General features: G+C 38.4%; 1 protein-coding gene and 1 pseudogene across 5 annotated transcripts; both read right to left on the bottom strand.

The window, feature by feature from the left end:
• Positions 1–35,498: 35,498 nt before the first annotated feature.
• Positions 35,499–118,214, bottom strand: Cnot6l (CCR4-NOT transcription complex subunit 6 like). Of its 5 annotated transcripts, none has more exons than XM_057771534.1 (12): positions 118,172–118,214; positions 94,497–94,618; positions 91,330–91,516; positions 89,044–89,129; positions 72,579–72,668; positions 63,248–63,316; positions 59,475–59,632; positions 56,977–57,131; positions 50,487–50,638; positions 48,597–48,824; positions 45,052–45,254; positions 35,499–42,511 (listed from the first exon to the last, which is right to left on the bottom strand). In XM_057771534.1, exons 2-12 carry the CDS (start codon positions 94,606–94,608, stop codon positions 42,299–42,301), a joined length of 1,653 nt encoding a protein of 550 aa, XP_057627517.1. In that variant the 5' UTR covers positions 94,609–94,618; positions 118,172–118,214; the 3' UTR covers positions 35,499–42,298. The 5 variants fall into 5 exon arrangements, with proteins under 5 accessions (XP_057627517.1, XP_057627515.1, XP_057627513.1 ...); XM_057771532.1 differs by lacking the exon at positions 118,172–118,214 and adding an exon at positions 116,129–116,687; XM_057771530.1 differs by lacking the exon at positions 118,172–118,214 and adding an exon at positions 115,553–115,593.
• On the bottom strand, positions 101,470–101,611 carry LOC130876663 (U2 spliceosomal RNA; annotated as a pseudogene).
• Positions 118,215–144,179: the final 25,965 nt, after the last annotated feature.

Raw genomic sequence — 144,179 nt, 5'->3', positions numbered from 1 at the left:
GAACTGTGACATATCAACGTTCCATTGTGCCATGACCACAATCTTTCGTACAGTCACAGTACTGTATTGTGCGATCACACTACTGCGTGTTAGCATCACATTTGTCTATCATAACAGCACAATACTCCATTGTACTGGCACAGGGCTGAACTTTGATGTCACAGTGCATGATTCAGCCATCATGGTGGGAGCTGTGGCATCGCAGTGCTCTATTGCCCCATCACTGTGCTCTGTTCTGACACCACAAAGTTCCACAGCAACTGTCACGGTGCTTTATTATGAAGCATCAGAATGCTAGATTGTTCTATCCTAGTGTTGAATTGTGTCCTCAAGATGCTGAATTTTGATACAGTACTTAACTGTTCACTTTCAGCACTACACTGTGAAATCACAATGCTCCATTTTTGAGATCACAGTACTGCCCTTGACATCAGAATGTTCCATTGTTCCATCAAAATACCTCATTGTGACATTACAGCAGATGCCCTGCTCCTACATAGCCATACTACTGTGCGATCATAATGCTGTATCGTGACAGCACTGCCACATCACCAAGGCTCATGGTGAAATCGCAGTGTTGCCCTGAGACATGGCACTGAGATGTCACAGTGTTTCACCGAGTCACCAAAGTGCTTTGTTGCATCATCACAATGATGAGCTCATCACAAGGCTTGATTGAGCAACAACAAAACTTTCCATTATTCCATCTCAATATTAACTTGTGACATCACAGTGCTGACATCACAAATAGACTTTGCATTATAAAAAGTATTTTAAAATGGGAGAATACTGGGACAATTATCACATCAATTTCGAAAAGCAGAAAATGCTTAGAAGGATCAGAGCTAAAGGCAGGACTCCCGTAGACATAATGATGTAGGGAGTGAAGAGATGGCCCAGTGGTCAAGAGGACTGGCTGCTTTTCCAGGGGACTTGGATTCAATTCCCAACACCCTCGTGGTGGCTCACAACATTTGAACTCTGGTTCCATGGAATACGATGCCCTCTTCTGTTGGCTCCAGGCATGCAAGCAGTGCAGAGACCCACATGCACGCAAAACAGCCATTGACATAAAAAATAGAGACAACTAAATCTTTTTGAAAATCCAAGAAATGATGCAGTGGAAGAAACCCTTGTAAAATCTCCTTAAAATGCTTCTCAAGACAATTTTAGAACATATGCATTGATTGAGTGGCTTGAAGCCGAAGAAAGGGGGTTTCCCAGCTAAGCTTTAATTCATATTTAGGCTAAGTCAGACAAATTTTTTTCTTTCCCATTTAAGATTTTATTTTAAATTATATTTGTGGGGCACAAAGTAATTGATTTGTGAATGCATTGTTAAGCTTATTGAATGATCTATTGCCTCAAACCTTGCCATGTTTTGTGATAAAATGTTGACTTTACCCTCTTGGGTATTATTGAAGTGTACTATTGATGACATTTACCGTGCTATGTAATACATCTCCAAAGTGCATTCCTATGAGATTCTGTTGTTTTTGGCCATTACCTTCTCCTTTGCTCTGTTCGCTCAACTTCTGTGAGTTCAATTGTTTTAGATCCTACTTAAAGGAAGAATGTGAGGCATTTGTCCTTTTCCCCATTCACTCTTTATTTCTAATAATTAGTGTTTAATAACAATTACTAAATATTAATAGGACTCAATGTGATATTTATATACAAGCATACAGTGTGCGTTGACCAAAGTCAGCCTTCATTAACCGTATTCCTCTTTTACTTCCCAATTTCTTGCAATCACTATTCTTTCAGGCCAATATATTTTAGTTCCCACAGATGTCAGAAACCACATGGTCCACATCTTTCTATGCACAGTGATTTCATGCCTCATAATGTCCCCAGTTGTGGTATGCAGCAAATGACATACTTTCACTATTCTTTACAGATAATGAAATGCACACATATATGTCACATTTTCTTTCTCCATGTTGATTCCCTATCTTAGCTGTCATGAATAGTATGACAAACATGAATGTGCAGGTATCTCAAAGGTGTGCTGATTTCATTTCCTTTGAATACACACTCAGGAGGAATTAGTGAGATTATGTTGGCTTTACGTTAACTTTTCTTTTGTAGGAACCTGGGACTGAGTTTGAAGAAGGGAGCAGGAAGCTTGGTGTAAGCCATTCATTGTATTTTCTTTGTTGAAACATAAAAGGGATATTTATCTTTTTGGGGGTGTTATCTTATTTTGTATTGTAATGTAGCCCAGGTGGCCCCAAACTTGCTATGCAGCTGAAGATGACCTTGAACTTCTGGTCCTCCCCTGAGCCTATCCGGTGCCAGAATTATAAGCACACGATTCCACACCTATCTTTAAACAGTGCCGGGGACAGAACCCAAGGTTTTGTGTGGGTAAGGTATCTGGTTTGAATGAGAACGTTCCCTCACAGACTCTGGCATTCAGACATTTGGCTCCCAGCTGGTGGCACTATTTGAAGAGGTCTAGGAGACGGACCTTGCTAGAGAAAATACATTACTGGGGACCAGCTTTGGGCGTCCCAAAGTGTCATGCTATTCCCAATTTACCCTGGCCTGCCATCCAAGATGAGCGCCCACAGCATCGGCTCTTGCTACTTCCCTTCTGTCGTGGTTTAAAAGCAAATGGCCCCCAAAGGGGGCAGTACTATTAGGAGGTGTGGCCTTGTGTAGCAGACATGGCCTTATTGGTAGAAGTGTGTCACTGTGGAGGTGGGCTTTAAGTTCTCATATATGCTCAGGGTAATGCCCAGTGACTCCGACCACTTTCTATTATTGCATGTAAGATGTAGGACTCTCAGTTACTTCTCCATTACCCCATCTGCCTGCACACCACCGTGTCCCACCATCATGGTAATGGAAAGAACCTCTGAACTGTAAGCCACCCCAATGAAATGTTTTCTTTTTTGTGGGTGAGTATTTCGAGACAGGGTTTTTCTGTAGCTTTGAATTGTCCTAGAACTCGCTCTTGTAGACCAGGCTGGCCTTAGACTTGCAGAGATCTGCCTGCCTCTGCCTCCCCACCCAGTGCTAGGATTAAAGGCGTGTGCCACCACCTGGCCAAATGATTTCCTCTATAAGAGTTGCCTTGGTCATGATGTCTCTTCACAGAAACAGAAAGTCTAAGACACCTGCCGTTGTGGACAGGGGAGTTCTGGAAGGACAGGATGGTGACAGAGACACACATGAAACAGAGCAGGAGAGATCTTTCAGTGGCTGCATGAATGCAGAGTTTTGGCAAATGGAGAGATTTGGAGAAAATACTTGTGAAAACCTCTGTACATCAGGCTCTAGAAGCTCTCGTGGTAGAGGGCTGAAGCACCCCACAAAGCATGTGCCTGGAGCCACACTTAGGCTTTGTTTACTGGGACTCTGTACAGAAGTTCGGCCATCAGGGCCTGGCACCTGTTCAGATATTAGTGAATAAACACTTTGTCCAGGTGCAGATTAATCTTAATCTGTGTTTGCTTTTCCGAGCCATTGAATCCTGGCACTAGGTCCTGAATACCTCGTGGGTACCATTTAGCAGCACCGGTCAAGCTGAATGCTGTAAGCAGAGGAGGCTCTACAGTCACTTGTGTTTGGGGAGTACAGGGCTGGATAGTTTTTAATACGAATGCCTTGCTGCAGAATTTCTTGGAGGCTTCACTATGCAAATGTGACTGAATTCCCAAGAAGATGTGACATGTCACATTACTCAAATTTGACCACAGGACATTTGTTTTTGAAGCCTCTCAGGACACTGACATCCGATAGGACAAATGCTGGGAAATAGCCTGATACACTGCCTGGCTTTGTGCTCGAATAGCGACTTAAAACACAAGTTCAAAGGCATTTTTTTCAGTTGTAATCAAGGAACATCTCCAGAATGCATTGTCAACCACATCAGTCTAGAAGCAATTGATTTAATTATGAAAGTGTTAACTGTTGTATTGTCAAAATAAATGATAATATTCAAATAAGTGATTTATTCCAAAGTCACTTGTCTATTCCTCTTCTGTAGTACTTCATGCGGTTCGACGCGCTATCCTAAGGGCACGAATGTGCCAAAAGGATTGGCATCCACCTACCTATTCCTTTACCCCATCGCACTAAACTGGCATATCCTGGGATGGAGAAATTAAGATTCAGAGTGTGCACCCATAGGGAAAATGCAGCAGAAGCAGACTCAAAATGACCCTCATGTTAGAATGTGCTCGTGTTTATTACCATTTCTTCAAACACGTATGTACCTTTTTTTAAAAAATATTTATTTATTATGTATACAATATTCTGTCTGCGTGTATGCCTGAAGGCCAGAAGAGGGCGCAAGACCTCATTACAGATGGTTATGAGCCACCATGTGGTTGCTGGGAATTGAACTCAGGACCTTTGGAAGAGCAGGCAATGCTCTTAACCTCTGAGCCGTCTCTCCAGCCCCCATGCATGCACCTTTTTCTCTGTACTTTTTCCAAGCAGTAAATATTCCCCAGGAGGACAATGGGGCAACAGATCGAAGCAAAGCAGCCGTGAAGTCTTTGTCCTATTTGTTCAAACTTAAAGGTTTCATCATGTGCTAACCACTTAAGCTAGTCTTGACCAGTCCGGTGTTGAGCTTTTGCTCAGCTTGTTCACTGTTGACCAAGATTTCCGCAGCTCCCATTTCACAGCTACAGTTTCATTAACTATGGTGTTCTTCAGGCTTCTTCCCTTTTAACAAATGAGGAAAACTTTCCCTGTTACCCGATTCTAAAGCACTGGGAAGGTAAACTCTTATCATATCTTATATATGAAGGGCCTTAGTTTAGTCCAATGGTATTTTGCCAAGTAAACAATTTACATTCTATTATTTCCACTGGAAAGTCCCCTTTTCAAATTGAAGAATTTCTCAGTTTATATAAGAGAGAGAGAGAGAGAGAGAGAGAGAGAGAGAGAGAGAGAGAGAGAGAGAGAGAGATACAGATCATAGGAATCCCAAGTTCTTTCTATCACGGTTCTGGGAGTTTCAAACTGAATAATAGAGCTGTTATTTGTAGGACTTAACTGAAAGCCCCAATACATCAAATTTACAACAGAAACATCCGGACAAAGTGGCTCTGTCAAAAGTGCTATTGTTGCTACTTCCCGACTGCTCCCCTTGTCCCTGACATCTCTCCGGACCCTGCCTGGTAACCCCCTCACCCTACATATGCCCCAGAACTTTGAGCTTCTCCTTGCTTCTATTTATCCATGCCCTGGTGGGCTTCTTCATTATGGTGTGTGTGTGTGCGTGAATGTGTGTGTGTGTGCGTGTGTGAGTGTGAGCGTGCACACACACTTAACTCCATAACTATCCACATACTTCTTCTTTTTCCTCAAGTCTCTCATTAGTGGATTTCCCTATTACCTCTGAAACTCAACACCGAACCAAGACGTGTGATTGGTGTGATTCTTACTGAAGTTGCAGACAGCCATTTTAAAGCAGCTCACTAATCCCTTAGTCTCATGGTGATCATCCATCTGCCTCCATGGCAATTCCTCACCTTCCTTGGTGTCAGTTACATACACACACACACACACACACGCACACACACACACACACAGGCAAGCATGCCATGCACACACACATGCATGCAGGCATGCATGCACACACACAAATACATATTCACACAGAGACACACAAGAGATGAGAGAGATGTTTATATTATGTGCTGACTTGGTACTGTCCCTGGCCAAACTAGTTACATTTGGTAGGAATGACACTATAAAGCAGTTTAAAGCTTGTTTTTTACACAAAGGCCTCTGGTTCCATAGCACTCATCCAGTTTTCCCATTCCTGGATGAAATATTCCAGGTGTGTGCAAGCAGGGGTATACATGTGTATGTGGAGGCTAGAGTTCAGTGCTGAGTGTCTTCCTCCACCACTCGGCACCCTTTTTAAATTCTATTTCTTTGAGATGGTATCTCTCGTTGATACCAGCATGGCAAGACTAGGTGGCCACCAAGCTCAGTGTTGGGATTATAGGCGAGCACCACCGTGTCTGGCTGGCATGTGGGCTCTGAGTGCAGGTCCTCGGGTTTGCACAACAGGCACTTGACTGAGCCATCTTCCCAATCCCAGGGGTTTTTGTTTGTTTTAGTTACTGCCAGGTATTAACAAATTGCTTCATCTTTGATATACTAAATAGTTCAGTGAAGTCTAAATAAACTGAACTCTCTGTCGATGCGTGTTTTGGAGTACTTTTCTCTTCCTCCTTCTTTAGCTGGCTAATTAGCCTTTTTAGGGACAGGAAGAGAGAAAAGCAGAGAATTCAAGTGTCATGATATTGTTACCACGAAATCCTTGTGTTGTCGGCTCAAAGTCTGGCTGCTTTTCCTTTTAGTAATTCTGTGAGTTTTTTTTTTTTTTAAGACCTAGCTCTTGCATTCTTGCAGCAAATATTATTGCCTGATGGCCACACATGATGTGAGCCTCAGTGCCAGAAATCTGCTTGTCCCCCTCTGACCTTCTCATCACTAGGAATCGGCCCATATGTTATCTTCAGAAAACGGAATGAAAATAGACAAAAAGTTCGAATAGGTACTTCTAAAACTGGAGCGCTATAACTGAATAGCAAGTACATGGACAGATATTCAACTCCAACATCAAAAGGGTAATACACAACGGAAGTACAACCAGCTACTGCTTCTTACCAACTAAGACAGATACAGAAAAGGCAGACAAAATAACAAGTATTGACAAAGACACAAAGCAACTGTGGTCTCAGAGGCAACATTTGCAGGACTGGCAGGCAGGTGTAATGACAGGATGACAGCTTTGCCAACAGTCTGGGGTCCCCTGAAAAGGAGAACACTGATGTGTGAGTCTGTGACACTGACCCCAGAAATTCTCCTCTCAAGTAGACTCCAAAAAGAACAGAAAATAGATGCTCAAAACAAACTCGTAACACATGTTTCAGAAGGACCTCAAATGGGCTATGTCCAGATGGCACAATAGTGATCACAATGGAAGGTTTTGTTATTCTGTCATAGAAAGTAACGAAGCACCGATTCACGCTATACACGTGTAAACATAGAAACCCATATGCGACGCTAAAGAAGCCAAATAAAGGTAGTGTAATAATTCCACTTCTGTGAAGCACATCATAGATAAACATACATGTGGAATGTAAAGCAGTGACTGCTTAGAACTGAAGGGTAAGGGGGTCACTAACGGATCCAGGGCCAACTTAGGGAGAGCTGTAAATTTTCTCCCATGGCTGCACAACTGTGTGTACTTCTGAATCTCGTAAACTTCCAGAGGGTGGATTTTATGGTGTGCGAGTCCTATATCAATAACGCAGTAATAAAAAAAGTGACGAAAGAGGGGAACTCCAGAAAAAGGGAGCAGAAGAGCGACTGCTACATCAGGTCCATGTCACAGACACTGGCAGTTTTCCCTTAGTCTAGGCAGCTACCCTCTGATGAGGCTTCTTCCCGTCAGGAGCAGCTCAGGTGCCAGTCCATATGTCAAGGAGCATATGTTAAACTCTTAACACCTTCCCTTCTAGTTCCCCTCACGTGGCTTCATACTGGGAGTATGTATGGGGACACCTGGGCCCCCAAAGCTAATGGGGCCCATGAATTCTCCAGAAATCCTTGATGCCTTAGAAATCATGGTTCTTCTAAGAAGCAGGTAATGAGTCAATTGTAAGAGAATTAGGCTTGAAACCCTCCACAGATAGACAACAGCCCCTGGATAATCCAGGGGTCCACATTTTGTATAGAAACAGCTAGTAAAGACTGTATGTTCTCTACAGGGTACTACACTGTACCTGGAGCACGGGCAAATGAAATCACACGGAGAACATAAATGGATGAGCACAGTTATGCTCTAATAAAGATTTAATTATAAAAGCAAGTGATTGTTGAGGGGAGCTGCGGGCTGTGTTCCTGCCACCCCAGCTCCTGGTCACCTGGCTAGCTTATGCCCCAAAATAACGACACACAAACTGTATTCTTTTAAACACTGCTTGGCCCATTAGCTCTAGCCCTTACTGGCTAATTCTCATATCCCGATCAACCCATCTCTAATAATTTGTGTAGCACTAGTCTTACTCGGAAAGATTCAGCATGTCTGACCTGGTGGCTGGCTGCATCGCGTCTGGCTCTGAGAGGAGCTGCCCTGCATCTGAGCTCACTTCCTCTTCCTCCCAGCATTCTGTTCTGTTTACTCCACCCACCTAAAGGCTGGCCTATCAAATGGGCCAAAGCAGTTTCTTTATTAGCCAATGACCTTCCTCCATCAAATGATGACTAAATTTTGTCCGTGGGATTTTTTTCAGTTGTTCCGGATCATGTGAGGAGTTTAATATTTCAAGGGTGTAGCTGGGGCAGCAGGATGCCAGCAGGCACCTTCGCACACTGAGCCATCTCGCAGGCTCCCTTTTCTTTCTTTTTAACGTGGCTGCTCTGCACTCCTAAATTCCTCCTGCAGCCAACCCTCAGTAAATTCCCATTAGTGCTGTTCCTTATGTATAGTTAGATAATGAAGAACTGGTTCTGAACCCTCATACAGACTGAGTTTCTAAAATAAATTAGTCTACTAAATTGGACTTTGAGAAATGAGTTATGGATGGCATATCCACACCTGTAGCTTAGAGTATGGGAAAGCTTTTTATTGGTATCTCCTGTTTTTTTTTTCAATAGTCTTTTCAAACCCTGCACAGTTATTAGCAATAAAGAAGACAGACACATGATAAAGGTGTGCCTTCTTTTGAAGAGGTAGAGTGAAGGGGAACAGTTTTCCTCCCGTTCTGGAATCCACTAGGAGCTAACACCAGCTTTCTGGTTGAAATAGAGTCCAGCAGGTCAAATTGCTGACATTACTAGGAGAAAACCAACCCATTTCAGGAGGCAAGCTGAGGCCCTGGTAACTGTTAAGTCTGCTAAGCCTTCCATAAAGAACGAGCATGAGGAAACCGAACATCACTATTACTGACCTCCACTCTGTCAAAGAAGCCCCAGGGGCGTGCTGCACCTCTTGCTCTTATCTTTGAGTTTCATCTTTGAACACACCTGAATGCAGCAGAGAATGCTATTTTAGTTCACAAACCCTTGATAAGCGTGAGGCACAGGGAGAAGGTCTTTCGGGTGGAGTTTAGCTTTGGAGTGTGTAGGTGACATTCAGGCTTGTACACACGTCTGTGGATGACACAGGAACAGAAAACCATGCCAGAATAAAATGAAAGTGGAACTTCAGAGCATTTTGAGTTAACCTTAAAAGAAGGTGAGCCTGGCTTACTTCCAAAAGAGCTTTGGATGAAGCGGGGAAGCTGATAAGCACTCGCATATCACGGCCAAGATTAACAGAAAACTCGTGTTTATAGGTGTTTGCTCTTTATGTCTGTGATGTCTTCAAAGACATCCGTAAATGCAGGCTAAGTATGAAAAGTATCACAAGTGAGAAACAGTCTACAAAATTCCTAACCAGTAAACTATCAGGATAATTAAAGGGGGTGTGGAAAACCAACAGAGAGACAAGGAGAGCCTGTGCTGCTGTGACAGCCAAATCAGTGAGGCATCCTGAATGGAATCTTGGAACAGGAAAAAAACATAGAAAAACTTAAAATTAAGGATTCTGAGTAATTTATGGACTCATGTATCAATTTTGTTTATTTAATATAAAAATGACCATACTGCTGTTGGATGTCAAGAGTAAAGTAAGGAATGCGTTTTTTTGTTTTTTTGTTTTTTTGTTTTTTGAGAAACTGATCCATGGTAACTTAACATGGTTCCCAAAATAACACCCTCACTAAAAATAAAGAGAAACCTTTCTTGATGTCTGTAGTGTAAACCCTTAATGCATTAGTAAACAAAACTAAGTGCAAACAAGAAACTTGGCAATGACAAACTGTCCTTTGTCACACTCCACAGGACTCCCTTTTAATTTTATGCATGTGTTTCTGGGTGTATATATGTGTACTACATACATGCAAGAACCCTCTGAGGTCAGAAGAGATACTGGATCCCCCAGAACGGGAGTTATGGAAGACTGTGAGCTGTCACATGGGAGCTGAAAATAAAACCCAGGTCCTGTGCATGAGCAGTAAGGGTCATGACTCCTGAGCCACCTCCCCAGCCCAGCACTACCTTATGAGAGAACACTCAATGGTAAGTTCCTTCTCAGACCTTAGCACTCAAATGCCACATAAAGTTTCCCTTCTAATAGCTTCAAACAAAGCGGGTAAATCTATGCGTCTTTCTGAACTTGATCTGAGAATAGATTCGCCCTGTCCCATGTCGATTCCAATACTATCTTAAACTGGGTTTTCTGCTGTTAGCTCTTTTTTGTTTTTGTGAGATGGGGTTTCATCCCAGTCCTCCTGCACCAAACTCCCGAGTGCTGGGATTACCGGTATGCACCAGGATGCTCAACCCTACTAGTCACTGGATGCTGTCAACATTACATTTTCTTAGTTAAAGAAAAAAGAGTTTAGTCTGTACAATAAAAATGTCACCAATCTTCAAACCCTGAATATAAATAGTCAATTTTTAACTGAAAATAGATTTTTTTCATACAGTATATTCTCATTATAGTCTCCCTGTCTCCAGTGCTTCCCAGATACTTCCAGCTTTCTCATTCAACCAAATCCACACCCTTTCTTTCTCTCTCTCATTAGGATACCAATGGACATTAAATAATAATTAAATGAAATTAGGCGTAATAATAACAAAGAAGCCAGAACAGGACCATAAAAACCATGATATATAAACAAAAAAATTCTATTTAATAAAGCCCAAATAAAGTATTGTGAGACAAAAAAAAAAAACTGTAGTGACTTTGTTTTGTGTTGGTTATCTATTGTTGGGTATGGGGCCTGTCTGTAAGTGTGGTTTGTATACCCAGTGAGACTCCTTTGGAGAGAACTAACTTTGCCTTTACAGGTAGTTATCAGTTGGAGATAGCTTCTGGGTTCTGTCTACTTTCCCTCTCAGATGGATTCCATCTGGCTCAGACATGTGCAGGCCCCTTGCATGCTGCCATAGCTTCTGTGAGTTCATGTGTGCTAGTCCTACTATATTTAGAAGGCCTCGTTTATTTGCCGTCTTCCATCCCCACTGGTCCTTGCAATTTTTCTGCCTCCTCTTCCACAGAGTTCCCTGGTTCCTGAGGGGAGGGATTTGGTGGAGACATCCCATTTAGGACAGAGTGTTCCAAGGTCTCTCATTCTCTTTACATTGTCCTGTTGTGACTCTGTGGACTTGTTCCCATCTACAGGAGGGAGTTCCTCCGGTGATGGCTGAGCAAGACGCTGATCTATGAAGATAGCAGAATGTCATTAGAAGTCATTTTATTGCTACGTTCCTTTAGCAGAACAGTAGAATTTGATTTCCCCCTAAGATCAAGACCTATCTATCTTCGTTCCTGGCTACCGGGGAAGTTTTAGGTGTGGGTTCCATCACATGGAGTAGGCCTTAATTCCAACCAGATGAAATCGAACTATATAGTTTGGCGATTGGTCACTCCTACAACTTTAGGGCCACTCTTGCACCAGCATTGAAAGCAGGTCACCATTGTAGAGCAGAGTTTCCTCTGGATTGCTGTTTCTCTTTCTCTTTTGATAGATCTTCCAGTGTCATGATCACCAGCCAGCAGGGGTGAAGGTTCTAGGAAGGCACTAGTTTAACTTCACTATATTCAGGGAGCTATGTAGACATCTTCAGCAAGAGGGCCTTAAAACTAGTTTGTGGAGAGCAACCCAAAGCCTTGGAAATGGCCTGGGTTGTTTTGGGGTTTTCACAGGGTCCCTGTGGCCAACAACTTGATTAGCTATAAGCTATTCCCAGCACTGTTTGATAGTAAGTTCTGTTTGATAGTAAGAGATATCTACTAGTTGCAGACTTCTCTTCCCCATTATTTGGAGATTTCAATTTAGATTTTTTCGTGTGTGTGTGTGTGTGTGTGTGTGTGCGTGCGTATTATATATATAATATATATATTATATATATATATGAGAGAAATCTCTATAAACGTCCTTCAGTATTCCCTTCCTTATCCTCCCCTTTCCTCCTCCATTTGATCCTTACATTCCAATCTCCTGACCCCGTGTCCATTCATAACTATCTGTTTTATCTCCTTTTCCTAGGGAGATCCTTCTCTTTCCATACTTGTAAAACTTTGCACTTTCACTAGCAACAGATGAATGTTCTTCTTACTCCACATCCTTACCAGCATAAGTGGTCATTTGTTTTATTGGTCTTGGTCATTTTGACTAGTGCAAGATGAGACCTCAGAGTAGTTTTGATTTGTGTTGCCCTGATGGCTAAGGATGTTGGACATTTCTTTAAGAGTTTCTTAGCCATTACTGTTTTGTCTTTTGAGAAGTCTCTGCTCAATTCTAAACCCTATCTTTTAATTGGGTTTTATTTTTGTTCTTGATGTTTAGATGTTTTAGTTTTTTATATGTTCTAGATGCTAACCCTCTATCATGTGTGTAATTGGTAAAGATTTTTTTCCAATTTGGTATTCTGCCACTTTGCTGGAATGATGTGTCCTGTGCCATACAGAAGATTTTTGTCTTCATGAAGCCCCATTAATTAATTGTTGGTCTTAGTGACTGTGATGGTTTGAAAGAAAATGATACCCAAAGTGAGTGGCACTATTAGGAGGTGTGGCCTTGTTGGAGGAAGTGTCACTATGGAGGTGGGCTTTGAGGTCTCATATATGCTCAGACCATGCCCGGTGAGGCAGACCACTTCCTGTGGCCTGTGCAAGATGTAGAATTCTCAGCTCCTTCACCAACACCATGTCCACCTACATGCCGCCATGTCCCACCATGATGACGATGGACTAAACCTCTGAAACTATAAGCTACCCCTTTAAATGCTTCCCTTTACAAAAGTTGCCATGGTCGTGCTGTCTCTTCACCACAACAGGAACCCTACAACAGTGCCTATACTGTCAGTGGCCTACTCAGGAAGTCTTTTCCTGTGCCAATGAATTCAAGGCTATTCCCTACTTTCCCTACTATTATATTCAGGGTTTCTGAATATGTTGAGGTGATGGAGGTGGGTCTTGTATTAATCTGTTGCTTTCATTGGTTAATTAATAAAGAAACTGCCTAGGCCCATTTGATAGGCCAACCCTTAGGTGGGTGGAGTAAACAGAACAGAATGCTGGGAGAAAGAAGCTGAGTCAGTGAGTCGCCATGATTCTCTCACTCCAGACAGACGCAGGTTAAGATCTTTCCTGGTAAGCCAGCTCATAGTACTACACAGAATATTAGAAATGGGTTAGATCAAAATGTAAGAGCTAGCCAATAAGAGGCTGGAACTAATGGGTCAGGCAGTATTTAAAAGAATACAGTTTCCGTGTAATTATTTCGGGGCATAAGCTAGCCATGTGGGTGGCTGGGTGCCGGGGACGCAGCCCTGCCGCTCCATATTACAACATTGAGGCCTCTGATTCTTTGGAGTTGAAATTTGAGTTTAAAAATTGAGATTAAATTTGTGTATATTGAACCATTCCTGCATCTCTCAGATGAAGCAAACATGATCATGGTGGATGACCTTTGTAATATGTTCTTAGATTTGGTTTGCAAATATTTTATTGAGAATTTTTGCATTTATGTTCATTGTTCATAAGGGAAATTGGTCTGTAATTTTCTTTCCTCATAGGTGTTTATTTCAGCCTCAAAAAATATCCAATGTTCCTTCTGTTTCTGTTTTGCTGAATAATTTGAGGAGTATTGACATTACTTCGTCTTTGAAAGTCTGGTAGAATTCTGCACTAAAACCATTTGGCTCTGGACTTTCTTTCAGTTAATAAATGTCTTAGTTAGGGTTTCTATTGCTAAAAAGAGACCATGACTACAACCACTCTTATAAAGGAAAATATTTAACTGTAGTGGCAACTTATGATTCAGAGGATCAGTCTATTATCATCATGGTGGGAACATGGCAGCATGCAGCAGACATGGTGCTGACTACATCTTGATCAGAAGGCAACAGGAAGTAGACTGACACACTGAGCAGTACCTTGAGACTTCAACGCCCACCCCCACAGTGACACACTTCCTCCACAAGGCCACACCTCCTAATAGTGCTACTCCCTGTGAGACTATGGGAGCTAATATCATTCAAACTATGTCAGGATACCTGTAATTACTGCTTTAATTTCACTAGGGGATATGTTATAGGTTTGTTTAAATCACCTGATCTTGATCTAACTTTGGTAGGTGGTCTATATCAAAAAATCTATCCATTTGTTTTAGTTTTCTAATTTGGTAGAATTCAGATTTTTAAAGTATGTTATTATGACTCTGGATTTCCTCAGTGTCTGTTACCACCCATTTTCATCTCTAATTTTATTAATTTCTTCCTTCTCCACTTTTTAGTTAAATTGGTTAAGGGTTTATCAACCTGAATGATTTTCTCAAAGAATCAAATCTTTGTTACATTGATTCTTTGTATTGGTTTAAGTTTTTATATTTATGCTTATATTTTGTTTGCTTTTATCTAGTTTATTGATCTTGGCCTTGAGTTTTATCATTTCCTGTCATCTACTCCTTTGGGGCATTATTTCTTTCTTTTCTTCCAGAGCTTCCAGGTGTGCCATTATGTTACTAATATGAGAGCCCTCAAATTTTTTATGTAGGTACTTAGTGCTGTGAATTTGCCTTTTAGAACTGCCTTCAGCATGTCCTGTAGGTTTGGGTATGTTGTGTTTTAATTTTCATTCAATTCTAAAAAGGTTTTAATTTCTTTCTTGATCATTTTTCTTTCAATTGTGAGTGATTCAGTTTCCATGAGTTTGTAAGTTTTCTGTTGTTTCTCTTGTTGATATTCAGCTTTAACCCATGATGGCCAGATAGGATGCAGGGTGTTATTTCAATTTTCATATATCTCTTGAGACTTGCTTGTCCAAGCATGTGGTCAACTTTGGAGAAAGTTCCATGAGATACTGAGAAGAAAGTATATTTTTTGTGTGTTTGGGAGAAATATTCTGTAAATATCAACTAGGTTTATTTTGTTTATGACATTGTTTATCTTGGGCATTTCTGTTTAGTTCTTGTCTTGATGACCTCTCTATTGGCAAGAGTAGGGCACTGAAGTCAACCACTATCACTGTGTGAGGTCAGTATATGATTTTGGCTACAGTAGAGTTTCTTTTATGAATGCCTTTGTATTTGGTGTATAAATGTTTAGAATCGCAATATCCTCTTGGTGTATTTTTCATTTGATGAGTATGTAGTATTTGGATGAAAAAATAAAAGGAGATGGGCATGGCTACTCCTAAAGCATGGAGATGATTTTTATTATAGACATAACAGAAAAAGTAGGCTGAGGGAAGTGTCCAGGCTGAACATGGATGGCAGACTAAATGGGGTCATGAGAGGAGAGCGGGGAGGGACAGCAAGAGAGAAACCACTAACCAAGAGAGTTACCTGGACTAAGAGGCCAAGAGACTTGCATAGCCAAAATGGCAGAGTTATATAGCAGTCTGGCTGGGGGAAGGGAAACAGACGCCCAACTCCTGGGAGGAAGAGGTTTAGTTAGGGTAGGAGGGAGGATGAGGAGTACTGGGAGGGGCACAGGTACCAGTGTGAGACTTGTCCTGGGTTTGAGACCTAATAGTGTCCTTCCTTATCTCTTCTGATTAGTTTTGGTTTGAAGTCTATTTCGTAACATATTAAAACAAACCAACCAATCAAACAAACAAATAAAAATGGCTATACCAGCTTGATTCTTGGATCTATTGACTTGGAATATCTTTTCACATCCTTTTACCCTGAGATGGTGTCTATCCTTGATGTTAAGGTGAGTTTTTTAGATGCAGCAAAAAGATGCATCCTGTTTTTGTCTCCATCTGTTAGTCTGTGTCCTTTTATTGAGAAGTCAGAACCAGTGATACTGAGAATTACTGTGAGCAGTGTTGTTCTTGTGCTGTTTCCCCCCACCCTCTTTTGATTTGCTGATCTGCTATTATTCATTCCTTACGTTTTCTTGGTTGCGGTTAAATTCTTCAACTGAAGTTTTCCTTCAAGTGCTCTCTGCAGACATAGACTTGTAGGTCTACAGAAGTCACTTGAAGGTCTACTGTTTAAATTTGTTTTTATTGTGGAATGTTTTTCTTTCTCCATTTATTGAGATTGAAAGTTTTACTGGGTATAGTAGTTTGGGTTGGCATCTGTGGTCTCTTAGAGTTTATAAAACATCTGTCCAGGCTCTTCTGGGTTTTAGAGTCTCCACTGAGACGTCACGTTATTCTAACAGTTCTGCTTTCATATGTTACTTGATCTTTTCCCCTTGCAGCTTTTCAGTATTCTTCCTCTGTTCTGTATATGTTGTGTTTTGATTATTAAGTGTCATTGGGGAAATTCTTTTCTGGTCCAGTCTATTTGGTGTTCTATATGCTTCTTGTCCTTGACAGGCAGCTCTTTATTTTAGAGTAAGGAAATCTATGATTTTGTTAGGAATATTTTCTGTGCCTTTTACCTGGGTTTCTTCTCTTTCCTCGATGCCTTCTGTTCCTATATTTGAGTTTTTCATGCTGTTCTAGATTTCTTAGATGTTTTGTATCTGGACTTTTTTTTTAGATTTAAGATTTTCTTTGATCCATTTCTTCTATCTTGTGTCTTGTTCTCTGTTGGTTAGGTTTTACCTCTAAATTCTTCAACTTCTAAATTTTTCATTTCCAGTTTTACTGCAGTTTGGGTTTTCTTTACTGATACCATTTTCACTTTCATGTCTTAAACAGTTTTTCTCATTTCATTCTACAGTTTGTTTGCATTTTTGTAGTATTCATTAATGGATTTATTTGTATCCTCTATAAGGTCCTTGAACATATTCATAATGGCTATTTTGAAGCCCTTGTCTTATGCTTCAGCTAGATTGCATTCCTCAGGGCCTGCTGGAGTAGGGTTGCTGAGCTCTGGTGGGTACACATTGTCCTGGCTGTGGTTGTGTTTTTATGATGGTGTCTAGGCATCTGGGTTTGGGGTGATTGTAATTCTAGGTGTTGATATTTGCTCATTTTTTTGCTGAATGAGTACTCAGTGTTTTGGTTTCTATATGTTCTCTGGGTCTTAGGAGAGTGTGGTGGCTCTGAGTTGCCTGGTGAGGAGTGCTTCTGATTTCCTGGCAGGTGTGGCCACTGGGGACCCCCAGGTAGGACAGTTTTTCTAGGTATTTGGGAGTGATAGGAAGGAATGGGAATGGGCTAGAAGGGGAGTGAATGGAGAGTGTCCATGGGAAGGAGATCTGGGTGGCTCAGAGGATTTGCAGACTCCCTAGCTAGGGAGTATATGCGGGAGAGGGATGGGGGAGGGGACACGGACCATGGACGGGGTGGGGGGTGAGGAGGTAGGACAGGTCCCTGCAGGTGGTCTGCTACAGGGCTGGGGATGAGACTGAGGAATCTCTAATGGGGGAGAGGATGGAGAGGGATTGCCCACCTGACTCTCAGACTGTCTGTTAAGTGGGCTTCCAGCTAGAGAGAGCCTCAGCATATAGGTGACTGAAAGAAAGGCCTAATGGTCAATTGTTAACTACTTAGTTGGCTCCTAATTACAAAGTGAATCAATTTGGAAAGAAGCTCTCAGCATGTAAAATAAAATGTTTAACACACTAAGCACATTGTCTTACCTTCCAAATGGCATGAATGAGCTAACACCAATCTCTAAGATGAAAGTGGAACCACTGTAACTTTTACTCCAGTTAATTCTTAAGCATGGAAAACCAGATTTTGTTCAAAATATGTTACAAATTGAATAAGATAATAATACGCTTCTGCAAAGGATTGATTCGGAAAGTTTATTAGGACTATGCAATTTTTTCACAGTAGGGTACAAAAACTGATGTGGGCTCTGTCCTATTGCAGAATAACATCAATCATCATGCCAGATTACATAACCAACCTGACTGAGCAGTCTCAATGACTTCAGTATAAACACTACGATTCTATTTTTCCAGTAAATGTTTTAAGTCTGCTCTGTGGGTCTTTCTTGTTACTGGATTGTAGGACCTTTCATGTGATCTTAGTCCTAGGCCATCTTTTGTTGTCCTTCCAGCTATTAAAGCAGAATATTTTTGATTGAGTTCCATTTATTTCAAGACTTCAGTCATTTCCTTGATCAAGGCTCCCATCGCATCCCAGGAAACTAGATTTACAGTTTAGGGAAGGATATAGCTAGAGTGTGGTAGGATCTTCCACACCACAACCACTCCTCTGTAGATTCACTCCTAGCTCTGACCCAGGACATAGAAGTCTGGTTGTGAGACATCTCAGAAGATGCTGGTATTTCTTTTCTCTTGCAGTCATAGCAAACGCCATACTGGACAGGCTATGGGAACAGGCATACCCCAGCTCTACCAAGACAAGAGAAGAGAAGTACTTGGGGCTGCTGCCCTCAGATGGCCACTTAAGTCAGCTAATTAAACAAAGCCCAGAGCCTAAAGATGCCAAGGGGCTGGAGAGATGACTCAGCAGTTGAGAGCCTGCTCTTGAAGAGGATCTGAGTTCAGTTCCCAGTGCTGATCTTAGGCCATTCCAGCTCCAGAGATGACTTCTCATGGCTGCTTTGGGCACGCGTGTTCATATGCATATTCCTTCCCACAGATACACATGGAAACATGCAATTTAAAAGAAAAAGTACTTTTAAAAAAGAAAAAGAATAAAAGAACAAAAAGATGCCTAAAGCTGACGGGTGTCTAGAAAGGAGGTGTAGAAAATGACACAAGTGTGTAAAAGCAGAGCATGGGAGATGTAGAAAAAGGGTGTGCATTTTGTTGTATTTATTAAAGCTGAACTCATGAATACCCCATGGGCCAGCAACTCTGTTCCTAGGCATATAATACACACCACACACACATGTACATACAAGCACAAATGTGCACACACATACACACAAGCACAAATGCACACACATGTGCACATGCAAACACATACACACATGCACACACCATACACACACACCAAAAAGTTGATGATGGCCCAAAGTTGGAAAGAAATAGTGAGGGAGTAAATCAATAATCAATTACGGCATCACAAAGGAATACTTTACAGCCAAGACAGAAGCCCAACCGAATTTCATGCAGCACAACCAAATTTCAGAAATGTATATTATCAATGGAAAGGAGCCAAAATCAGGGAAAATGCATAATCTATGATGTGATGTATAGGAAGTTCAAAGCTGATAATTCAGAAAGATGGCACCTAGCACCAACAACACAGCAGTTACTGCTGTCAGGAGGCACATGGCAAGTTGAGAGAATGGGATGCAAATGTTATTCTGTTCTTGGGTCTGAGTTTCATGTATAAACTTTTTCTACAGATTTTCTATAAAGTTGGTGATTTATGTTGATGGAGGTTTTTTGTCCTGCCTGGTTTCTGTCCTCCCACCAGTTCCCACAGCAGTTTAGCCCCCAAAGAAATCACACAGAGAATCTACATTAGTTATAAACTGATTGGCCCATTAGCTCGGGCTTCTTATTAACTCCTATAACTTATATTAGTCCATTATTCTAGTATATGTTAGCCACATGGCTTGGTACCTTTTTTAGTGGGGTAGGTCACATCTTCCTTCTGTGTCTGGACAGGACTGGGGAGGAATGGACTTCCTCCTTCCCAGAATTCTCCTGTTCTCATTGACCCACCTCTACTTCCTGTCTGGTTGTTCTGCCTATACTTCTTGCCTGGCTACTAGCCAATTATTGTTTATTTAAAACATAATTAACAGAATATAGACAATTGTCCCACACCAGATTTATACGTCAGTAACGTGTTTACTAAAAACAGAAAAATAAGGTGTTCCTAACAACAAAAGGTGAGTAGCTACCACAGAGACTGTGTCCAAAGAAAGCAATGTAACATGAGCAACAGTCATATTCATATTGACACATTAGCCAGAGAGGTGTAACTTAAGGAGCAAACTGTCTTCATTCCACACATTCAAAACGTTCGTTTTATTAATTTTTACAGTTTTCAATTTTAATTTACAAGCATATATTTTAATTTTTAAAGTTAGCATATAAAGTGGTGGACTTCATTACAACATTTTCATACATGTGCTACTATATTGTGATTCTTTCTTTCCCAATTCTTTCCCAAGAAGCTTTCATCGATTTTTGTTTGTTTTGTTTTAAATTTCAGTGTGGGGGCTACACACATGCATGGTTGCCTAAGGAAGCCAGAAGACGGCTTCAGATCCCCTAGATTTGTAGTTATAGCATTTGTGACTGTAGTTACAGCCACCCAATGAGTGCTGGGAACCAAATCCTGGGAACTCAAAGAGCAGCATGCACTCTTAACCAATGAGCCGTCTCTGCATCCCAAGCAGAACTTCCTTTTAAAAAGTTATCAATATGTGTGTGTGTATGTGTAACGTGCAGTGTATGTATGTGCCTTCTCAGAAAGTTTATTATTGGTACATAGAAAAGATTCTGATTTTTGTATAGTGATTTTGTATTCCGCTACTTTTCTGAAAAGGTGTGGCAGGCTGAAGCGTTTTCTGGTAGCTGCTTTCGGGTGTTTCACACACAGGATCATGTTGCCTGCAAGTGTGAATTCTTTGGCCTCTTCTCCTATTTATCCCCATGTTTTCCCCCTTGTCTTATGTCCTCACTGAAATTTCAAGCAGTGTATTCAGTAACAGTACGAAGAGCGAGGAGTCTTGTATCATTCTCGATTTCAGAGGAGATTCTTTCATTGCTACCCCCCACTAGATTAATACAGTGTTGGCTATAATGCTTGTCATGTATAAGTTGTGGTATTTGAGATATGTTCTTATTTTCTTCAGGGCTGTTATCCGGGAAAAAAAAAATGCTGAACTTTGTCAAGGGCCTCTGTTGAGATGACCATCTGATTTCTGTCCCTAAGTCTATTTATGTATCATATTACATTTATTGCTTAAAGCATGAACTTTGGATGTGTTAGCTCTATTAGCAGAAGAATGTCTCAGTGTGTTAAATGATAACAATTGTGTATGAAGGTTTTCAGATGCTTCAAAGAAAGCCAGGGGGAGTCCAATAATAGCTCATTGTGATCATCCGCAGGGAATCGGGGTTGGAAGTTCACTCTGACAAAAGCAAGACAGCGCTCATTATTGTGAATCCTATTGAAATTCAGTTTAATTCCCACACTGGGGATAAATTTACTTAGCTTTTGTAGCTATATCTTTTTTGTTTAATGTATATCAGTCTATAATATTTTGTCTAAAATAGATCTTACTAAACTTGTAGCTGGCATGGCGAGGAATGGCTTTCATTCTGGTATCTTTAGCTTCATGCAGAAACCATTACTTTACGTTGTTCTGTCTTGCCCCCTCCACTGCCATCAAATGCCGCCCCTGCAAATGGTTTAAAGTGGAGCTATTTTGTACAACTGCCAATAAAATAAAACAAACGTGAGAGCCATGTACACGCATATATAATTCTAATGAGGTGAGCAACAATTATTTAAACACTTCCAAACCTTGATCGGGCGAATTAGGTTTAAAACTGCATGAGTAGTAGTAATTAATAATCACAGTAAAGGTGCACAGCATATCTTAACTGTACTGATGACATTTCATTTCTCTGAAAAGTATAGAAGACTGTTAGAATTTGATAAAAGGGCAAACACTGGGGCTTGTCACAGATGTATGAGAAACATTTTGCAATAAGAAAATGGCCACTAGTCGGGAGGTGGTGTTGCACGCCTTTAATCCCAGAGCTCAGGAGGCAGAGACAGGTGTGTCTCTGTGAGTTCGAGCCAGCCTGGTCTATAGAGCAAGTTTCAGGACAGTCAGGACTGTTATATAGGAAAATCTTATCTCGGAAAACCAAAACATGAAAAAAAAAAAAAAAAAAAGAAGGAAAAGAAAGAAAATGTCCACTACCTGCTCATCTCAGTTCAGTGATCTCAGATGCAGGAACCACCTTAGTGCACTGGGCAGAGGGTTCCACACAATGAATGCTTGTCTTGAACCTATTTCTTTAAAAAGATTTTTTTTTAACTTTTAAATTGTATATGCTTAAGTACTTTGCCTGCAAGTATGTTTGTGCACCATATGTGTACAGTGCCCATGAAGGCCAAAGAGGGTGTCTGATCTCACTGGAACGGGAGTAAACCACCATGTGGGTGCTGGCAACTGAATCCAGGTCCTCTGGAAGAGCAGCCAGCGCTCTTAACCATTGAGCCATCTCTCCAGTCCCCTTGAACTTGTTCTTGTAATCTTGGGTGGATTATTTTATTTCGGGTTTCCATTCTTTCACCTGTAGAGAACCCATCGACATAGCTTAGATGTCAGCCTAGATCCTAGAAAGCATCTTAAAAACGGTACCGGAGCTCAGTAATTGTGGACGGCTATGCACCAGAGCTTCTGGGAAGAGGACACAGGACAAGTGATGCTTTGGTTGCTATTTCTAATCTATAGATCTGGAATCCGAGGATGAAAGAGGGTGAGTAGATCCGGGATTTGAACTCACTTTCTGATGACTCAGTCCACATGTGGCTCTAACAAGATCCAAGGACTTCTGCTAGGCAGTTTTGTTTTCCTGCCAATCTTTTGTTTTCCTTCCCTTATCAGACACATATAGTCAGAAAACCTCACTTAGGGGAAGAGGTTCTCTTTTTTCACTGTGACCAAGCCCAGGGAACATCATGCATCTCTCCTCCTTCCTGGCCCTTTGAGAGCAGTCATTCTCAAGTAGCTGTAAAGTCTGGCTGCCAGGGGCTGGCAACTCCGAAATCCTTACTCACTAGCTCCACCCTTCACGGAAGGAGGGGCACGAGGCGCCTTAGCCTCTCTTCCTAGCCTGCTAGCCCCCACATTCCCTGGAAGAGAGAGATCCTTGAGCCCAGCTTGGACCAGATCTCAGAAAGGAGCGAGAAGGCCAGGACCAATGACTGGTGTGAGTTCTGGGGTCATGCAGAAGAACCACAGTGTGGTCCCTGAAGAGGGTATCCGTCCACCTGAACAAAGAGTTCCTGCCTGAAAACCAATGTGATCCTTGAGAGGTATCCATCCACCTGACATACCGAGTTCATACCTGTATGTCAGAACCAGTGCGGTCTGTCCCTGAGAGGGTATCCATCCACTTGACATACCGACGTCATACCGGTATGTCAGAACAAGTGTGGTCTGTCCCTGAGAGGGTATCCATCCACCTGAACAAAGAGTTCCTGTCTGAGAACCAATGTGATCCTTGAGAGGTATCCATCCACCTGACATACCGAGTTCATGCCGGAGAACCAGTGCGGTCTGTCCCTGAGAGGGTATCCATCCACTTGACATACTGACTTCATACCGGTATGTCAGAACCAGTGTGGTCTGTCCCTGAGAGTGTATCCATCCACCTGACATACCGAGTAAAACACAGCCTGTGAATCAGGGCGTTCTGAGAGGGAAAGGATGCTATTAAATGTCACTCTAGGGCCACAGGCTGAACCCAGGACAGTTTCAGGCGATACTCCACACAGTAAACCAAGTCTAGCAGACTTCTCAGAGCTGGCCTCCCAGGACAGGGACTTCCATTAAGATTCTCAGTGAGAGGCTCTATGTTCGTTAGCAACAAAAGATCCCCCTGGCCCAGTTGGCAAAGGAAGATTGCTACGATGGGAGATCTGCAACACACAGCTGTTGCCCACAGCAGGCCATGGCAGCAGCTGTCCCCAGCTTCTCCCAGGGTTTGTCCCTCAGTGTCCTCTTTATCTTCTGGAACACAAGAGTTCCTTTCCCCTCTCTCGCTCAAATATTTCTAAAACTCCTGTCGGCAAGGAACATGACGGATTCCAGGAAACCTTGGGTAGAAGAATGGGGTGATGTTGCCCTCTGCTGTTACCTAGGAAGCAATGAGCAGCCACACAGCCAGTCAGGGAAAGGGTGAAGAGAAGAAAAGCAGAAAACCGGGCATGCAAGTGTGTTTAATGTCATCCTGCTTAATCCTCAGTTTTGGAGAGCTCACTCTTAAATTACTCTGTTTTACAGATAAGTAAGTACTCAGAGAGGTCGGAAAGTTTATTTACAGTGCCATAACAAGGAAGTAGGTCCAAGTTTTAACTTAAATCTTTTTTGCTGTCATCGTGTGTGTGTGTGTGTGTGTGTGTGTGTGTGTGTGTGTGTGTAGACAACTTACAAAAGTCAGTTATCTCCTTCCATTATTTGGTTCCTGGGGATTAGCAGGGGCCTTCAGGCTGGGCAGCAGGGCACCTTTACTTAATGAACCATCTTGTCTGCTCCAAGCTAAAGCCTACCTAGGAGTAAAAACCCATGCCCTTTCTTTATATCGTTCTGTAGGCTTTCTGTAAGTTAAGTCTTCAAACATTTAAAAGATATTTATAGGACACAGGCTTACACCAGAAACTGAACATGTGCTCCAGAGACCTTGGCATATGTATGCAGTGTGTCTGCACCCAGATGAGAGGCTGACCTTCATGCTGGGTTTATGTGATTTCTTTTACTAGTAATGATTTTATACCCCCTTAACCCCCTTTCTTGTATCGTTTATAAAAGCCATCTTCTTTACAATCCTGGTGTCACTCTGATCTTCCTGACAGTTTCTTTGGAGCAGTCTTCGTGGCTCCCTTGTGTCACAGCCGTGGTCATCACAGCCGTGGTCATCACAGCCGTGGTCATCGGTCTGATTCAGCTGTCACTCTCACCCGGAAGCTGGGGCTGTCTTGCTTTCCTCATCTCCACCTTCTACAGCCCTTCGCGCAGTGCTCTGCTATGAACAGACCCGTGAGGCACACACAGAAGTCGGATGGCGACAGTCACCAGCTAGTTTCCTCCATGGAATCTGAAGCCCACAGAGGGCTTACCTAGAATAAAGGAGGTTCTGGGTTGGCCTGCCAGCACTGAGGAAACAGAGAGCAACAGGGAGCCAGAGGCTACACCAACCATAGATGAGTCAGGATTTTGGGTGAGAATGGCTACTAGAAGTTGGGTTTTCAGGCAGTTACTCTTTTCCAACTGTATCCTTATACCATATAAACTATCCACGTTAAATACCCTGGAAGGGTAAGAGCTCTCCAATTCACATCCATACACTGCTTCAAAGCATGAGACACCAAATCAAGTTTCAGGGAAGTGGGGAGGTACAGACAGTTTCCCTGGGGACACCCTCTCCACTTCCAGGAGCACTTCTGTCTCTTTCCCTTTCCCTTATTTGCCAGCATGGCCGTACCCTGCGCCATCCCCCATCATGCAACCGTCCCTTCAATAGATCCTTCCTGCTGCTTTCTTTTCCAGAATGGCTTCTACTGATCTGAACTCCAGGATGTAGTCAGTCTGCTTTTAGGAAAATGTGACCAACCTCCTCACCTCTAATTCTGTTCCAGCCCAGCTGTCTTCCCACAGGCCACGTTTAGGCAACTCTTTAAATTCCTGGCATGCTCAGCGTGCGAAAGCGTTCAAGACCACACCATCTGTCAGGAGTTTAAGCCCTGGCTCACAGGGAAGTCATGGACTAAAAACTCAAGATTCCACGGGCAGTCAGTCAGACAGAAACTACACAGTATCTGAATACTCCCTACCACATCCTAGCAAGGCAAAATTTAATATTGGAATGCAAACATTCTAGCACATGGTATTTTCACTCACACCAGGAAAACACTAGAATTAATTTAAATATTAATAAATACAAAACTGAGTACTATTACAGCACAGTCAAATGTTTTACAAGACTTCAAAATATTCTGCTGCTTTGAAATGTATTTAATAACCTGGAGAAGGACTTACTCATGTTCCTCAGGAAAGAAACAGCCAATTTTCTACGTGTATATATTTAAAACCATGGATCTGGTTGGATCTGGTTAATTTAGGAGTATGGAATTTTATTTCCAATTTTTAAAATAATAAAATTAATTTTTAAATGTTTTCAAAACATGGAGAAAGAGCTTTTAGTATAAATATCATGTTGAAGGCCAACAAGATGGTTCAGTTAGTAAAGCACTTGTCAGGCAAAGGAGACCTGAGTTTGAACCCTGGACCTACCAGAAAGTAGGAGAGCGTCAACTCCACAAGTTGTTCTCTGACCTCCACATGCATGCACTCTGGCATGTTCATGCCCATATACACATCATATACACACCCAATAGCAAAATTAAATGAAAACTAAAAGTCAAGTGTATATATTTATAATAGTAGTAAATGTCAACATTCCAGCTCTGCTGTGGGTACAACATGCTAAAAGCACAAACCTACAACCAACAGGAGGAACAAACCATTTTATTCCAAGTCTTAGAAAGTGTGTGTGTGTGTGTGTGTGTGTATGTGTGTAACTCCTTTCTTATCCTCCTCCTTTTTTTTCTTCCAAGACCCCCTTCTTAGCCCCTCTCTGGGTCATAAAGAGGAGAGCAAGAGAGGAGTAGAGCAGAGCTGATAATTCTACCCTCATCTCTGTTCATCAAGATTCCTCCTCTAAAGGAAAGAAAAACCACGAAAGACACAGGACACTGGTGGTCTGTGAGGACATGGTCCCTGGAGAACAATGGTTGAGCTATGCAGTTCTGAAAGCTTTGTAGAGTGGTTGCATAATTCTGAAAAAAGGGGGCAAAATCTTGTGGTTGCTTTTGTAAAAGCACAACTCAAGGCACTCTCTGTGCTCTCTCTCATACATGTGCCAAAAGGATTTGTTTTCAGGATGCGGCAAGTCACTGAGAGCCCACACAGCATGGCATTTGTCCTCACAGACAGCTGAGTATTTCCATGGATAGACCATGGCATCTACTTGGAAGGGCTCCTTTAGTGTGTGTTTAGACAGCAGGTGCTCAAAACACTCAATCCTGGCAGACAAAGAGCCATTTCTAGCCATCACATTAGATTTCAATTAAAGAAGATACTTAAGTAATGGAGAAAATGGGAGGGTCATCATAGGTTGTAGCTGTGACTTAGAACTTGAAAAGGAGGTATAAAATTAATATCAGATTCAAGATGAGTGTTTTGTTGTGCTTAGTGTTTGGTGGCAGGGCAGAAGTGTTTGAGATGAGGTTTTGGTAGGTCCAAAGAGTATTTAAGAAGTCTTGGTAGGCAGACCTGGTTGGCCTAGAACTCACTACGTGAACCAAACTGGCCTCAGATTTATTGGCGGCCCTCATGTTTCTCTGCCTCTTGAGCCAATATTGAGATTACAGGCATGCTCCAGCATGCCCAGTTTCTTTGATAAGTTTTCTAATGTTATGAGTTCTTGATTATATATAACCATCCTTATTTTAATATAATAAACACACACACACACACACTCCCCCTAATTCCCAACTATGGATTAAGTTCCTAAATATCCATAAGATGGAAGAGGTTGCATCTGAGAAACTGGAAAGCCTAAATCTTAAACTGAGTTGATAAACAGGTTGACAGAGTTTGAGTCTAATACTAAACTTATTGACGTTCCTTACAAACAATAGTAGTGTAATCAGCAGACTGGTAATTAGTAACAGTGGCCTGTACTTAAGAGAATATAGGGAAAAGATACAAGTTTTCAAGTCCTACTGCTCATTCACAGGTTCATTAACTAAGCCTAATTTCCTGGCCACAAACTAACACATTCACATATTCAGAACATGAAGTCCTTCTTTTTCTAAACACAAACTTTCCAAATTTATCTTACCTTTATATGTAAGTCATTTTTCCAACAAATGATTAAGGGCACAAGAAAAAAAAATTAGGATTGTTTTTGGCTTAAATATGTGACATTTACAAAGAGGTTCCCTTCATATACCCACAAGATATTAATAGATGTGCAAGTACTAAAGTTTAAAAAAAAATCATGATTTTAGCAGAAATAAGTATTTCAAAGCAGGATTCACTAGCCTCTTTCCTCCTCGTTTTCAGAACATCTTGGCGCTACAGTTACACATTAGTAATGAGAAACAAGCTAGTAGTGGGGAAAATGTGCTGTGCTTTGCATCTCACAATAAAGACTACTTGGATCTAATTTCATTTAAAAGTTTGCTATTTTAACTTCAGGACTCATAAGAGGTTATCTATTGTGATTTTCTACATGTGGATTTCCAGAAACTAGTGAGGATTAGACAAGACCTAATATTCATGTTATGACTAATGGCCTACACACATTTCATAAATACAGGTACTAAGTATAAGAAGTGAGTTCCTTTCTTGTGCTGTCATTTACCTGCTGGATTTGATTCTGCCCCTTTTACCTTCATTTGGACTGTATCTCAGCATCTACATTCCCCAAGCTCCCTTGACAAACGTCTTACAAGTGGGTTTGGCAGATGTCATTGGGTTTCCTGGGTTGCATGGGTGGAAGGAGAAGATAAAAAGTCAAGAGTATTTCTTTGCTTTTATAACATATCTGATTTACTAGTTTCCATAAAGAGTGTGAGAATACACTTGTGAATTTATGTCTTCTTTTACTTAAAATAATAGCTTGCAGTTCTGTATACATTGCTGCAAATGATAGGATTTCATTCATTTTATGGCAGAATAATATTCTATTGTGTATATATACTAGTTTCTTTATCCATTCATCCACTCACAGGCATATAGGAAATTCTCTACCTTGGTTATTCTGAATAAAACTTTAATAAGTGTGAAAATAGATTCTTGAAATGCAAGGATTGATTAATATATGCAAGTTAATAAATGTTTAAACCACTATAAATACAGAGAAAAATCATATTATCATCTCAATAGATTATGTGGGATGTCCTTCTGTATAAGTGTTGCTCTAATTGGTTAATGAATAAAGATGCTTTGGCCTATGGCAGGGCAAAATATAGCCAGACTGGAAAGATATAAAGAGAGAGTAGGCAGAGTCAAGGAGATGCCGTGTAGCTGCCAAAGGAGACAGACTCCAGAACCTTACCAGTAGGTCACAGCCTCATAGTGATACACTGATTAATAGAAATAGGTTAATTTAAGATGTAAGAGTTATAGTTAATAAGAAGCCTGAGCTAATAGGTCAAGCAGTGTTGTAATTAATATAGTCTTTGTGTGATTATTGGGGTCTGGATGGCTGGGAACGAAAGAACAGTCTCTGCTTACAAATAGACGCAGAAAAGCCTTTGATAAAATCCAACACACCTTCATGAAAAAAGTCTTAAAGAATATAGGGCTAAGGAGACATTTTTATATGGCTAATATAGGGAACATATGTCAACACAATAAAAACTATACAATCATCCTAAATAGAGAAAAGCTTAAAGTAATCCAACTGAAGTCAATATAAAACAGGGATGTCCACTATCCCCTCCTTTTCAACATTCACTGTTGGTGGGATTCCAAACTGGTGCAGCCACTATGTCAATCAATGTGGAGAATTCTCAAAAAGCTAAAACTAAATCTACCAGCTATCACCACTCCTCGGCATCTCTTTATTTCCTTTTGTTGACAACTACTCCAACTGTGATGAAATGACTCATTGTAGTTTTGATTTGCATTTTCTTAGTACCCATATTTCCTAACAGCTTCACAACTGGCGAGACTTTGCATTTTTCATGTATTTGTTGAATCAATTTGTATGTCTTCTTTTGAGATCCAGTTCTTTAGTTCATTTTTTAATTGGTCTGGTCTGTGAGGGACTGACTTTTTTGAGTTCTTAATTTATATATTCTGGATATTCATCCTGTTTGATGAATAATCTGAATATTGTCCCATTCTGTAATTTTATTTCTCTAACTTTTTAAATACATTTATTATGTGTATATTGCACGATGTTATGTGTGTGTGCATGTGTGTGTGTGTGTGCATATGGAGATCAAAGAACAAGCTTATGGATTCAGTTCTTTCCACCTGTATGAGGGTGGAAGGGATTCAGATTACTAGGCTTGCACACACAGCAAGCACCGTTACCTGTTGAGCCATCTCAATATCCTGTTGTTTAATTCTCCAATTTCTCTTACTGTGAAAAACTTAGCTTGACAGAACTATATTTGTCTACTTTTATTTTTGTTGCCTATGCCTTTGATGTACTCTCTAAAATCATCATGACCTACATTAATGTCTTTAAGTGTTTTCCCTATCAGAAACTGTCAACTCAAGCACACAGTTGTTGCATAAGCCAGTGGAACTGTATTGAGTAGCACAGCAAAAAGGGCTCTAGAGAATCTGAGATAACAGTTTATGGAGAAGTCATGATCTGTTTAGCTGCTTCTAACCACATGCTCATCCAGAAAGACTGGAGAATACTCTTCAGTCAACTAGGTATGTACTGTGGAACAAGGCTTCGGCCAACTAAAGGAAAAGTGGCACCATAGGACAGTGTTCCCTAGTGAGCTATGCGTGTGCAACTACATGACTAATTCACCTTTACCGAAGAACACATTTCTCAGAAATTATCTCCATAATTAAGTGACAGATGGCTTTATTAAGCATATCATCAAGGGGAACATGTTTACACAAAGGATAACTGGATCCTATTACATAGCAGCACTGAATTATGATTGTATTAAAGTTACAATGATCAGACTGTAACGATGGATGCTATGTAGTAAAAACAGTCATATGTGAAATCATTTGCTTGCTTGCTTGCTTTCACATGCACAGCCCACCATTACTTTGTTCTCAAAGGACTGAGGACATAACATTTTTTAGGCTTCTTACTGATAACTTCTGGCTAGGACCAGCCACTGAAGACATGGAAGAAAACTAGAGGGGAGGAAAACTAGGGCCTTTTTCTTGTTTAGAGCCTGAGTATCATTTCTAGTCAGCTCTGGGTCAGTCCTCAGAGACAGTCCTCCTCTGGGCCACAGCCTACTCTGGGAAGGATCTGCTAAGGTTCTAGCTGCATGGCTCTAGGTAAATTCAGCCTCTTGCATCTGATTATCTCTTCCCAATTTCCAGTTTATTGCCTTTTAAAAATGGTAACACGTGGAGCTAGAGAGATGGCTCATGGTTAAGAGCATTGACTGCTCTTCCAAAGGATCGGAATTCAATTCTCAGCACTCAAATGGTGGCTCACAACCATCTGTCATTCCAGCCCCAAAGGATTCAACGCCCTCCTGTGAGCACTACACATATGTAGTGCAGTCATACAAGCAAAACATCCATGCACATAAAGGTGATAATATCTTCTAAACGTTACTATTTCCCTCACCGTTTGAATTTATTGTTTCCTTATCTTCTTATGGCTTCATGCATTACATAACTCTGATAATTGCTAACCCCTTACTGTAGACTATCTGTATGGAGAGCCTGTAAATCCCTATAAATTAGTTTACACTGGCCTTTCAATAAGGTCAACATGTTTTTACTGATGCATCTATTATTTATTTACTTACTTACTTACTTACTTATTTTGTTTTTTCAAGACAGGGTTTCTCCGTGTAGCTTTGGTTCCTGTCCTAAAACTAGCTCTCGTAGACCAGGCTGGCCTCGAATTCAGAGATCCAACTACCTCTGCCTACCATGTGCTGAGATTAAAGGCACATGCCACCATTACCCAGCTTACGGATATATTAAGTGTGGTTGTTTTAATGAGAATGACCCCCATGGGCTTGTATTTAAATGCTTGGTCCATACTTGGTGGAACTATTTGAAAGGATTAGAGGTGGCCTTGTTAGAGGTGAGCTTGAGTTTCAAAAGCCTACACCAGTCTCAGCTCTTCCCTATGCCTCATGCCCATACATCAGATGCAAGCTCTCAGTTAACTGCTCTACACTGTGCTTGTTTGCCACCATGTTCCCTGCCCTAATTCTCTGGAACTGTGAGCCCCCCAAATACTTTCTTTGAAAAGCTGTCTTGGTCATGCTGTCTCGTCACAGCACCTGACAACTAAAACAGAGAATTTATCTTCTATGTCAAGTTTTGTGGTTTTCCATAGCAAGACTTTTATAACCCAACAACCTGGTATATGGAACCTCTTCCTCCTTGCCATGGGATAGATTCTCCAGGAAACCAGTTTTTTAGATGCAGACTGACAGTGAGAACGTTTTTATTATACTTCTCAGGATCAAATTTGTTGAGGAAACTACTGCTATAACAGCCTTAGAAGTTTGCACAGGGAACTTTGGTGTCTTCAGAATTGCCTACACATTGATACAAGGGAGCTAAGCCTTTAATAAATTAACTCCCTTTTTTGCCAGGGACTGGTTGTAAGTAACCACTCTATAGTAGGTCATGACCTTGAGCAAAGCAGCTCTCTGTCCTCAGGGGAGGAGCTGCCAGCCAACAGCTTCCTACACTCCCAGAGGAGAGAATTAATGTTTGAGTCTTGAAGAGACTACAAGCATTGCCTGAGTCACTTGATATGGTGGTGGCAAACACATTACAACAGCTTCCATTACATTAAAGAATTGGAGCACTGCAGCTGCACCACTAATCCAAGCGTTCTACAGATCCCATGGCCCAGTAAGGCCTCTTGACCAGTCATGTGCCTTACAGCCCTTTCCTTCAGTCACCCATGCCCAAGAACGAAAAACAAGTCTCATCTGAAAGGCCAGCTGGCTTACTGTGAGAATCAAATGAGCGAATATATATTAAGGTGTATGACACACTGTGAGCTCTTTAACAATAAACTGTATATTTACCATGATCTACAAATAGGAGATAGCAGCATAAAAGATAATGCTTTAAAATACACGGGACTCTGCTTGGTTTCAGTAAGAACCTTATCATTTGCTGTTGTAATTGAGTGTATGTCCTTGATTTTCTTCAACAGAAAATTTAAATCTCTATTCAATCAAAATTATAAGTTAAACTTTTATCTGTGAAGAAGTTAACCTCTAAAAAAAAAAAGAAAGAAAGAAAGAAAAAAAAGGCAACCTTTGACCAACAGAGTACAGGAGCTATTGGCTACCGTCCAGATGGCTCCTCATAAGGTTCCACATAGGTTCAAACTTCAGGGGCATATAGGTGATTAGTTCAGCAATTCATCTGTGACTCTTTCCCCTTTCTGTGCTATGTGACACTTCCCAGTACCCATCCTGGTTTCTTATGATCACAAGGAAAAATAAACTATCTGAAAAGATGATCCTTCGGGTTCTGTTATTTGTAAATGAAAAGGAAGCTAATATAATACCAGAAATAGTTAAGACAACAAAAAACAAAAAAAAAAAAACAAAACTAACAACAAACCAAAGACTCAAGATAGATCTCATCAGCTTATTTGGTTGAAAACTACAGGTGCTCTCACCGATGATGGGTTTGAAATGAATGAAAAAGAAGCACTGGTTTATTGGGGGAAGTAGTAGAACTTAAACAGTACAGGACAGGAAAAAATTCTGGGGCTGGCTGTGCAGTTTTCAAAGTTAACTTTAGAAAACTTGGGGGGGGTACCTCAAAAGGCTCAGAGCAGCCAGCTATAAGTCAAGGCATATTGTAAAAGTCAGAATGCATAAAAAGGCAGTGTAAAAGACCACTGTACCAGTAATTATTTCAGGACAAACAACATTAAAGATTAGACTCAGAAATTCCATATTAGGAACACGTACAACAAATATTGCCTTCAATTTCAAGGTACCGCACGAAACCCTACAATCTAGGATGGGAACATTTGGTTGTGACAGCAGAAAACCTTGAATTTCCTAACTATCCCTAACCCTCAAAGCACTATCTCTTTTAGAGGAAGAGAGACTATAACCCACAAAGCTCTCATTGGTAGCAGCTGCTCAGAGTTGTGCTTGCTCTCCTTCATCTCTTCTCACTGAAGACCCACAATCTTAACGACATCACCTGAACAAAAAAATGTATTAACAGTATCTACCTCCAAAGAAAACAGTTGACAAAGCCAACCAATTTTAAGAGCCAGGCTACCATTTTAGGAACTAAAGCAGAACGTAAAAGTGGACTTTATTTATGGACTAGAGAGCCCAAGTAACTGTACCTTAACTGATGGGGTGGTCCTCTCTGGTGAAGCAAAGCAATGTTTTAGCAGAGTACTAGAGATAGTACTAACACATCTGAGATGGATTAAGAGTAGACAACGGGTCCAAACTTCTCAGGGGTAGATTTCCCTTGTGCTCAGCCTCACACCATAACTTTATTCTTTCTGTTGCCTCAGCTATACGTTCATTTTCAGCACTCTTACTCCATTTCTGTTGTCACTGAGACAACTGGATGTGATGTATGCACAAACAAGGACAGAGCAATCAACACCCAAAGTACTCATGTGTCATGTAGATAGGCTCCACAAGTAAATTCTCTTTCCCATTCCTCTAAAACAAAACAAAAACTGTTAAGAAGCATTTTACCCAGTTCCCCAGAGTTCTAAGAAGGTACTGTTGCCCACAGAGATAATGAATTAAAAAACGTCTCCCCGGATTTGCTTCATTTTCCCTAAATTCATTCTTTCCAGGTCTCTAGGCTTAGATCACTTAAAACACTATTAGCTACTTTGTCCAAAGCTTTGTCCTGGTCCAATTTTTAAAAATGGGTCGGGTGCTGGAATGATGGCTTAGTTGTAAGAGTGCTTTCTATACATGAACAAGGACCTCAGTTTGGATCCCCAGCACACTAAACTAATCCCTGAAGATTTAAGATTATTGCTTCAACTTTACCAACAAGCCTGTTTTGCCCAAGGCCATAAAGTGCACAAACACGCAGTGAATGATTCCAATGTCCTATCTTAAGAGCTTCTTGAGGCAGTCAATTTGAAACCTGAATATCAAGATCCACTTCATAAATGGCTTCTTAGAGGCAGTCTACATTGTGGTTTCTGAGAAGAGCCCCAGGGTCAACTACAGGCTTGTAGCAAACCTTTAAATGCCAAGGAAGTAGGCACTGCGCTCTGTAGCCTAGGGATTTCTTTGGATGCCAGCAATCTGTTCCAAAATAATCTAAGTGTCCTTTCAAATACTAAGCTGGTTACTTCAATTTCCTCTCTAAATCTGACTCATACCTGAAAATCAGTTTTCAGTTGAATATATCCAGTTCTTTGAATTTCTAGTTATACTGCATGACCTCTTCTTACTTTCTTTCCCAGATGCTAAGATTTAAAACTATTTTTTTATACTTACTCAAACATTTGGGTATCTTCTTGTGTCATAAATAAAATATATGGGAAATTATTTCTGGGAGGACAAGGAGTCTATCATCTTTATAGATGTGTTATCAACGCTGAATGAATTTGCTTTGGGTCTTGGCAGGCCTAACCTATCAAGCTTGTTCAGGTCTATTTAACTCTGCTTATCTGTCTGACGGTTGTCACATTGGTCAGACTAATGGCACTAAGATCTAGCAGTTGCTTCATATTCATAGTACATTCCTAAAGCTTATCAGGAGACTTCTGTTCACCAGGCACTGAAGGACATAGGATGAGAAGCTTCATCTCAGCATAAACTTCCATGGTCACCAAGGCACCAAGGTAAGAAACTAAAACATCACATACCATTTGCTACAAACTCGGAGTATTATAAGTAAGTCCCTTTGCTTGATTTCTTCTGGTAAAGTATGTCACATAACTTCAAAATCTATCCTATTTGAAATACTTAAGTAAATCTCACCAAATAACAAAAAAGTAAAACAAAAAAAAATACTCAAGTATGAATTTGAAATTGTTCTAGCTAAATCACCTTGGTTTCCTAGTTTGCCCTACAAGAAAAGTACCCACCCCAAAGCAGGAACTTAGCATTGCACAAATAATCAAAAACCAAGACAAAAGTATGCAGTTGCAAAATGGCCATTTATTGCCTACAGGGAAAGGAAAAGTGGGAGAAGGGGAAAGTACACAGGTGCAAGGAAACAAGCATATATTTAGCCCTATACATCATGTGTGAGCAGTACCCAATCTCCAAAATGGAAAAAAAAAAATTTTTGTCATCTGACATAATAGTTAAGGTTCTTAAGCACCTCCCTTCTGAGCTGCCACAAGATTTAAAAGGCAGGACTGCTTTGTTTAGTCAATGTTCACATTAATGAAAAAGAATACCACCACCCAACTGTGTCCTTTTTCACACACATCTTCTATAGTGTCTACTATGAAAAAACATCTCAGCTAAGCATTTCGGTCAAGATCCAGACCTTATTAACTGTTTAATAAATAGAAAAATAAAGCAGCTGGTGATTTTATCAGAGAATGAGAGTAGAACCATCTTCTCCAGTGATGACAAGAGTTAAATGTCAAGAATATCACAGAACCAGTCTATCAAACATTAATTATTAGTAAGCTACAATTACATGGCACTTCATTGAATCCTCTAATAAAAAATAAAAAAGCTTAGACTGTAAATGATCATCAGAATACGTCCATTTAGTGCTTGGCTTTTTCTTAAAACTAAATACACAACTTGAAATAGTAGAATTTACTTAAAATGGTATTAATAGAAATAACCAAGTATTCATGGGGAAATTACTAAAACATTTTGCGTAGTTTCAGGATCATGTGCTTTGCTTTTATACCATTGTAAGAGTTACAAAAACCACTATATAGGACACAGAATAACTCAAGTGTATGCAAAATAATAAATTAGTCAACTTAATGCCAGGAAATAAAAATAAATAATTCCTTCCCTAGTCAAATGGTAAACTGAGTGGAAAGGTCATGGATAACTACTTGGCACTTACCCAGTTGAAAATAAGATACAACTTAATCTCTGGTGAATGTAATCAAATAGCCTGGCCTTTCCAAAGAGAAAAAAAAGTGTACATATTTTTTCTTTAAAAAAAGGAAAAACAAACAAACAAAAAAAGCAAAACATGCTACCCCACTTCAGCAGAGCTAATAAAGCATTTGCCCTCCTTGAAATACTCCAAGTATTCCTACTGAACCCGACACCTCAGCTTCTCCTGGATGATAGAACTGTTTGCAGTTGGGCACCTGTACGAATGCCCATAGTGCACTTCTCAGTGCTGCTGGTGTTTAAGAAATCTGCCACTCAACACTGAACAATTCCAGATCCAGTGTGCAGGAACAGCCATCCAAACCCCTCTCAAAAGATGGCAGAGCACCGCTCAGGAATTTCAAGGTAAGGGAATATACTTTTAGCAAATTAAGCACAGAGAAAGGACAGTAGTTTCTGGATAAGGAGCAATTCACATACTGCATCACTTACCGCATTAAGGTTGAAACAGTAGCAGGACACTAAGTCTGTCTGGTAAGAAGCAAAGTCATTGTTTGGCACACCAACGCTGAGCTAATATTCTGAACTCAAGTAACTACACACAAATTAAACAAATGTGGTACACTGAACAATTGATAGCTAAGAAAATATGTCAGTGCTCTAAAATAGCGAGCAAGAAAGAATCATTTTTTGGAGGGCTACCAGGAGTCCTATACTTTTAGAAGTGACAAATAATATAAACAAGGAAATAAAAATCAGGGCTCTTGCTGATGAAAATAACCAGTAATAGGTGCCAAATGATTCCTTTTCAAATATTCTGAAAAGTGAATATACCATTGCTACCATGCCTAGAGGCATACGATTTCTGATGACAAACTTCTAATTCCAGTTCAGTGCTATTCATTTTATAGGCTGTGCCATTAAAAAAAAAAAAAAAAATCAACATTTCATAGGCATGCCCTTAATTCATATCCTTTGAAAGTTATCTTACTTCAGTTTTTCCTTTGGATCCAAGAATAAACCAAGTCTAGCGTAAACCAAGTTAAACCAAACTTATGCCAAAAGAAATAATTATATTATTTAATTATATTACTAAAACATTTTGGGAAGCCATTTTTTCCTACAGGCCTTTAACTGAGACATTTACAGGAATGCATTTAGTCAAAGTAAGAAGTACACATGTTCTTCCTTATCCTGAACAGGTTCCTGACTTTCTCTTCCTATTCCTCCTCTTTCTGCAGCTTTTGCTCAGAACACCCAACGATTTTCTTTTATCTTTTAAGCATTTAGTTGACAATTACGAAAGATGCTTTTGGCATCCTGTTCTTAAACAGGCTATAACTTTGGTAAATGAAGTTAAAGATGTAGTAGCATTTACTTGTGTTTGAAATTAAATTTGAGAATTGCAGTGCAATTACAGAATTAAAATTATCCAGAGCAATCACAGACATAAATGTTCTCTTCTGTCTATAAACTCAAAACTTCAGTTGAAGTTCCTGATTTAGAAAAATAAGTCTAACTTCTCTACTTAATTTATCTACTTCTAATAGACAAAAGTCATACAAATATGATACAAACTAAACGGAAAGTTGGTAACAAATCTTTTAACACATTAGAAAGGTGTTACTTTGGGTTTTATGGGAATAGAGAAGAAAAAACCCTACAAACATGACAGCTCACATTTCAGTCAAAACATGTTACTTTGAATATGTGACAGAGATTTTGTTTGCTACAGGACCACTATTGTAATACAATTTATGGGATTTTTTTTTTTGTGACTGAAGCTACCAACCAGTTAGTATACTTTGCAAAGCTATTAAAAACATTTCAGAAACTGAGAATATAAAATATTAAAATTTAAATCAGTATTGGAACACAGTCAACTTTTAACACTAGGAAATCTAATTTTGTGTTAGAAATGAAGCTCTATGCTCCTGGCTCCTTCAATACACGTACTCAACCTATTTCTCCTTGTGCTTTCCCTTTCCTTTGCTATCTGCTATTGAGTGTACAGGTGGTTTGTGTAATAGTGTAATATTTATGAATTCTTGGAAATAGAATGCAGACTTAAAATTTCACCTATTGGCAAGACATACACAGGAGACAGAATTTTTAAATGGAGCACAAATTTGTCCATGTTCTGGGTTTAATGTGCCACACCCTCAATTTTAACATAATCTGCCACAGATTCAAGTGATATGAGTCTTAGTTTTCAGCTTTCTCCCTTCTCAGTGATATATGACTTTAAGACAAAAAAAAAAAGTTTCATATTTCTACAATTGTAACACTAAAACATAGTGGCTTTTGAAATACATTCACAAAGGATGCTTATTAGTAAAATTGAGTATCTGCTTATGGATATCAGAAACGTAATTTGAAAATAAAGAGATTAGAAGAAGGCAAATGGGAGGGTAGGGGAAGCTGGTCTCAGAACCCATTGTGCCATACCTGACTTTAACATGTGATATTCAAATGAATGTTCACACGCCTTACATCAAATAAATCAAACAAAAATATTTAGCTATGTTGTACAAAAATTTTTTTTTACATAAAACACCATAAATCTTGAACAGATCTACTGTATCTGAATTCTAAAAAGTTGCCTACAGAATGGTGCTGGGATTCTGTTCTCTGCTTGCTTTTAGGCAGTGCTGTTGCTTAAAAGTTGACACCAGGCACAATATTGTAAAACAAAGTCAACAAGCAAGGAGCAGTAAGTGGATTTGAGCCTTTTCCAGATGTCAGTCCTGAGGATGCTGCAATATTCCCCATCAAAGTGTGTAAAGCTATGAGGAGGGTACTGATGCTTGACAGTGGGTGACTTGACATGCACTTGTATGACTGTTATAATGGCAAACAGTGCAGTTTCCCCTTCCTCAAACAACACCGTTTTAATAAACTTAACACTCCAGTTCTTAAGAAAATTACCAGAAATCATATTTAACAGTTAAAAAAATACATAGCACAATCTAAAAATGCCCAAATTTTCTTTTATCATCAGATAAAATATGCAGCAGCCCAACGGCATAAAGCTTATTAACTTATTCTGAGAACTAGAAAGTATGTGAGGACATATGATTCATTTTCACGAATATATACCATGTCATTCACCTTGTCCTTTGGGCTTCTCACTGCCAAAGTTCCAAATGGCATGCATTTAGCAAGACAATGCTGAGGACAGCAGCATTTCTGATCATCTGAACTGGCAGCTCAAAACTAGATACCACTCCTTTTACAAAGGGGAAACAGTGTGTGAATTTAGGCAAGAGGCTAAAGGGAAACCGTGCACATGAAGTTTGGGTTACCATGCCCTAGGTGTGTGTCACCCAAAACAAAACACAATCACCTACCTCAACAGAGCACTACCAACATTTAAGAAAACCACATTAAAATACACAGGATAATGAATGGTTTGAAAGAGTGCATTTGGAAGCAGAGAGACCCAATTACACACCTTCTTGCAACAGAGTGCCTCAATCATACACAAAATAAACTTAAGCTGTTTACAATGTTTCCCAATTTTTTTATTTTCCCCTCCACATTTAACTTTTAAAAAAGATTTTTTTATTAATAAATGGGCTCCTCTGTGGTTCATATACAATCATAAGTGAACTTTAAATTTCATTTTATACAAACATCTCAAAAAATATCGGGAGTGAAGTATGGTAGGAAATATTGCTCACATTGCTAATTAACATGCGTCTATGAAAGAAGAGTGTTCTGTTAGTGCATATACCTCCAGAGCAGAAAACCCACCCGAAACAAAAGATCTACAACTAAACATACAGTAGCTGATTACAAAAAAAGGTAATGTCCACAAAATTAAGTTTTTCATGCTATTCTACTTTCCAGTACTATGCTTCAGATAATCAATTTGCATGGCTAGATGTTGGATGCTTGAGGTATATAAGAAGGGATACCTGAACACTGAGGAAAATCTGTCATCAAGGGTTTCTTCTACTTTTTTTTTATTTAGGTACTTTAACATTTTTTAAAAGAGTATTTTATTTACATCAAACTTTTTTGAACTATATTGACATTCCAATTACAATCGATGACAACGCCTCTGTCACTAGGCACTTTTAAAAGGGAATTTAAGCTTTACAGAGCTCTTCTGGATGCAATCCTGTGTGATATTACATCATCCCACCACCCTCATCCCACTAAAATTACCCTTTGGGGAAATATTTTATATAGCCTGATCAGTAAACTATGGAAGAAATTAGTATAAAATAACCACAGGAAATGTATTATTTAAGACTAATAAAACAGCCTAAGATGTCAGGTTTGAAAGAGGAGACAATTTGTATATATTTAAAACTAATTAAATAATTTAAATTTGACTTGTACTTTATATATTAGTGAGACACAAATATAGGCTATTTTCTTTTAAAATTTCATTCACATAATGGAAAATTTCTTGTTTATTAAAAATATCACATTTTGATACTAGAAACAGTAAAGTGCATGAAAAGTTTAAAATATAAATTTCAGAAAACTCTTATAGCAGCAAAAAAGCAGAATAAAGAAAAACTTAAAAACACAGACACAACCTTTTTCAATGTTACTGTGCCATAATTAACATCAAGCAGCCAACTAATTTTCTCCCCACAAAATGGTTACTTATGCTTTTTGCCTCTCAAGTCAGATTTTAAGTGGCCCCTCCTGGCCAACAACAACAAAAGGGGGGTTGGTTTCCAATACATCTAGAGGCATCAAACTTTGGGAATAAACCAGTAGCTCAATTCAAATCTAGACAGATATGGCAACAAAGATTAAAAGCATATGATGGCCATTTGGCAGCTAGAGTCAGAAAAAAAATGATCCAAAGTTTTCAACTACTTCCCCAAATCTGTCCTCTCCATTGTTACCTCAAAATAAATCAAAAACAAACAAACAAACAAACCAGCCATTTAACTTACTTTGGAAAACATGTGTAACATTATATGGCTTTCCCTTTTACCAGGGGTTTTTCATTCAGTAATCTTCTTCCTTAAACATTAAAACTGTAGTGGTAAAGACGATATGGATCATATCTTTTTCCAGTACAACCAGACAGCAAAGAAGAATGGACATGAAAAATGACAAATATTAGATACTAATTTTGTGGGCATCCTAAAAATACCAAATTCTACTTTCAATATGTATGGCAGTATATATCTGCTATTTCCTTATAAATAGACTGGAGAGGTGGGCTTAAAGTTAATACTTCTAAAAAAATTATAACAGGCAGACCAAAAAGGAAAAGGGGGGGGGATTCCTCAAACAAAACAACCAGCATTTGGCCAACAAACTGTCAGAAACTAATGCTTGACTTTGAAAGCATGTTGTACAATTATTTTCATTTATCAAATTATCTTGTTATGGCTAGTGACTATATCACATTTAATGTACAAATCAAGCAAATTTAAGTGCTTTGTTACTGTGCAAATGACTTGGGAGCCAAAGATCAGCTTGTTATAAAGGAAACCAGAAACTCAAAGAAGTTTTTCCTATAAGGCATGCCATAATTCAATTGAAAATCTTGTATTTGGAGTTTGTAAAAATCACTTCTTATAAAAATGATTGGCTTATTTGAAATCATTCCATAGAATGTATTTGTTTTTAGAGAAGAACACTGGTGTTGGGCCTCAGATTAGTGATTTAACATTTGCGAATGCTGTTTTCTAATATAATAGGAAAAAAATAAACCCAATTTTAAAGTATATTAAACGTTTGGATAGACAGACGGTAATACTTTGGTTCCAGCCCTAGTGCCAAATGATATCAATATGCACAAAACATACAAAGTCTTATAGCAAACACATAATGAAAGGAACCTGAAGCAGCAGCTTAAGGATGGCCATACTTCACTCCTACATACTTTGATTTACAACTGTACAGGTCCATAGCAACAGATCCCCGTCTTGGCGGGGCTGTACTCCACTACCTCCGATTAGGCAAGTGAACACCATTGACAAGAGGCAGGAGTGGAGGGTGAAGTTCAAGTTGTGTTAACAGTGAGAAGTGGTCTGAAGGGATGTGAGGGTGTGGACACCCAGTGATGTTGTTCTCAACCAGCCATTGAGGATCTAAAGGCCCCAGGACACCAAGCACGTTCATATGAGTCTTGGAATAGAAAATGTAGTCAATCACACCCTGGGAAGAAAATAGGGGTGACAGGGAGGAGAAAGAAAAAAATATGTTTAGAAAATGAGAAAAATGCCATAAAAAAAACAAGAACAATCCTTAATTTGGAAAAGCTAAATAGCTAAGTAACTTGTATTCCTGGTGCCTGTTATCCTGACTGTATATTAAGCAAGGCTCTAATCTTTAATGGGTTATTACATGAATAAAGGTGGTTGAATAAAGAAATAACATGGTTTGGTAAAATCTAACATATATGCAAGCTACTATAAAGCTAACTGTCCTAATTTGCTTAGTTTAAAATACTCATTTCTACAAATCCTGGCACTAAAGAAAAGTATCAGTTAGTAGAAACAGACACACACACATGAAGACAAAATCCTGTATATATAACATCTGTTCTATTTCCGAAGCTAGATGATTTGATTGTTTGATTAACAGATAACAAAACTAATGTGTCTCCACTGTCCCAGGCCGTGCATAGATTCCACCTAATCTAATGTTTACATATATCAGGAGAGTCCACAACCAAACAGAAAAAAATATTTCTACATGTGAAATCCACTCATCCATTCATTTAATGTAGCAAGGACTTGCTATATATATAAAACCCAGCTAGGCTTGAATTCAAGATCTTTCTTCCTTACCCTATCAAGTGCTGGGATTACAGTATGTGCCACAATGCCTAATGCAAGAAGAATATGGTAAATTATATGCCATTTTTTTTTTAAATTTATAGTCACAGACAAGTAAAAAGTAAGCTTTCAAAAAGTAAGGAAGAAATAAAATTTTCTCTTAACCTACTCACAGACCAAGACAACAATAATAGTTACCCAATTACTGCACACTTATTTTGGGAAACTTTATTTACAGATTTTCTGAGATATGCTAGCAAATGTTTTATATATCATTATAATTTAAAGACAGGATTTAAACTATAATAAACTATGTATCACAAAGTATAGAAGTGTATCTTTCAACTGCAAAAACCAGTAATATGTTAGAGCTGGCAATTGCCAAGTTTAATGGTACCATTCTCAACAATGTGAACAAAAGTTAGATTAGAAAAAGTACTTAACCCATGGAAAACCCTACAAATCAAGGCTTATGTCCCCTAGAAAGTTAATTCAGTATTTTACTGCACACCATCATGTATGAGTTATCAAAACAATACAATCTACCAATGAATAGTTATCTAACAGTAAAACTACATTAACTTCTAAGCAGTTTTAGTTCTCATTTCGTAACTATGAAAGCAGACTAATATCAACATAAGAGATTTTTCTCCTTCCTACTTTTGCTTAGAAAGGAGTAAACAAACCTCAAAAATTAAAAAGGGAAGCTAGGCATAATGGTGCCCACCTTTAATCTTTCATCCCAGGAGGCAAGGCAAGTGGATCTCTTGAGTTAAAAGCCAGCCTGATCTATATAGTGAGCTAACGGTAGTCAGGGCATTACAGAGAAACTTGTCTCAAAAAACTAAACAAACAGAAAAGTGAACAAAATAGGAACAGGTTATTGAAGATGCGAATGAACCTATTTAATAATTTTCCTTTTGTATTATACTATAACTTCTCTAGGCTTTATATACTAAACATCTTTCTACATCTACACATGTATATTTTGGATAGAAGACATGCAATTCATTCTGGAAATAGCAGAAAGCAAGACAGAGGTAAAAAGAAGAGCTACAAGTATAGGAAACGATCAGAACAGGCAAAGGGAAGTGAGTAATCAGAGAGACTGCCACCAGTCTTTCAATGAGTATCTTGTCCTGAACATGAACAACAGGCTCCCTTATTTTTAAGACTTCCTTTTCCTTTTAAAAACTAGTTCCATGGGTGACTTGGGAATATACTAGTAGTACTACATGGATAAGCCTGACATTAAGCACAACCTGTAACTCCACCCCTACAAGAAACCTGGGAAATTATAAGATATTAAAAAAAAAATTTGACTGAATACTATATAAATTCATTCCAGGTGAGTTTAGCCATAGTTATATTAAGTGCTTAAGTTCTTGCTAAGCACTGGTGGTGGTAAACAGGTGAGAATTAACTGTATTAATATATACCCAAGTTCTGCCAACAGTGACTGACAAGTAAAAATTTTAGAAATATCACCTATTATCACTAATATCTAAAATGTAAACAAATGAAAGCTAAAAAAGAATTCGAATGATATCAATAATAAACACAAAACCCAACAAAATTTCATTTTTAGTTGTATATGCAAACCAGACATTTTTTTTTTGACTGGATTTTGTGTGTTTGTTTTTGAATCAATAATTTATTTTTTCATGTGTACATATATTTTGCCTGCATGCATGTCTGTGGAACATTTGGGTGCCTGGCGGTGACAGAGGTCAGAAGATGGCATCAAATGCCCTATCAGCTGCCAGATAAGTGCTGGAAATCAAACTAAGGTCCTCTGAAAGAACAGCTAGTGCAATCTCTCTAGGTCTGCAAACTCTTAATCATATGGCTTTATATTCTTTTTTTACGTGCTTTTATTTGAAATAGTTCATATGCCACCCAGAGACTGCTACTTACTTTGAAATCAAAGGTGTAATTGGTATAAGGCATCAAGTTATTTTCATAGGCGCTCTTAAGTTGGAAGCCATGTGTGATTCTCCCTTCTGAGCTTCCATTCTTTCCACTACAGCTGAAGTTCATAAGACACTCATTGTACCTTAGTTCCTTGAAGTCTTTATGGTTGTCAGCTACTCCTCCGTTGCTTAAATATTCCACAACACCTAGCAGAATAAAGAAAGGAACACTGTATTTTAATATTTAGTACAAAGTTGTATTAAGCCTTACTTTACAGACACACCAAATTTAGAGAGGCTTGGTTAAGTCCTATGACACTCTTAGCAGGGCTTGGTGGTACATATCTTTAATCCTAGTACCCAAAAAGCAGAAAGGCAGGCTGATTTCTCTGAGTTCCAGGACAGCTTGGTCTATATAGAAAGCTCCAGGCAAGCCAGGCCTGTATAATGAGATCCTGTATCGGAAAACAAACAAAAGTGTTCCTGTTGCTGGTTTTTTAAAAAATTAAACATTAATAATTTCATATAACAACCACACTGAAAGGTATTTGTCAATTTCAGAACAAAGTATCAGGACCATCCAGGTATACTGTCAATCTTGGTTCTTTGGGTTTAGATGATTTTTAGAACCTAGACAGCATTTACCAGAAGTCTTGACCGTGTTTTTTTAATATTATTCAAAACCACCATCTCCTGGTAGTTTGAATGTAAATGGTCCACATACAATAAGGAGTGGCACAATTAGGAGGTGTGGCTTTGTTGGAGTGGGTATGTCCTTGTTGGAGGAAGCAAAGGTGGGCTTTGAGGTTTCCTATGCTCAGGGTACTGTCCAGTGTCTCAGTCAACTTCCTTTAGCCTGTATATCAAGTTGTAGTCAGCATCCTATCTGCCTACATGCTGCCATGCTCCCCACCATGATGATAATGGACTAAACCTCTGAAACTGTAAGCAAGTCATCCCAACTAAATATTTTACTTTGTAACAGTTGCCATGGTCATGGTGTCTCTTCAGAGCAATAAAAGCCCTAAGACATATGTCTTTAGCAGTAGTTACAATAATCAACAACATTAGGGATATATAAAAAAGAATGTTAGACTTTTCATTCTCAATAATTCAATACTCAGAGTTAACTTGGAAGTATCATTATTTATTTTTAATTATTATTTTCTGTATATGAGTGTTCTGTTTGCAAGTCTGTGTACCACATGCATGCCTAGTGCCCCCTCAGGCAAGAAGAAGTTCTATCAGATTTCCTGGAATTAAGATTACTGATGGTTTTAAGTCACTGTGTAGGCTCTAGGAATCGAACCATGGCCCTCTGGGAGAACAGTCAGTGCTCTTAACCACTAAGCTCTCTCTCCAGTTCACCCACCCCCCATTATCTGTCTGACAACTATAATGAACATTTTGAATTTAAATAATATTATATGCCAGAGACCAGAAGTATTAATGTGTCTAAAAAGTTGAAAAGAGTAGCAGCTTCAAAGTTTCTACTGAATTAACAAACATGAAAAAGTCTTACTCTTTTATTAGTTAGCAATAATATTAAATTAATTTATTAGTAATTAAGAATGATAGCAAAACATGAAGTAAAATGAATATAAGTGTTGTAAATAACTCAAAAGTAAATGCAACTTATCTAGCAGTTACGATTATGTTAGGCAAACAATTTAATGATGTCAATAAAATTACTCCCAGAACCAGGATCCAACCATGTTTTGAGCAGTGAACTATGCAATGGTAACAATGATGCTAGTAGTTATTATAAATGATTTCAAGAAAATATTAAATAATACAAGAAACACTTGCAGTTTTTAGAGTTGTATAGAATAAGAAAGAGGGATGTGGGCTGGAGAGACAGCTCAGTAAAGTGATTGCCACACAGGCACTGGAATCTGAGTCATGCTTCAGAACCCATGAAAATATAACTGAGAATAGTGGAGAGCTCTTGTAACACCAGTGCTGAGGATGTACAGGCAGACAAATCACTGCGGCTCACTGGTCAGCCAGCAGAACCAGGATCCAACCATGCTTTGAGCAGTGAACTATGCAATGGTAACAATGATGCTAGTAGTTATTATAAATGATTTCAAGAAAATATTAAATAATACAAGAAACACTTGCAGTTTTTAGAGTTGTATAGAATAAGAAAGAGGGATGTGGGCTGGAGAGACAGCTCAGTAAAGTGATTGCCACACAGGCACTGGAATCTGAGTCATGCTTCAGAACCCATGAAAATATAACTGAGAATAGTGGAGAGCTCTTGTAACACCAGTGCTGAGGATGTACAGGCAGACAAATCACTGCGGCTCACTGGTCAGCCAGCATATCCTACTTGGTGATCCCTAGGCTGGTAGAGACCTAGTGTGACAAACAAGGTGACTAGCACCCAAGGAACACCCAACGTTGACTTCTGGGGAGTGTGTGAGCACATATGCACAAACATACCACCATGTATTCATGCATATACACGTGGGAGAATGAGAGAGGCAGAGGAAAGAAAGAAGGTGCTAGTTGGCCTAGGGGTCAAAATCAAATATTTGCAAAGATTTCAGCATTTAATTACAATGAACAACATATTTTCTTAGGCTGGTTATTTATAAATTCCAAGTATAGGTATTTATTTTATATCTGCTATTGAGAGACTATTCTGACTACCCTGATGACAGCTGGGGACATAATTCAGCAGTAGAATGCTTGCCTAACATGCAACAGTCTTGAGTTTAATCTCTACCGGGGATGTGGATTAAATACCTTAATAATAATATGTAATATTTACAATATGTTTTGCTAATAGTACAAGACTTTTATTATACCCTTTTGTTTTACATTTGAAATCTAGGATCTACAATGGAGAACTCTGTCTTCCAAAGATGAAATTCAGACATAAAGTAGTCCAGTGGTGTGATACACAATCTTACTAGAATTTTGATTATTCTTCTATACTTAGTAGTAAGTACAGAAAGATCACTGGAAACTTGCCAAGATTATTAAGTGAGACAGCTATCCATAATGAATGTTCTCTAAACAGAACATTCTCCCTTCTCTGATGACCTCTGTGCCTCAGGACGTTGATCTTGCATGGATGCAAATCCTTCCCTATATTTTCTAGCTGGACTTGGTTAGTGGGTAGCCCTGGCAGATCAGAGCAGAGTGAGAGAGGGTATCTCTTCCCATAGCTTCCTTCTTATTATAATCTAGAAAGCATTGATTCTATCACTCAATTCCAAGCCATCACTTCAATTATTGGCCCTCTTCTATACATCCACGTTCTGATGACAGCTCCCACCATGTTTCCAGTTAAGAGTAGGAGTGGTAAAGTACAAAAGCTACAAAAGCAATCATTTTGCTTCATTTAAGCTTGACCACTCCTTTGGAATCAGTTTCCTTACTAAACTTTTTTCAATTAGTTACTATCTCACCCCATCCCCTGAAATTCGAACAGACGTTTTCCTTAATTTAGAAGAAAAAGCCCTGTTAGGAGATAGGTGGCCTTTCAACCAGGATTTAAAAACAAAATTGAAGGCAAGGAAAATATGTTGTAAATACCTGAATCTGGCAATGAGTTAAGATCTGCACATAGCACCAGCGGGATGGAATTAGGATCTGCAGTTGGGCTGCCAGGCCTACTTGAGGCTTTCTCCAGAATGTTTTTAACCTCTGACACAAACATCATGGTCTGAATAAGTTTCACATCAGAATACTCTGGGTCCCAATGCATGTGGGCATTTGCCACTATAAGAAGCTGTTTGTCTGCAGCATGAATCGGCTTCATACCTAAATTTAAACATAAAAAAGAAAATGTAGAAAGTTATGTTTATGTTTCTTAAAGAGTAGTACCTTAAAAGTTTTCTGGAAAAGATCCATTGCTACTTCTTTACTCTTTCCTATAAATTTATATTGATTTTAATCTCAAACTTATCTGAGAAGCTAAAAGGTAATTCTGGAAATTGTGGTATTATTATTCATCATGATCATGTTAATATTGTAACCATGGAATATACCTGGTCTATTACAGATTTCTGTTGCAACCTTTGTGAACCAAAGGTAGTTTTATATTTTTCAAACAGACCCTGTGGGGCCCAAAAGTCTGAAATATTTACTATCTAGATCCTAACAGAACAGCTTTGCTGACTCCTGCTGTATATGCTTACACTGTACGTTATGTCATAATATAATAGGTATTTGAGTTACAGTACTTTTCATCTACTGAGTTCTTAGTTTAAGCAAGCAAGTTATTTTAATTTTAACTAAATTAAAATTAAATTATATGTATCAGAGTGTGAGGGTGTACATGAATACAGTGCTTGTAGAGACCAGGACAAGGGTATTCGATCTCTTGGAGCTGAAATTAAATTAAAGGGAGCTGTGAACCACTCAATGTAGGTGCTGGGAACCAAACTCTAGTCCTGTGGAAAAACAATGCATGCTCTTAACTACTAAGCCATCTCTACAGGACCAAGCAAGCACTTTTAAGTGCTTCTTATATAATTAGCATAATAACATAGTGAAAGATGTTTCCAGTTGAATTACCAATAAATAATTTCTTGCCACGCCACTTCACATTTCTTGCATTTCACAAGCCGAATAGTGAAAGGTCAATAGGAAAAATCAGCAACATTGTATGAAACTACAGAAAATGGAATAAGGAAGCAAATCTGCTACCCAAATAAATTCCCAAAAAGAAGTAAATATGAAATCTTACATTAAAGGCTGATTTTTTTTAATGATCAATAAACTGAAAAACTGTAGAAAGAAGAAATCTGACAAAATGTATAGTCTGAATAATTCAAACTAGTACTCAAGACAGTCTTTTATTCCACAGGCAGCACAGGAATAGAAGTGCGCTGATGTGGTCTTACCACCATCTTGTTCTTGCCTGAAACATTAATAAGTAATAAAGTGCTCCGAGGCAGGCAGGAGAGAGGCTAACAAAAGATCTTGATAATGCCAAGTACACAATGAATTTCTGATTGTCAGGGAAGCTATAAATAATCTAAAAACCCTGGAAGTATCACATAGATAAAAGATGTCGTTCTCACCCTAACAAAGCCTTGAGATTTAACAAAGAAAATAAAGAAAACAAGCCAACTATTTAACCTTAAAAATAAAGGGTTCATATTCATGAAGCTTTTTTAAGTCATTGCAATTTCTAATTCAGCGTAACTAAAACATCCCTATTTCAAAAAACTTTTTCAATTAATAGTATGTTAAAAAAAAGGCAGATATTACCTTGTAAGTAAAAATAATGATAGAAATTATAGACTATGTCAGGAAATCACAAGAAATAAATGATAATTTATATAATTAGTATTATTTTCTTGTTCATCTCCATCAACAGTTCTCAAAAGAAACTAATTTTGTAATAAATAAGGTTTTGTTCTTTTGTTGTGAGATAAGGAAGTCTAGAATCTTTAACACTGTTTAGAAGATACTCACCTGTTCCGAAGAGCTCCTTGTGGACCTCCAAGACCACAGCCACACCAATGTTATCTTTTGTCATCACTCGGTTCAGCATTGCTTCAGAGCCATCTGAATTCGCCATTGCTACCTGGTTGAATTCCACTGTATGCTTCTGCACCAATGTAAACCTAAAAGGCACACATATTTAGATGACTTAGGTAGTTATACTGCCATGCTAAGACATTAAAAGTGGGAGTGGACATGAGTACAGACACTGATAATCTCTTTCACTTTCTAGTTTCAAATGGCCATGTGATATAATTCTGGAAATAAGAAATATGACTTTTATAAGCACTTTATTGAGGTCACATCTAGAAAAGATGAAATATATATCCCCTTCTAGCTAGTACGTAAAGGATTAATAATCAAGTGTGAACCAAGCAGATGAGTAAAAGCCAATCTTGTAAGGTTGGAGAAACAGCTGAGCCAGTTCTATTTCTAGACTGCCTGATGTAGGAGAAAATTCATTTGCTTAAGCTACTGTTTAGACGGCCTGACATTTAAAGGTGCACACCACCTTAACTGAGTTACCAACTTAAAGAGAATGAATAAAATCTATCTGGCCCATTTGCAATTATTTTTATACTGTATCAAGATAATTGTCAAGAAAATGCAGGAATACAACCTATTTCCCAGCTAAAAATTATCACATTTGATTAGTTCTTTTTACTGAAAGACTGTAATTATGTGTAAGTGTTCAAAAAAATAGATTATGCTATAAAAAGAAATGGCTCTCTGTGATGTGTGATGATGGCTTCTATACTATAGCATTTTTCTTTCCTTAGTGACAAACTTTAAGTATAACAGAATGATAGGATAGAATAAAAATCTAATGCTAACATTTAAGAATTGTAAATTTGGTGAAGCCAACTGTACTGGTTGTCTTACCAGTTGAATACAAGATACACTTAACTGGAAAGAACTTCAATTAAAAAAAAAAAAGCTTCTTTCTATCAGGCTGCCTATTCACAAGTTGATATGAGAGGACCCAGCTCACTGGGAGCATGTCACCCTTGGCAGGTGCTACTGAGCGGTATACGAAAACAAACAGTAAGCCATAGAGTGCAAGCCAGTAAGGAGTGTTCCTTCATGGTTTTTGCTTCAGTTCCTGCCTCAAGTTTCATGTCCTGACTTTGTCTAGTGATGAATGGTCACTTGTAAGGGTAAGATGAAATAAAACCCCTGCTCTAAATTGCTTTCAGTCATGGTCTTTATCAATAAACAGGAGCAATTAAGTAGACTGTAGATAAATAGCACTTGCTGCTCTTCCAAACGAACTGAGTTTGATTCCAACATGCACATCAGACACAACACAACCAACTATAATTCTAGTTCCAGGGGACCTGATACACACTTCTGGCTTCCATGGGCACTCACCATACATAACATTGACATATACACATAAATAAAAATAAGAGGCAGGCACAGTGCCATGTATCTTTAATCTCAGCTCTTGGGAGGCAGAAACAGGTGGCTATCTCTAAGTTCAAAACTAGCCTGGCCTACACAGGCAGTTCCAGATCAGTCAATGCTACATAGTGAAACTGAGTCTCTAAATAAATATAATACAATCTTCTTATATTTTACAACACTAATAACACAACCACTTATGTTGCTCCCCACCACTATATACCAAATATGCTCCATGTGGCTTCTACTTTCTGGTGTACAGAATGCAATACAGGAAACATTTCTGAAATATAGCATTCTTCCTCTATTCTATTAGAATTTTCCTTTCAACTAACATGCACTGGTTTATAGTTATTTTCTAGTTATTTATTAAAGCTAAATAAAAGCTTAAAATCTTAAGCCTGTCATTTTTTTCAGTATTTAAAATTCACTTAGTATTTATATTCTGATTGGTGTACTCTGCTTTATAAACATTATTCCTGATGCTATTTATCATAAGAATTTTTCTGCATGTTCCCCCTGTTGAAGATTTTAAGCAAAATCTCAAATGGGTATACAAAAGTACATATAATCAAGAATGATATGATTAAAATACCAAAACTATAATAAAACAGCATCTAAAAACCTTATATATTTGAGAAAGATGACAAATGCCTCATGTGCAGGAGAACATGTTCAAAACAAGCCTTTAAACAAGCAACAATTTCTTAGCATTGTGCAGTCTAGAAGTAATGTTTTATGTTGCCATGTGAGGACTCTAAAGCTAGAAAGACAACAATGAACACGAACTGTGAGCAACTAAAACAGGATTTACATTATTAATCTTCACCAAATTTATCTGTAAGTGAAAAGAACACTGAACACCATCGAGAAGACAGTATGAACAAGAGAGATGGCTCTGTGTGGTAAAGATCCTTGTTCCAAAATCTACACCACAGAGGAAGGAGAGAATGGACTCCTGCCAGCTGTTAATAACTTCTACACACATGGTGCATAGTCAATGGTGTGTGTGCTGACATTAACCATCCCACATACATCCAAATGAAGAAATATGAATAGAGGAGGAGCAGAAGGGGGAGGGAAAAAGTATGGGACCAAAAGTTAACTAGTATCTTCCTTTCTGTATCATTCCTCTGTAAATTTCTTAAAAGTATATTCAGCGTGAAATATATAAAAGATGACCTTGAGTCTTATCAACTATCAGCATGTAAGAAAACTTAGTAAATGCAAACTTACAGACTAGAAATAAATATGGAAGAAACATAAGGCAAACACTAGTCTGTGTCTGTATAACATTTAATGTTTTTGTTTATTTGGGTTTTTGAGAGAGATGTGGTCTTTGTAGAATTACCTGGCCTGGAACTTACTATGTAGACCAGGTTGATCCCAAACTAACAAATTTACTAGCTCTGCCTCCTAAGTGCTGAGAACTCTCGAAGGCATTTCTTTACCCTTTATTAATTTAAGGTCCATAATGATAGTAGATAAAACAATTTTTATTAACTCACATTTGAAAAGTAGAACTTTGGCATAAAACCAATTTACATCCCAACTTTATACTATTTAAAAGATTATTTCTATTTATGTGTATGTGTGTGTGCCTATGTGAGTTTATGTGTACCATGTGTGCACAGTGTCTGTAGAGACCAGAGGGCATCAATCCTCTGGAACTGGTGGTTGTAGGCTGTATAACATGGGAGCTGGGAAAGAAAGCCAGGTACTCTGCAACTCCAGAGGCACTCTTAACATGAGCCACTTATCCAGCTCCATATTTAATTGATGGCAAATTAGCATTAGGAGCCAGAAATCAAGACTTCATTAAATTCACAGATTAATAAAGGCAATCAAAATAATCAATAACCTAGAGTCAATGAGAATAATTACAAAAGTGTAACAGATTGGAGTGGCACTACAACTTCTGAATGCCCCTTTTCCAAGAACAAAACTATATTTAATAATACAAAAAGAAAATAATATAAAAAGAAAAAAAGCACCTGGCCTTTCTTAGATAATACCTAGAGGCTACGTCATTCAATTAAATTTGACATTTATTACCAGGGTTCATAGAAAAATTTCCTTGAAGTACTGTGATATGTGATAACAGTAACATGTCTAATAGCGCCAAGCTGTTTTTCCACCTAGGCTTTCCTTCTTCTTCCTTTCCTACACTGTCTAGATAAAAACCTATTTTTATGCCTTTGTCTTTCTCTCTCTCACACACATACACACACTTCACATATAAACTGCACGTATGTGTTTGCCTACTATATACTATAGGTCATATTTGACATAAAAGACAGAGCAAAACTCACTTCTGGCATTTGATCAATCAGAATTTGATTTTCTGGTATTTTTAACTATTAAGAACAATGGTATTTATGATAATGCCTAAAAGGTACTGCCAAATCTTGAGGTCCCAATGAGCATTGTCAAATTAAAACTAGGTTTAATTACAGTGTGACTCAATAGTCAGCAACCTCCTCCCATCTTAAAATCACTAGAATGTTTCGTTGTATTCTAATTCTCTACATGTCTATAACCTGTGTCCTAGCTTTTACCAAAAGTATTCCATTCTTTCACTAAATGGGTATTTTGATAAAAATTACTGTCTTCACTGATTTAAGAGACTTTGAAAATGCTTATGGAATCAAAATACTCTTCTACATTTATCACTTTTATTTTGTTCATTTTGTAAACAACATAAAAATGTTTCTTACAAGGTAAAATAAACACGTGAAGAACTAGATCTGAAAGGGTAAATAACTTACTTAAGATCATGCAGCTAATTAAGTAGCAAACAAGTGATTTCCAAGTTGTTGCACTATTACCACCTCTTCCATGAAGGGAGAAGAAAATAAAAGTGGGGTCCCTGAAGCTTCACCCCCAGACAAAGAGCTACAGTCAACTATGAAATGCTAAAAGCAAGAGAAACAGTCTTCCTGAAGACTGAGCTCCTGAACTGGTTATCCTATACCAAGTCGTCAGTCCTGAAATTACATATGCATAAGCAACAGTAAACAGACTCAGCAGGTTCTATTTAAACATTTATGTGCCTATGTGTGTACACACATATGTGATAGTAAAAATTAAAGAAACAGGCTAGAAATTTGAGAGGAGTAGGGAAGGGGAAAGACATGGCAAGAGTTGGAGGATGATGTAAATTATAATAATAAAAATATTGGGGCACAAAAAAAGGGGGGGGTCCCTGGATAGTTAGCAAACAGTTTAATAAAACAGTGTGTTACATTCACTGTTATGGAGTCCATGATACTATACTATTCAGGAAGGACAAAGCTGAGGATGGAAAGAATGCAAGAAAATAATCTCTGTGTATTCATTTTTAAAAACAGTTCACGGGGCTTTCATAATTTAAGAATGAATCTGCCACTATCCAAAGGTTAAAGTTTTCTATATTGCAGTTATGTGTTATTTCAAATCGTGAACCACCTCTAGTAACTATCAAGGAATTTAAATTTCTCCCTTCAGGCTGTATTGGGAATGATTTTTAAAACAAGTTCTTCTACATTATCTGTAAAGCAATAAGAGGAAATGGTACAGTGGCAAGCATTGTAGTCACAACACTTGATTAGTGAACTCAAGGCTAAAATAAAGACCCTGTCTAGAAAGACAGAGATCAGGGGAGAAAGAGAACTGGGTTTAAAAAAAGGGGGGGGGGGGGGCACGGATAGAGGAAAGCAGGCAGATTGGAAAATAACCTGATGTTAATGACACATTCTACTGTTACCACATAGTATTTAAGTTTACGGTGCGTCAAAAATTTTTTTCTATGAACATTGGTAATAAAGGTCAATTCAAGCATTTTTCCAAATGAGGTATGCTTGTAAGAAGCAAAAGTAATACCAGAGTGGAAACAAAATGCCAAAAGATTGCATTGTTACAGAAGTTGATGGTGTGAACTATGAAGGGAGAGCTATCATGTAGCATTGCTCATTGAACCTGTCTGCCTGTGTCTTGATTTCATTATCTACATTAAAAAAAAAAAAAAAAAAAAGTAAATGGGTATCTACCTGAGTTACTTTAAAAGTTTAGACAATCCATATAAATAATTAGAAAGGGATTTTTAATCTAATAAAATATAATTTTCAAAAAACAAGGAACTATATACATTCTGGCATTAAGTGTTATAGAGTTCTACATCTTACCTAAATGAGCTCATGTTTATTAAAAATTCATGGAAGACAAGAAACCGGGTACATACAAATGAGAAGTGGGCCAAATATCTTTCAAGTTCACTGATTCTGTTCACATAAAAATAGTATATATGATGGAAAGATAAGGTTTTAGAAAAATAAAACTGTCTGATTTTGTTATAATGAGGATATGGTTATCATCTATGTAGATAATTGTCAGTGTACCAAGTACAAAGCGCTAAATATGGAATTCAACCTCTCTCACTTCCACTCATTTTCTCTTTTACTAACTGGTGTTTATCTTTTAATTCCCCACATCCAAAGTCATATGCTTCACTTCTGTCCTCTTCATCCATATAACTACAACTTTCATATATTATATACACATACTATATATGTATACATATATGTGTATGTATATTGTTCTATATTCCTATCTTTTCCTGTTATATTGAAGTCCTAGTGAGATTAGGAATTACTCACGCTTAGTACAAACTTTTCACAAAAAAGTTCAATTAAGTATTTAGTAAATAATTGAATAGATATGAAATAATAATTAAAAATGACGAAAAGGTTCATTATGTAAATGAAATCTCAGAAAGAAATCCACAGTTATTATTCAAAGGTACTAATTCACTTCACATATAAACTATGGTTTTACTTTATGAAAATACTTTAAAAACTGTATCTTCAAATCTATCTCAAAGTTTTAATCTGCCAATAAAAATATAATAACACAATAAATATCTTCATTTCCAGTATATTTCCTAAGAAAACAGTTTTAACTTTTATAACACTTGCAATCTCTAGCTTCACCTTTTTAGCGTCCCACTAAAGGCTACTGTAGATGTGAGAAAGTTAGAGTCATTAAGGGTACATCCCTAAGCTTTGTTTTCCTGACTTACTTTTCCGTTTTGAAGAATATTGCACAACCATCGACATGCTTTCTTTCCTGCTCAGACATGATTTTGGCACGTGACTTTGGAGAAAAGAATCCATCATATCCACGATCCTTCAATGCTGGCAGAAAGAGAGTGAAGTATTGCTCTGTTTCCACTTCCTTAGATGAAAAAAAAATTATTATATATATGACAGAATGAAAGAATGATTAAGACATAAAAGTATTCTGTATGAGTAAGAGGTGACTAAGATAAAGCACTTCATGTAACATATCATCCAACAATCTGTATCACTGGCAGTTGCATTTGACATGACCAGCATTTTAAACATGAAGACACAAAAAAGATGGCAAGATTTTCTCATGTTCACAATACTAGTTAATAATAGGAGTAGGATTATATTTCAGCTCTCCTGACTCCCAAATTAGATTTCAATATATTTCATGTCCTCAAGACTAGTAATTAAACAAACATATACAATAGGTTATGTGGTAGAAAATATTAAATCTTTCATGTAAAGAAAAAGAGATTACTAATTCTCTTAAACTGTGGTGGAAAGCAATGATACTTGGAGTGCGAATGATAGACTCAACAACAACAAAAAAACCCTAAGCTTTCAGAAAATTTTAGAAATAGCAATCATAAAATGTTCTACTAACTCAATAATTAAGGTAAACTTTATTCTTTGATCCACAGACCATTTTTTTAAAAACAAAAACTTTTCAAATGAGATAATCAAATGTGAAAGTGATGATACTGACATATAAAGGTGCTCTTCACACTGTGATTTTATAGTGGAAATCTGTAAGTGACTGGACTACAGTAGGAACTGTAGTCTTATAATTATACTCATATTCACATAATCAAAAATTGGAGTAACATGAAAAATACATTAAGTGAAGAAACAAAATATGCCAATAATAGTAGAATCTCATTTGATTTTTTTAAAAAAACTTATGTCAACTAACAATAAACAGTAACAATAAAAAAGTATACCAAAAATATTCCAGAGGCATCAACATACTAGTTCTTGGATGTGCAGGAGTGTGTTTTCCTTAGTCATACTTTTTAATTTTTCAACTTTCCTAGAATTATTTTATAATACACTTTCGCTTTTACAAATGTTTTTGTAGATTCTGATTTATCTTTCAAAGTACATTTTACTTACAAAGGCACCTGCAGGAGGTCACTATAAACACTAAAGCAAAAGCTACACAGTGAACCACAGTCTAACTTCATTTGCTTTCTTCTCCCCAATTCTGGCTGTTCTTCCTGTTCACAAGAACATTTCATCTTAAAGATTTTTCTTTGTTATATTTCAGGTAATGTAAAACACAAAACAAAGAAACAAAACTACCAAGCTATTTTATTTTAAAAAAACTGTTTCTTTGTTTATTCTTTTTTGAGAAAGGGTCTCACTATGTAGCCATGGCTGGACTAGGGCCTACCATGTAATTAAAACCAACCAACAAACAAAAACAAAAAGCAGGTCATCATTTTCTTTCCAGGATATACTGAAAATGTATAAAATATAATAATTTTAAAACATCTTTAAGAAATGGCAATTATTTGAGGTGATGGAGATGAACAAACCTGATTTAGCCATTCTACACTGTACAGATATATTAAAATACAATGTCATATCTAATAAATGCTAATTTATTAATTGTCAGTTCAAAAATTTCAAAACAAAAACATTTGATATGCTTTGAAATTAATAAAATTACTAAAAAACTAGTCAAATATTTGGGGCTAATTACTAGTCAAATATTAAAATGGAATTTAAATATCAAAAGAATACGTATTTTCTCTTCAGTAATTCAATAAATACAGTATTATTAAGTAGAAGACTTTAAAGCATTCCTCTCCAATTCAAAGCTGTGTAACTTGTACAATTGGGTCCTACCGAGAGATCTGAGCCCTTAACACGTCTTTAAAGTAATTGAAAGGGATTTTTAAATTTTTTTGAGAAATCAAGATATAAAAAATTTACTAATATAGACCTGTGTGAATGAACTAGAAAAAAAAAAAGAAAATTAGGTAAGTCTAAATTCTTAAAATAGTTTATAAAGTAAGGCAAAATTTTTATTTACTGTGGAGTTTTTTTTTAATATTTTACTTTAAGGAACATGTTTAGGAAAACCCTTTCTTCTGAACTCAACTCTAAGGAAAACTTATATTCCTGAAAAACTAGTAATCTTTTTGCAATTTTCTCTATCAGTACATCCAATAAATTGTTCATAGGGGAATTGTTAACATGGATAAGAGGCAAGATTAATTTCAGAAAACAGTACATGAAAATAAATGCATGTGTGTCCTCAGTAAGCAACGTAAGTTACACTGTGGAAATCTCTTAATTTATATTAAAATTATCCCTTTTTAAAGGAAAGGAACTATTTTTTTTTTTTTGAGTTTTGCCTGGAACATAGGCTATCTCCCAGAGAAAGGCTCTTCTATTTTAGTTCACCTTCAAGTTAAACACAATTTAATTTCTATAGTGTTACCTGAAGACTAATGATATCTGCGTCCCAGTTAACAATTTCTTCCATAATTCCCTTTTTCCTGTATTCCCAGTTTAATGCCCAGGACGGGCAATAGCCATATAGCTGCCGGGTAGCGTATTTATCACATAACACATTGTAACACATAACCGTGAATGATGCTAAGAAGCAGAAGAAAAAAAAAAAAAAACAGACAAAAGGGAGGAAATTAGGCAACTTTTTGTTAATAAGTATCAAGAATATACCGGCATAAGCACACAAATACAGTTCATATATAATTACGGCAAAATGCCAAAAGTAAATTCTGATGAAGTATTTTCCTTTGCTTCACTTGGAATGCAGGATTTCTCACAGAAGTAAGATCTTCTATGACATTTATGTTCACCTAAGTCAAAGAAAATTTCACTTAAGTTTTACCTGATGATTTCACTCAAGTAGATTACACCAATGTTTGTTTAATAGTCTGAATTTAACTATCTAGATTCAGAATTTTGAAGAAAATTTAATAAATTCAAAATTTAAGAATCAGAGTATTGTTTGCATGTTCTACTGAAAAAAAAGGGGCTTAGTTTATAACAAAAACAAATTTTAGTTTTATTATATTTAAAGGGTTCTAATTTCATTACTTCTTATCAAAATATTGATAGTTAATATTTTGGGGGGCTATTATTACTGCCACAAATCTAAGCTAGAAAGGTGTGAACTAACAAAACTTAGCCATAAGAGAATTCTTTTTGCCAATCTAATGTTCATTTCTGAAATAAAATTATCATTTTATAAGATTCTAACTTGTTTAAAAGAAAAACTGTAAGTAAACTAATAATCTAGATGCCCTCACTACTGCAAAATATGCTCTAAGTCCCAGCAGCATCAATGATCACCTGGATGCTTAGAAATTCACAACTTCTGGCCCCTAAATATTGGTTAAAGTTTAACAAAATCCCAACTTGCCCCAAATTAACATGCATATCAAACTACAGAAAGACCTAAGGTTAAAAAAAAATCATCATCATCAACAACAATAACAAAAACTGACACCAAGGATGTAACTTTATACTAAAGTCAGAGCATTAGGTTCTTGGATGCACATTTTCAAAAGGGATACCACTTGGTTATAAGATACCTACATGGATGAGAACCACCAATTTAATAAATTTGTAAGCAATTAAGATCAAGTAACATTTGGTGAAGTTGAATTCAGTTTCAATAATAGAAAAGGCAGTACGGCATCTGGTTCATGGCCACTTTGTATATTGAAGGCCAAGTTCCAATTGGAGCTATTTATATCCCCTGTATTTACTTTGGAAATAACCCAGAACCATTCCCAAGCCACTACATTATGAAGTGAAGCACCAAGAGTTTACCATATTCTGCCTCTCCAGATACGAAGTACCATTTTGAAGAGGAAAAGAAGGCAGATTGTTATTGTTTTGCTCACAGCCAAGACTTTGTGAAGTAAGATTTTCCTAGACAAGTCTAGCAGTTATAATTTGTCTAACAAAAACTAAACTCAGCACCAATACCATGTTTACAAGTTATAAATGGAAGTGAAAATTAATTAAGCTGTTATTACAGCTTTCTTATATTCCATTTCTGTCTGGAAGATTTTTCACTAACTGATCTTGATTACTACACAGTTAATAATTACAACTATTTGATTATAAATCATTCCTAACTACCCTCAGATATTATACACATCTCTCTATTCAGCACAAGAAAAGGCATTTTCCAATGTTGACAGTTAAAATCTATTCAGCCAACACCAACCGCACACACTAAGAATATTCATTTTTCATAACCACCAACCCTAAGAATTTATTACTTTATGAATTCACTGACTAGTTAACATTTAGTTCTATGGATTATCCCTGTTCTTAATAAAAATGTAGCTGTATAGTAGTAGTTTTCCTTCCAAATTCTGTTCATTTGTGTTCAGAAGGGATTAAAGAGTTCAAAAATGATGCTCATTTTTAATGTATGAAACTCATTTTTACATTAATTTTTTTAGTTAATACATGCTCATTGTACAAAATAATGGGTTTCATTCTGACATTTTCATACATCAGATACTTTGTTGATATTCACCCCCATCTGACTGCCCTGACCCCCTATTGTATCCTCTTTGTAAGGTTCCCTTCCTCTTCCCACACAGCTCCCTATCCTTCTATATGTTCTATTTGAATTTTTCTTCTTAAGTCTGAATTTCATGAAGAGAAAGTATGAAATATTTGTATTTCACTTAATCCAAGGCAAAAATCTAATCATGGAGGTAAGAGACTTTCATTAAAAAAAAAAAAGATGATTTGAATATGAAGGACAAAAACCACACTATGGATAATCAATTATAAAATTAATCCAAGGCATTCTAGAAAACCTAAGTGTTCCTTTTACTCAGATCGTTTAATATGCATCATGCGAAAACAAGTGTTATTAATTTTGAAACAATGTCTACTTAACAAGCTAATGTTTTTCTACAGTGTGGTGACTTTAAAACCACACACCTATGGAAGACCGTAACTGTACTGCACAGGATTATTTCTCAACATCAAAATACAAAGAGAATCATGATGATGCTATACATTCCACATAATTCTGAATTAAAAAAAGAAGAAGCTAAAAGACCAGATGTGGTAGCACACTTTTAGTCCCAGCACTTGGGAAGCGAGGCAGGTGGATCTCTGTGAGATCAGCCTGGTCTACATAGCAAGTTCGAGGACAGCCAGACCTACATACCAGAGAGACCCTGTTTTAGAAAAACAAAAACAAAAATGAAAAACAAAAAGCAAAAACCAAAAACTCAGAACAGAAGGGGTGAATTGTTCAAAATGTAACTAGTAACTTCTGACTGTAACAGACCTGTTAAAATCATTAAAGGCCCATTAGGTCTTTAATTAAAACCATTAGGGCCCAAGCTACCAATAGTGAAAAGTTACACTGAATTTTGAAATGAAATTAAGTATCATAAAAATACTTACGGATGTGATTTTTAAAAGGTACTTAAGCAACAATTCACTGTTTTTAAAAAAGATGTTATTGTATGCATGAGTTCCTGTCCATATCCAACATGCAGCCTTAGTGCCTAAGGCGTCCAAAAGGGAGAACCCGATTCCCTGGAACTGGAATTACAGATGGTTGTGTGCTGCCCTGTGGGCACTAGAAACTGAACTCAGGCCTTCTTCAAGAGCAGCAAGTGCTCTTAATACCACTGAGTCTTCTCTCTTAGTCCTTTTTAAGTGGATTTTCCAAACCTAAAATATCTTAACATGCAGTAAAAAGTCCTACAAAAATATCAAATTGTTACTGGTCTGCACAAAAGCATACTAGTTCAAATTTCAAACATAACTACTGTTTTAAACATGCTAGATTACAATCTAATAGTTATGAAATATTCTCAACGATTCCTATAGTCAATCTTGTCGAATTTCCACTAAGCTAACTTAAACATTAAGTATCAACAGTATTCATTTCAAAAAAGATAAAATATCTAAGAAATTCAAATTTTTTCAGAAGAAAGCTCATTATTGCTCATTTTTCTTAAATCATCTAAGGTCTCTCAAAAGCTGCAGCACAAGGAATAATTTTAGAGCCCAGAGCACCACAGCAAAAGATACAAGATATTTACCCGTACAATAAGGCTATCTTAATGTTGGGGTTTTGTTTTTTTGTCTATCAATACTTTAAAACCCATCTACATCCTGGTTGATAAAATGTAAGTCTACCAATCATAAAGCTCAAATAAGTATTTATTTTAAAAGTCAAAGAGGAAAAAAACCTACCTGATGGCAGGATTTGGTCTCGTTCTTTTAATGTAATCCATGGCCTCGGAGGAAGCTGCTCTGGATGAACTGAAAGAAAAAAATTAAAAACAAAAAAAATTCCAATGTTTATAAAAAAGTATCATTTAGTTTCTAATACCCAATCAGCCTATTTACTATTTGGCTATGATACCCACAAAAGGACTTAAAAACCAAATCCTAGAATTTAATTAAGACTTCAAAACTAAAATATTTGAGATATGTAGGAGTCAGTAGGTAAAAGTTCCTGTTGTCCGAGCCTACATAAATTCGATCCCCATATCCTTGCAACCTACTGAAAGTCTTATCCTTTTGCATATGTAATCCAAACAATACTATAGAATAGAAGGCAGCCAGAGAATTAGCTAGAAGCTCAAAGACAGCTAGCTATAGCACTGGAGTATGCAGTGATGGAGACATGAGAGAGAAGGTAAAAGGAATCTTCTGAAAATTATCCTGACCCCCACAAGTGTCCACAGGCAAACACAATAGATAACCCATCTCATTCAGTTTCTAAAAAGAGCTATGCAAAGAACATAAAACTGGCATTAGAAAGGGACACTAAGAAACTCATTAATGGTATTTCTGCATGTATGATTTTATGAAAAGTGCCTTAAATTTAAAGCCTTAAGCAAAATCTTTTGTTTTAAATACAAACATAAGTTACAGTGATTTAACTTTGTTCTCATCTGCAAAATAAAAGTTATGTAAAAATTTAGTATTCTGGTAAATCTTAGAACAGAAAAAGAAAATGAATATAAAGACATGGATTTTCTAATTAGGATTTTCACTATCTGTTCTTTCTTCTACTGTTTTATGTCAATGCAATGCAAAAGCAGCTAGCTCATCCTTCTCAAAATCAAGGACACAAAGATAAGAGTAGCTGAAGTACTTTACTGTCAATTTTCTGTAATGTCCCATCCCAAAGTTCCCAAAAGGTCTCCATACATTAACCCAAACCAGCAATCACCCTGAATTTCAGGAAAGTATAGCCTTCCAGAATTGTACCGCCCCCAAGATGAAAGCAATTATTTATGATGCTGTGCTATATCTGAAACAGAATCATTTCCTAAGAAGCAACCTGTACACTCAAGAAGTAAGGACTTTGTCAAATCTTGTTAAACCAGAACTGACACCACTGACAGGACCCAGTATACAAATTACATTGACTTTTAAAATGAATGAATACAAGTAAAGAGAGAGAGAGATAGAGAGATAGAGAGATAGAGAGATAGAGAGATAGAGAGAGAGAGAGAGAGAGAGAGAGAGAGAGAGACAAGATTTTTTAAAATGTGAAAATGTGCTAAGTGATAGTTATACATGCCTTTAAACCCCAGTACTCAGGAGACAGACAGGAGGATCTCTGAGTTCAAGATCAATCTGGTCAACAAAACAAGTGCCAGGACAGCTAAGGATACACAGAAAAACTCTGCCCCAAAAATAAATAATGAGAGCTATAACAAGACAGGTTCTAACTAAACTTCTGAGAACTATAGAAAAAAACTTCAGAAACATCAAAGGCTTAACACAATACCTACAGAAAACACCAATTTAAATTACACTGGAAGCCCAAGAAAGCACTCCATTTTCTGATAGCTACATGAAAAGAATTGCCAAATATGTATGCAGCAAAAGTATCCTTTGGAAATCAAGGAGATGGTTATGGGCGTGTGCTAACTACTGTGAGCCTGAGATTAGTCGAGGAAGATCAAGAGGAAATAATGGTCAGTGTGCAATGGAAAACTGAAAGACCCGTCACTAACACGTCTATCCTTAAAGAATGGTCAGTGGTAAATAAAGTTCTCAAAACAGAAAGAAAAATATAAGGCAAGGAAAAATAAGATATCAAAAAGAATGAAGAAATGGATAAAATTAGGAGCATTAACATTACCCATTTTACTATCAGTTCTTAAATCACAGAGGAAAGAAGTATAGAAACTATTACGGAACCAAGTATGGCTACATAGACTTTAGTTAAAGTATAAAAAGTACAGTAAAATCTTAGTAGGGTGAATACAAAGTATGATTCAACTATTCACATATCCTCCAAATACAATACAGAAAATTTAAAAATAACTTTTCAAAAAGAAAGAATGGCTATGCTAATATCTAAAAGTTTTCAGAACAGCAAAAAAAAAAAAAAAAGAACACAGAGGGTAATTACACAATGAAATGTTTAATCCACTAAGCTATAATAGTCCTAAACATGTATGTGACAATCAATAAAGCTTAAAATACCAGAAACAGGGGCTGCAAAGATAGCTTAGCAGGTAAAATTATTTAGTGCACTTGGACAGAACCCAAATTAAGTTCCTAAAACCCAAAGAGTGGCTCACAACCATCTGTGACTCTATAGTTTTGGGGCATCAGATATCTTTTTCTAGCCTTCTCAGGCATTAGGCATTCTCATGATACATATATACATGCAGGCAAACTCTCATACACATAAAATAGAAATAAATGAAAAAACAGCAGAAGTAAAAGCTGACAGGTGAATAGAGAAATAAATGCATAATGACAACTGAGGATTTTTAACTCCTTCATATCACTATTTGACAGGATTACCAGATAGGCGCTATCACTCCACTGTGAAAGGGGATTTGAAATTAATTAGACAACAAAAACAAAACCACAGATCAAGGGGAAGTATTCCTCTCTTTGATCTCAAGACATTTTATACTACTATCATCATACTGTTAGATCACCTAAAGACAAGGAGAACACAAAAGCTGAAAACCATTCCATGTATATTTGCACTTTTTTCTTTTTTTTTTTTTTTGAGACAGAGTTTCTCTGTGGCTTTGGAACCTGTCCTGGAACTAGCTCTTGTAGACCAAGCTGGTCTCGAACTCCCAGAGATCCGCCTGTCTCTGCCTCCCGAGTGCTGGGATTAGAGGCGTGCGCCACCACCGCCCAGCTTTGCACTTTTTCTTAACTTAAAAAAATTGAAGTTATCACCATTTCTTGTTCTGTGGATCGCCTTCCCCTCAAGGGTTTGATAAAGACACTCCTTTTAGGACTGAGTGTCCAAAGTCTTTCAATCATAGCACACTGTCTATCTGCAGGTCTCCAGACACCATAGGACTGATAAACATACAAATTCATAGACACTGTAACAGCACATGCAGGACCTGCATAAGTTCAAACCAAAAAAAGTCCCAGAACTGAGAAGGGGAGGTAGACACAGTCCTTAACCAAGGAACTATTTACAATTGATGCCTGCTGGGAAAGAGAAAATCCATTTTCTCCAAGGAGTGTTACTGGGTGTATCAACCACACTTCTGGGCAGGCCCCATCCCATTCCATGCCCAGGAGCAGCTACTGGCAAACACAAAAAGGATGCCATCTTTCGTTTTTGTGGACTTTTTGTTTGCTTTGGGTAATTTTTGTTTTGTTGGTTTATCTTTTTTTCGCTTTGTTCCTGTTTTTGAAAGAGAAAAAACATGAAATTGGGTGGGTAGAAAGGTGGGGAGGATTTAGATAAGGGTAAAGAATTATGGTCAAAATATATTAAAAAAACTCTTAAATAAGAAAAAGTATTTTCTATGTATTTCCGGCTAAGGTTCAAATGTACCTAAGGATAACCTTTAACTTACAGTCTTCCCTTGTCCACCTCCCAAGAGCTAAGATTACAAGCCTCCATCGCCATCGCACTCAGTTTTTTGCTTTTTTACTTAAAAGTTTTTTTTTTTCATTTTACATACCAACCACAGTTCCCTCCCTCTCCTTTTTCCACTTTTCCCCACCTATTTCCCCTATCTACTCCTCAGAAAGGGTAAGGCCTCCCACGGGGAGTCAACAAAGTCTAGCACATCAAGCTGAGGCAGGACCAAGTTCCCCCGCCCCCCACTGTATCTAGGCTGTGAAAGGTATCCCTCCCTAGAGAATGGGCTCCAAAAAGCCAGTTCATACACTGGGGATAAAACCTGGTCCCATCGCCAGTGGCCCTATAGACTGCTCAAGTCACAGAGCTGTTACTCACATTCAGAGGCCCTAGTTTGGTTCTATGCAGGTTCCCTGGTTCAGTTCAGAATCAGTGAGATCCTACTAGTTCACATCAACTGATCCTGTGGGTTTCCCCAACATGATCTTGACCCCTTTGCTCATATAATCCCTCCTCCCTCTCTATGACTGGCCTCTGGGAGTTAGGCCCAGTGATTAGCTGCGGATCTTTGTATCTGCGTCCATTAGTTATGGGATGAAGGTTCTATGATGACAATTAGAGTAGTCAATCTGACTACAGGGGAAGGCCAGTTCAGGCACCCTCTCTGTTATACTTAGGAGTCTTAGCTGGGGTTATCCTTGTGATTTCCTGAGTTTCCCTAGCACCAGATTCAGCACACCCAGTTTACGTGACACTAGTGATCCAACACAGGCCTCTTTGAATGCTAGCCAAGTGTCTTTAGAGTTACATCAGCCTTTCCACACTTGATTTCTAATGTAGCAATAAAAATCAGTAATTAACTGAAAAATAGAATTATCAGTAAATGGTTCAGAGTAAATAAGAAATACACACATGGGAGGGTCATTACACAAACATAAACTCCAAGAAGGTTATAGCTCTAAGTAACACAAGTAAAACAAAGGTGTTTCTAGAGAACACATTCATAATCGTAAACTAAGAAAAAGCTCTTGGAGAGGACACAGAAGCTGTGACCATACCAGGACTACCACTACCCATCCTAACTCCAAAACCAGTAAATTTTATTATGTTAAAAGTTCTATTGATCAAAATATAAACCAAGCAAAGTTAAGGGTATTTGTAACAGAGATACCACCAAATGACTTACACAAAAAAAAACTCCTAAAAAATTATATAAATGGTTGAGTTAACTGGTGACAATGATAAAAATAAGAAAGATATTTACTGTAAATTAGGAATGGTATGCATGTATTATATACACAACTAAAGTAAACATTCACATAGTCCTTGTTTATTTATTTTTTCCATAAAGGATCTCAGGTATCTCAGGCTGGCCTGAAATTTGCAGTGAGCTAAGTGAACTTACTTCCTCTACTGCCCAAGAACAAGGATTAAATGTGTATACCATCATACCCAGATTATGTAGTGCTGAGGATAAAACCAAATGTTTTGTGCATACTAAGCAAACAGTCTACCAGCAGAACCACATCTCTAGACCTATTCTTAATTTCTTACTAAAAGGATTCTAGAAATAAGTTTATTAATTTGTCTCCCATCATTCAAATTTAAGTCACTTTGAATAACATTAGCTGCTTTTCCTCTTATTATAAACCTTACATTTTATATATGAGGAAGTCATCTTTTGTGATAAAATTAATTTAAGAGTATAGCTGAAATATTAATAATGACCTCTCTGACGAAATTCATAATTTCTTTAGCTCTGTTTACAAACTATCTAGGGGCAGGAGAAATGGTCCATTGGGCAAAGGGAGTAAAAGTGACTACAGATAGTTATCCTCTGACCTCTCACCTTCTCATGTGTTTTACAGCACACATGCCCTCACCACAACCTCCATATGTGTTCTGTGGCACACATGCCCCTACACACTAACGCCTACCAGGCCAAAAGGAGCCAACCTGGAGTCTGCCTAGAACTGTCAAAGGTCCTGTCTGTGCCTAGCCAATAAGGAGCAACCAAGCTGTGTTTCCTGAGTGCTGAACAACAAGCGCTGTCAGAGGTCCTAATCGTGCCTAGTCAATGAGAGACGAGCATGAAATGTCAACTGTCAGTGGATCAGAAACCCTGGGTGCTTGGACAGTATGTAAGTTTTTCGTCGCTGTTAAATAAAATGAGTCTGCTGTAAAGCTTCTACCTGACTCCCAGTGTCTGTAGTAGTTGACATGGTGCCTTTCACCCCTCCCCCGAGGAAGACATTAGGACCCAGCAACAACACACAACCTTCATATGTGTGCTATAGCACACATGCCCCCCCCACAACAAATAAAATGTTGTCAGGTGTGGAAGCTCAGTTCCTGAATTCAAGCACTTAGGAGATGGAAGCAGGTAGCTCTTTGTGAGTTCATGGACAGCCTGGTGTACATAGTAAACTCTACACCAGGCAAGGCTATAGTGAAACCTGTCAAAAAAATAAATGAATAAATTTTTGCATAGAAGTCAGGAAGACAGCTCAATGAGACTATACAAAATAGCTAGATAATTTTTTGTGTGTACAGGCCAAGAAGATGGCTCAGTATGTAAAAGTGCATGTTCTATAAGTATGAGGGTATAGTGGTATATTATTTGTATTTTAATAAAGCTTTCCTGAAGATCAGAGAGCAAAGCAGCAAAGTCAGCCACATAGGCCAGGGAATGCTGAAAGACACCTTTAATATCAGGGCTCAGGAAACAGAGGCAGATGGTCCAGCTACAGAGCATTTGAATGGGGTTTGTGAGCAGACTGCTACAGCTTTCTTGATGGCAACATGGACCGGCTGTGTACCTGGAACTGGGGCAGTGTGTTTAACTCTCAGAGGCGAGAACAGTTCCACCATGCTGGACTGGGCAGGGCAAGCAGGCAGTAATTTCTTTGACCTAGTAATGTCGCAGCTTAGATTTTTAAACTTAGATTCTTAAGTGCTTAGCATTTTAAAGCGCAAAGTAAAAGTACTCCTGGACAGTCAAGAATTACAGATTCACAATAGGACAGATTCAAACATAAAAGACCTCTAAATGGGTCACAGTGTTGGAAAACTGTACGTAGGCTTGGAAGGGAGAAGAAAGAATACAGAAAGTCATAAAATAAAGTTAATGCTTTTTAAATAAAAGGGTAAAGTCTTTAAAGAGACAGAGTACAGATATAGTCATAGATTAAAAAAATTATAAACCACATAAAAATGGAGTCACTGAGTCGGGATTATGTATATTATTGTGTTTTCTTTGAATTTTTTAACTGTGAAGTAGCTAAGTACAGAGAGACATTTCATTGTATGGGCTGCTAAGCTAAAGCAGCATGTACATTGTAAAGGTATCTTGAGTTCACAATTTGGGTCTAAGGACATGTTGCTTGAGAAAAGAGGTTCTTCTTTTGTTTTCATAGAAGATGAGAAACTGTGGATTACTTCCAGGCGAATATGGTTTCATACAACAAGACCCCCTGAAAAATCGCCATGAATACCCTCAAAAATTTACTTCACTCAACTGTTGACTGAGATGAACCTAGCACACAGGATACTCCATGAGAGACCTGATTAACAGTGCCCTCAAACAGCAGGAAGTACTTTGGAGAGAAATAACTACTCCATATTCCCAAATATTGTTTATAAATGTTCTTTTACATTTAAAGGGAGATATGATATAGATATAATTTGCATTGGTATGGATCTTGGTTTATTGATACAAATATAAGGTCAATTTTGTTATATGTATTTCTGATCTTCATTAAGGTATTGTGATTATGTAGTTCATTTAAAAATGTAATGTATACTTAAATATAGGCTAATAGCTAATCATCTATAATAGTCAAGCTTAAAGTCATGTTAGATTTTCTAGCTATATTTCAATTAGATAGGTATTCTTCAAATCTTTCAAAGACCTTCAGAATATGGCATTTAAAATGTTTTAATAACTTAGGACTTTTCATGACAATGAGACACATATGCTCCTGGCAGCACCAATTACTTAAAGAGGAAGATGGGAATTGAAGAGACTCCTTATGGAGTTTGTTAGAAGAACTGGATATGCAGGATTCACAGAGAAACGACTGCTGAACTTGCCTCAAAGTGAGACAATCCTTTGGGGTTCCTGCTTCATGAAAGAGTCTGTGACACAATCTGCAGGATACAGAAGAAAGTGACTGGCAAACTTCCAATATAAGTGGAATGGTCTTTGAAATTTCCTGCTTCACGGAAAAGTCTGCTGGATACTATGGGCCTGTAGGCTAAAAATGGATGCCCAAAAGGCACAGAAAAACTTTGGGTGACTATCCAGGCAGCAAGATGTCTCTGTCATTTCTAGAGTTCTGGAAGTTGCTTACATTGCACTTCCTGTTTACTTAGGTAATATATCCTTCTGGAGTCTTTGATGGAATTAAAGAATACATAGATAGTTATAGCTATAGTTTTCCTTAGCTATAATAAAAGATAAAGTAAATAGAAATATTATAACTGTAATTATTGCTTGAAACCTGTTTTGTTATATGTAGTTTTGCTATGTTAAAGTTAAAGCCTTCCTTTTTGTTTAAACAGAAAAGGGAAAATGTTGTAGGTTGTAGGAGGTCCTTCTGTCTATGTGTTGCTTTCACTGGTTAATAAAGGAACTTCCTTGGCCTGTTGATAGGGCAGAACTTAGATAATCAGGGAAGACAGAACGAAATGCTGGGAGAAAGAAGGTTGGAGTCAGAGAGAGACAACATGGATTCTCCACCTGAGAAAGACGCCGGTTAGAATTTTACCCAGAAAGCCACTGCCACATAGCAATATACAGATTAATAGAAATGGGTCAAATTAAGATGTAAGAATTAACCAATAAGAAACTAGAGCTAATGGGCCAAGCAGTGATTTACTTAATACAGTTTCTGTGTGGTTATTTCGGGGCTAAGATAGCCAGGCAACCAGGACAAACAAGCAGGCCCTCCTCTTACAGATTGCAACAGGAAAACTTTTACATAAAGTCAAAATCATCTTGTCTAGGCACTACTAAAAGCAATCTTTTTCATTAAAAATATGTGAGCGAGGTTGCAGGTCATCTCACTAAATTCAAGTTACTAATAACTATCTTAGTGATTAAAAGAGTAAGACAATTGTGATTCATAGACTTGCAATTACTAGCCATTTTTATCTCAAAGTCTATACTTGTAAAATGTAAAGATCCTGGAGATGGAGAGATGGTTCTACAGTTAAGAGCACTTGTTGCTCTTCCAAAGGACCTCGGTTTGCTGTCTAGCTTTTAATATCAGATATCTCACAACTATGACTAGCTCCAGGAAATCTGACACCCTGTTCTGGCCTCTTTTGACACCTCCACATATGTGGTATATATGAATAATTCCAACCCTTGGGAGACAGAGGCAAATGGATCTCTTGTGAGTTTGAGGTCAGCCTGGTAATCATTATGATGTCCAGACCAACCAGGGTTACACAGTAAGACTGTCTCAGTAGTATTAGTAACAATCATAATAAAAATAGATCATTTTAAAAGTGTAAAACTTCCTATAAGATAGTGAAACTAAAACTATTACCACATTGCTTCATAAACAGAAAGTACTCATACATGAAAAAAAGTCCTGCACGCAAAAGGCAAAGGCAGAAATTCTAAACATAAAGCCATTATAAAAGCAATTTGTGATGTATCAGCTACTGATAACATCTATAGAGTTCACTGCTCTGAGTTACCTGCAAGATTGTCAAGCATGAAGTTCAGTAGCTTTCGGGTTCCATCTGGGTCCTGGTATAAGCTCATAATATCCTGTGATAAAGGATTGCCTTAAACAGAAAACAAAAATAAAACGTGACAATTACAATTTCAGGGCATACGTTATGGAACAACATACTAATTTCCGAAGCTGAATTTTATTGTTTTATCTGTGACACACATTTTAAAGAATTATATGAATATAAAGAAAAAACTTTAGATAGCCATAAATAATAATTTTAAAAGTTATTTCCATATTTCAGTGCATGAGCCTTAAATCTGCACTTGTCAAAAAGAAATTATATACATGTGTGTACATACATACATATTAATCATTATTTATTTTGAAATTATCTTATAGTCTATATTATCTTTAAAGATAGACTGCTAAATAAAACATAACCATCCTCCTTAAAAAGGAATGAATGATATCATAAAAAAGATGTCTCAAAAGCTGGGCGGTGGTGGTGCACACCTTTAATCCCAGCACTCAGGAGGCAGAGGCAGGTGGATCTCTGTGAGTTCGAGGCCAGTCTGGTCTACAAGAGCTGGTTCCAGAACAGGCTCTAAAAAGCTACAGAGAAACACTGTCTCGAAAAAACCAAAGTCTCAGGCCAGTGCTTGCTTGCTATCAAACCTGAGTTTTATCTGAGTTTGAGCCACAGGAACTACTTGGTAGAAGACAAAAACCAACTCCTGTGACTAAAACATACACCTCCCTTCCACACAAATAGATAGATGTAAAATAAAAAAAAAAAATGCTGTAAGTAAGAGGACTCCTTGGATTTTTTTTTTCCGATGCAGAGTTTCTCTGTAGCCTTAGAGGCTGTCCTGACACTAACTCTTGTAGCCCAGACTGGCCTCTAATTCATAGACATCTGCTGCCTGCCTCTGCTTCCCAAGTGCTGGAATTAAAGGTGTGCGCCATTACAACCTGGCTGGAAAATTTTATTAACACATTACATGAAGAAAATGAGAAGATTTCAAATAAGAAGAAAATTGTTGCCAAGGTAACAAGTGAAACGTGGGAGGAAAATTTTGTTGTAACAGTGATCAAAAATATCTTGAGTATTAAGAAATGTATCAAAACACCTGTAACAGACTGTATAAGTGAAGGAAGCATTGATTAATGGAAACATACAATTCTCTAGCATTCAGACCCAGAAAAATAAAACTCATCAAAGGTCTAGACATGGAGTTCCAAACTTAAAATAAACCATCGGTAGTTCATTTACCCATCAAAATGCAATTAAAAAAAATAATGACCATGTTAGGAGAATGTATAGTTCTTGGAAATTTCATATAATGCTGAAGTATAAAAGGATGTGTCTATGTTGTAGGTCTGGTGGGCAGTTTTCAGTTAGTTTCAAAGGGGAAAGGGTGATGGGAATGCTCTGTACCTTCATCTGAGTGCTGTTTTCAAGCACACAGCCAGTCAAGCTGGATTCTTAAATACTAGGGTACTTTTCAGTATGTCATTATAACTTATATACCACAGGCGGAAAACTTTGACAGACTTACTGACAGGAAAACTCAAGAAAGAAGGAAAACAGATTCAAGAGAATTTCTAAAAAGGTATAAATGGGTCTCAAAATCCTGAATATCAAATAGTAAAAGATTTAAAATTTAAAAAAGAGAGCTTATACATTAAAGTTCTAGAGAAAAAAAAAATGAAACCTTTGGTTTCTGCTCCAAAATGTAAAATGAGTGAAAGGTGCAACCAATAACTGGTAATCCAATCCACTGCTGAGAATGTCCTCCACCATGTCCTGCCTAGTCCTAAAAACAATTTTCTCCAAATCACAGTTTTGTCAAAGCTTAACAGATCTGGAAGAAGAAAAGATAAATTCTACGTGCCCCCCTCTAGTTTTCAATAATGGTGGGAAAATATTCAATTGAGGATCCCTTAAACCCTGGTACCAACTGATAAGCTTCTTCTCCCTTCATATTTATAACTACATCAACAATGCCTTCATAGTAACAGAAGGTTGCTGCTGAAAGAACCTTGGAGCTCAGACACTGATCAGGGAGTCTTTAGGCAAACACAAAAACAAAAGAGATAAGGTAAGAACATTTGAAGCAGTTCTAGCCTTTGATACAACAGATAAGGAAAGCAATAAACAAACTTAACCCTACACAGAAAGACAGGAGGATCTATAAATCTATAAGAATCCAGCAAAAGAACCCAAGAAGTATAGGGGAGGGGCTGTGGAAGAGGAAAATTAAGTAAGAATAAAGTAAAATTATATATACAGACAAATGGCTGTAATCAAACCCTTAACTTTATGTACTTAAGAAAAAAGTTAATGAGTAGGCTGATATAGAAAGCACAATATATACAAAGAAGTTTACTAAAGGCTATCACTTAATAAAACGCATTGTAGTACAAACTAGACCATGACAAGGACAAACAGAAGACGACTTTAAAAAGTCTGGATAAAAGGATAAAATATATCAGAATGATAAAAATGGTGGCATCTTTCAAAATATTTCCAAAGGATCATATATATTATATTGGCGATTTCAAATTTTCTCTGTTGTAGGATATTCCTTTACAATGTGAAGATGTGTCACTGTGATTGGTTTAATAAAAAGCCAAATGGCCAATAGTTAGGCAGTAGGTATAGGTGGTACTTCTGAGCAGGGATAAGGAAAAGATATATCGAGACACAGGAGAGAAACCAGAGAACATGGATAGGAAACAGATGCAAGATGGAAGAGAGATAAAAAGCTAAGAAGTAAAACACAGATTAATATAAATGGGCCAATTTAATTTATAAGAGCATAAGTTATAGGCTGAGCTTTCATAATTAATAATAAGTCTCTGTGTAGTGATTTGGGGGCTGGCAGTCCAAACAAGCCTGCTACCCTTCTCATTTATCAACAGAAAAAAGTGAAGCCCGCCCCCCCAAAAAATGCAAAAGAGCTTTACAACTTTACCTAAACAAACCAGGGGAAAAACACAAACAAAACAACTTGTCTGGAAGCAGAGCTCAGTGGGAAACTCTTTTAAAAAATGGATAAATTTCCTTTAAAGACAGAAATTATAAGCATTCATTCAAGAAAGGGATAAAAAAGATAATCATAAGTGGCAGAGCAAGGGGCCTTCAGATCCGTCACTCCATTAAAGTAACAAACTGATAAAAAAAGAAGCGGTTCTACTATCAACTAAGATCAGTAAAATGGCTACATATATGTTGAAGATTCAGAAGATTGATTAAAATGCTGTGACTGTGAAGAGAAGTTACAAATTGAGAGACAAAATTATCCTAGGCTATCTTTAATCCCTTTTCAGAGTTATTAACTTTCATCCCTTGCATTAGACCTAACATTGTTGTGACTATTAAGCAAAACTTTTGGGATGCTATTTTAAATAAACTATCAGGTTCCACTAGCCCTAAAGCTAAGAATAAGGTAACATGTCACTTAACTGATGTTCCTCTATCAATAGATTGGTAAATATATTGATGTATGGCTTCCTTTGTCTCTATAACTATAGATGATCTCCTGCACCATGGAACATGCTCATGGCAGCCTGAACATTAGTATTTGACTCAGAATCAACTGTCTCAATGCAAGAGTAGCAAATTTATATATAGTTATATATGTATACATAGCTAGCTATACATTAGATATATAACTATATATACATAAAGATATATAACCATATATAACAAAGTACATATACTCCATAATGACATTTTGTCAAGAAACAATGACATGTAATAGTGGTGCTTTAAGATTACAATGGAGCTGAAAACATTTTATCACCATGCAACATTGCCTTCATATCACTGAAGCAAGATGTATTATTCATTATTCGGGTATTTGTAGTGATGTTGGTATTAAACAAGCCAGTGTACCAGTTGCTTAAGATTACAGGTTATATAATTATGTAGAGTATATAATATTTAATGACAATAAAAACTGTTGCTTGCTCATGTATTACATTATACAAGACTATTTACACACATTAAAAATTTATTGTAAAATACAGGCCCTATTTACATCACAACAACTTCATCATTTTGTATTTACCATGTTCTTGGACTGAAGTAAGAGATGAGATAGAGTTCCTAACCTTATTATCTAGGCTTATAAAAATACGTTTTAGGGCCGGACAGTGGTGGAACATGCCTTTAATCCCAGCACTTGGGAGGCAGCGGCTGGTGGATCTCTGTGAGTTTGAGGCCAGCCTGGGCTACAGTGTGAGTTCCAGGAAAACAAAAACAACAACAAAAAATAATTCTATGATAGTCACACAAAGATGAAGTTGCCTAAAAGCGTATTTCTAAGAATATACACCTTTCTACAAGCAATACATACTCTATTTGAGATCTTGAGAAATTTTTCAAATGGCTCCAGCACCCAGAAAGAATTCATTTCAGAAAAAAAAAGGAATTTGATTAAGAAAAATGATTTTTGTTGTCTTTATTTCTGATCCTGCACTGCCAGAGCAGTCCAACTGAAGCTCTTTCAGTTTCTTCTCCTAAGGACTAGTTATTATCTGGTCTGTACTGTGTTCTCTGCCTGTTGTCCACAGCTGGAGGATCTCCTCCCCACATGCTCTAGTAAGAGGGTAGAGAAAACTATTAATGTCAAATTACTGACAAATTTTCATTGTGTGAATAGGGGAGATGGCAGAGGTAGAACAAACAATAGGCTAAACAAATGAAAATCTTGAGAATTCAATATCCATAGGGGCTTGAAAACGTTTGATATTTCCTGGCAGTTTAAAAGACCATTCACATGAAAAGGGTTATATATACAGCAAGGAATGAAAAACAGCTCAAGTTTCACCTCTAACCTTGAAACTATGCCCAGTCAGGAAACAAAGCTAACAGACTGTTGTAAAGTTCCAACTTAGTAATGAAAGTGTGTTCCAACAGAATCACAAAGCAAAGAAGGAAGATTTATTGGCTCCAGGCATTTAAAGAAAATCTCAGACCCTGAGTAAAGATTTCAGTGGCCACAATACAAAATTACTTTTGAAAGTTCTCTAAAGCAAGAAGAAAAACTGTAACACTAACACATAACCACAGTACAGGGTAAAATTCTGACTTCTGAATTGTTATGTTTACTTAAAGGTGCAGTTCTAATAAAAAAATCTGTAAAACATACAAAGAAATAATAAGTTATGAGCTGAAGTAAGGGAGGAGAAAGCAACAGACAACGAATTAACAAAGGAAAGAAAACTGCCATCAGTTACTTATGATACTAACAGTCTGACCTTGGGTGGTTCAACTTAACTGTTAAGCTTTAGACAGTTCAAAAACAGTATGCATTTAGTAGAAACTATATTTCAATTCAAATATTTCATCAGGCTAATAAAATGAACTAAGCAATCTTGTGATAATAGACAGCTATAACAAATTGGAAATTCCAGGCAGATCCAAGATCATAGGGATTTTCAATGTACTGTGGTTGAGTTCAGTGTTGTAAATAATACTTTCCAGTGACAATGGATTTATTATGATGTAATTTCATTATTAAGAAATCAGCTGCATGTGTAAAGAGCTTTAAAAATGTGTTAAAAAAAATCATTGGATGGTGGTGGTACATGCCTTTAATCTCAGCACTCAGGAGGCAGAGGCAGGCAGATCACTGAGTTCAAAGTCAGCACGGTCCACAGAGCAAGGTTCAGGAGAGGCTTCAAAGTTACACAGAGGAAAAAAAAATCTAAAAGCCAGGTATATAATCCCTGGACTTGGGAGGCTGAGACAGGAAGATTACATGCTCAGGGCCATCATGAGCAAAATAATGAGAAGTTGCTCAAAAACAAAAATTAGAGGATAATTTCAAATTGACTTTTTTTAAACACCTGAAAAATGTTTTTAAAAACTACAGAAAAAATAAAAAAGAGAAAACAATGAACAACAACAAAATTCTCTAGAATAGCTGACAGCTAGAAGCAAAGGACCACAGGCAAAGACAATATAAGAAACAAAGGCATTTCAGATATATACCATGAAGGATACCAACATGATAGGAATCCCAAAAAGACAGAATAAAAAGGTTAAAGAACTAGGGGCCAAAACCATGTCAAATTTGATGAAAATCATTAGCATACATACCCATCAAGCTTACTAAATTCCAAGTAGAATGACAAAATGTAAAAGGTGTAGCAAAACTGTGAAAACTCTAATATAAAAATAGAAACATAAACATATAAAGAATTTTCAAAAGACGCAGGAAAAGTAAGATACCACAGACACATCCTCAGTTGTTTGCCTTGCTGACACGGCTACAAGAAACTTACCTTTCCATACAAATAGATTTAAAGTGGCCTTCAACTCTCCACTCTTGCCACTATGTGGAAATTGCTAGATCCAGAGACATTTGAAAACTTCACCTCTCAACTCATCACAACTGAGCCAGCAACTTATTCCAAAAGCATTCTTTTTATTTCTTACGTTCTACTATTATTTATTTAATCTCCACTCTTGCACACATAACTCCTGATGGTTTTGCTTGTGATTACTCAGTTAGGCATTAGAACTGTTTTTCATGTTCCTCCATCCACTTTACTAGAAACCATTCTTTACTATTCCCTTCTGCCACATCTTACATACTTCTTATTTCTCCATCTTTTCTTCTTTCTCTCATCCTTATTCCATCCACTTTTTATCTTTCACAGCTTTAACAATCTCAAAAATCTATGGACAGTGTAATACCAACCCTCCCACCCCAGCTATTTTACCGACCTCAATTTTGTTTTCTTTTTCAAGTCTAATATTTAATTCTTATCCTTACCCATCCAACTTCTCTCCAACTCCTTATTTTATCATCTAAAACATGAGAACTCTCTATACCACCACCAGTTGCTTATTCTCCAACTGATACTAAAGCCAAATGGGACTATTGCTATTAACTGACTAATACAACACCTAAATAGTGATACTCCAAGAAGCTACGGCTGTCCTAGCAGTTAATGTCCTATATAGTTTGCACAGGCACACTGAGTACCTGGACCAAGGAATCTAAGTCTTAATTATACACTTAACTCTACCACATTCAAGTCCCACATGAATACTGCAAATACTTCACCTTAAGGAATGAAAATTAATAAAAATCAAGCAAAGTAATGCAGATGCATAAGTAAAAGAAAAAATGTAACTTCTCGAAATCATTGCTCCTACAGTGATAGCATCTACTGATATTAAATGAGATGAAATCTGAGAGAACTCAAGAGGATTGTTATGTGTGTTCAAAGAAATCAAAGACAAAATAAGTTACCAATTGAGAACACAAAGAAAAAGGCATTGTGAGATACCAAAGAATTCAACAGATTAAAAAAAACACAGAAATAAGCAGAAATGCTGAATATTAAAAACATACTAAGTCAAATAAAAAGCTCTTGAATGGTCTCAACCAATAGTAAAGATCAAGGAGACAGAATATCTAAGCATGAATATAAGTAGAACTAGATCCAGGCAGGGATGAAGCTAAAACAGTTAAGAAAGGTACCAGTGGGACTAAGACATACATGACATTCTGAAACAACCAAATCTGTATGTGGCAGGCATAGAAGAAAGAAAAGAACCAGTTCATTCTAAAGGAATGGAAACACTTTTTAAAATAATCATAACAGGAATTTCAGCAGATTTAGGAAAAGAGAGCTTGAAGACAAGGTCAAGGAACTGGAATAATCAAACAACAACAAAGACAAGGAACATACCAACGGGAATTCCAAGGTATATATATGTAAGACTCTGAAAAGACCAAATCTACAGAGAATGGACATAGAAAAGAGGACTCTAAAAGGCACAGAAAATGTTGTTAAAGAAATCATGATGGGAAATGTCCTAGAATTATAAAAAGAAGTACCAATTCAAACACAGGAGACATTTAGGATTCCAATCAGGAAAGAAAAAACAAACAAAAACAAGCAAACAACAACAAAATATCGAGAAAAGAAACTCCCTTGATCATGTGGTAACTAAAATACTAAACATAAAAATGTTAAGTTTGGAAACAATAAAAGAGAAAACCCAAGTCACACACAGGCCCATCAGAATAAAAGTAGATTACTCAACTGAAAACTTAAACACCAGGTAGCCTGGACAGATGTATCTCAAGTTCTGAAAGACAACTGCCAACTCAGATTAATACAGGTATACTATAATAAAGTATCTGTCATCACTGAGGGAAAAATTAAAACTTTATACAATAGCAAAAGCTAAAAGAATTTAAGAATACTAAGTCAGCTCTGTAGAAAACACTTGAAGGAATCTCTCAGACTAAAGAGAAAAATTTACGAGGCTATAGGAAATAAATAACACTAGAATAAAAGTTAAGCAAGAGAGGAAGAAGGGCTAAAAAAAAAACACACTACAAAATCAACAAAGTAACAGGAATCAATACATACCTTTTAAGATTAATTGTGATTATTAATGGTCTCTGAAACTGCTAGAAAAAAAAAGTAGGGAGTACACGTCAAGATATAGGTATAGGTAGGAAATTCCTGAATAGGACTCCAATCGCTCAGGAATAATCAACAAACCAGAGCTCATAAAATTAAGAAGTACGGCAAATGAAACTCTCAATCAAGTGAAGAGATAAGACAGTCTCAGAATGAGAAAATCTTTGCCAGCTATATATCAACACAGGATTAGTATTTAGAATATACAAAGAACTCAAGTAGCAAACATCAAAAAAACTAATTTTAAAAATGGACCATAAAATTAAACAAAGTACTTAAAGAAAAAAAAATAGAAATGGTTGATAAACATTTTTAAGTGTTCAACACCACCAGACAGTAGGGAAATGTGAATTAAAACTACTTTGAGAGGTCAAGACCATGAGGGGTTCCATCCACTGAAGCAGTTTACCTGAGCTAATGGGAGCCCACCAACCAGCGGATTGGGAAGGAATAAGCATAGGATCAAGCTAGTCCCTCCGAATGTGGTTGACAGTTGCATGGCTGGGGCAGACTGAGGGGCCACTGGCAGTGGCAATGGGATTTGTCTCAGCTGTACGTACTGGCTTTTGGGGATCCTATTCTCTTTGGATGTATATCTTGCTTAGCCTAGATGTAGTGGGGAGGAGGCCTTGGACCTTCCACAGGGCAAGGTGACTTGCCCTCTCTTAGGATTGGGGGGGGGGAATGGGTGGGGAAGGAGGGTGTGTGGAGGGAATAGGAGGAGGAATTTGGATTGTTATTTTTAAAAAAAAAAAAATCTAATAAAAAAACTACTTTGAGATTCCATCTCACCCCAGTCATAAGGGCTATGAACAATAAAACAGATGGCAACAAATTCTGGCATTAGTGTGGGGAAAGACAAATTCTCACTGTTGGTGAGAATTCAAACTAGTGTAGCCACTATGGAAATCAGTGAAGTGGTTTCTCAAAAGCTGAAAAAAGATCTACAATGTGATCAATATACACCACCCCTGACAGGCGGTGGTGGCACACACCTTTAATCCCAGCACTCAGGAGGCAAAAGCAGGTAGGATCTCTAGGAGTTTGAAGTCAGTCTGGTCTACAAAGCAAGTTCCAGGACAGCCAGAACTGTTAAGAGAGAAACGCTGCCACACACACACACGTACACACACACACACAAAAAAAAAAACTACATCACTTCTGAGCATATACCCAAAGTACTCCATATACTCTTTTTTTTTTTTTTTTTTTTTTTTGGTTTTTCGAGACAGGGTTTCTCTGTGGTTTTGGAGCCTGTCCTGGATCCATATACTCTTACACCCACATTCATGTTCACTGTTGCCCTAATCGAACAGCTAATAAATAAATGCTCATCAACTGGTGAACAGATAATGACAATGTGGAACATATACAAAATGGAATTTTATTCAGCTGTAAAGAAAACTGAAATTACAGTATTTGCCGGGAAATGGATGAAACTGGAATACTATAGTAAGTGGGATATTTCAGGCCCAGCAAGACAAACACCACATGTTCCTTTTCAGCTGCAAGAGATCCCCCAATACACACACACTGTCCCAAATTTAGTCAAAGTCCCAGTAACTAATTATACGATAGCTCTGTCAAAATGATAAGCTCCTCAGACTTGGTTGTATATTTTTAGACTAGTATATCTGAACTGGAGTGTCTATAGTGGTCAAAGTAGAAAGTGCTCATGAGAGGTAGAAGGGAAGAGATCTTCAGGGGCGAAGGGATAGACTACATGTGAAGTATCACTACAGTGAGGCTTAAGTGGGGATGGGGAAAAGGAACGGAGAAGGGGTGCTGAGAAGTCAGTTAAGCATAACTATGGTTATGTGAAAAGCCCTTATGGAAATCCACTACTCTGCAAGCTAATTAAACAATATAATTCAAAAGAAAAGTTTGAACACAGGTACCCTGCTTGGGTGGATAATGCTTCCCCCAGAAGATATGGATTATTAAAATAAAATTCCAGTGCCAGTCAAGGCATAAACGGGTGGGCGGGGGGTGGGGAGAAAGGCCCCAAAAAACACAATCTGCTGCCATTGCTTTGGTTGCCACGATAATTAACACAAAAAACATTTTGTTTGTGGAACTGGCCTGAAAACATTTTCCCTCGTGGCTGGTATTCAGAGTGCTAGAAGATGCAATTCAGGCCACTGGAGGAGAAAAATCATTAATGGTATTACTCAACAGTGTACCCAGAATGCTATAGTATCTACTTGCTAGGCAAAATGTATCCAACTGGTACAATAGAAACATGAGGATTATGGGGGTAACCAACTGCTTTCTGATTACTTCTGAGGTCTGCTCTACAGGAGGAAATTCATGCCAGGTACTGTAACCTTGGCCAAATATTATTGTTGCTTTGTTAAGTGGACATTTTGTCAAACTGCCTTCTAAATAATTTTGTTTAAGCCTATATATTAGTGTTGTTCACTGCTTTGGCAGAAATGCTCTTTATGTAGTGGGCAACAATTTGTTATACAGAGCCTCATAACTAGTCGAAGTCTAAGAATCCTTTAACTGTTGAGTACTCAGCATTTACATCAACCCTCTGATCTCCAAGACTCAGCAATATCACAGAATGGGGGACAGAAAGATTGTAACAGCTGTAAGACAGGAAGAGTGCGGTAAAATGATGTCCTCTAAACATGACATGATTGTTACACTCAGGAATTCAGTGTACACAAGATGAAGTCAACAACATCAGTCAACATCCCAGCAAGCAGGCACTAATTAGACTCAGTGGATCCCCATACCAAAAGAAAAAGACAATACAGGAATGTAGGAGGAGGACACACTGAGGGAGTCTAGAGAGAGGAGAGGGGAGCTGGGGGCAAATATAATCAATTGTATACATCATGAAACTGTCAAAAGTAAATTTTTTTAATGAAAGTATTGAGGGCTGAGTGTTGATATTCCATGGAAATGGATACAAGGAGCTACATTTACAAAAGAATTTAAGTTAAAAATGTACAAAAGAAAATAGATTCATGTTCACCAATGGACAGAACAGAAAGAGAAACAATAGAAATATGAGAGTTCAAGTATGCTATAGACCAAATGCACCTAACAGACATTTATCTCACTGTACTGCGGAATATATATTCTGCTCATCAGCACACAGAACACTCACCCAAGATAGCCCATAATATATTAGGGCAAAAACAGTTCTCAACAAATTTGAAAAATACAAAATTGTATGTTTTCTCTGATATTCTCTGAAATTGTCATGAATTTCTTTAGGGAAGAACTCCAGGAATTATATGAATACACAAAAATTAAAGAACATGTAACCCAAACCTTCTAGTTCCAAAAACTTCAACCTATTGATGAACCAGAAAAAAGCAGAACTTAAACTTAGAAGGTTGAAAGAAATAAAGATGATTTTAAAAAAGAAAGTAAAAATAGTAAAAAGATTCACAAATCAAATACTTTAAAATATAAATAAAATCTCATGTGAACTAAAGAAAATAGAAAATCTCAATAAATGAAAAGAGATGAAAAAGGTGCTATTATAAGTGATACCACATAAATACCAATGATCACTGGAAACCATTATGAATTACTATATGCAAAAAAGCCCTAAACACAAAAAAGCCATGTGTAATAAACTGAGGCAAGCAACAAAATTGACTCAAAATGAGATTAGACCTCTTGCACTAGTCAGAAAAATCAATTCAAAATGGATAAAGAATTTACCATACAAAACTATGATCATATAAGAAAATATAGGATAATTGCTTTGGGATACTAATACAGGTAAAGATTTTTGGTATGTGACTTCAAATACAAAAAAATGGGACTACATCTTTATAAAAACAATCAATACAGTAAAGAGGCAGCCTACAAAACATTTACAAACTATTAACCTAATAAGGGATTAATATCTAGACTTGTCCCTTGAGCCAAGATATTTGGAGCAGGTCTGCTGACAGCAATAGACACTATTTCACAAAAGAAAAAAAAGTATTTCCAATTATAGATACAATATGCAACACAAGACAAAACAATAAGACAATATATAGCCATAAACATTTATCTGAAAATAATTTAAGATATTTTTTAAATTATTTTGAAATTAATAATTTATTTTTAAAAATGGCTTAAAATGGCAGGTAATATAGACACAAGTAGACTTTAAAAATATATCAAGATTACAGACACTTTTAATAAGTACACTTTTTCTCCTTTTTCTCTTTTTATTCAATAGGCAAGTAAATTTTTTAAAAAATTAGCTGGATGTGGTAGCACACTGTTAAATAACCAACTGCAATGGACAAGGCCGAAAAATTTAAAGTTCAAGTTGTTTGGTTCCATTTTAGCACTGGTACAGCCTAGCACAACTCAATGATTAACTATTAGAAATTCTCAATCATAATGTTGGAGAGATGACTCAGCTGTTAAGAGCATATACTGCTCTTGCAGAGGACCTAGCACCCAAAATGGGCCCCATTCACAACCACCAGTGACTCCCAGTCCAGAGGATCCAGTACGTTTTCTGGCTCCCCTGGACATTGCACTAACAAGCATCAACTTACACACAGGCACACACAAATACACATGATTAAATATTTAATTCCCAATAATCAATCTTATAACTCCAAATATATTGAGAAAGTATTTTCCAAAGGAACATACACAAGTAATGATAGTTTTACAGAAATATTCTACTGAACTTTCAAGGAACAAATTCACTCATCATATTCCAATTGATATGAATTTGCCCAATGGTTTGTTTTTCCTTTGCTGTTCTTTAGTTTATTTGTTGCTGCTGCTGCTGCTGCTGCTGTTGTTTTTATGAAACAGAATCTATATATCCCTTACTGGCCTGGAACATGCTATCTAGACCAGGCTGGCTTAGAACTGAGACATCATACCTCTCAAAAGTACTGGTAGATTAAAAACATAAACCATCACACCCTTGTTAAGAATAATGAAAAGAACGAGGTCAACTTTCTTCTCAAAAGTACAGGAAAAAAAATCTTTACAAAGTGTTTTTGGGAGACAAGTCCTATGCTTGTGTAGTGCACACCATTATCTAGAGCTTTATCTGTTTCTACTGGGAAGTTTCTGTAGCTACTCACGTGAGCAACTAAATAGGTCAAGGCAACCACGGTGTAACTACCATGTAACTGTTTTCCAGGCAAAGCATAAATAGCTTTATGAAGCTTGCTACAGTATTTGCTACTTGCTGGAAACATACTGAACCTTAGCCAGAATTACTCAATTGCATTATGCCAGCCACTACCCTTGAAAAAGTGGGCAAACAAAAAAGTAGCTAGTGAGTATCTCTGCCTCCAACAGAGACCCGCCTGCCTCCTGAGTGCTGGATTAAAAGGAGTGTGCCACTACAGCTGAAATAGAATGAAAAGTTTAGAATGAAACTTCTAAAACAGGGCCATGGTGGCACATACCTTTAATCTCAGCACTCAGGAGGCAGAGGCAGAGGGATCTCCTTGAGTTCGAGGCTTGCCTGGTCTACAGAGTGGGTTCCAGGACAGTTAGGGCTACACAGAGAAACCCTGTCTTGAAAAACCAAAAGAAATAAAACTTCTAGAATCTAAATGCGTTCATTGTTTTTCAAACAACAACAAAACTCCACTAGGAAAATGCCTCTCCATAAAATTAAATAAATTAATTAGAAATAAAAATTAAAGACAATTTAAAAATTTTGTTTTCTAATCATGTGTGTGTGTTGGGGGTGGGAGTATCTGTGTGAGTGAATGTGCACATGCGTGCAAGGGCTTGACAACCTGAATCTGGAGTTATAGGCACCAAATATGGGTTCTGGGGACCAAACTCTGGTCCTTTTGGAAGAGCTGCTCTTAACTACTGAGCCTTTTTCTATGGCAACATTTGGACTTCTAAGTGACTTATGGGAAACATTTCCAATTTACTATCTTGGCCATACCTACAGTTGTAGGGCACTAAGTAGGATCTGGGAGGGCTTGGGGGAGAAGAAAGACTATGATAAAACTATACTGTATGAAAAAAAAGGAAAGTCAATAAAAAATAATGGTCATTTCTGAATTTTTCAAATAACTTATCCTCCAGACACTGTCCTCAGATATCAAAACGTAATTTTTTAAAATGAGTTTGTTAGACCAAGACAATATTAATCATTATTAAAATTTCAGTAACTATGATTTCAAAGAAAAAAAAGAAATAAAGATATTCAGGCTGCAATCCCAGAGCTGCTCATTCACACTGTATCTTTTGAGCTTCACAGTGCCGTGTTAAATGCTTTGTTCACTTTTCTTTCTTTCATTCTATGTAAAATACTTCAAAGTCGTTCAAAACTGACTCAAGAATTATTTCGAAAGTTATGTTCCTGTATATATAAAGCTACCATTTGTTAAGGACATTTCATTCCTTCAATCACTTAAGGAAAAAAGTCTTAACAGGCAGGAAAAGCTCTAGCTTGATCTCTTTCCTAAAACCTTTTTGCCCTTCTGTATATAATCACTTGAACAGAAAATAAAATGGAATGAAAATTACACAGATCCTTAAAAAGGAGAAAACTACTGAGGACAGTTTGAACATTCCTACTGAAAATGAGAATCCAGAAATGCAGCTGGGCATGATGGCACATCTCTATAATCCTAGCACTTGAGAGTTGGAGATGTCAGTCCTAGCTACAACAAGGTATCTCAAAAAAAAGGGAGGGGGACAAGAAAGTAGAATGATTTACCATATTGTTACTGACAGGCTATGTACATAGTATACAAAAACATGAATGAATTATATCCTCAAAATACCTTGTTACACATTCATAAATACAGAAAACTCACAAGAAAAGAAAAACACTACTGCACTCAGTTTGAGACAGAATTAACTCGAGTTTAGTAAAAAGGATGTCTTCATAGGCAAGAATAAAGCTAAGTTATAGTTAGTTGGTGAAGAATAGCTAACAACTAACAGATTAGATATATTAAGTTTTTTAAATATATTAACTCAAGTTCTTATTTCCTGTAAATGGCACAAAGTTCAATATTATTTTTCTTTTATGTAGTCTGACAACCCTGATCTTTAATCAGAGAAGGAATGTTAATGAACTTGTGTTAGCAGAAAAATATGCCACTACAATGAAGACTAGCCAAATAGTAGTAACTTTCGTTTTTTGTTTTGCATTTGGTGTTGCTTAAAATCAAACCCAGGTCTTTGTACATGGCAGGTAAGCACTTCATCACTGAATTATATACTCAGCCCTAGAAACACTAGCTTTAAGACTTAACACTTTAATAAAATAAACAACAGTAAAATTAACAAATATTTAGAATAATCCATTCAGTTGGTAATATAACAAACTTTTGGGGATATGTGAGGTAATATAAAAAGAGTCACATTAAAGTATTCAACACTTACATTTGCTATTTCAAGAATGTTGTTTGGCTCAAAGGTTAAGCCTGTTAAATTCAATTTTATATTGCTAATTTTCACTAATAGGCTCTCTATCAATTATATCAGAATGTAGAAAATTAGCTGTTCTGAAAGTTCTAAACAACATAAGAGTTATTCTTATTAAAGATAATTATAAATGGGGTAAAAAGTATTAATTTCTTAATTAATGAATCTAAGCTTATAAAAATGATAAACATTCCATAAGTTTTCAATCAAGAGGCATAGGCCTGCCCCTTCATCCTACTTCTAGCTAAATGACTGTTTTAACTACGTAAGATTTAAGACATAGAAAACAAAATGAAGCTGGAAGTGGTGGCTCACATCTGTAATTCCAGTATTTGGGGTGGGCTGATACAGAGTGAATATGGAGAATTCAAGGCTAGCTTGTGTTACAGAGTAGAAAACATTACCTCCACAACAGGGAAGAGAAATGGAGAGGGATGGGGGAAGTGGGGAGGAAGAATAGACAGGAGAATAGAATGTCTCAACCGCTACATTTCTAATGCCTTCATATATTCCTCCTCACAATCTCAAAGTCATACCAAAACTGACCTATACTTTAACAAAACGATTTTTAAAAACATTATAATACTTCAATACAAGTATTAACATTTTCTTCTTTGTAAGTCACTCACCTGTTAAACCTAGAGTTTGTAGCTGGAAGAGCCGGCCAAGTTCATAAGGCAAAACCCGTAAATAATTGTCATTTAAAAGCAATTCCCTGTTTAAAAAAAAAAAAAAATTTAAAGGTTTCAGTATAATGTAACATGCTTTATTAATACCTACATTTGTCATTCTTAGCTTTCTTCTAACACATCATGAGTGATGGTTACATTCATGGCATTTCTTCATGTTAATCCCAAAATGCTGTATACTACTATTCAAGTGCTACAATTACTAAATATTTCTATGATTTACTCATTCTGTAGCACAGATTAAATTCAGAGGCATATGAACTGCACATCAATCTTAGGCTCACTCAAGTTTTTCTTTCATCCACAATGTCTAGAAGATGCCAGTTAGAGTGACAGATGTTATTAGTATCAAAAACCTGTTAGATTCTGAACCAAGCTAATTTACAGATGAATTTTAGTTTGTTGTGGGTTTTTTTTTTTTTGAAACAGGGTTTTCTATGTGTAAATTTGGCTATCATGGAACTTGTTCTGTAGATCAGGCTGGCCTTGAACTCACAAAGATCCACCTGTCTCTGCCTCCCACACACTGACACTAAATGTGTGTATGCACGGCCACCACCCAGCATGAAGAAAGGAGATTAAAGGTATGCGCCGGCATCACCCAGCATGAAAAAAGTAAACTGTTAAGCAAACTTGAGGATTAAACTACAAATTAGTAGCCAATTGCCTACATCAATTATTGTAACTAAATCATGTCAAAATACTATAAGAAAAAAATTTGAAAAATACAAAGAAATACAGAACAAGGCAGTATATTGCAGAAGCTAATAATAATTAAACAGAAAACATAAAAAGGGGCAGGCAAGATGGCTGAGTATGGAAAGACATTTGATGACCTGACGACCTAAGCTTGATCCACAAGACCTGTAGGGGGATAAACTCCCACAAAGCTGTTCTTTGACCTCCACATGCAAGCTGTGGACATGTGCAAACTGACACACATGAACAAACACGTTACAAAATAAAAAGGCAAAATATTAAAAAACAATGTACTCTGGAAAACAATCATTAATATAGAATATATGTACTTAAAGCACAAACAGAACAGACAGGAACAAATCAATAAAGAAAAATGAAGAGAATGACACAACACAGAGAAGAGCTAAGTTTGTAAATAAGATTTTGAACAGATTATGAAAAAATAATGCCTTCATTATAAAGGAAAAAACTAAGCATTCATATAATCAGTTAGGGAGTAGCAAAAGAACAAATAAATAACATATTGTTAATAATTTTAAACATAAAAGAGCAACTTAAAAAAACAATTATTACTACAGTCTGGATGTAAAAACAAATAAATACACACCAAAACCAACAAGAACAGTAACAACAATAAAACCATTACTCAGCCGGGCTGAGAGGGACTGGAGAGGGAGGGGGAGAGGAGTGGGGGGGAGGAGAGAGGAATGGGGGAAGGGAGGGGAATGGGAGGCAGGGAGGAGGCGGAAATTTTTTCAATAAAAAAAAAATTTAAAGAAAAGATGGCTCGCCGGGCGGTGGTGGTGCACGCCTTTAATCCCAGCACTTGGGAGGCAGAGGCAGGCGGATCTCTGTGAGTTCGAGACCAGCCTGGTCTACAAGAGCTAGTTCCAGGACAGGAACCAAAACCACAGAGAAACCCTGTCTCGAAAAACCAAAAATAAATAAATAAAGCCATTACTCAATAGATGAGATAAAAAAGTAACTAATGACTGGGCAACATTTAATAATGTTTTCTCCTGTAAGAAACATTCCAAATGTAGTGGCACATGTCTGCAGTCCCCAGACCTGGGACCAGAGCAGAAATGCTGCAAACTGAGGCCAATTGGGGCACCACAGCAAGACCCTGACTCAAGAAGGGAAGTCTTAAAGATTCTTGAACTATAAATTCATTTTTATCAAGCTTTTAGGTTTCATCAAAGAATTGTAATATAAAATATAAACATGTATTTTCTAACAGAATTTTGTTCCTAAAAGTTTCATTTATAAACAAATCATATTTTTCTCAAGTTTTTCTGATTGGTCTTATCAGACTTGACTATAAGAAAAACTTAACCTCTCCCTACCTCCAGTCTGTCAAAAGAAACTAGTAGCAAGAACCTACAATGCAAAGGAAAAGAAAGATTAAATTCCTATCTTTTGATCTTCACAGACACGGAAATCCTACCATAAAATAATATCCCATAACTTTCTTATTTGGTAAATTGTAATTTTATATAATGAATCATATCTTTAATGTTTCCTCACCTGAGAGACACCATGTTTCCTAGTTCTGCTGGTAAACTTCTGAGTTTATTGGATGACAGATCCAGGTAAACCAGATTATGAAGCTTGGCAATATCAGGTGGAATGCGAGCAAGGTTATTGTCATTTAGGTGCAGCGCTGTCAAGTGTGTCAGTGACCAAAGTGATGTACTTAAGCTCCGCACTCTACCTAAAAGGCAAAATACTAAAGCATAAACTCTAGACTCAATACAAAAATTGAATCCCAAGAACTGGTAAGTACTAGAAAAGATGGCAAATACTCACAGGTATTATCTTTGACATTTTAACTTTATATCTGAAGCTATGATTGCTAGAACATCTAGCCTCCTCTCATTTAACTCCATTTTCAAGTCACCCTTTTTCATGGAACAGAGAGAGGGAAGGAAGAAATAGAGCAAGAGACAGAGATAAACAGCAAAAGAAAGACAGAGAGAGAATGAGAGTGACTGATGTTGACTGAAACCTCTCCCAAAGCCAGATCTGAAGGATAAAACAAGGCTGAATTGAACTCTGGTGATAGAATAGGCATGAGCTTTCATTTTATTAAACAGTCCTAACAGTCTTCACACACTCCATGAAAATTATGAACGTAAGATGTATCTATATCCAGGACCTAGATTGGTCAGCAAATTTTAAATAAACAATGATTTTTAGAACCAACCTTAGATTGATTAGCCATTAGGAAAATCATTGTATCCTCAAAGAAAACATTTTTCCCAGGTTTCTGATGTTAAGTTAGAAATTAACAACCATAGTTTAAAATTTTACACTAAGGGAAACATATTCAAGGAAATAAGTTTCACATCAATGCCTATGAACAACTGGGCATAAAGCATGCACTAAATAAGACCTGCTTTAGAGTTCAGATTTTTACCACTTATTAGCAATACAGGTCTGGACAAATCACCTAGCCTCGGGGTTTAAAAAAATGGGATGTTATCTTATCTCCTCAGTTGTTCAATGTTTTGTTTTATGATGGAGTTCTCTAATGTAACCCCAAAAGGCTCTAACTTGCTATCTATGTAGCTGAGAATGAACTTTGAACTTCTTAATCTTCTTGCCTCTGTGTCCCAAGTGACAGGATTACAGGCCTGTACACCATACTCAGTTTATTTGGTAGTGGGAACTGATCCTAAGTCAAGGGTTTATGAATGCTAGGCAAACACTCTACCAGCTGAGACACATCCCAGGCCAAATAAAGAATAATTTATATAGATTATTTTATAAAAGCAAAGCAATCGTCTTTAAGATTTGTTTTGCTTAGCCGGGCGGTGGTGGCGCCCGTCTTTAATCCCAGCACTGGGGAGGCAGAGGCAGGTGGATCTCTGTGAGTTTGAGGCCAGCCTGGTCTACAAGAGCAACTACAGAGAAACCCTGTCTCGAAAATCAAAAAAAAAAAAAAAAAAAAGATTTGTTTTGCTTTTAGTTAAGTGAGTATATGTGTTTGTGTGGCTATGTGCCCATGGCTACAGGTGCTTTCAGAGGCCAGAGTTGTTAGATTCCCCAGGAGCTGAAGTTAGAGGCACTTGTAAGCCACCTGATGTGGGTGCTGGGAACCAAACTTGCGTCCTTTAGAAGAGGACTATGTGCTCTTAATAGCCAAGCCATCTCTCCAGACTCATAAAGTAATTAATTATATTTATCACTTTCAAAAAAGATTTAGATGAGAGATGGCAATAGAATACAGAGTACACAAACTCTGGAAGGGAAAAATGTAGTTTTTTTATATAATTAAACCCAATGTTTATTTCTATTCTACCACAAACTCTTTCCTGCTATTTATTCAAATACAAAGTATCAACTAGGATTTTACATCATTTTAGTGCAAAAACAAAGTATTCAATGCTGAGGCTATGAGTGAAAGAAAAAGTTGTTTATTTAGGATTTAACACAGATCTTGGGAAGGAGCTTGCTTCTCAAAGGACTGACATTTTAGGTTGATAAACTGAAGGAGGACCCTGGGTATTTACTGGGTAAAAGTCAACTTTTGGCTTCTTATATGTACTGGTAAGTACTTACATGGCTTGGGGTTCTTATAAGTATTTTGCTTAAATTCCCTAACATTAGAGTCTCATAGTCGACGGCATATACATCACAAGAAAAAAGCCAACACTGATAGAGTAATAGTAACTAAACTCAAGCTTTATTTGGAATTTACCAGTTTTTGTATCTTTTGGTTCTTTAATTCAATTCAGGTTATTTTAAATATGTCTCTTTAACCCTTCTCTGACTTAAGGTACTTTCTGTCTTTTTGTTGTTTTTTCACAATCTTGATAACTGTGAAGTGTATCAGTTGGGTATTTTATACAATGTCTTTCAGTTTTAATTTGCGTTTTTCTCATTTTCAGACTCGGTTTTGTAAACGGAAGCTACTCGTTCATTTACTGGCCAGCCAGACCCAAATAATCACACAAAAACTGTATTAATTACAACACTGGCCAAGGGCTTAGGCATATTTCTAGCTAGCTCTTATATCTTAAATTAACCCATTTCTATTAATCTGTGTATCAGCACGAGGCTGTAGCTTCCTAGTAAGGTTCCAGTCATCCCTCTTGTTTCGCAGCTACATGGTGTTTCTCTGACTCTGCCTACTCTCTCTATATATCTCTGTTCGGATTTCCCACCTGGCTTTACTCTAAGTCGTTGGCAGAAACAGCTTTATTCATCAACCAATAAAAGCAACACATATGCAGAAGGACATCCCACATCAGGGGTGACAATTTTTCAAATAATATTCTACTTCAACTAATTCTGAACATGCCCTATTCACAACTAGCAGGTATTGCTACACAGAGTTCAGGGTTCCTTCTTTGCCAGCACTGAGATAATAGAAGGATGGTAAAGATTTTAATTTGCAAAAACTTACTCTAGAAAAGCCAACACAAAATTTATTATATTATAGAACCTAATTTTACTCAGAAACTAAATTCTGAAAATCTTTAACTGCAGATAGTTGTTCTTGATCAAGACAATCTCAAAAGAAAGGGAAAGTATCTAGAAAGATCAAAAAAACACTAAGTACCTCAGGATTCTTACATGTTTCCAATTAGTCATTCAGTTTAAAGACAACAAAGAGTCTATAAATATAGCAATACTCTTGCCAATTATTGCTATTATATCTCACACAAAATGCTGCAGATTCCACTCACCCGAGATTTCTAATTCTGCCCAGTGAGATTTCTTCCCATTGGCTACCTCCTCTGCTGACATGATGGTATAAATTCTGCGAGGATCTGGAGGATCATATTTTTCCTTTGGCATCCCTATTAGTCTGTGGGAAAAAAAAATATCAATAATTATTATAGTTAGGGCTGGCAAGAGTGCCTGAGAAATCTTAATAATAAGCGTTCAAGCCCAGAAACCCATGGTAGAAGGAGACCACTAACTTTGTAAAGTTGTCATCTGGCACGCCCCCCCAACACACACCCACACTACACACCCACACAGCTTTTTAAAAGTTATGATTATTATTATTATAATGATTTGATGAAATTAGTCAAAATTAAAATATAGTACCAAAAAAAGAAAACATGCTAAGCTTTCTTTTTCTCTCCTTCCCTGTTTCCTGCTTGCAAATCCTAAGAATCTGGCTGCAGCCTCTGGTGAACCTCCCCATCCTCAAAAGATATAAGAAAAATCTCCCTCCTCTGTCAAGTGGGCTCTTATTCTCTTCAGAGATATCCCCATACTTCTCTGGTGCTGTGGCTGGAACTCACCTCAAAGCCTCCACCATGCTTTTGTCCCTCTGTCCATGGCAGAAATGTCTTACCATCCCTCCATCCCCAGTAATCTGTCTTGGTGTACTCTTTAATCAAACCACCAAGCTAGTTAAACCATCTTATACTACAACGTTCTCACTTGAGGAAAAACACTACAGTACTAGGCTTTGAGAAACTCTTTTAACAGATGCCTATGGGGAAAATGCAAATAGACTGCAGAAAACACTGTTGCTCCCCAATTCCCTTCTGCTGTGTCAAACTGCACTGTTTTCCTAGAAAAGCTGATCTTACAACTAGTTTCCTTAATAGAACTCCAACTAGTCTAAGAGTTATGTAATTCTATCCCTCCATTTGAGTAATACTCAGATATCTCAAGACTAATAGCATATGATTTTCTCCTTGACACTGGCATTAGTTAAGACAATGCTCAAGACTCATTCTGTTTGTAAGAAGTAGGATCCTCTTTCCTGCTGATCATAAACAAGAGTATAGCCCAGATAGTTCCACATAGCCACCCAACGACAAGGAAAGTTGACCTCATAAGGCAGTCTAGAAAACAGACAAAAGGCAGATTTCTCAATAAATCACACGTGCAGCACCCACAAACAGTACGCTTTCCTGACTACTGCAAGCTAAGTTTTTCTTCTATTACTTGCCATCAACACATCCTAATAGGTAAATATATATCTGTTCTTCTGAAGCAATTACTGCCACTCCCTTTTGCTCTTAAAAGTACTAGATAAATTATAGAACCATGTCAACTAAAACAAAAATGTGACTGACTTCATAATGACAGCACAATCACCGATAGCGACGAAATCAATCATAAACCACTTCTAATGTGCTAAGTATGAAGCAGATGACAAAAAGCCCTGATAATAACTTTATTCAAGGCGTCCAATACAAAACTTACTGCTTTGATAGCAGACAAAAAATCCACTTCAAATCAAACAACAGCAAATGAAAACGTCACGAGTCTAATTAAGAATCTATATGTTATCCTTATCACAAATTACATATAGCTAGTTGATTTAATTTTTATTTTGTCAGTAACCTGGCACGCACCATGTAAGATCCCCACCACTAGACTGCATTCTCAGCTCTACAGTTGGTTCTTTGCTCATTTTTCTTTGTTCTTTCTCACATATGCCCTTAAACCAAGTATTCAAATCTGTGCCTATTTCTAAGTTAAGAATAGTATTCCAAATATAAGAGTTACTTTTAGGAGGTGTAAAATTTTTGCATATCAAAAATAAAGCATAGTAGTATTCCATCCTGCACCAAGAAATCAAAGCTAGCTTTATAAGACCACAACCAAAATTTCTTATGTCAGTTTTCCTTCTACTTAAAGGAGTAGAGGGCAAGCTTTCTTCATTGGTTATTTATCCCCAGTCTCCAGGTGAACTCTACAATTCTAATTTCAGCATATTATGTTATTTGGAGTTACAATGTTAAAGTAGAAAAAAAAAAATCCGTCTTGTCAAAAGAACAGAATCTCTAGCCTAGGTGGAGACCTAACGTTCCAGTTGGGCTAAGTCAATCACCTGACCACACCTACAAAGGCAGGCTCAACTTAAGTCCATGCTAAATAGATAGATGCAACAAACTTTCTTTAAATGAGATACTAGACTCTCCCCAGAATTCCTGCTCCCTGCCCCTTGCAGTCACTATAAGCTACCATGAAGTTTGACCAGTTTGCCTACTTTCCTGAGGCCTGAGTTAGAAAGGTACAATTCTTCTACTTTCTTTTCTTTCTCTTTCTTTTGGGTATGGCCCAGAATGTAAATATGCTTTCCTAATACTTTGGATTTCCTTACTCTTTTCCTAAAATTCCCCTCCCTGCCACGTGGCTGTTTGGTACATGTCTGACCTCCATGGTGTGACTTCTTTTCTTCCCTTCTCTGCACCTACTGAGGATTTACAGCTTGCCCATCCTGAAATGATGTTTCTTTCTTTTTTAAAAAAATTATGTATTATGAATACAGTATTCTGCCTGCATGTATCCCTGCAGGCCAGAAGATGGCACCAAATCTCACTGCAGATGGTTGTGAGCCACCATGTGGCTGCTGGGGACTGAAAGCAGGACCTCTGAAGAGCAGGCAAAGCTCTTAACCACTGAGCCATCTCTTCAGCCCAGATGTTTTTTTCTTTAAATTCTAATAAATATGCCTTGTGCTTCCCTTTAAGTTCATTCCTAATTTTTTTTTTATTACTGACACCAAAAATCCAAGGGGCGGTCCTGATGTTCTCTGTATCATCTGGCAACCCAGTTGGAAGCCCAATTCTAGTAATAATAATAGTAATAATAATAAAAGCTATTTTCTATAAATGTTGCATAATTACTTATAAAGCACAAAGGATATAAGAATTTTTCATAGAGAAAAATTTAATTTCTACCACATTTGGCTTATTTTAAATATTTCTCAAATTTTTCAGAAAATAAAAGCTTTATTTTATTACACATGTAAATTCTGTGGGCATTATTCCATTCTAAAATCATATACAGTATTAAGCAAAGCAAATAGAACTACATTCAAACGCATGATACATAATCCTTACATACAATAAGGATAGATGAAAAACATGTTTCATTAATGTTTTATCATTTTTATAAAACTTAACAAGAAAGGATTATGATCGATGTTATTTATATATTGTGTTAGGTTTTTTTTTTTTTTTTTAACAACTTGGAGAAACTAGATACGGTCATCTGAAAAGAGGACACCTCAGTTGAGAAAATACCTCTACGCTGGTTGGTTTTGTGACCTTGACAGAAACCTAGACATATGTGGGATGAGGAAATCTTAATCGAGAAAATGCTTTTTTAAGACTGTCCTATAAGCAAGCTTGAAAGACATTTTCTTAATGACTGATGTGGAAAGATCCAGCCATCATGAGTGGTTCTCTCTTACGAGAGCTAATTACTATCAAGTTAAGCACACAGAAAAGTATCCCACTAAATTCAAGGGTGGTACAATCTGGAAAATGTACAGCAAACACAATCCTATATTATCAAGTTTTTTTCTTTAGATAACCCTAGAAATAATAACATCTCTAGATGCTCTTATAAACAAAGTCAACCATAAATTATATAGAGACCCAAAATAAGACAAACTGCAGGAGTGCCTGTGAAGGCATGACGTATCCTACGGAACTACAGGAGTGCCTGTAAAGGCATGACATATCCTACGGAACTTCAGGAGTGCCTGTAAAGGCATGATGTATCCTACGGAACTGCAGGAGTGCCTCTTAAAGGTATGACATATACAGAACTACTTTTGGCCCAACGTCTTCAAACAAAAAAGGGACCAAAAACCTGAAGCAACATAACAATTTATACAAATTCCTCCTATTTTCCTTCCATTTTCAGTCTTTGTCTCAGACCATAGATAAAATCAATGACTTAAATAATACTTCACAATTTTTTTTTTTTTGCATGTGTGTGTAGACAATTACCTATGGCAGGTGTGGTCTCAGCACTCAAGAGACAGGCAAGCGGATCTCTGTACTTCAAAGCTACATACAGAGTTCGGTCAAGGCAAGGCCACATAATAACACCCTGCCTTAAAACAAAACAACAATCTCATATATAAACTAAGAAAATTATACTGCACCTAAAAAAAAAAGAAACAGGGGTGCTGGAGAGATGGCTCAGCGGCTCTTCCAAAGGTCCTGAGTTCAATTCCTAGCAACCACATGGTGCCTCACAACCGTCTGTAATGAGGTCTAGTGCCCTCTTCTGGCCTGCAGGCATATGTGCAGACAGAATATTGTATACATAATAAATATTAAAAAAAAGAAACAGTAATTAAAATTACTGTTCATTTCGATTCCTAGAGAACAGTATAAAAACTGAAAGTTTGGGCTGGAGTCATGGCTCAGTGGTTAAGAGCACTGACTACTCTTCCAGAGGACCCTGCTTCAATTCACGACATGGCAGCTCACAACTGTCTGTAACTCCACTTCCAATAGACCCAATACCCATGACAAAACACAAATATATATATATAAAAAGCTTTTAAAAAAATTAAAAAGAAAAAAGCTGAAAGTTTAACTAATAAACCCTTTCATCACTTTAGTTTTCTGATAAAATATCTTAAGTTAAACTCTGAATACAAAATTAATCATATGAAAGTCTAAAAATAATCAGTAATAATTGTCCCATATTTTTGAAATGAACCAAATTATAAAATGTTCCAGTGTTAGATGAAAACAGTAATATGTGAAGAGTTAATGAAATTAATATTACTTTTCTGAGAACCAAAGTCAAGAACATAGGAAAGCATTATCTAAATCTGTTAGTCTCCACTAGAAAGAGTAGTGTAAAACAGAAAACTTTCAATAATCAAACTGTTCAGGATAACATTCAAAAAGCACAAAGGAAAATGTTCCACATTTGCTTATGAAAAGATTCTAAAGAAAGGTAGATTCAATGCTGACTCACAATCATCCAAAACAACACAAAACAAAAGGATCAAACCTTTGGGGGAGGGAAAATGGGGCATGATTAATTTCTCACCAAAATATCCATTCTACTCATACAAACCCCTATCAATAGGCAGTGCTTTGTGCAAAAAGAAAAAAAAGGGAAAACTTGAAAATAGTTCCTCCTAAAATAAATGGTTAAAAGAATAAACAACTTGAGAACTTAAAAAGGCTCTGAGTCAAGAATGTTCCCATGCTATGGCCCAAAGTAAAAACAAGCTGGCCACTGAAAGAGAAACTTGTATCTTATCAGAAGAAATTAAATTTATTTGTTCATTTCCTACAAACGCCAAAGAACCTTTTTCAATTTCTGTTTTCTTGGCTCTACCAAAGCAACAAGGCACACAAAATATAATGTTCTTCCAAATTTTAGAACTAGATAATAAACTCATTAAAGGTCACAGAGGAGCAAATGTCTAGTTCTGTTACTAAAAACTACACTTTTGTTCCATTAGCTAGTACAAAACAGTAACAGTATACACATTTAATATGCTAGGAATAACAGGTAGTTGTAGAGTCAAGGAATGGTATTTGCTATCAATTTTTGAAACTTAATTACACAAAATCCATATCCAGTATTACAACAGAGAAAATGCTCAATGTTTTCTGGATCCATTCATTTGACTGCAAATTTCAAGCTGTCGTTATTTTTTTCTGCTGTGTAGTACTCCACTGTGTAAATGTACCACATTTTCCTTATCCATTCTTCGGTGGAGGGGCATTTAGGTTGTTTCCAGGTTCTGGCTATGACAAACAATGCTACTATAAACATAGTTAAGCACATGTCCTTGTGGACGATTGAGCATCTTTTGGGTATATACTCAAAAGTGGTATTGCTAGGTCTTTTATTGGTTCCTAATTTTCTGAGAAATTGCCATACTGATATTCAAAAGGGCTGTACCAGCTTGCACTTCCACCAGCAATGCTGGAGTGTTCCCTTTACACCACATCCTTTCCAGCATAAGTTGTCTTCAGTGTTTTTGATCTTGGCCATTCTTACAGGTGTAAGATGGAATCTCAGAGTTGTTCTGACTTGCATTTCTCTGATGGCTAAGGATGTTGAACATTTCCTTAAGTGTCTAACAGCTATTTCAGATTCCTCTGTCGGAAGCAGATCCAGACCAAGTGACTTCTTAATTACTAACTGAAGATTTGCTTTCTTTCCAATCAGTACTAATCCCAAATGACTTTCCTAATTTTGAATACTGAGGATCATACTATCTTGAAACTCTTAGCTTCTGAACCCAATTTTAGTAAGATAAAAGAAAGACGGGGTTTATAAGTTAGAAGACATGACTAAATGCCCAGCACATGCCTAGATGGATCTGTATGTGCTCTCATGTTTCATTTCACTAACATTATGAATTACATATTGATAGTTTACAGGTAAGGAAATTGATATACAGAAATGCTGTGAAACATCCAATACTCCACAGATGATGAGTAAGCAGAATTTCTTTATTTTTAAGTTCCAACAGTTTACTATTCTTGCAATACCAGGTCTATACATGTACTGAATGCATAACATGTTCCTATTCTATTTACTTATTCCAAAAACATACATAATATATTGGTGCAGAGAATTGTCTGTATTCTGTCAATCATGTATTTTAATAAAACGCTGATTGGCCAGGCAGGAAGTATAGGTGGGTCAACCAGACAGGAAGTAGAGGCGGGACGATGAGAACAGGAGAATTCTGGAAAGGAGGAAGCCCGTTCCTCCCATTCCTGTCCAGACCACTGAGAAGCAAGATGTAATCTGCCTGACTGAGAAAGGTATTGAGCCATATGGCTAACACAGATAAGAACAATGGGTTAATATAAGCTACAAGAGATAATAAGTTCCCTGAGCTAATGGGCCAATCAGTTTTATAACTTATGGAAATCTCTGTGTGATTTTCTTTGGGGCTTGCCAGCTGTAGGGTACCGGGCAGGACGGAAACCCCAACGAGCAGGCCCTCGTGTTACAATATATTGTTCCTGGAGAGATAATACATCAGATAGCAAACTGGTAAGAACAGACGCTACACTTGATCTTGGCCAAAAGCCCAAGAAGCAATTAAGTGCTGGAGATAAGCTCAGGAATAATACTTATGTAGCCTATTACTTGACCCTTAACATGGAAAAAAAACAAAACTAACAAACAAAAACCCACCACTATAAAAGAAAAATTAAGTCTAACTATAAAACCTAAGCTAAGTTCAGTTCTGTACATTCCTAGAAAAACAAGCAGAAAAAGCAAGTTACAGTCTTAGTGTACAGAGAACTTTTCAACAAGGCAAAAGTCATTATAATTATTACAGATGAGCCAGGCTTGGGGACACACACTTTTAATTTTATTACTCAGGAGGCAGAAGCAGATAGACCTCTGAGTTCAAGCCCAGTCTGGTCCACAGAAAGAGTTTCAGTCCAGGCAGGCCTATACAGTAGGTAAAACCTTGTCTTAAACATATATATTTATAAGTGGCAGTACCATGGATTCTTTTTTGCTGTTTTTAATATAACCCCTCGGTAAGAAAAACTGTATATATTCCAACAGAAATATTTGGGGTCATGACCAGGCAAGTCATAAAGCATTACAGAAGCATCCAAAAATGTAGACCAAAAAAAAAAAAAAAAAAAAACTTAGTATTTTAAAATATATAATATATATATGACTGTTCTCAGAATGGCAATGATTAACATGAATAGGAGTTTGGAGACAGGGGAGGGTGGAATGAGAGAGGGGAGGAGGGACGGGGAGTTGGGGGAAAAATGTGTATCACATTCTATCCAAACAATTAAAATGAGAAGGGGGAAAAAAGAGCTTAGAGAAGCAAGCATTTTTTATAAAACTGGTGATTTTTTTTTCAGTGCTGTGAACAGAACTCAAGACCTCAGGAATGCTAAACCAAGCACTCTACCACAGAGCTTTGTGTTTTCAGTTCCCAACCCCCATGGTAGTAAAATTTTATATATATCTAAAGAGTAATATTGCAAGGTTTATCAAAATTATATAGTTTCGATTCTGCAAATCCACCTGTAGAAATTTATCCTTTAAAAAAGCATATGGGAGCTGTGGAGGTGATGGAATAGAGTGCTTGCTAAGAAAGCATGGGGGTCTGAGTTCAGGATCCCAGCACCTATGTTGGATCTAGAAGGGACCCAAGGAAGACATCCCAACACTCTGGCCTCCACAAACATCAAGTGAGCAACCCCATACACAAGCAAACAATACATACACAAAAGCATTCAAAGACATCATATACATTTTCACTTTGATAACCACCAAAAAAAAAAAATCAACTCAATTATCAACTATCAGGAGATTGAATAAATTAATGAAGTATCAATAAAGTGGAACCACTAAAAATCATGACTTAAAGAAATATAAAACATGTTCATTACTCACAAACTCATACAGAGAATTACCATATGACCCAGAAATTCCATTCTTAGGAATAATATACTCAAAAAAAAATTAAAACGTATGCCCCAACAAATATGTATGCACTAATATTACAGCAAAACTATTCAGAATAGCCAAAAATATCCACATGCAAACAAAGGCATTTTATTTAGCCATAAACATGAGGACCAGGCAAGTAGATCAGTTGTACAAAGATTGCCTAATGTATACATGGCCCTGAATTTGATCCCCAGCACTGCATAAACTTGATATAGTGATACACATGTCTGTACTGGCAACACTTGGAAAGTAGAGGCAGAAGGACACAGAGTTCGAGATCATCCTTGGTTACATCCTACACAATATCCATGGCATCTTGGAAGCTAGCTTGTGACACAGGAGACTCTGTCTCAAAAAAAAGTACTATTACATGTTACCAAAAGGCTTATTCTTGAAGCATTCATTATGCTAAATGAAAGAAGCCTGACATAAAAGGTCAAGTCTATGCTTCCACTTTCACTAAATGCCTAAAACAGTCAATCCATAAAACCAAGTATGAATCCCAGCACTCAGGAGGCAGGTGCTGACAGTTATCTGTGAGTTCGAAGTCAGCCAGAGACACAAGATGAAAATCTGTCTCAAAACAGAACTTTTTTTTCCCAAAACAACAAAACAACCAGAAAGTAGCTCATAGCTGCAAGCAGAAAGGGGAATTAGACATGCTATTCAATATTAGGCTTCTTTTGTGATTGATATACTATGCATGTAATGTATTTATAATAATATGGCTATACTAAAATCATTGAGATATACTTTATTTTTTTTAAATATTTATTTATTTATTATGTATACAGTATTCTGTCTGTCTGTGTTTGCAGGCCAGAAGAGGGCACCAAACCCCATTACAGATGGTTGTGAGCCACCATGTGGTTGCTGGGAATTGAACTCATGACCTTTGGAAGAGCAGGCAATGCTCTTAACCACTGAGCCATCTCTCCAGCCCCTGAGATATACTTTAAAACAGGAAATTTAGCATTTTGTAATGTGGCACATGAAATTTTAGTGGTATTATAAAAATTTGAAAGCATAAAATACACCTGTGGATAAAAAATTAATGTGATATGTTTTAATAAAAAAACTTATACAATATGATTTTACTTTTATTTGTATGTAAAATATCTGTGGCTATATAAGCCTACTGCTCAGATAACAGTTCCATATACTATACTAACAGTCTTAATTACTATGAGAAAAAATTATCAGGAAATGATCCCCTTTAGTATCATTTCAAGTTTTTCTTTTTAAAGGAGCATATATTAGTTTCAAAAAGACAAAAAGCAACAAAATTATTACCATCTGTAAAGAAAAGTAAATAACTAACACAAAAAAATACACAAAGTTGAGAAAAATCCAGGAGACAATAAGCATATACTGTTAACCTGGGGTCCATGAATTATCAGGGAATCTGTGAATCTGTATACAGAAAGAAACTGTATCACAGATTTCAGAGACCTAGACAACCTACACAGTAGTGATAGTGGTAACTATGACCTTTGTCAAAAACAGAACTTAATATTCATGTCACAATATAGCTGTTACAAAAATCTCAGAATATTTTCACTGCTTTATATATAATGTAATAATATAGGAAAGTACAAATACTTTCATATCACATTTGTTTTTATTAATTTTGGTATTTCAATTAAGAGTTTTGTTTGGTTACAAATTTTTAGGGGAAGAGCTAATTTTTTCTTTTTTCTTTTTTTTTTTTTTTTTGAGACAAGGTGTCATGTATCACACAATATCTCTGAACTCCCCTAAGTGGCCAAGGAACCTTGAACTTCTGATCCTCTTGCCTCCATCTCCAAAGTGCTGGATTACAAGTGAGGGCCATTACAGCCAACTATACATGGTGGTAACAGAACCAAGAGTAAGTGATGCTAATTTGCACTCTACACCAAATAAGATAAACACTCAGCACAACAGGTTCCTTTTCAATCCAATTTATTTCCTTTCATTTACCTTCAATTACTATGCAAAAGAACACAGCCTTCTCCAGGCTATCAATGGTGTTCTCAGAACCTAGCAAAAGTTAACCTACGAAGTTTACAGGTCAGGAAGTCAATACTGAAGACACTCAGTCAAAAATTAAGAAGGGCCTAAATTACGAAAACCACTCCAGTAGAGATTGCAGCAATCTATTTCTCTAACTTTTTTTTTTTTTAAGACAGAATGTCATTATATAGCCCTAGCTGGTCTGAGTGGAACTCAGTATACTGGTAAGACTGGGTTCAAACTTAGAGATCTAGATGTCCTGCGTCTCAAATGTTAAGAGTAAAACTTGTGCCACCACTAACACAAAATTCATTATTCCCTTCCCGGAAACGACTTTTCGGCATATTCTCACTTACTCGGAGTTATCTCCTTCATATAAAATAACCAATGTGCCTTGAAAGCTTTCTTTTTTCATCCCAACATAAATCTATTTTATTAGTTCCTTGAGAATTTCATTCAATGTTTTGATTATATCTACATCACTTTAAACCTATTTATTGATTATATTTTAATTCTAAATCTTAAAAGAAACTTATTCTCATTCCAACTGATACCTCTTGTCTACCAGATTAATCTTCTAAAATTTTCATTTCCTGAAAATTTCATCCATGAGCAGTGTACTTACATCATTTCTACTTTTTCTCCACTCCATACACACACACACACACATATATGTGTATCCATCATTTTGTGTTACTTGATTAATCAACATGTGTTTGGGGCTGAATATCGAAACTGGCTATCAGAGGACTTGTCACTGGATAAAGCTCCTTCTCCCTCTCTCAGAGCCACAGAGTACCCTAAAGCTCCTCATGCAGAAGTGGATCTTGTGAGATTAATCCATTTATACTGGCATGTCGAATGGTGTTGTCATTATGCAGGTCTTGTTAAGGCAACCATATTGTTGAGATTTCATGGTTCTGCTTCCCTGCCCTGTCTTTGCAGCAGGCAATCTGGTTTTCTGGCTCTTATAATCTTCCTGACCCCTCTTCATAGGGGTTTCATTGCAGATCTGCCCAATGGGGTTGAGCACTTCACAGTCACTTATTTTTTGCATTCTGATCAGCTGTGTTTTTTTTTTTTTTTTTTTTTTTTGTAGTGGCCTCCATGTGATGCAAAAATAAGCTTCTTCGTTGAAGGATGAAAGCTATACCTTTCAGGCTGGACTGGTACTCAGGTTGCTCAACTCAAGCTAGGCCTTCTTCAAATGTTCAGGTTAATATTCTTAAACATAAATCCCAGTAATCAGGTGCTCACCTGTGTGTAAGACCCAGCTTCCATCCCTAGCACAGTTTGAAAAAGAATGAGTAAACTTTAAACTTTTATCAACATGCTCAAATCATCCAATGGTTCCCAAAGTCTTTAATAGTATAAGTAAGAGATTTTGGAGCTATACAGTATCTACCAGTAAAAATAAGTGTGTGGTTAACTAATGAATGCTTCTAAAATAAAGCCATATTATAACTTTCAAATTAAATATTAGTTAAAAAAAAAAACCTCAATGTAAGTATTTTAAAAATACCTGCTGCTCTAAAATTAAAATCTGTGTCAATGACCAAAGACAAAACTAACATCCCTTATGTAGAAACAGATCCCACTTAAAATCATGCTTTAATCTGCCCCATTAACTTCATGTTCCTATTATTCAGGTTAACCAGAAGTTAAATTGACTTTCCAAAAACTTAACATCTGCAAATATATATATTTGTTGATGTAATTTCCACTGATTACAAAGACACTTATGTATTTAATACACATTTCCTAAGTTCTTACTATATACAAAGCATTACATATTTCTTATTATGTTTCAAACACTTGAGTCACAAAGATGAAGTATACATCATCTTTATGTTTCAAAATGACATAGTCTAGAAGCAAAGCCAAGACATAAACCAAGTAATTTTAAGACCCTGTGGCAAATTTTATCAAAGAGGAACAGGCAGAATGCTAAAGGCACACAAGGAAAGTCATAAAGCAAAGTCTGGAAGTGTCAGATAAGGTTTCCCAGATTAAGCAGCACCTGAGGTGAATTATTGAAGCAGTCAGTGGGGTCATAAAGTATAAGGTACTGCAGGAACATTTCAAGCACAGAGCAGACTGTAAGTCACTCCCTATGCTAAGCTAGGGAATATCTGAGAAGAAAGAGGAATAAATAATAAAACTGGAGAGGTACTCAAAGAAAAGATCTTGTTGGGCCTTCCTTATAATGGTATGAAATGTGCACTGTATTCTAGGAGACTAGGAAACAGAAAAACATCCTGGAAAACACAGGCTAGGAATTTCAACAACCTAATTGTCAATCCTCCACTTAGTATGTAGACCATCATGAAATCCGTTAAATTTCAGCATTCTCATTAAAATATACAGTAGGAATTAATAATATCAATCTCACCAATACTATAAAGAAAAATGATATTTAATTTAAATCTAACATAGAGACAGTAAATGCTCACACCCTGACTTGATAGTAGTTACTAATTTTTATTTATTTTTTGCTTTTTGTTTTTTTGAGACAGGGTTTCTCTGGGTATCCCTGGCTGTCCTGAAACTACCTCTATAGGTTCAACTGCCCTCAAACTCAGAGATTCACCGGCCTCTGCTTCTTAAGTGCTGAGGATAAAGGCCTGCACCACCACCACCATCCAGGTAAATTTGCATATCTTTAAGTAATAACTAAAAAAAAATTTAGCTGAATATGATGGCTCACATCTGCAATTCTAATACTAGATAGATTGAGACAAGAGGAGTGTCTTGAGTTATAGAATAGCCTGGGCTGTAAAGTGAAATCCTGCCTCAGGTGAAAGAACTTAAATTACAAAAATAATAATAACAGAATATGTAATAAAGATCTTATGTGACCCTCAAAATCAAAATATTTACATCTTTACTGAAAGTCTGACTCAATCTAGCACACAACGTATAACCAGAAAATATTAAAATAGTAACTATTATTATAACTGAAACATTTTAAGTATGAAGTAGAAGATGCAATAAAATTTACAAAAATCTGTCTGATGGCCGGGCGATGGTGGTGCACACCTTTAATCCCAGCACGTGGGAGGCAGAGGCAGGTGGATCTCTGTGTGTTCCAGACCAGCCTGGTCTACAAGAGCTAGTTCCAGGACAGGCTCCAAAGCCACAGAGAAACCCTGTCTCAAAAAAAAAAAAAAAAAAAAAAAAACACTGATGATAACAAATATAAAGGAACAAAAAGAATGTAAGAAAATGATAAGGATGTTGCTGTAACCTATTTCCTTGTTTTCCTTTCATTTCATCTAAAAGGGGGAAAAAAGGACTTCTACCTCTGCTTACTCACCCCTGTAAGTTAACACATTATGTACTGTCCGTAACAGCACTAAATGTTACCGTCAGTTAGCATACTCACTTGTTTGCTATAACCAGACTTAAATTCCCTATGCATGGAATAATAGGCACTCTGGAGTCAAACATGACCCAATGTAAACAGGAATGTTAAGTAACTTGTATGTTTACTAATAAGAAGCTGCGATTGTGGGAGCCCAGGTAGTTTGGATGCTCACCTTAATAGACCTGGATGGAGGTGGGTGGTCCTTGGACCTCCCACAGGGCAGAGAAACCTGCTTGCTCTTTGGGCTGAGGAGGAAGGAAGACTTGATTGGGGGAGGGGGAGGGAATGGGAGGTGGTGGCGGGGAAGAGGCAGAAATCTTTAATAATTAAATAAATTAATAAAAAAAACTGCAAAAAAAAAAATAAGAAGCTGCGATAGCTAGCATATATTGAAGGTATCAGATCTGTTAGATATCATTCTAAACACTTTATGAGAATTAGATCATTTAATCAGTATTTAACCCTGAGATAAGTGCTATTACTATCTTCTTATTACCGATGAAGAAACTGAAACATAGAGAAATTAAATGAATTTCTGGTAGCTACAACATGGAAGGTTCATGGCTCAAATTCTTAAGAATCATACTGTCTATGTCACAGTATTTTCAGAAAGATTAGTTTAGATTACATGTGCAGAGTCTGTGGGAGTGAATTTTCTTAGTTCTTTGTATTTAGTAATCTAAAAAGTATTAGTTCCATCCCACAGTAAAGACTTGATCCAAAAGGGAGGGAGGGAAAGAAAAGCAGGCTGACTATTTTAACTCAGTGAGTGATAGGACACAAAGATAGCATGCTTAGCACCCTAGGTTCAACTTCAACATTACATATTCTAATTACACACAAAACATTGTGCTTTAAATGTCTTCATTTCCTAGACCCCTAAATTCAGTAGCTCATAGTCATTTTAAAAATTAATAAATACATACTGATTGGTTAGGTATGGGTTTGTGGTTCCTTTTAAAATTATTTCCTTTATAAACAGTCTTGTTATATAGCAGAACCTTGTCTTGAACTTACTACTCTCCTGCCATAATCCTCCAACTGCTGAGATTTCAGGTGTCCCCAAGCCCAGTATGGTTGTATGAATGTATGTGAATGTTTCCTAGTTGGTGGACTGGGAAGGACTAGGAGGTGTGGCCTTGTTGGAAGAGGTGTGTCACTGGAAGGTGGGCTTTGAGGTCTCACACCATTCCCAGTTAGTGTTCTCTCTCCAACTTGCTGCTTGGCTACTGCCAGGGTGCCATACCTGCTTGCCTGATATGCTCTCTGCCATGAGAGTCAAAGGCTCATCCTTGATAAATATAAGCAAGTTCCCAATTAAATGTCACACCAGCTAAATAATACTTGTCCTGATTCAGAGTTTTCAAACCTGGAACAATTTTACACTGTTACGTTACTCTTATGTTATTCTTATGGTGTGAATCTAGAATGTTCTCTGCAGACTGGATTAAAGGTTTGGTTAGCAACTAATAGGCTCCAGTTTTCAAGATGCAAAACATTAGAAATATTTACCATAAAGAAATTAACTAAACCACTCAAAACTCCTCCTCAGAGGGGAGTAAGACAGAGAGTGAGGGAGAAGAGTTGGCAGGAAGAGAACGAAAGGAAGGAATAAAAGAGAGGAAAGGAGTGAGGAGGGGAGGAATGGGGAAAGGCGAAATGAATGAGATCCATAGCCAAGGTAAAGGAATACTAAGAGATACACAGTCAAGTTCTTGGGGAAGAAGTAAGCAAATGAGTCAGGGTTTCACACTGTAAGATTCCTGGGCAATGAAAGAATACACTATGACTCAATTAAAATTGAAGTCACCCAGAGATAAAATCTATTTCATGTACTAGAAGTCCAGTGTTAGTGCAGTTAGTAAAGCAAAGATGTAGTATTTTCATTGTGAAGCATAGAACATGGATTAATAATTATATTTTGGTTGTTTACTTTGATGTCTTTGTTGTTATTTCTGGATTAAGACTCATATATATTATTTTAACAACTTTAAAATTATTAAATAGCAAAAGGAAACAGAATATGGCATGGTTCACCTAAATGACATTTCTTTGAAATAAAAAAAAAATAGTAAAAGAAATTTAGAAAGGAAAAAAAGTTCTCTGTGAAATTAAACCCCAGAAACTGAAATTCAGAATTCTGGCTCACAGTTCCAATTGATTTCAAAATATAGGAAACAAATCAAACAGCCAGAACCCAGTAAACCACAATAACTACCAATTATTTCACAGTAAAAGACATGCCTACCAAATGCAACTAAATTTGCAAGTTCTCATAAAATTGCAAACCTTTAAACAGTTGGTAAAGTCCATTTGCCACTCAAGCCTTTCCCATCAGAGTTGTGTCCCTGTCTCCTTGTGGCTCCTCATTCCCTTTCCTCTCCTTTCCTACCCTTTTCCCCTCAAAATTTTACTTTGAAGATGGAAAGGATTTCCTAAGTATTATAATTCAACTTTTAGATATAAGTTTACAAGTATGCATGTTGCACGTATTCTACTCAGTCTTAATAAAAAACCCAGAGCAGAGTCAGATATCAGGGAGTGAAAGCTGGGAGATCAGAGAAGCAGAGCAGTCAGCCACTAGAGAGACCTTTTACCTCTACCAGAGCCTCAGAAAGAAAGGGTGATCCTATCCCTGAGTCCTCAGACTGCATGTGAGCTCCTGTCTTCTCCCACCTTATATAGTCCTCTCTCTGCCCAGCCCTATCACTCCACCTCCCTAGTGCTGGGATTAAAGGCATGTGATCCCAAGTGCTGGGATCATCTTTGTGTGAGCTGTTTCTCGGATTCCATCTCTTGTAGCCCAGGGTGGACTTGAACGCACAGAGCTCCGTCTGCCTCTGTCTCCGGAGTGCTGGAATTAAAAGTGTGTGCCACCAATGCCTGGACTCTTTGGCTAACTAGTGGCTTAGCTCTACACTCTGATTTTCAGGCAAGCTTTATTTGTTAGATCAGAAACAAAATATCACTACATATATACTATCATCTAAACTAATACCCTGAAGCCCTCTGTAGCAAGAATAAACTTACTTCCATCCAGGGTTATTTTTCACATTCACTGTATTTAAATAATGCTCTATAACAAATTCTTGCCAATGAAATTTGGGGAAAGGTCCCTTTCAGTTCTTAAGAAATAGTCTGTGAGCAATGAACAGAATCTGAGATCCTAGGAATGGAGGAGTCACAAAACATAAGGTGCACTAAAGTAGTTACCACAAGACAACAACCATGCTAACCAGTACATTCAAACTTCTGCATGTTAAAGCCCTAAAATTTATTGTAAAGTTATTGCCATAATCGGCATTTAGCAGTAAAGACAGAAATTTCTAAATATTTTAATCCCTCTTAATTAAAGGTGTTTATAGTGAATATTCTGGAAAGGTTGTTTAAAATTCCTTTAGACCACCTTTCAAAATCTAGTAATATTCCACCTTGATTTTGTTGTAATTTCTTTAGTTTAAACAAAAAGGATGAATATTTCCAGTTAAAAATAAACTATCCACATACTTGGCTCTTCTGTTTGTCTGGAGTGGGGGCTTCCTTTTTTGTTTTGGGGGAGGGGTGGTTTGGTTTGTCAGCCTGAACTGAACTACAGGGTTCTGCCTCTGCCTCACAAGGGGTGGGATTATAGGCATGTACCTATAATCAAAGCAGACTGAAGAGGATGTGAGGACAGAGGAATCCCTACTCACTGCCGGTGGGAGTGTAAACTAGTACAGCCAGTATAGAAATTACCTCAAAAAAATTAAAAACAGGGCAGCCATATGATCCAGCTATTATCACTCCTATATATGTATACTAAAAACACTCTATATCCTGAGAGTAATAAACATTCACATTCATATTTATTGATGCTATATTCATGATAGCAAGGAAATGCAATCAGCCTAGATACCCATAATGAAAATGTGGTATACAGACACAATAAAATTCTGGTCAGCTGTAAAGAATAATTTTCAAGAAAATGGGTGGCCTGGAAAACATATTAAGCCAACTGATACAAATCCACAAAGACAAAACCAACATTCTCTCTTCATATGCAGAGTCTAGCTTGTGCATACATATGTATATAAGTGGGAATAAAGTTGGATATTTATATTCCCACTTATACTAGAATGGACTCCAAGAAAGAGTAAAGAGACTTTGAGGAGGGAGACGAAGCATGAAAGAACATACGTGACATGAAATCAGACAGGGGTACAGGAGTAAAACAAAGGGTTAAAGGGCTGCAGTGATAAAAGGGAAATCAAAACAAATTTCTTTGAAAATACAACAGTGATACTTAACACCTTGTATGTTAAAGTTTTATGTAAATCAAAGTATATTTTGCCTACTAATAAAGCTAACCCTATGAACATGTATATTATATATAATAATATATTCACATATATATAATTTTCACTGGTTATATATATAAAAACTTTCACTGAATACTTTGAAATTTTAGAAAACCTCACTGTATATGTACAAAATTTAGAAAATATATTAAGATTATTGTTAAAAACAAAGATAAAATCTAACTAGAGGCACTGATGTTTCTAAGAACCATTTTTTATTTTTAATTATAAGTGTGTGTGTCTATAAATAATTATGTGGAAGCCAGAAGAGTGTCAAATCCCATAGAGCTGGCATCAGTTATCAGCTGCCCAACATGGGTGCTGAGAGTACAACTCTGGCCCTCTGCTGTAGCACTATGTCGCTCAGCTGCCTCTCTAACCTCAAAATTAGTATTTTTCAAGAGACATGAACTTAACTCTCAATGAAATTATTCCCACATTCTCACTGCTCTGTCTTCACCCCCATCCCAAAAAGGAAAGGGGGGCACCTTAAATTAGAACCAAGTAAAATGGCAACTCCCTATAACTGCATAAGGAGGCTGAGGCAGGAGGAGGATAAGTCTGAGGTAAGCTTACATCACAGGGCAAGCCCCTCAAAAAAACTTTTTAAAAAGCAAGCAATTTTAAAACTTGTGATTCTTTTAATCTTTCCTGGTTTTACTTTATATTCCTCACTATTACGGTTTTCCAAAAACAGAAATCAAAATTAAACTTAAAAAAACTTAAAATTCAATGACTAACACATTTATCACTCTATACAAAATAATGTGAAATAGCAAATTATCATAAGAAGGTAGAAAAGCTTTGCTGACACTCAGAAAAGGACTCCTAAAGGTTTTATTTACCAGAATCAATAACATGAACTGGAAGAACACTTTTATGACACAATTCTAGTTCTCTGATCCATTTTAACATTTGATTGCATTCAGACATGTACAGAACTTAGAATCCTCCCCCTGGGGATATGTTACAAAAATTCTTAAGTAATTAAACTAAGGGACTATTCAAAAATAGTAAGCACATCAAATACAGCTATTTACTATAAACTCACATGTAAAGCTCCAATGAAAACTTTATTTCTAGAAAAAGTACATCTCATATGCTCACAAACACTTTCTATATCTTGAAGGCCTAAAAAAAAAAAAAAAATACTTCTTTTGCCCTTCAGTGTTGGAAACCAAACCCAGGGCTTCACACACGCAAGGTGAGTTGTAAACAAAGCCACATCCCCAGCTGTATTTTCTTGGTCCCTAAGTCAGTAAAGCAATCGTTCTAGGTAATTAATGAGTATTTGCACTTAAAAATGCGTTTCAACACTTATAATCAGAGTTGTTGCAGGCAGTACTAAAATAAAGCATCCTCTACGTGCCACGCATGTTTTCTCATCGTAGTCTTACAACCTTACTGAAAAGATTAAAAACAAACAAACAACAACAAAAAAAAAACTCTAGATATTCTAATGAGAAAGAGAATACAAGAACAAATATGAATTTCATGGCCATGGTTCTAATAGGTCTGTAAAAGTTAAAGAGCTTTTCCATTGAACTGCACACATCAGGCTGTTCTTCAAGTGCTGGTAATAGAAAACAGCTTTAACTCCTCCTCTCCCCCACCCCCAGCTTCCCAGCGAACAACATACTGTTTCTTTGTGAGACCAGGTTCAGAAAGAGCAGTCTCTGGCCATCACACTGACCACAGCCTAAAAGCATCCAATCTGTCCTGGGACTCCACCCACAGGCAAGGTCTAACTGTGTGGGCTAAGCACCCCTGTAAAGACAGTGAGGTAAATGGGCAAGGCAATCAGAGACCGTTTATAAATAGTTCTGCGAAGCACTCCGTCTATCAGCAGGTTTACCTTTAGGTCCGTTTTCTGACTTGGTCCTTCTAAAATAGCTTTCCAGGAGCACCCCGGGAAGCCGCTTGGTCTAGGTCGGGGAGACTTGAGGAAAGCATGTTTGGTTGTCCAGGAGGGCTATGCTGACGGGCAACTGAGACCCCGAGCGGATGAGGTAGCATCTCAGGGCGCTGGGCTGGGCTGCCCCTGTGTACGCGCGGCTCAGCTAAACTCCTGAGCACAATCCCCCTAAACAGCCTAAGCTAAATAAGCTGGCCCGGCGAAGGTGACAGCTCGGGGAACTTCCTCTTCTTTGGCGACCTCCTCAGCTCCATGTGTCCACGCCTTTCCCTCCAGGAGGCAGGGCAGGAGCAATTTCAAATTCCCCAGATCGATCCGACCCCACCAGCAGCACAGGCCACGAAGGCCAGTTCCCCTTCCTGCCCCCGCCTTTCCTGGGTGATTCTCTCCCTTCGCGTTAGGGGAAAAAAAACAACAAATCTGGCCAACGCTAAAGTAATCTCCAACAACAACAAAGACGTCTTTACTCGGGCTCGCCCCGCACGCAGCCTTCGGGGAAGGGCGGAGAGGGGGGCTCCGTGGAGCCCGTCTTCCGAGATGGACTGTTTGGATTCACTTTCCCTCGGGGTCCCCCCCCCCCGCCAGCCGGGGAAAGGCCTGCAGTTCGAATGCCCCAATCTGCCTCCGTCTCCCCTCGGGAGCCGTGGGGGCGGCCCAGGCGACCGCCACCCGCGTGTCCCGCCCCCGACCCTCACCTGGCCAGGCCCGGGGCAGCGCCCAGGGCCCGCGCGAGCACGGCGTCCCGGGAGCGTCTGGGGAGGCCGGCCGGCGGGCGGGCGGGAGGCCGGCGGGCGCGAAGACGGTTAGGCCGCGCTGCAGGCCGGCGCGCTTCCTGCCGCGGCCCCAGCCTCGGGCAGCGCGGCCCGAGCCCCCGCCGCCCGCCGCGGGGGCCGCGCTCCCTCCCGCGTCCGCCGCGGGGCCCCGCCGAGCGCTTCTCACCTGCGAGGCTCCCGAGCTCCGGGCCTCGAAGCGGGAGGACCACGCCGCTCAGGGGTCCCCCGACGCCCGCCGGCCCCCTCCCCACACGCACACGGCCGGGAACCCGCGCCCCCTGAGGCGACGCGGGCCGGCTCCCGCCGCCCGCCACCACACTCACACACACGCACACACACGCGCGCACACACGCACACCCACTCGCCGCGGGGCCGCCTCCCGCCCGCCAAAGTCCCAACTCACACACCCACACACGTACGTCCCTCGCCCACCTCACTTCCCCTCGCTCCACTCCCGGTCCTACTCCGGAGCGCGGAAAACACTCTACCTCATTCTCCGCCGCGGGCCCAGGACGAGCAACAGCAGCCATTTCCCCGCGGCAGGGGAAACACCACACACACGCGCACACACAAACACGCGCGCGCGCACCAGGCCCCCACAGATGCTCCCCTCCACACCTCAGACGCAAACACAAACACCCACGCCCGCCCGCTCGCCCCAAGGGCCCGCGGCGGCGGGAGGCCGGGCCCCGGAAGGCGAGCGCGCGGAGCCGGCGGCCCAGGCCCGAGCCCCTCTCCTCACCTGCATTCAGCGCGCCAGGGTCCGGGCGGCGACGGCGACGGCGGCGGCGGGGCGACTGCTGGGGCTGCGGCGGCGGGGGAGGCGGCGGCGGCGGTGGCGGCGGGGCTGAGGGCAGTAAAGACATGCAGGCAGCCCGCCGGGGGGAGAGGCACCGGCCGGAGGGGACGCGGGGCGGGCGGGCCGGGCCGGGCCGCCTGAGGAACCACCGAGGCGGCGGAGGGAGGCCGAGGGGAGCGGAGACTAGACGGATCGGGACGGGGACGGGGTGAGGGGAGACGCGGGCCCGGCCGCGCCGCGCAGGAGAGGGCCCCGCCAGGCGCCGGAGACGCGGCGAGCCGCTGCTGCGAGAGCCTCGCGGAGCCCGGCCTTGGCCTTGGCCTTCTCTTGGGCTGAGGCGGCCGCCGCTGCGGGGATTGCTGCCGCCGAGCCGGGTTTGCTTGCCGAGGCCGGGCCGAGCCGAGAGAGAGAAAGAGAGAGAAGAGAGAGAGAGACGCGAGCGTTCGGTGCCTTCGCTCTAATTCACACACGCGCACACCCCCGAGGGCCGGGGGAGAGGAGTCCGGGCGCTACCGCTTTGGAGATTAATAACAAGGTGCAGAGAGTGCGAGGAGGAGGAGGTTGATTGACGTGGAGGGGCTGGCGGGAGTCAGTCACTCCCCAGCGCCGAGGGGTGGGGTGACGGCGGGAAGGGGCGGGGCTCCGGTGCCGCGCTGCGGGAGGTGCGCGTGCGCGCGGGGCGGCCGAGCCGCTGGCTGGCTTCCTTCCTCGCCCCCGCCGGTGGTGTTTTGGAAAAAAGAAAAAAATAATTCTCCCTGATTAGATTGAGCTGAGGAGACTTGTAGGATTATCAGGACCTCGGTGCTGACGGGCATGCGAGAAGACACGCGGGGACCTGCGTGGACTCGGCACTGATTCCCCCCCCCCACGCTCGCCCCACGCAGGCCCACTGCTGAGCCCAGGGCGTTCTAGCTGGTTAAGGAGATGGCAGGTGAGGCGAAGTGACCCAAGGAAATGTTTTCTCACGTCCTCAGTGGGTTTCTTTCCTTCTTTTCCTTTTTAACAGGTAGCGTGTCTAAGTTACGTGGCGGGAGGTGAATTTAAAACCCTCTGACGCTCGGCGATAACCCCGTCCTATTTTTAAAGCCTCCCTTCTCGCGATAAAATTGTATTTGGCAGTTTGCGGCAGTTACGGCATGAAAACATTTAAGGGTAAACTAGAAATATTATTGGTTGCCGCGTGAATGGAGCTTGCTATTTTAAGTTCGGAGGGATGTGTTTTGCCACTTGAAGGTTTTTCCACCAACAGACCGAGAAGCCAGTTGCATCTGCTCTTCACGACAGAAAGCCGCCTTGGATTTGCACTTTCCGTCCCTGCCGGTGCGTGGCTCTGGGCTGGGTATTTGCCGAGGATGGTCCAGAGGTGTTTACACCGTTCAACACATTTTATCCTCGAGAAATACGTTCTGTTTAGCCCACTAAAGCAACCGTGTGTGGTTGCAGATTATACCAGGCCCTGTTGCTGCGTTTAAAGCCTTTATTGCTTGCGAGGGGAGAAAAGGGATGTGATTAAAATGCAAATCATTTATGAAAAACTGAACTGCCCTTTTCATCTTGTCACCAGGAAGTGTGAATGACTGAAAAAGCCCCTCTGGGCCAAAAAGACCTACAAGCTACCTGTTGTTTTTCCATCCTTGTTCAGTTTCTCCTTCCCTGGCTAGCAACAGCCCCCACCCCCACCCCCAAACACATACACACTTTTTGTAAAAGGTGTTAAAATGATCTTAAATTCTGCAAGACGTCTATTCAATCCCAACTATTTTAGTTGAGGCTGACAAAAATACTAACAATAATTAGTAATCTTTAGCTCGGTAAACAGCACAGACAAGTGACTTCAGGAGTCCAGGGCAGTCAATGAACCTGCCTTCGCTATACCTTATTTGCCATCAAATTTCTTGATACATACCCGCAAAGTAGAGCTACTATCAAATGTTGAAAAAGGTAAATAAATCCTTCAAATTTAAGTCAGATAAATGTGATACTTACATGTCTCGCCCGTCTTCAAATACCTCTAGATGGGTTTCTAGCTCATACACAATAAGCAAACATACATGCCAAGCGTGGTATGTTCTCTCCCAGCCCTGGAGAGACAAACATGTATAGTACCTCACAGTCCTGGCAGGGGAAGCTGACACATAAACAGGAAGTTCTCAGAGAACGAGCCAAAAATGAAAGGTGACACAAATTATTGAACAATGCCTACAGGGACAGATTGAAAGCACTGCCATTTTTACCTCTGCCGTCTGATACTACCCATCACCATCGGCTGCCGTACTACAAATAGTACAGGGCCATTGTGGAATTTTAAAAAGCACTAATAAATCTTGAGGCCCAAATTTACGTACGTAAATGTTCATTGCTGGTGTCTAAATTTAAGTAGTGAATGTTTCACAGCATTGGGGGCAAGGGGGTTAATTAGAACATTTAGAATGGTAAATAATGTTTTTGTCAAAAGCTCCATTGGAGGTGGGGCTGGAGAGATGATTCAGTGGTTAAGAGCACAGCACGGGATGCTCTTCCAGAGGACCTGTTTGATACCCAGCACCTATGTGGAGGCTCACAACCATCTGTGACTCCTGTTCTAGGGGATCTGATCTCTTCAGACTCCCTTGGGCACCAGACACACAGACATACATTTGAACAAAACAAGTACATGAATGTCAATAAATAATTTTTAAAACCTCAGTTGAATCCAGTCACATTCAGATAATCTCTACTCACAGAGGTATTTTCTGTAAGATAGCAAGTATATTGACTCTCTACAAACAAAAGTAAAAGACTAATTTGGACACACATCCCACCCTTGGCATGTTGGAAACTATACCCAGGGATTTACAAGGCCTCCAGCATCCTTTCTTTCCGAATTTTTTTTTTTTTTTTTTTTGGTTGGTTTTTTGACACAGGGTTTCTCTATATAACAGTCCTTCCTGTCCTGGAACTTGCTTTGTACATCAGGCTGGCCTCGAACTCACTGAGATCCGCTTCCTCTGGCTCCCGAGTGCTTTAAAGGCAAACACCACCACCCCAGCATCGCTGCCAAGTGCTTTATTACTGAGGACTAGTGAGCTACAATCCCTAGCTCTAGATGTTAGAAGAGAGACAATCTCCCTGCACTCCCCTGCCTATCCTTCAACTCTCCTCCTCCCTCCTGAGTGCTAGCATTACAGCTTTCTACCACTGTACTGGTTTCCCTGACCATTTTTTAAAAATCATTTTTATAGAACAGAGGTGGTGGTGCATGCTTATGAACTCAGGAGGCAGAGGCAGGAGGATTGCTGCAAGTTCAAGGCAAAGGGCCAGTAGCCTGGTCAACATTCTTGGCCTACCGTGACTACAGAATGGGATCCTGTTCAATAAAAGAAAACTTGCTGGGTATTTTTCATGTTTGTCACGTTTTACCTTTTTTAAAAAAATTATAAATTAGAATAAAATAGAAAAAACCTCTGCCTTGACGATTGGGAATGGAGCTGTAATAAACACGGGAGTACAGATCTATCTTTGGCACACTGAGTTTGTTGATGTTATCTCATTTGTTTCTAATTTGTATTTCCTTGATGACTATTCATAATGATGGGTAAACTAATTTTCTAGAATTAATCAGTACACAATGTATACATTTAAAGAAATGTATTCTGTAAATAAATACAATTATGTGTCAATGAAAACTAAAAGTTTTCTTTTAAAGAGCTTTTGGAGCTAGAGATGTGTCTCAATCATTAAGAGCCCTGTCTGTACTTGTCCTTACAATCCGTATCCTGTAACTCAGGCTTCAGGAGATCCAACACCCTCTTCTGGCTTCCAAGGTGGAGTGCGCATAGGCGCGCGCGTGCGCTCACACACACACACACAATTAAATCTTAAAAACTAAAAAGGTAAAGGGGTAGTTTATCCAATTTAAGTTTCTTAAGAAAAATTTTTAGGCCAAATTGCCTTAATAGAAATCTTGTTTATATGATTGCAGAATTGGTTCATTCTTTCTCAGTGAAGAAAGTAGTTGTTCTGTGATTTGTTCCAAATTAGCATTTGAAGCATTTTATCTGAATATATCTTCTCATGCATGTTTTCATTGGTATCCTATTGCTATCAAATTCTGTTCAGCAACTTACTCAAAAGCAAAGATTTCATGGTTTTTTTTTTAAACAAAATTACTACTGTTTGACTATTTTATTGGTTTTATTATGTTTATAGCAACAAGTTCATAACTTTTAAGAAAATTCACATTTAGATTTATTTAAGATATAATTAGTAAAATAGGGCTGGAGAGATAATTTGGTGGCTAAGAGTGCTTGATGCATTTCAAGCGGACCTGAGTTCTGGTCCCAACATCTATGCTGGGCTTGTAACTCTAGTTCCAGGGGATCCAAGGCCACATTTTCTGGCCTCCAAGGGCACCTGCACACACACTGTAAACATATACAGAGTTAAACACATATACATAAATGAATAAAAATAGATATTAAAAATGTTAGTAAGGTAGTTAAATGTATTTTTACTCCATTTTTATGGATACAGAGTAGCTTTAACTTGGCTGCTCTTCCAGAGGCCCTGAGTTCAATTCCCAGCAACCACATGGTGGCTCACACCATCTGTACTGAGATCTGGCGCCCTCCTCTGGCATGTGGGCATACATTGAGGCAGAATGTTGTATGCATAATAAATAAATAAATCTTAAAAAAAAATAACTTGGTCTGAACTGTAGTCATGGACATATCACTTTGTCACACTCACTTGGCCTGAGTTTTGATTCCCATAACCATAAATAAATAAGTAAATGACTTTAACTCTGAAATAAGTATTGTGTTTGATGATAGTCCAGTCAGTAAAGTGCTTGCCTTGCAAGATAGAGGGCTCAAGTTTGATCCTCCAGAACCTACCCAAAAAATGGGGGGTCTGGGTATGGTGGCACAAAGCAGGACACAGAGGGACTGGAAGATAGGCAGATCCCTGGGACTCACTGGCAAGTCAGTCTAGCATACTTGGTGAGTTCCAAGCCAGTAAAATACTCTGACTCCAAAATATAAACACAAAACAAGCAAAAGAAGGAAACAGTGGTTAGAACTTCAGGAGCAACAGCTGAAGTTGTCTTCTGGCCTCCACCCACGAACTGTGCCCACACATATCATACAAAATGCACACAAATATGTATTTTTTCTTTCCAGACCTCCTCACAGGACTTCCAAACTATATTTTAGTGAAGTGACAGTCAATATTTCCCTGAACTACATTTGCTGTGCTCTTGTCATCTACATCACCCTCTCTCCTCCTTTCTTAATCTATTTTTTATGTTTCTTTTTGGTGTTTTTATTTTGGGTTTGATACTTGTTCACGTGTGTTCATTCCTTGCATGTACTGTACTAATGTGCACACTTCTGTGGTACGTGCATTTGGAAGCCCAAGGGCTTCTTCAACCTTAGGTGCATTTCTCAATGGCTATGTACCTAATTGGTTTGTTTGAGGGCTTGGTTTCTAGGATAGTTTTGTCAGTGGTTGGTTGGTTGATTGGGTTGGCTTTTTTGACCTGGAGCTCACCAAGTAGGCTAAGATAATAATCTAGCAAGCCCTAATCATACACCTGTCTGTCCTTTCCTGGTGCTCTGGGGTTACAAAAATGCAAGACCACACCTGACTTATTTTTTTTCATTTATTGAAAATGTTTTTTTTAATATAACATACCTGGTTATGGTTTTCCCTTTTTCCACTCCTCCCACTTCCTCCCCAATACCTGACATTTTTAATGTGGGTTCTTGGGGTTGTTGTTTGGAAATAGAAGTTAGTGTGGCTCAAGTTGGCTTTGTATTTGCTATGCAGTGAGGATGACCTTGAACTTCCAATCATTCTGCTTGCAAGTGCTTTGATTATAGGACTGGGCCTCCATGCCTGGTTTTGTAGGTTCTTAAGGATCAAACTAAGGACTTTGTGTGTGCTAAGCAAACATTCTACCAACTGAGTTATAGCCCAAGTCTCTGGGGTTTGTTGTGTTGTTTGCTGGTTTGCTTTTGAGCTAAGATCTCACATTATAGTGAATGATGGCCTGCTATATAGCCAGACGACCTTGGAAGTTGTGGCAATCCTACATCATCCTCCCAAGGGCTCAGATTACAGGCATGCACCACTATGATGAACTGCTTCTTATTTTTCTTGAAGGTATCAACTGCCATTGGTGTGTACATCCAAGGATGGTGACTTAGTGTTTCCACCCTTCTGGCTCATCAACTCTTTCCATTGCCCTTCTCCTTGTTTCTTTCTCCAGATTGGCTATGGCTATCACCCAGTACACTGCTATTTGATGTAATAGCTACTTTGCTTGTTGCTAAGATGAAACATCTGATAAGCATCATCTTGAGGGAGGAAGCGTTTATTTTGGCTTACGGTTCAAGGAGATACAGTCCATCATGGCAGCAGGAGCAGAGGGAAGCTAATCACATTGTATCACAGTGAAGGAAGTAAGCCTGAGTTTTAAAATCTCAAGGCATTCCCCCCAGTGATCCACTTCCTCCAGTGAAATTCCATAACCTTCTCAAATGGCACCATCAACAGCCAAGTGTTTAAAGCCATGAGTCTATGGATTAAAGGCATGGGATTCCCAAGTACTGGGATTAAATGTGTGTGCTACCTCTGCAGTGTCTTAGCTCTGCACTCTGATTTTCAGGCAAACTTTATTTGTTAAAACACAAACAAAATATCACTACAGTCTTCCTTATCCTTTTTTTTTTTTTATAAACTATCTAGTTCAAGCCCTTGATCACTATTCTGCACCTTGCTCCTATCAATATCATTAGCACTCTCTGTAGTACTTCGCTGTAGTTCAGCTATATGTTCTAGCCAGGCCATCATTACTACCAAAATACATATTTCATGCCTCAGTCCATCTGGGAGGTGGCCAACATACTATCCAATCAATAAAATCAACTATTTTAATACTGTATGCTACTAATGTCATAGGATTTTCAAAGCTGTGCTTCAGAAGCTACCTATATACACAGGAGGAAACAAGTAGATAAGACCTAAGCTGGGCCTGGTAATGCATGCCTTTAATCCCAGTACTCAGAGACGTGCAGGTCTCTGTAAGCACAGGGCTACCTAGTTAGACCCTAATGTAAATAAGTACACAAAATATAAAACTAAACTAGTAAATTAGAAAGCTTCTTCTATATGTCCTCTATACTGCCACTTGTTTGCCCAGAAACTTTCCTTTCTCTCTGGTGCTCTTTTTCTTTGGGGAAAGTATCTCTGCCTTTTTCAAAAGCAGGGTGTTATAGTGGCAAGTGGTGCTCAAAGCATTCCTTCCTCCTTGAAGCTTTATCTAAATCCTCCTAAAACTCTAGACACATCATGCCCAACTCTGCTATAGAAAGTACGTTTAGATTAACCGATAGATTCTCTTTTACATAGAATGTAACTTGTTACAAGGAGAGGGGAGCCCTTTGTTTGTCCCGGCTGCCCAGCTAGCTTACACCTGAAATAACCACACAGAAACTGTATTCATTAAAACACTGCTTGGCCCATTAGCTCTAGTTTCTTTTTGGCTAATTCTTACATCCTAATTTAACCCATTTCTATTAATCTGTGTATCACCATGTGACTGTGGTTTACCAGCAAGATTCTAACCAGTGTCTGTCTCAGCCCATAGATCCATGGTGTCTCTCACTCTGCCCTTCTTCCCAGCATTCAGTTTTGTCTTCTCCACCTAACTAAGTTCTACCCTATCAGGCCCAAAGCAATTTCTTTATTCATTAGCCAATGAAAGCAACACAGGAACAGAAGAATCTCCTACACCAGTAACTTGAGTTGACTTCTGAAATCAAAACTTGTAGACATTTTTTTTTCTGTATAACCACATGTTCTTTCAAAAAAGACTAAGTGATACTAAATACATTTGGAAATCAAGCAGAACTTCAAAAAGACGGTATCATTGTCATCACCATCATGGGTTAAATCATAGTCTATAAACAAAACAGACATTCCATTTATGAAGATAAATTAAGAAAGATTCTCTCTATATGATCTATTAGGGCCTAGTACCCATTTGCCTCTTGGCCAACTGTGTCTATGTAGTACATAGAGTCACAACCATGGGGTGGTACCCTTTCATTACTTGTGCATGTGTATCTCTATCTTGCATCCTCTATCACGAGCTCTGTCATCAGCAAATAATAAATATGATATTCCTTATCATTAATGTTTAATAAAAATTCTCAAGAAATATTTGATTAATGTTAGCCCTCCTAACGTCATACCATCAGCATTTTTTGTTTGTTTGTTATTTCTCAAGACAAGATCTTACTATGTAGCTTGGACTGGCTTGAAACTCACTGTGTAGCTCACCCCAGGCTAGCGTCAAACTCATGATCCTCCTGCCTCTGTATTCTGACTGCTTTTTACAGACATGGTACCACATCTAGCCTGTCTCCTTTTAGTTTACTAGGAATTATCTGCTAGTGAAATAAATGGGAAATAACATTGGTTTCTCTTACATTAGAGAAGTCTGCTAGTGGTCAATCCAGGGACCGTCATGGCCAACAGGATCATGTTATCTTTAAAGCATAACTTCCTCTCTTGTTTCATAGTGCAGCTCCTGTGTCAGGGCCCACCCCACATAGTTGTGCAATTTACTGCCAATGCTGCTGGTCAGAAGGTGAGCAGGGGATGCATATTCTCAAGGACTGCTTGCACTCTGAGGAGGAGCTTCTAACTCATCTCTAAGAATGGGAGCATCTTCTGCTCAAAGACTGAAAAAGATGTGGAAGTTGGAATTCTCACTATCTGATTCATTTTCTTGACAATGCAACATTTATCTTCATCTGTAAACACTTTCCTGGAAGGTCTGCCTAAAATACTTGCTTAGATTTTATTAGCCATAAATTTAATGAAAGTCACCAACTAGCTGGAAAAGAAGCTGAGAAACTGTTTCTGTTAAACACATTGTTGACATAAGTAAGCCGCAAGGCAACATAGACAGGATCCCTCACTATAACACTGAATGGCTTGGGAATCCAGAGAAATAAAGTGGAGATAGTGTATTAATTTTGAAAAAAAAATACTGGCAAAACTTTATGCTGGCAAAGCAAGCATACTATTATGCTCATCTAAATTAAAGTGAGGCATTTTCAGCAAAACTTTCATGGTCTGTTTTTAGAGACTCATAATTAATTACTCCCCCTTTCCCTTTGTTTCTTTATCTCTCTGAAAGGTCAGTAGAGCTTGTTTCTGGTATCCTCAAGAACATCTATATTTAAATGCTGAGATGTCAAATAGAAGATTCCCTTACTCTGTAAATTTTAAAAAGAAAAACTGTTTTTTCTAAAGAGGAAGGTCTTTTTCTTGTCCCAAATACCACTGAACTTATAGGAGTGTGTGCATATTATGCTTGTAACTGTTTCTGGGCCAGTAAATTGTACAGGGTTCCCCACTGCCTTTCCAGGATGGTTAGAACCTGGACACAGACAATTGCAAACGGAGCACATTTCTCTGTCACTCTCCCTACTTTATATCCAAACGTGTTACATGTGCCCCAGCTTTCCCAGTATGATTGTTTGGTTGACATTGTTCCTGGCTTCCACCATTTGACCTTTCATTTCCATGCTCTCAAATAGCTGCCCTTACAAGAATTCCCTGCAACCCTCCTTGATGCTTGCATAACAGTCCACATTCCCATTACCCCTGAAAACCCCACAGTGTATTGAGGACAGGTACTCAGCTAGGTGCGGCTAGAACCCAGTGGTTTTATTTATTTTTTTTTTAATATTTATTTATTTATTATATATACAATATTCTGTCTGTGTATATGCCTGCTGGCCAGAAGAGAGCACCAGACCCCATTACAGATGGTTATGAGCCACCATGTGGTTGCTGGGAATTGAACTCAGGACCTTTGGAAGAGCAGGCAATGCTCTTAACCTCTGAGCCATCTCTCCAGCCCCGAACCCAGTGGTTTTAGAAAAGGATATAGCTGAATACAGGTTTTTGGCTCTGTCACTTATACAATCTTGGAGAAACTACTTCACTTCATCTGAAACAAAATATCCAATTTCAGGGAAACAGCACTTCTCATATGGTAAAGAGAACGCAGAACTAGCTACAGCACTATCCTGAGCCCCAGTAAGGAATTCTTACGATAATGAAGAAAACTGGGTTAGCTGATTTATCGAGTCATGTGTAAGAAGCAGAAATGTCATAAGCAGAGTTTGTGAACAGACAGCTGCAGGAAGGAGAGACAATGGCAGGCCTTATCAACGTGATGAGAGGTGCTTCCTTCATATAAAAAAAAAAATGAGCGCTAGAGCTCTGGTCCATCCATTCTCCAACCCAGGATTCCACAGTGTGTCTTGTTACTAAGACTCTTAGGTCTTACTTTATTTGACACTCCCTTTTTTATAGCTCTGACTTGTTGAAGTAACCAGTAGTTCCAATTGAAGGAACAATTGTTCCAAACAATGTCAAACTTTTGGTTTGTTTGATTACTTAGACAAATATATTAGCATTTGTTTTGATCCATTTTCTCCTGTTTCCTGGCAACTATATGTTGTAACTAAGGATTTATTGGATTAAAATTAAACATTTTTGTTGTATATCATAGGTATGTTCTGTACTTCATTTTATCTAATCAAATAATCCAAATCTGGTTTAGTCACAATAAATGAATTTGAATCCCGGATTGAGTGGTGATGCTCCACTCCCACTCCAGAAATCAGCTTCAGTGACTTGTGCATGAAAGGGCTTAATACTTGGGTAAAGTATAGAATTCAGTATTGGTTTACCCTCGGGGACTTTATGTATTATGAAGGAAACCTTGACCTGACATGTCACCTGGGATGGCGACAACTTAACAATAGAACATATGCTTAACATGGTCAAGCCCTAGGTTCAGTCCCCACCACCAGCAAAGAAGGAAATGGGGGAGGAACAGGAAAAGGGAGGAGAGAGGAAGGAACCAAGTGCTGATACACCTATGTCAAATAAATTAGGAAAACTTCTAACAGCTGACCTTTAAAATGATCTTAGTTAAAGGAACCATGTTCTTTCTGGGTGGAGATTCTTTTAGAATTGTATTCCAATTCTTTGTTTAGCTTGTCTACATATTGCTAGTCCATTCTCCTGAAAGACCCAGGAAAGAACAATATTTCTAATATCACAAATTTTCTAACTTCTTCCTGTTAGTTTTCCATATATAATAACACATTCTTTTTATACCTACAATTGCTATCCCAAATCGCAATATTGGAACTGAACGAACAACCACACATTTTTTTTATCATGCTTAGACAGTGTAGCTAATTTTTGCTACGAAGAAGGAACTTTAGTTCTGAAATGGCTCAGGCTAATCACACATTCTAATTTATGTTCTCTGGTTAACCTTCTTTCTCAGTTCCTTCTTTTGTCAACATGAAGTTACAAGTTAGAGTCCCCTCATATGGTGTGACTTGGGATAATCTCTATACGAAACCCCTATCCCTTTGCATTCTATAGTGCCTGAAAACATACTTTGGGAACTTTTATTTGAAGATAAGAAAGCCTTCCGAAATACCCCCATATTACCGTAATTAGTCAGCTGCCACAACTGCTCTGCTAATCACCATTTCCCAAGAGGTTCTCGTGTGTAGAAAGAGGGGAGTCCATAGGGCAATATAGAAGCAGGACATGTGACCGCTGCTTTTTTTACTTCCAGAAACTGAGAATACTCGCTAATTCAATAAGAAAATTAGTTTTGTTTTTGTTTGTTTCTTTGTTGTCTGTGACTTTAGCCTAGTGACATAGCAACTTGCCCAAAATGCATGAGGCCCTGGGTCGGAGCTACACCAAAACAAGAGTTTTAGTTAAGTCTTACTAAAACATGTTTAGTTTTGTTTATCCCAGTGTTTCCCCGAATATATTGTTGTGGCTAATCTTCATTGCCATCTAGAATGGATTCTGATTTGTCTGTGTAACGACAGCTAGGGGTGTCTGTGAGGGACAGTTAACTGAGGCGAAGGCCCAGCATGAATATGGTAAGTCACTCCATAGGCTGGGAACCTGGACTGAGTGAACCGGGAAGGAAGAAGTCAAACAAACATTCCCTTTTCTCTCCTCCGGTGGTTTGCTCAGCTGGGAGCTTCTGCCATCTCCTCCTCTGCAAGAACTCTCAAACTGTGAGCCAAAACATCTCCTTCCTTCCTCAACTTGCTTCTTCTGGTTGGGTGTTTGACAATGGCAACTAGAAAAGTAGTCACTGTGTATCCTGGCCATAGACACCTGCTAGCACTTGTGTGTCCTACTGTTCTGGTGTTTGTTCGCAGGCTAGTATATGCCTTTTGTGGCCTCTTTGTTGTTTGTTTGCTTAGAATGGTCATGTTTATTAGTGATTTTTTCTTTTATTAAAAATATATTTTTTTCATACAATATATTCTAAATATGGTTCCCCTCCCCCTACTCCTCCTAGTTCCTTCCCACCTCCCCATCCACCTGCGCAGCCCTTGAAGTAAGAAGCCACATGTTATTGTAATAGTTTGACTCAGGAATGCCACCTACAAGCTCATGTTTTGAGCAATGGTTTCCAAACTTGAAATCCAGAACAATTTTGAAGGCTGTGGAGCCAGGAGGTGACCTAGCAGATAGAAGTAGGCCTCTAGGGTGGGCCTTTTGGAGGTTATGTCCGCTCAGGTCTGGCATCCCTGCCTCCTGGGTCTGCCGTGACGTGAACCAACGCCTCACCACCATGAGCCAAGCTGCTCTCGCCATGCCTTTCCCACTGTAAAGGAACTGAAATCACAAGCCAAAATAAACTTTTTCCGTCCTTGTTTATGTGGTCAAGGTAGCATGATTCAAAGGAAACTACTAGATAGAGCAAATCTCTGGTCTTTCACATTGAGTTCTGAGGGACTGCTGGCAGCGGGGGGGGGCGGGGAATGTCATTTTATTCAGTGCTGTAGCCACTAATAAGTTATCTAGACTTCAGTAAATAACCCCACCTGTGCTCATGCCAGCAACTCCAAACTCAGTGGGTCTCTGCCTCTCTCTCATGTATGCGCGCACACACACGTATCAAGGGATAAAGGTCAGAGGGACTTGGGAAGAAGGATTTCAGTGAGAGGGGAGACACGAGAGGGTTAATGAAAGGTGAAAATTGCTAAAATTCATTACATACATATATAAAACTCAAATGATTAAAAAAGGAAAGAAATGGTGGGAGTGGAGGAAATTGTCTGGCCAGAATTAGAATTTAAATTTTGTTTCCCATCTGACTCCTGAAAACCCAAACAATGCACTGCCATAATTCTCTGCTTGAAGTGAAGAACGTGGATTAAAATACTTAGGGGAATAGAGAAGAGGCCTCTGTAGTGGAGTTACTGGCTCCTCTTTTTCCTAATAATCTGTAAGATATTATAAAAGGAGTGTAGCTTTTGGTGCGTGTCTGTTTGTACATCTGTGTCTGTGCGTGTTTGAGACTAGACCATAGCTAACACGGGCGTTTACTTTTCCCCACTCAGGGTCAGCGTTAGTGTAATGTAATACCATCAAATATAATGCGCAGTCCCTTCAGATCCAGCACTCTCGTTTAATAGAAAGTGTTTTGTGATCTTTATTACCCTGGCCTGTTCTGACCTGGTATGCATAAATAATATGTTTTATGTACACACATAATTTCTTTAAAAATAATATAATGTCTTAGTTATAAGCTATATGATAATTAAAAGCGAAGTAATTCATCACTAAATACAATGATGAAATGCTCAGACTTGACTACAATGGATGCCCAAATAAAGGCATTAGAAGCTTGTATCTACATGTAGCTTAGCGTGAATCCCATGGCTCTAAGAGCAGACCGACTGATAGATAGGTGTGGCAGGTTGTAAAAGTGACATGATAGTTCTAAAATGGTAAGTTACTTTTGGTAGAATTCCAGGCAAAACAATTATATTCTTTCTTAGTTACATAATAGCTGTGTTTCTATAAAAAGACTGTATTAACCTTCCTTCTTAAAATCCCAAGTCCTTTCTAAGTAAAACTGAGTTTGTTCTAGGTTTGAACCATTGTAGACATGCATTTCCTGTTTTTCCAGGGGGAGGTTTTCCCCATTGTGCTAGGGATTGAATCCATGATCTCACAAACACTAGGCAAGTGATCAAACACTAAGCTACACCATCAGCCCTTGATGGCAAGAGCTGGTGACCCACAGGGCTTGACACTTTTCATAGTGACATTTAAAGGTCATGCATGATGCATCCGGTCATGTGTAGGACTTTCCTGAGAATTTTTGGATCTTCACTTATCTCAAATATTGTTTCCTATGACAGCTCCCTCTCCTGATTGTGGTATCTAAAAACCTTCCTTATCAATTCTCAGTGGCCATACTTGTAAGTAGAGATATACCAGCTACAAGTCATTAATACAGGAAACATTTTAAAGCTCACCTAATAACATTCCTGTTGTTTAATATGACATTGGGGGTTACCAACTAATTAGATATTTATGGAATTAAACACCATTTCCTTAAATTATGGAATGATAACAATAGACACCATTTAGTAAGAGCTCAATTTCCCAGGTATTTGTGTTTGCCTATTTGACCTTTACAAACACCATATAAGGTAAATGTTACTATTTCTCCTCAAAGATGTCAAGTAACTTTCTTCATAGGAGCCAAGATCCAAGCCAGGTCATTGTACTGTTAGTATTCATAGGCTTTGCCACTACAGTATATTGCCAAATACAGCCTTAGAGTAGCCAGACTCCTTTGCTCTTGCTCTGCTTACCTTCTGCTGTATCTTCTCTCTGTGATCTCTGTAGAACAGTTCTTGTCGGGAAGCATGGGAGGCTGTTCCCCACCTCTTCTTCCTCCACCCTTTTAAGTGCTCTCTGCTGTATTTGGATTTGCTACAGTTGGTTTTAATTAATGTCCCTACCCTAAGGCTATCTCCGAATGAATGACTCAATATAACTAGCAAATTCAATTTTTAAAGGAGCTTGAGAATTTTAGACCTGCAGCAACATGCCTGGGGAATATACTGTTTCATATTCATCATCTCCCTCCCCACATCAGTTGTTTGCTTCTTAAGCTAATAGATGGCTGTATCTCAAAATACTTTCTCATTATTAGAATCCACCCCCTTCTCTCTCTCCCTCCCCTTTCTCTCTGTTACTAGAAGGGAAACAATTTGAGAACAGGGTGTATATACTGATTTCTTTCTTCTGCAGTGCACTGTAACACTTGTACATAACAAATCCACAGTAACTATTTGTTGACTGATTTACACGAAGCAGAGTTCAATGCAATACAAAGAATTATAACCATGTGTAGTAGATGAGCAGTCTTTGGTATAGTTTGAATCTGTAAAGTTTCCCAAAAGCTCAAGTGTAAAAGTTTTCCAGCTTACTTCCACATAAGAGATGGGGTGCAGTGGGAGGTCTCCAGGCCACTGAGTGTATGTTCTCAAAGGGATTGTGGGAAGGGGTGAAGTTCACTGGTAGAATGCCTGTGTGGCTTGTGCAACATCCTGAGTCCAGCAATCTCCAGCACACAACTCCAATACAAATACAAAAACAAACAAGAACAACCAAACAACCAACAGAAGAGGAAGAGTGGGGTAGGGAGGAGCACTAGAAGGAGGAAGAGGAAGAAAAGGACTGTGGGACACTGGTTTCTTCCCCTTTCTCTCTTCCAGTTTAGGCTATGAGTAAGCGTCTTTGTTCTGCTACATGCTGCTGTCACAGGCCCTAACCAACAGGGACGAGTGACCATGGACTGAAGCTCCAAAGTGAGGAGCCCATCAATTGCTTGTTCTCAATGAGCTGACTGTCTTGGACCATCAGGGAGCAGTGAGTAACAGACTCACTCGCATCTCTGTGTTTTCATTTCTACAACTATAGAACACACATAATGCTTTTTGCTTTATGGAACTGTAAGGATTCCATGAGATGGTGCTTATAAGCATTGCTGGAATCACACCAACACACAGGATCACACCAACACCAACACACAGGATCACACCAACACCAACACTCAGGATCACACCAGCACCAACACACTGAATCACATAAATAACAAAACACACAGGATCACACCAACACCAACACACTGGATCATACCAACACCAACACACAGGATCACACCAACACAAACACACTGGATCACACCAACACCAGCAGACAGGATCACACCAACACACATGATCGATAACAACACCACCAGCACACAGGGTCATATCAATACACAGGATCACACCAACACACTGGATAACACTAACACACTGGATCATATGAACACACAGGAGGCATTTCAGAAGACAGAGGAGCTTTTTTTTTTTTTTTTTCCTGGATCCTTTCCATGTAACCCTCTTACCTCTATGAATACAGCTGTGGTTTAAATATGGTTTGTCCTCCCAACTTCCAACTCATACTGAGTTAATCCTTATACGTTTATGGTAGTCTTCTTAAGATGGTGAAAACTTGATCTGATCATGGTGCTTAGATGTGGGACCTTTGGAAAGTGAGTAGGTTTGATGTGGGATTCCCCTCTGTATGCTATGAATTTGTTTTATTACCATTGGCTAATAAAGAAGTTGCTTGGGTCTATAGCAGGGCAGAATATAGCCAGACTGGAAGAGATATAGAGAGAGTAGGTGGAGTCAGATAGATGCCGTGTAGCTGCCAAATGAGAAAGACGCCAGAACAGAATCTTACCGGCTAAGTCACAGCCTCATAGCAATACACAGATTAATAGAAATGGGTTAATTTGATGTAAGAGTTAGTTAATAAAAAGCTTGAGCTAATAGGCCAAACTACTGTAATTAATATAGTTTCTGTGTGATTGTTCAGGTCTGTGTGGTTGGGAAAAGAAAGAGCAGTCTCCTATCTAGCTTAGATTTGGATATTAGGGTGGAGTCCCCATTACTGAACTCTGTGATTTGTTTGTTTTCAAGACAGGGTTACTCTCTGTAACAGCTCTGGCGGTCCTGGCACTCGCTTTGAAGACCAGGCTGTACTCTAACTCACAGTGATCTGCCTGCCTCTGCCTCCCTAGCTGGGATTAAAGGTGTGTGCCACCATGTCTGGTTTGAACTGTGTGATTTTATAAGGAGTAAAGATTATACATGAATGTATGCACGCGCACACACACCTTTAGGTTTTTGTAAGTATTATTTTTGGAATATGTTTATCTGTTGAGAAATAAAAGAAGAAATTAAGGAACTATGTTTCATGGTAGAGAACTAATTTTCCCACTTATTGTATTACTGTACATGTCTTTGGAGGAATTTCAGCTCAGTGTTATATGATGCAGTTATCACAAAGTATCCTCAGATAGCACATAGAGTTTTGTCTGAAGGACTGTATCTTCCTTGATAGTTTCAAAGGGAAGAGGGTAGTCTTCAGATAGAAAAGCTTTTCTGAACGAGCCAAAACTGATAGGACATGAGTTCTGGTATCCAAAGGCCAAGAAATCTACATGTTTGGAAATATAGAATTAAGTAATTGTTATTAAATATTACTCCCTCATAAATATCACTCCCTTATCCACCATATGAGACCAAACAGTAAGCCAAAAAATAAGGATACAGATAAAATGTTTACAGTTTCTAGCTGCCCCTTCCCCCATACTCCCCACTTGTAATTTTATAGCGTAGTAATACATGAACTTTGCAAAAATATAACCCTTCAATATAGATTCTGCAAATTTATGATATTATTTAGGCTTCTTTTCTTGAGAGAGAGAGAGATCTTAAGATGAAGCTCACTCTGTCCCAGGTTGGCCTTGAACTTACAATCCTACTGTTTCACTCAGGACAGGATTACAGGTGTGCACCAGCACAACACCACGCTCAGAGGGTTTTTCTTTTCAAGTCTCATTGTATTGCTCAAACTGGCTTCAAATTCCTGGGCTCAAGCAACCCTCTTGCCCCAGGGATGACAGGTTCCCCACGTCCTCTGCCATTTCCTTTTCTATAATCCTCAATTCTCTTTTCTTTATTTGTGGTGCTGGAGCGGGAGCTCCGGGCCTGAAACATGATAAATGCATGCCTTACTATACTATACCCCTAACTTCCCACCCCTCAAGTCTTGTCAGTTAATTGTTTACAGTCAGGGTCTCGCTATGCTTCCCAGGCTAGTCTCAGATGCCTAAGCTCAAGCAATCCTCTTGCCTCAGCCCCACAAGCAGGCATTATAGTAACTTACTAAGTTTCTTTCCTATTGCTAAGACAGGATGCCTTGACAAAAGCAGCTTAAAGAAGAAGGGGCTCGTTTATCCGGGCCCACATTTCAGCAGGACAGCTCATTGTGGCAACAAAGCCAAGGAGAAGGAGCTTCCACAATCAGGTGCAAGAGAACAATGAACATTGGCTACAGCTCAATAACCTTTCTTCAATTAAACAGTGCAGAATCCCAGCCTGGGAGTAGTGCCACTACTAGGGTTGATCTTTCTACCTCAATTAATGCAATACTGTCCTCACAGTTATTCCCAGAGGCCCATGTCCCAGATGACCCTAGATCAGTGGTTCTCAGCCTGAGGGTCATGACCTCATTAGAAAGATGAAATTACCCACTCACAAGACCATCCCAAAACACAGATATTTACATTAATATTCATAACAATAGCAAAATTACAGTTATGAAGTAGCAATGAAAATAATTTTATGGTTGGGGTTACCACAACATGAGGAACTGTATTAAAGATTCACAGCATTAGGAAGGTTGAGAACCACTGTTGTAGAATATTAGTTAAAGATGTGTTATATTTGTTTATGCTGTGGAATATTTGTGTAATGATGCAAAGATGTTTTGTATTCTTTTATGTTGCATTCGTCTAACTCTGAAGCTGTGTTACTTTGTCTGTCTAAAACACATGACTGATCTAATAAAGAGCTGAATGGCCAATAGCTAGGCAGGAGAGAGGATAGGTGGGGCTGGCAGACAGAGAGAATGAACAGGAGGAGAAATCTGGGGAGAGAGATCAAGGAGTGAAAGAAAGAGGACGACTCCAGGGGGCAGCCACCCAGCTACAAAGCAAGTCACAGAGTAAGAAGTAAGGAAAGATGAACGCCCAGAGGCAAGAGGTAGATGGGATAATTTAAGAAAAGCTGGCTAGAAACAAGCCAAGCTAAAGCCAGGCATTTATAAGAAAGAATAAGCCTCCACGTGTGTGATTTATTTGGGAGCTTGGTGGCAGACCCCCCAAAGAGCCAAAAGACTTAAGAGTAAAAAACAACCAACTACAAACCACTGCTGTCGTCATGTTGACAGTGCACAGTAAGCATCAGCCAATGCTTCCCCTGGTCTTCAGTAAACTTTTCACTGTAATTTGGGAAACCAGGAGAAAGTAATTTATCCATGATATTTGGCCCAGAATATTTCTTTCCCCTATATGTTTGTTTCAATAGCATTTCATTTAGAGACCATACTGGGACAGGAAGCCAGGAAATATGACAGGGCCACATGGTACGGTTGTTTCCCAAACATCAGGAAATTCTAACCCTGTACTTGGAATGTATGGGTTACATTTTTATAAAGAAAACAGATTTGTTGCTATGTCTTCAGAGCCTTCCTAACTCAGGGTGCTTGGGGAGAATTTTGGGATTTATCAAGGAGTCAGTAAGTAATTTTAAAGCTTTATCTCTGTTCTTTTTCATGTATGAACTACAATGCAGGTCACTTTTAGTCACTTTCAACCCAACCCCTGTAGGGCCTACCTGGAATCTGCCTGAGGGTCTAGTAACAGGAACAGTCAGAGGTTCTGATCATGCCTACCAGTAAGGGGCAACCACACAATGTCAACCACTGAGAAAGCAGCCTCAGTGCTGGAAAGAGGGTATATAAGGCTCTCCCATTAGCTAAATAAAAAGTCTGTTGTTTGCCTTTTACCTGACTCCCACTGTCTATGCCATTGATGCCAGCCCTTCTTAGCCCCTCCCCCAAGGGAGCTGTTAGGGCCCAGCAACACCCACAGAGCACTTCTATGAGCTGAGAATTGAGTTGGCTGCTCTGGAGAACACAAAGATGATAAAGATATGGCAGCTGGCTTGATGGAGCCAAATACTCGTTGACAGACATAGACATTGACAGAGATGTAGACACTGACATAGACAACCCTTTCCTCTGTGACCTCAGGATTCTGAGTTTCTGGGCTTAACAACTTTCTCTGCCTTTGAAGCATTTTTCAGATTTTTCTCTGTCTTAAGAAGACTGCTTTTGCTCATCTTCCTTGCCTGGTTCACTCCCTTGATATCCTTCTTATATTCTTTTTTATTAACTATTCTTATTACAATGATAGCTCTTTTCTACATTTAAATTAAACATTGAGTGCATCCTCAGCAGAAGGGTTTTCCCTGGAGGCTTTCCTTTCATTATCTTTTTTTTATTTCTTTCAAGTTTTTCTGTACTGTGAGATGGCTATTCTTATCTTTTCAAAGGTAGAATCTTTTAGATCTTTAGATTTCCTCCAGAAGATAGTTCCCTTCTCTCATCCTCCTTCCCTTCCTCTTCTTCTTCCTGCTTTCTCCCTCCCTCTCCTTATCTTTTCTATGTATGTTGCTAGGGATTGAACCCAACACATCCTACATGCTAAGTATGAGCTTTACCACTGAAGTAACTCCTATCCAACTCCCAGATAATATTAATAGTAAATGCTTTAAAAGTAAAGATGAAAATCTGTCCCTATGTATTGGTGTTGGCTTTGACTTTGAAATGTAGTAAGAAGATGGTTAAGATGATTGAGGATAGAGCTATGTATATGTCTTATAAAAAACATATACAGTATTTTCTCATTAGAACCCCAAAGGACAACAGTTACTTCAAATCTGAACTATATAACAAAGGGCCAAAAAATGAATTAAAGCAAAAAGGGAAAAACCACTCTAAATCTCTCCAGTTATCATGGTATAAAAATGAATTGTACCATCTTTTATGATTTTTGTGTGGGTCCTGAGCAACTCTTGGCGGGTCCCGGTGCCTGGTCCCCAAGCAGCAGGTCCCTGACTGGGAGAGCTACCAGCCTGGAGCAGAGCCCAGCCATGTGGCAAGCAGTTGGGCAGGCAACAGTGAGTCCCTGGAAGGTGCAAGCTCCCAGCGGAAAGCGGGTGGGAGACACGTGGACAGACACATCGTACAGAATAGAATTGTATATTTATTACTTGGGGGGAAAGAGGACAGAGAGAGAGAAAGTAGGGGGGAGAAGTGGGGAGAGAGGCAGAAGCGACGCTGCCTCTCCTAGAGGAAGATGAAAAAAGAGAGCGAGCTTAGGCCGGAAGCTGAAGATCAGCCCGCCTCAGCAGATGGGGGAGGGAGTGGGTGTGACTTGTCTCTTAAAGAGACGAAAATCATAACACTATGCTTTTTCTTTAGGGCCACCAACAATCTCCCAAATCATGACATGGAAACTTATTAGTTATGTTTGACCTTGCTTAGGCTTGTTCCTAGCTAACTCTTTTCATATAAATTAACCTGTCTATTTACCTTTTGCCTCGGGGCTTTTTACCTTTTCTTTCTTTCTGATGCCTTACTTTCCTGCTCTCTGTCTTGCTGGCTGATGACTGCCTGGCTTCTGGCCCCAGGTGTGTCCCCCTCTTTCTTCTCATTCTCTGCTGGCCAGCACCTCCTATCCTTTCTCTGCCTAGCTATTGGCCATTCAGCTCTTTATTAGACCAATTAAATGCCTTAAGAAGGCAAGGTAAAACAAATGTAACACATCTTTACACAATTAAAATAATATTCCACATCAATGAATGAAATGGTACTTTGAATTTTAACATATTTTATTATTCTATTTCTTATTTTGTATGCTGTTTTACAACTTATGAAATGCTTTTATGTCCAATGAGCTCAGTTGGTATTTACAACAATATAACATCATAATCTTTTATCTATCATTTTTAGTGGAAAATTTAGAGGTGACTGGGAATGAGTAATAGAGTGTGAGACTGGCAAGTATAAGGCCCTGGGTTTAAGCCTCATTGCCCCCCCAAGTAAATAGAGGTGCCAAATGAGGTCTCCAAATTTATAAAATCTGTTTGCATATGGCAGATTTATTTCCAAAATCAGACATTCTTACTTTTAGGACATGAGATTTCTGTTTTTTTAACATGGTACATTATTTCATCAAGTCATTTATATTTACATTTAAATATGCTTTTAATTGGGTGTGGTTGCACATGTCCAAAGTGTCAACATTTGGGTCGGGATGAGACAGGAAGATTTCAGAGAGCTCAAGGCCAGCCTCAGTTTTACAATTCCAGAAGTATAATATATTGGAGTATATTATTTGTGTTTTAATAAATAAAGCTTGCCCGAAGATCAACCATACTAGTCAGCCATACAGGCCAGGAAGTTCTGGTGCACATCTTTAATCCCAGGACTCGGAGAAAGAGGCAGATAGATTTCTGTGAGTTCAAGGCCACTCTGGGCTAAACAAGATAGAATCTGTCTGAAAGAGAAACAGAGCTCACACAATGGTGATCCCAGCACTTGGGAGTCACAGGTCTTTAATCCCAGTGCTAGGGAGGTGGAGACAGGAGAGATATGTCTGGGCAGAGAGAGGAATATAAAGGGGAAGAGACAGGAACTCAATGGAGTGTAGAATTTGAGGATTTGTGGAGACAGGTGATGGAAGAAATAATGATCTATCTATGTGTTACTCTCATTGGTTAATAAAGAAACTGCCTTGGCTTTTTGATAGGCCAGGATTTAGATAGGTGGTGTAGACAGAACAGAATGCTGGGAAGAAGGGAAGTGAGGTCAGACGTGATGGACCCAGCCGCCAGGTCAGACATGCTGAATCTTTCCCGGTAAGACACCACTTCGTGGTGCTACACAGATTACTAGATATGGGTTAAAGCAAGATATGAGAGTTAGCCACTAAAAGGCTAGAGCTAATGGGCCAGGCAGTGTTTAAAGGAATACTATTTGTGTGTTGTTATTTCAGGTGTAAAGCTAGCCGTGCAGGATCAGGGCAGGACGAAAAGCAGGCCTGCTCCCCTCTTTCTACAGACAGGATCTCACTTTTTTAGTCTGAAGACTAAACAACTATTACTACAGACAGTGCTACATGAAGCATAGGAACTAAACAAAACCAGAAAGTGACATCTAGATCTAAATAATGGTATTAGGTCCAGAGATAGTCACTTCAAAGGCTGATTAGTGAGCATTTGTATTGCCTATGCCTGAGGTTGCAGGGATGTGGCACCATGCCTGGCTGACCTATTTCTTCCTTCTTAGTTTTGTGGGATAAGGTATTTGTCTCAATGGAAGAGCATATGATAGTTTGACAAGTTCTTCCCTTCCCTTCATGTATGTGCTTCAGGAAATTAAACCCAGGGCCTCACACATGCCATTCAAGTCCTCCCCCACTGAGATTCCTACCCATTCTTCCCAACTTTCTTGAACTCTAAATGAATATGAATCATTAGTTTTCAAATTGAGTATTAGATGGAAACCACAAAGTAAAAATGAAATAAAAATGGAAGAATTATGGTGCATTATTTCCATATCTCTTCAGTAGCTGCACATATGTCTAAGTCACGGATGGCTGATGATTGGAATGCATCTTGCTGGCTGCTGTATTGATAAACTGCAAACCAGTTAATGCCAAATCTATTATTTACTATAACTTTCACATAAGAGCAGTTTCCAGCCAACAATTTTTTTAGTGAGAATTTATTATTTGTTTTGCTTTCATAGACAAAGTCTCACTGTATGGTTTAATCTGGCATTAGCCCACAGCCGATGAGTCTCAGCTTCACCAGCGCTTGGTTATCAGCATGCACCACCATGCCTATTTCAGTTTTTTTTTAGTTTTTGGCACGTGGATGTGTGTGTGCGTGTTTTTATGTATGTGGTCACCTGTGTATGCAAGTGTACACGTGCATGTGTGAAAGTGGAGACCCAAGGTTAAGTGAGCATGTGTGTGTATGTATGTGTGTGCATGTTTCTGTGTATATGAGGCATGTGTCGTGTGTGCATGTAGAGGCCTCATGTTGACACTGGTCTCTGTTTCCCTTGATTACTCCCCGCTTTATCTATTGAGGCAGAATCTCTCAAACTGAATCTAGAGTTCACCAACTGGCTAGTGTAGCTTTCTCCGGGGCTTTCATCTCTCCCTCCTAAGTGCTAGCTAGTGTTACAGGTGGCTGCCACATCTACGCATCTTTCTTGTGGTTCTGAGATCTGAACTCCTGTCCTCACATTTGCAGGACAATCAATTTATCCACTGAGCTGCCTTCCCAGCCCTTCAAAATTGTCTTTTAAGATAGTTGTGTAACTGTTCATTTTTATATCTTAGTTGCCTGTGAACTGAGTGTCCTTTCAAGAACCTGACATTGTCAACATCAGGTTTAGAAAATCAGCAAGTCTCGTAAGATGTGGATGAGGAGCTGGAGAGATAGCTCAATGATTCAGGATTTGTACTGCTCTCCCAAAAGACCTGAGTTCAATCCTCAGCATTCACATGAGGTGGCTCACAAGCACCTGGAACTCCAACTTCAGGGGAATCTGATGCCTCTGGCTTTCATAGGCACCTGCACTGAAAATTTAATAAAAATAAAAATTCAAGGACATGGATTAAAATATCAATGGTCTCTTATTTCTATCATAATGCATTTTTACAGCACTAATTTTAGACTAAGATGTGATTGTTCAAAGCCATGTCAGTCCCCTTTTACAGAACAGGGTGTATTGTCCAAGCTGATGATCAATGGGGCAGGCTCTTGTACGCCTAGACTTTCATACTGTTACTGTTTTCTTTCTGGTCATTCGAAAGTCTTTTGATATAAAACCTCTTAAGGGTAGTTTGAATGGTGAATTTGGAATATTTTTCTCAGAAAAGAGAGTAATTGTTCATCTTACCTTTGATAATTCTTGTACATTACTCTATTTTTCTGTTCTCTTGAGTAATTTCTTGGAAGCTACAAAAGATTATTAAGCGTCTAATCGTACTGAATTTAACATATTTTTCTTAGCATTTCTTTTAAAGTTCTTATTTTATGTTATTGGAGAGATTATACTTTTTCCTAGAATTTTTTTTCCTGGACATGTTCTCTTCTGGACATAAACCCATGGGGCCCTGATTGGTTCTCTCTGCCTAAGCAGCTGTGTGATTAGGGAAAAGTGTCTTTACCTCTCAGCCTAAATGGAAAGTTCAACTTTAGCGTCCTCTCATGGAACTTGTTTTTAATAGAAAGCAAATATTCAAAATACCACCCATGGAATAAGCATTAGCATGTATTGCTGTGCATGCTAGGCTAGACTTTTAAGTAGCTCTCTGACATCAATAGCATGAACAGACTGGCTGGGAATCCGGACTGTTGAAGGCCTTCCTACTGGACATATCCAACATTTGGTATCGTGACGTCCAGTCCTAGGGATTATTAGCAAGTCGATGTAGAGCACTGCCGAGAGTGGCGACCAAACTGCAGTGTGACGGCTTTGGAGTTCTCAGCTCCTCTTTTGTGGACTTACATACCAGTACAGTATGGCAGATGAGAGCGACAGGTCATAGATCAGCTGAAAGAGGCAGAGACTGGTGGCAGTGTTTGATTATCTTAAGGTTCTCTGCTGTGTCCTTGCATGGCTCTGGTGACTGATATAACTAGGGTGGTAGAGGATACACACATGCATAAAAGCTGGGGTCTAGTGCTCTGTGCTTTCTGATGGAGGAGCTGCAGCACTGAGAAGCTCAGCATGTTTCTTATAGAGGTGAACAGGGAGGCTCTTCCATCCCACTGGGTCTCACCAGGGGGAGGCTCTTCCATCCTGCTGTACCTCACCAGGAGAAGGTTCTTCCATTCTGCTGAGTCTCACCAGGGGAAAGCTCTTCCATCCTGCTGGGCCTTGCCAGGTTTAAAAGCATTTGGAAGAAAATTGTTTTTGGTTTTCTTCTTGATTGGTACAGTCAAAGATTTACACCTAATTTTTTTAAGTGAGAAATTATATTTGCATGCATTGTAGATGATTAACATATATTTGTTTAGTGAGCGAATTGATGGAGGAAGATAAAAATAATCCCACACTAGTTCAGAATTACGTATAATAAAGGGTTATTTATTTAGGGAAGACTTACAGATCACTGTCCTAGATCACAGTCCTCTGCACAAACAGGGAACAGGAACAGAGTCTGGCAGTCAGAAGTTACAGCTGCATTTATAGTATAAGAGACCATGCCCATGGGCTGGTATCTTAAAGGCTATTGGCTGAAGGAGCAGAAGGAGCTCCCACAGCACCTCCTCCTTTTGTTTAAATAAGAGAGTTCCAAACCCAATACAAAACAATATACACTAGGAACAGATATCAAATATAAGATTAGAATTACAACCAGCATAAACAATATTAAGCAAGGAACATATGCAAAATGTTTTAATAAACATTCTATTCTAATGAGTGTAAGTCTTGTATTGGAAATGGCTTGGCTAGATCATAAGAAGATGGTAACTACGACAATCTAATCTTAAGTGAATTAACATGAATTCTTCTATTTGGAAAGTACAATAAGACAGACCTAAGAGAAAAGGATTTAAGTGTGTGGTCAAAAGGATTTAGTTCGTGGTTCAGGCTTCCCTGCTTAGGAAACTAAATGATTGTGTGTCTTTAAAATGTATCTTGCAAAAATTCCTCACTGACTGTCTTAGGTGGGATTTCTGCCACCATAATGAAACACCATGGCTAAAGCGACTTGAGGAGGAAAATGCTTACTTTGGCTTACATGTCACAGTGCATTGAGGAATCCAAGATAGGAACTCAAAGAGGGCACAAATCTGTCCACACAAGCTGATACGGAGGCCGTGAAAGGGTGCTGCTCATTGGTTTGTTCCTCAGGGCTACTACGTCTGCTTTCTTGTAGAACCCAGGACCACCAGCCCTTGGATAGCACTCCCACAATGGGCTGGGACCTCCCATATAAGTTAGTAATTAAAAAAATGCTCAAGTGATGCTCCTATGTCAGCTACTCAAGTGCTAAGACAGCAAATGGCCACAATATACAGCTCTGTGTGTCATAGTGCAAAACAATTAAATTTTATTAACGCCCATTAAATCACTCTTTTTCTTTCACCTAGATTTTTTTCCCTAAAATCTATAGTATTTCATATTTAGGTCTATGATAATTTCTTGTTTCCTCGGAAGAGAGAGAGAGAGAGAGAGAGAGAGAGAGAGAGAGAGAGAGAGAGAGAGAGTGAGTGTGTGTGTGAGAGAGAGAGAGAGAGAGAGAGAGAGAGAGAGAGAGAGAGTAATGGAGATTGAATCCAGAGTGTTATGTATGCTAGGAAACTATCCTATCATTGAGCTGGACCTCTAGCTCACTCTTCCATTCTTTTAATATCTCTCTCTCTCCTCCTTCCCTACCTCCATCTCTCTCCCTCTTTCCCACTTTGTTTGTGACAGATTATCCCAGTATGGCCTGGAACTTGCTATGTAGTTCCTTTTTACCTCCATCTCTTTCTATGATCCATTTTAAATTAATTTTTAAAGTGTGATAGCTATGTGAGGATACATTTTCAATAATGTAGGTGTACAATTATCCCAGCACCATTTATTGAAAGGATTATCATAATTTTAGTATTAAATTCTTTATTTCACACTCAAAGAAGACACAGCCTTTTTATAGCATGACTCAATGTCATACTTCCCTTGATTAAAAAAAAAACTTACTTGTTCAGTTAGAATCCATGGTTTTGCAAATGAATGAGTTACATACAGTCTAAGAGACAGGACAATGTCTGAGGTATGTACTTTACTAAACCTTTTTTTAAATATGGACCTGCTGACTGATGCCATGAATTGTCACCTTTTTCTTTCATGCAGTACAGTCATAATGTTTAACACCAGAACTTGGAATTCTCAGATTCAAATCCAGGCTGCAAAACATAAACTCTAAATGATTTTTACCCAATCTCTTTGTGCTTTAATCCCCTCACCTACAAAACACAGTAGCAGCGTTCATCTGATAAGATAATTAAAAATGAGCTAACTCACATTGAGCACTTAGAAGGTTTGTCTGGCATCCAGTAAGCACGATAAATATTTGTATTAAAGTAGAACGTGT

The sequence above is a fragment of the Chionomys nivalis genome, chromosome 6 (genome assembly GCF_950005125.1).
Source record: "Chionomys nivalis chromosome 6, mChiNiv1.1, whole genome shotgun sequence".
Classification (NCBI taxonomy): domain Eukaryota; kingdom Metazoa; phylum Chordata; class Mammalia; order Rodentia; family Cricetidae; genus Chionomys; species Chionomys nivalis.
This window is presented reverse-complemented; position numbering and strand designations above follow the sequence as displayed.

Coding starts and splice junctions, on each gene's coding strand:
- Cnot6l (XM_057771534.1), bottom strand. CDS start 94,608: ATGCCAAAGGAAAAATATGATCCTCCAGATCCTCGCAGAATTTATACC. Junction 50,639..56,976: donor ATATTCTTCAAAACGGAAAA/GTAAGTCAGGAA, acceptor TGTGCCTTTTAG/GTTTACATTGGTGCAGAAGC. Junction 48,825..50,486: donor CAAGGAGCTCTTCGGAACAG/GTGAGTATCTTC, acceptor GTTTAAATTTAG/GTATGAAGCCGATTCATGCT.